This window comes from Dermacentor albipictus, chromosome 1 (assembly GCF_038994185.2).
Source record: "Dermacentor albipictus isolate Rhodes 1998 colony chromosome 1, USDA_Dalb.pri_finalv2, whole genome shotgun sequence".
Classification (NCBI taxonomy): domain Eukaryota; kingdom Metazoa; phylum Arthropoda; class Arachnida; order Ixodida; family Ixodidae; genus Dermacentor; species Dermacentor albipictus.
In genome coordinates, this window is record NC_091821.1 from 133,576,437 (window position 1) to 133,720,615 (window position 144,179).

The following is a 144,179-nucleotide window of genomic DNA, read 5'->3' on the forward strand; positions in this document are numbered from 1 at the left end:
ATGTCAAATGTTCTGTGCTCTGAATGCAATCGTGGTTCGTAGAAACCCTGTTGGGAAGGATCTGCGAGAAATTCTCGCGACGAGCTCTCTTCTCGCATGCTTCGCATTACAAACCCTCATTGCTCGCATGACCGTCTGCAGCAAGCCGGGAGCCGCGACGACGTTTTGTGCATCCTCATTATAATTTTCAGGTAAATCTGATGTTACCATGCGGGGACACTTGATTTGCCTATAACCTACACTCTCGCACACCACTGTAACAACAGGTAGTGCGGATGATTCGCTAAGCTTTCTTTCTCGTCTTCACCGCTTATGCCAACGCAGATTAGCCGTTTGGGCCCGTATTCACAAAAACGTTCTTACGCTAAAAGCGTTCGTACCAGCCAACAGTGATGTGGTACATATTATTAGCGAAGGCGGTCAGCCAATGATAAACAGCAGTTACGAACGAAGGGCTTTGTGTGTTCGGCCCCTGGTATTTACATTGGTCGTTTTTCTTTCCGTTCACTGCTCTTTCCAACTAAGGGTTGCCATCTGGTGTTCGCACTGGTCACTTGGCTTTCCCTTCATCCTTTGCCGCAACACAGGGTAGCCAGCTGGCGGCCACATTGGCTAGCCTACCTGTCCGTTGCTCTCTATGTCGTCCTCTTCCTTTCGCTGAGGGAAAAATTGGGATAAGGAATCAACTTGTTTTGTAACATTCGAGTAAGCAATCCATGGGCGAGATCATTCATTAAATTCCGTAACCCAAGAACATGCCCCCTGGGAGACACGACAAGAGGCGGTCTGCTAGAGCCAAGGCCCTTCAAGAAAGGTAGTGAGCGTCGTGACCGGAGACGGAAGTATCCTCAATGCCGCGACCATAAAAATAGCGTCCACCGTGGAAGCGAAAGAGACTGCCATTTCTTTGGCCATCATGAATCCCTCCATGCAAACTATCATGAGCGACTCCAAAAGGGCAATCGTCAACTTTTTGAGAGGCAGCATAGGCGTCTGTGCAGCGCGAGTCCTACGGGATATTACAAATGAAAATACTGTTGAACTCGTATAGGTCCCTGCCCATTCGGGGAATCAAGGGAATGAGGAGGCGCACTGGGTAGCCCGAGGTCTAATCAACCGGGAGGTGTGCCCCTCAGACTCGGATCCCGTGGATGAGGCACCGACGACATACCACGAGATAACAAACTATTACAAGCAAAAAAGGCGAATCTACCCGCCTCGAAACGCAAGCCTCACGCGAGCGCAAGCCTCAAGCTTGCGCCGAATCCAAACTAAGTCGTTCCCTAGCACACATTGGCTGGCCATAATTACTAACGGGCAATGGAACCCAATATGTCAAAACTGCACAAATCAAACATTGGCTACCCAAAATCACATTCTTTGGGGGTGCGAGGGCTTATCCCCTCCCAGGTCGCTCCTGCCAGCTCCCTCACAACAGACGTGGGAGGAGCTGCTCAGAACGCCCGATCAAAAGCTACAAAAAGCCCTCGTTACCTGGGCCGAAAGGGTCGCTCCTCGTGAGGGGCCATCCTAGGACTCGGGCCTGCCAGATCAAAACTGAGCAGAATCTCACTAAAGTTGTTACCACCACCATGTTGAAGGTTTTTAAGCGCCTCGCAAGGTCAGTGCTCGCAACGAAATATGTGCCGGTGCTTTTTCAATTAATGTCTATACGTCACATTTTAATGAGCAGATTACCTCGCGCAATGGAGCGAAATGTAAATCTGGCGCGGACAACTCCTAATTCACACTGATGCCAGTGAACTTCTTCAGTGCTTAGATGCGACGTTTTGCTGCAATACAGAAGGCTGTAAAAACTTGGAGGACGCCTAAAGCTTCGCAATTAAGAGTGGAACGCGAGAACATTCAAAGATCCCTGACTGCTTCTCACGCTTCCCGGCAACTGCAGCTTGTGTAACCGTTATGTTTACGGGGAAACGCTGGCGCCGAACGCTATGCACGAAGGCGAGCTTTGTGGTGGAAACGCGGCCTCTGGCGGGGGCCGATGCCGGAGGTAGTGCACAGTCGCGCCCAAAAGATTACATCATATTGAGCTTTCTGTTTTTGTTTCCCACTTCTAATATTTCAGTCTGGGGAGACTTAACACAAAAGGCATGCGCTATCCGTGTTTTGTTTCATGACATTTGTTTGTGGGCCGTTATTCTCGAAATTCCGAGGAATAACTTTGTCAACAATGCAAGACAAGGTATGAGCAGTCTTAGTGATACAATCTTGTAGCAATATAACCCGCATATACCGCATGTCATACAGCAAGGCGGCGCATATGCATATACCTAAATATACACGGCATTTTCGCGCACGGACAACTCTGCCGACACCGACACCGGATGTTCTGCGACACGGGGCCCTTAAAGCTTGCGCGTTAAAACGAAAGCATTAATCCTGTGTTGATTTCGTCCACACGCCTGCCGACAGCGAAAAGCGCGGGCCCCCCGCTGCTGGGGGACGTAACCAGGACGTCGCTTCCAGGGATGCGGCTTTTTTAATTTGCGCTCGCTGCGGCCTCCAACTTTCGGGTTCGAGCGCATTTTTCCAGATGCAAAAGTTTATATGACTTGTAGGGATCGAGAGTCTGCTTCAATTTCCCCAATTACAATGAGCCCGCTGGAACTAAGAGGTAATTAATGGATCTTGGAGATTAGTGCCTAATTGCCACTTACCATTCCGTCGTTGCCAAAGCTAGCGGCATGTTTTCGAAGGAACCGCCCATTTATTTCAGAACAGGTATCTTTAAATATTACTTCAAGTCTTTGTGGAAACACCCGGTATAGACTCCATACTTTCTGGGGGCACATTATCTTTCTTTTTTTTGTACCTAATTTTGTAAGTAACGTTGCTTTTCTTCTCCATAGAATAGAAGAACATACGAAAAAAAAAATGAAGTGTGATGTCTTTATTAGGCTGATTTTGTCCGCCTTCTTGCGATGCACTTTCAGTATCGCCTGTATAGTCCCTCAAGAAAAGCAGGAAAAAGTTGTGGAATGCGCGAAAACAGGCTTTGTCTTCTACGCAGACGGGAACAAGGCAAGCATTATAGTTTTGTAGTATTTCCATAGCTCATAGGAAAAAATCACCGAGATGCGTGCATATATATATTCATATCATAAAAATCCAACAAACAAAGACACCAAGGACAGCATAGGAGGCGAAATTACTTGTATTTATTAAATGAAATAAAGAAATCATCAAATAATGGCAATGCAGCAAGATAGCGAGGAGGGCTAGTTGGTGACTCATTTGCGAGTTAGCGCCGTGTTGTCCAGTTTCTTCCTTTTGTCCGTGTCCCTTTGCGCTGTTACCGAAAGTACGGTGAAGGGAAATGAAAGTGCATGAAAAAAAAAAAAACTGCCAACAGGTGGGATACGGCTTCGCATTACGCGTGCGATGCTCTTACCAATTGAGCTACCGCGGCGCCGTTTCCCTGCCCACTTTCTGGGCCGTTTCCGTTTATCTACTAGAATTAACCTTGGGAGGGTTAGTCAGCGCCACCACTCATAGCGCTTTGCCACGGATGTGGAACATCCTTTCTGCCGCAGGCGTGACGAGTACGTGATCTTTTTTGGTTGAAGGCAAACTGGTCAGTAAACCCACACATGTTACCTGAAGGCATAAATGCGGCCGGATTCGAGACCGTCGCTGTGTAATGAACGAAAAGAAAGGAAACCGAGGGACCCAATGTTTTATTAGTCCTATTATAAGAAGCCAACAAGCAATGACACCAATGACAGCATAGGGCAAATTATCTGCAGTTCTTCACGGAAATAAAAAAGTGATATATATATATATATATATATATATATATATATATATATATATATATATATATATATATATATATATATATATATATATATATATATATATATATATATATATAAACATGGTAAAGTGAGCAAGCACTGTAAAATTCTGTAAAACCGCGGGCTCTCTATACTCACTCGCTCTTCGTGAATACATTCTTGCAAAACTTCTGTAACGTCAGTATTCTTACCTCAAATATACTCAATTTTCGCTTTGCAGCGTTTGTTAGCGTTCTCAGAACTCACAAAAATTCACGCAATATACCGCCCCATGTTGAGGCGTTCAGCGAATAATAATAATAATAATAATAATAATAATAATAATAATAATAATAATAATAATAATAATAATAATGTTTATTGCCACACAATATACAAAACAACACAAGCAGGCCGGTCTAAGCCTTAGTTGGCTTGTAGGACCGTGCCAATCAATATGATAGACAAGGCAAAAAAAGGTACATAAGTTGATAAGACATTAAGAAAAAAAGCAAAAAAATAAAACGAAAGGCAAAGAATTGAAAAGAACAAGATAACAATTGGGTATCTACAGATAACAGAAGTTGAAGAGGTATATATTGCGATGCGAAAAAAAATGTACAAGAGGTTAATTTTACTGTAGCTGCTTTAAGAAATGTTTGAGCGTTCTTTTTGATGTCGCGTTAAAAATTTCTTCTGGCAATCTGTTAAATATGTCAGGCACATAAGCACAGCGTCTGGCCGCGCCATACCTTGTGGTTGAACGCGGAACTACATAACGGACATGTTTTCTAAGCTCCCTTGCGGCGGCACTTTTTTTTGTTTGAAAGCAGAATTCCAGAAATGTTTAACAACTGTTTCTATAAGTAATGAATGGAAGTTCGGTAGACCAAGTTCACGGAAGATACTTGCAGATGTTACAATTGGGGAATTGTATGTGAATAATAATAATAATAATAATAATAATAATAATAATAATAATAATAATAATAATAATAATAATAATAATAATAATAATACATTTCTGATCACAACGTTTTCTCACTGTACCTATTTTCACTTGGAAGGGGAAACGTTCGCCCGACATTTGTTGACGAAATTGTATTGCGCGGGTTAGCGTTCCAACATGTGACACACCGCGGTGGCTGTGTGATTACGGCCGCCTAACCGCTGAGCACGAGATCGCGCGTTCAATTCCCAACAGCGGCGTTGGGCCTTCCGCTGGCGGCTGTGCTCAAGAACGCTTGGGTACCGTATTTTTGGCGCACGCGCAAAGACTTGAAAGCGTCAACATTGATTCGGAGCCCTCCACTGCGTCTCTCTCGTAGCTCATGTGGTTCCTTTGGAGGTTAAAGTTCAATCAATAAATCAATCAATGGCTTTGTGCGCCTGGATTATTAAAGGCGCGCGGATTCTTCGTAGGGTTCAGTATCGAACAAAAAGTGCGTGTGTGGAGCTTCGCATTCCCAAGGTCAGTTGGTGACAGGCTATGTCTTGCTGGGAAAAAACAACGGGCAGGCCGTATTACGTAACGATCTTTTTTTTGTCCGATTCTTCTCGTTTACAAAAAAAGAAGAAAAAATTCTGGAGTTTTAGCTGCCAAAACCACGATATGATTATGCGACACACCATAGTGAGGAACTCCAGATTGACGCGTGGCGCACGGGCGTTGTTGCGTTTGGGCCCCGTTTAAGTGCGGCCCGTGCTCTCGGGACGAGCAGCGCAACGCCGAAGCCGCTATACGGCGCCACGGTGGACCTCTGCTCTTTTCGTGTCCTCTGTCCGCTGGGTGGCCGATCTCGGCGATGGCGCGCGGCTTTGTGCAAGCGAATAACGAAAGGGGAAAAAATAAAAGGAATCGTTACATAATACGGTAACTGCGCGATTCCGTAATGCAGCTTTTTTTTTTTTCTCTCCCTCTAGAAAACCTCTCGTTCACATTTCGCAGCTAAGTATAGATGTGTGGCGAAATGGCTACGAGCTGCTAAATATTAGTATCCATACGAGATATAGGTTCATCGAAAGATGACAACTTCGAGTCATCGACTGAGTTTTCTTGGACGAAGATCGTCTTCGTCAGGGCTGTGGCGAAGACAGGTCTACATGTAGAAACGTTGGCTCCAGCCTGAGGCATCCCTTGTTCGACCATGCACCCTTGAGCACAAAAGGGTTAGTACGTTCTGCAGCTTTTTAGCATATTTGCCTTAGCCCATAGATCTTTACCAGCCGTCGCCAGCCAAGCTTGTCCAGTGCTGCATGTTTTTCTACCGAGACGTTGAGTATATTTAGCTCACCCTTCCCATTGCCTGGCGCGCGCATTGCAGCGCAGCTTTGCGTTCCGAACCCGGCACGCCGCCCCGTCGCCGCTGTTTCCGCGTTTGTTATCTCGGGCGCGTCTGCATCGCGCGCGCGCTCCTAACACCGTGTCCTGGCGATTTCGGCGGACTCCCAGCCCCAGCAGCGCCGGCGGCGTGCGCCCTGAACAAAGTCCCGCAGTGGATTGTCGGGCGTCGAAAGCACGTCTGCTCGAAGCCGTATAAACGACTCCCGTTCCAAACGAAGCACAGCGCGCTTGCGAACGCTAAACTAATTTTCCTTACCGGCGAAGCGGGTCTCGGGAATTCCCGCCTCGCGAGGCGAGACGGAGAGAGAGAGAGAACTGCCGAAGGGGTGAGCGCGTGTTGTTTACGCTGCCTATAGCTCTCTTTTGTTCGCGTGTCTGTCTTGTACAGCGCGTGTCTTCGGCACGACTCCCTTGCGACCCCTGCGTAGTCGGCCGGGGAATTTCTCTCGCTTGTTGTACTTGCTGCGTTTTTTTTTTTTCTTATCCACGCCTTCGTGCTTCACGCTGGCTTGTTTTCATCGTTTCAGTGTTTCCTTGTTTCTACGCCATCGGCTTCCTCTCAATTTACTCGGTAATTTTTCTCGTGCCTTTAACGCCGGTGTGCGCTTTATTGCCGTTTACGATTATCCTGGAAGCTTGCGCGAATTAATGGGCTGAAGCACCTCTCGTCGGGGTGCGGCTCCTCGGCGGCCCTCGCGAAGCACGTGCTACAGCGCTGGCACTCCCCGGTGCGTTGTGCACTCGCGGCGCCCGTCTTTTGGAGCCGCGCTCTCGAACGCAAACTCGCTGAATGAATGAATGAAAAACTTTGTTTTCACAAAGGAGGTATACCGGCGAAGGTGCACCGAATCGACGAAGCCTTTGAGCGCGGGTCTGGGCGCCTTGTCCTGGTGGCGGCATGCTCGTCGTCAGGACGCGAACGCCGGGGAGCTCACCTCTCGTCTTTCGGTAACGTTTTCTTCCGGGTCGCCAGAGCTCCGGCAGTTGCGATTGAGGACGCACACAGCACGTCGAACTACGCAGTCCTTGGCCATTGTTATGTCCGCGCATTGTTTTCGGTATCGTGTTAACGTTGGGCACTGAACACGCACGAATGCATCTATCAAGCGAAGGCAGCAATGAGGTTCACGGCCCGTATTCACCAGACGTTCTCACGCTAGAGTTGTTCGTAAGAGCAATTCCTAGCGAATGGTGATGCTGGACGTATTGTTAGCGATGACCGCGTACTAACGGCAGATATCACTTACGAACGGAAAGCTTAAAAAACGGTGCCAAGGATGATACTATTTGATTGGTAGGGTCAATGCATCTTCAACAAAGTACTACGGGAATCAGTTCTTGTGCACTAGTAATAGCTCTATTTATTTATTTATTTATTTATTTATTTATTTATTTATTTATTTATTTATTTATTTATTTATTGTTCCCTCAGAGCATACAATGCATTATAAAGGGACGGGCTAAAAGGAAAAAGGAAAAAGGAAAAAAGAAAGAAAGAAAGAAAGAAAGAAAGAAAGAAAGAAAGAAAGAAAGCAGGAAAACACGATGAACATATAAATAATAATTTTATCCAATAAATCCTTCTAGAAACTGAAATGGTGTTTTTAGACGTAAACAAAGAAAGAGAAACAGAATAATGCGTAAACTGAACGGATGTGAGCGCACAAAAAAAATGAATAAAAAAAAGGCTATTCAGATTATGCTAGCGAGTGCTCTGCGGAAATGCTTAGTGTCTGTAATGCTAACTAGGGAAGCATGAAGGTGGTTTCAGTCGTGGCGTGTTTTAGTAGTGAAGGACTGGGAATAAGTGACAGTGTTATGACGCGGGCTGCTGCAAGCCGGTCTTATCGTCTTCGTCTCAGACGGGAGCTCTCATGTGCACTTTAATGTGCTCGAGAAGTTGCACGATCTTCAGGCAATTTCGCAACTAGATTGTATTGCACATACCTCAAAATTTAATTACATTATGCGGCTTAACGTCCCGAAATATGCACAGCGGCTTGGGAGGGACGCCGTAAAAGTGAGCTCCGGATTAATTTTGACCGCCTGGGGCTGTTTGACCGCGACCAAAGGACGGTACGCCAGTGTTCTTGCATTCAGCCCCACAGGAGTGCGGCCGCCGCGAATGGGAATCGAATCCGCGACCTTGACCCACTATAGCGGAGCGCCGTCGCCATCGAGTCAACCGCGGGGGTTAAAAAGAAAGAAAAAAGGAAAACACGCATCATTTTCTTCAGCTAGCGCACCACTGAAATTTTAAATGCAAGGTGCGCATCTTCTAAAGTCGGAACAGATAAAGCAATAGCAATAACAATGATGGATTATGACGCTTCTACTACAAGGCTAAGTGCAGATCGAGTTGGTATTCGATCTACTATGATGCAAAACCTGCAAAAGAAACAGGAGGATCGCTGGACTAACAACTGAACTTTATTGTTAACTTAAACCCGTAAGGTCTCACCAAACGTATACGTTAGCGCATGAAGCAGGAAACAACAAAAGAAGGGAGCCTCGGGAGAGGATGGTCGATTAGTGCATCATCTCAGTCGTTGCACTATTCAGCTCTGTAACAATTTTTGGCCGGGGCGAAACACGAATTGTTATGAACTTATTGAAAACTTATTGAAGCCTTCCAGATTAAGAAACACAATGACATATGCAATAGTATGCCGTCACTAGCCTTAACTGAATAGGAGTGTTTGTATCTAGAACCATGAATATGCATAGTAAACTTGATTGATAGGGTGTGTAACATGTGGTAGTCTTAATGTTGTTTTGCTGGCGCATGCGCTTGGTGGAACCTCGGGAGTTCAGTTGTCAGTCCAGCATTCGTCCTGTTTACCATTTCTCACTTGCAGAACACAATATACGTGGAAGGAGTGCGGTAAGTGCTCTCTGGTGTTCTAGTCAATTATGGTACCATGTAGCCCATAAGAATCCTTTCTTTCTGTCTCTCTCTCTCTTCTTTTTCTGAGCGTTTTTCATTTTTATTTAGTTTGGCAGCCGGATTAATTTATGGAGTGTTCGTTGTTGCGTCATGCAGACAAAGACCGATGTAAGGCTGGCGCGTTGTTGATCGATATTTCACGTGTAAGCTGTAATAACACTCCCCCCCCCCAAAAAAAAAAAAAAAACCTTGGGACGATTTCCGTGTGGTATCACAAATCGCCGCATTTTGAATACTTCCGTATATTTTCAGCTACTTTTGTCTGAAGCTCGGAGCACTTGCATGAGTGGCACAGAAGTTCCGGCCATGGTGAACATACTGTCATGCTGGTGAATCCAATGATTATTTGGTCGCCAGCATGCACAAAGAATAAGATGTGAATGCGCTCCAAACAGCGAGAACGAAAGACGCTCGACTCTCTACCGCTGGCGTTCGCGCCGTCCCTGCAGGATTCCCGCTGATTGTGGCTTCTTTTGATTTTGCTATTCCCCGCGCGACTTACGCACGACGGCGGGAGCCGATTCGTCATGGTTTCGCAACTGCGACAAGAAATGCCAGTCCGCCGCCGCCACAGGATTGCATGGGTGGCGCGCGGGCGCTGACGTTGTTTCGCGTCGGCGGCCTCACGCGGCCATTGACGAGCTTGGCGACGAAAACCCGCGGAAGGCTTCCCGTTCCGCTTGGAAGAACGGCTCCTGCGCGTGAACTAACACGACCGCTCGTACGCGCTTCTTATTCTCGCGAGACCGCATACGCGAACGACTTAGCTCTCGTGGTCGATGCATGGACGATCGTCCACTTGGTAGCGCTGTCTGATGAGTCGAACATCTTCGCCTCCTTAATGTATTCGCTCCAGGGAACTAATCCCTGGGGCAATGTAACGTAAAGCTTCTCCAGTCGGCCAAATTCACAAAGGAGTTCGGTCGTAATTGCTCTTTTCCATTTCCTGTAATAATATCTCCAGTATCGGTTGTGGCTGGAATTTTCTCTTACACGAGTGTTTCTAGAATAAGAACTTTTTTCTGAATACGGGCCCTGGCTCTATGCCATTACCGTAATTAGCCCTCCGCGATTGGTAAAAAAATTCGGGCAACGCCTACTTTATCTGTTTGACACGCGAAATCACGAAGCCGCGTCAACTTGCAATCGCAAAATGACGCGTACACACTGATTATACATAATTGTGATGGACAAAAAAATATATTCTCGATTATACGACTTTCTCGTCATTAGCCTTCCGTTACTGGTCAAATATTTTCTTGCCGCGCCTACTTCGCCTGTCTGTCATGCGAAGTCAGAATTTCAAAAACCGCGACAACTCACTACGTCAAAGTAACACGTATGCACAATAAACGTGCATTACCATGGGCTGGCTGCTCTGAGCCGCCAGTTTGAAACATTTTCTTTGCTTATAATAAAAATGAACTTCGAAACGGAACATCAAGCGACATATTAGAGTATATTGTGACATTGTAATTAGAGTATACAAGTGAAATACCAGGCACTTATGTAGTCTATGCAAGCGCGTAACAAAGGGCGCTATAACGTAAAACTATTCCAAACTTTTCTATTCCAATTCTGCAATCAACCCACCGCGATTGGTCAAAAACTTTTTTGGACCCTCCCCCCCCCCCCCATTCACCTGTCTGTCACGCGACGTCACGAAAACCGCGATAGTTTACCTTGTGATATGGCGTGTGCACACTGATTATGCATAATTTGACCGAACACAACAAAAATAGTCATTTCTGATTTGGCGCCTTTTTGCCATAAGCCCTCGGTTATTAGTCAAAAGTTTTCGGGCTGCACCCACTTCACCTGCCCCTCACGCGACGTCACAAAACCGCAAGAACTTACCACCTCAAAGTGACACGTACACGTTAAAGATGCATTAATATGCCGAACAAAACTGAATTTTCTTCTGAATAGCCGCAGGCTGCCCCGTTCCGAAAGGAATAAAAGATGGTCATTATAAAATATGAAGACCCCAAATAAACGGACACACACAAGAGAAGAGAACGGGACAGGGCGCCCTGTCCCGTTCTCTTCTCTTGTGTCCGTCCGTTTATTTGGCGTCTTCATATTTTATAATGAACAGCTACCAACTAGCCCAACAAGAAGTGCTTTTAAGAATAAAAGATGGCTGGCGCCGATCGCTCCGGCACTGGCTACTCGCCCCTGCCGGAGGGCATGGGTTTATTTGCGCGTCATAAAGCTTTTGGCGTGGCCGTGTAACGTTTTAGAGAACTTTCGGCACGTTTACGACCTCGTTCTGCCAACTCTTCTTTGCTGAGGATCCGTTTTAGCGTCATTCTTAAGGTTCCGTTGCATGTCGCCGCGATCGTGGACGAGCCACCGCAAGCTAAGAGAAAGCGGACAAATCGCAGACGCCGGCACCACCCTCTTCACCCGGTTATCGATATTCAGTGCAGTAGCTCGGCCCCATCGAATCCCTCTCCACTTGAGCATGCTCCTCGCCTCTTGTGAGCCAATCAGATAAGACAAGCCGCTCAGTGCAGGCAATGTTATTCGGTTTTCAAGCAGACAAAAGTGATCGCCCATGAACGAGGGGAGCATTTGATTGGTTTGTTCAGGCAAACCTGCTGGTAACCCCCCGATGGTTGCGTCATCGGTTACGCAAATTTGACGTCAGGAGATTGGAATAAAAACACATTGGAATAGCTTTACGTTATACGGCCCAAAGTTGCGTGAAATAATGTTTGCTTTTTCTTCTGCTCTTTCATGGTCCCCCCCTCCCCTCCTTCCTGGTTAATTGCAGCAAATACGGTGTTCCTTGATCAAAATCACACCTCGGTAGCCGATAATTCAATTCATCTTGCAGGCAGCGGTAAAAGCAAAAATAAAGGACGCCTGGCTCAAAGCCGATCAGCAGTTTTCACAGCGGCTGTCATCTTGCGCGTTCTGAGCGACATAGATTGGATGTGGAAATGACGCATATGTCGCTACAGCTGTAAAAATAGGAGTACTTGCGTTTATTTTGTATTGTATTCGAGCCACCTTTATAAAGGTTGTAAAGCGCGCAATTGGTTATTTATTGAGTGCTTCTGTCTAAAAAGAAGTTGCCCACCTTGGCTCTTCTTAAAAAAAAAAAAACCCTAATGATGCAGTACCCATCGAAGATGTTTATCTTCATTTGATATATCAAATGAAACCAATAAAAATTGAAACACTGTTTATTAACTGGATTCAAGAATACTTAAGGCAGAGACGTCGAGCGGTTCTGATAAATAATGCCCTGTCCGAGTTACACCACGTTAAGTCTGAGGTCCCGCAGGGCGGAGTCTTGGGACCAGCTTTGTTTTAGTATACAGCGCGAACGAAGCCCGCGAATGCACGCAAAGTGCCTTGAGCGGGCCAGTCGCGCGGCAATTTTGCCTGCACTTCCCGGCTTCTTTCACGCTCGGAAAAACACTTTTATGTAGCACGTATTGAGCAGCAGAAAGGTGTATCGGGAGTTTTCATGTTGCTCTGCAATTTTCTCATTAACACTTGCAATCTAATTACAATATTTGAGAAGTTGATTGATTAGTTCAGGCTAATTATGTAAGTAGGCGGAATTAAATAGACCGCTCGTTAAGTAGGCCCTATACATAAGGCGGGGACGTTAGCCGCTGATACTTACGGCGGGCTACCATACGCTGAGTTGGAAATATTATTTAGTTGCCTCCTCGGCTCGAAGTCGTTACCCGCCCAGTGGCTATGCATGGCGAGCTCGAGGTCGTGCGTTCGATCCTGGCTGCGGCGGCCGCACTACCATGGGCACGATATGCTAAATCGGTCGTGTACCGTGAAATTGGTCCATGTTGAGAGCCCAAGGTGGTCAAAAGTAATCCGGAGTTCCACACTACGGCGTGCCTCAAAATCAGAATTTGTTTTGGTACGTAAAACCCCAGAATTTCATTAATTTTTTGTCGTTCCATGTCTGGCCTAGACGTTGTGTCGCAAATACCCCGTACAAGTAAAGGCTTACGTTTCTTACGTTTAGCCGTTAGAGAGTTATAGCTCAGCGAGCCAGAGAGCCCAGCGGGCCCGCGTAGACGCCAGTGCACATGCGCGGTACATGCGCAGTGGCGCCTACATACTCTGGCCCGCTGGTCCCGCTGGCATGTTGGCCCGCTGAGGTATAACTCTCTTTTACCTTCGAATGAAGTAGTTAACGGCAGAAATTTCGTGTTAAACGAGTAACCGCTTTCGACGTGCTCAAATGTGTAAAACGCTTAACGTTTTGACCGTGCTTGCCCCCTTTTAGGATGCGAACTTCCGCACGTAGATTCATTCTCTCTCGTAATCGCCTGTATAATCGATACACCACTGTAAGTCCGTGACAAAAAGTACAGTTCGGTGCCGCTAGCTGAAGGGAATTATTTGACTGGTGCTTGTGCAGAAAGGCATGCGCAGTAAGAAAAAAAAAACAGTAACTCTATTGCGACAGTATCTATAACGCTATATCTTATTTGCCGATTTACTCGATGGCACTTAGTTGCAGTGGCAGTTATAGCCGACGTTTCTCTTGATGCTTGACCGCAAGCGCATAGTGATGTGCCGCGTGCAAGATCTACCGCATCTTACTGTTTGCGTTTCCCTAAGGCCATTAGTGCGCCTTGAGAATAGCAGAAGAAGAAACGACGACCGCTCGAAATATCCGCGGGGCAGCTTTCCCATCCGGCCTCGTGTCGTCTTATTCGTTTCGCTCCGTTGTATACCTACCTCTCCGGCCTGGCGGCTTAGGAGGTGTTTGCGTTCTTCGCCCATTGTTCTGGCCGTTCATTCTCGCAGTTCATCCGGCTCTGGCCTGTCGCGTGCCCAGGCTTCAGCCCGGTATCATGCGGTGCTGTTTTTAGTTTACCCGTTCAGTATTCTTCGTCCGGCTCATGGCCTGTCCGCGTAGTGTGGCCCTCGAATGTATACTTGTCTTCATTTTGCTTGCCTGCGGCGTCGTCCTCCTGCGACCCGCGACCTCTCCGTCTCTCGCAGTTCCTCCGCGTTCCCTCTGCCGAGTGCGTAACCCGGCTTCCTTGGTCGCTAGCGCCTTTCCTTCCCTGCGGTCTCCGTGCCGCTGTCTCGTTTGCTCCCCCTAAGCTCGTCTCTGTTTACGTGTACGCGCTCGACCGAGCGGTCAGTGCGGGGATCTCGGCGTGTGTGTTAGTTGGCGGGCGCTGTCCGAGAGTATAGCCACTCGTCCGCAGGCCTCCATCAAAGTCACTGTCGCGACAGGCTGGGCCCGCTCTGCGCCCACCAAGAGGAGCGAAATTCCTTCGGGGCTTTTCGTTGGCGCACGTGTCTCCCTTCGCCGAGGAACCTGCGGGTGCCGCTTTTGCAGCTATGGTGCCCGAGCACTGTGGGGGTGTGAAACGGGGCAGCGAGACTGTTTGTGCATGCAGTGCGCGTGATTCGGTGACTGAACGCAGCATGGCGCGGCCTGGCGTCAACTCTGCGCTGCCTGTCACGGCTGCGGAGCGGTAATTCTGGCGCGCACTCGTGCGAAACCACGTCCCACTTGGCCACGTACCACACGACGGCCTTGCCGTGACATTTCATCGCCGCGATCTTGCACCAGTTTTTACGGGGAAGTGTTCGTTCCTTCTCCGCCGCAAGAGGGTTGAAGGAAATTGCGGCGCTAACGGAGGCGTAGCGGGACTCCCCCCGCCCGGCTCGCGCCCTCTCTTTGAGATGTGGTTGACGCTATGGACTCATTCAGCACGTGCTGGTGGGCGAGTTGGTTATGCATGATTACAACGAAGGCGCCAAAGAAAACAACAGACGTAGGAAGGAGACACGATACAACCACGTAGGCGCACTAACAACTGAGCGTTTTATTTCTTGACACAGGAATAAATACGCGCTGTCAAGGATCGAAACAAGAAGAAGAAACAGGGCCGTCATCTGCATCGCACAAGGAAACCACAATACAGAACAACTTCTAAGTGCCGCTCCCAAGATACGCCAGTTGCTATCTCGAAAGGGAAACTGTGGCTTTACTGCACATGATATTGACCGCAAATAAGACGGCGACAGAGGGAGAAAACACATAAACAGCACGGGCGGTAACTTTAAACTGTTTTATTCACAGTAGCCCGTGGGCATATATAGGCAAAAAGAACATGCGCAGATCGCAGCAAACAAGAATACACATCAGCTTAGCGTGGCAACCAATTATCAAAAAAATCTATTTCCGATTGAAACAACCTAATGGAGGTATCGCTGACACAGTCTTGGCCTTTCTTTTTTATGTGATAAGCCTCCATCAGTTCACGTGCAGTCTGGTCATGGCTTCTCCCCAGAATCTTTATCTCCCCAAAAAGAGGTGCACAGCGACAGGCATTGCAGTGCGCAGGTAAGTGCGCCAATTCATCTTTCGTTAACTTTTGTTCATGTTCCCTGGCTCGATCATTTAGGCACCGTCCAGTCTGCCCTATGTAGGACTTGCCACACGCCAGGGGGATTTCGTACACAACTCCTACATTGCATTTTGCATACGGCTTGGTGTGGTTCTTACCACAACCTTGCCTTCCTTTAGGATCACGGGAGGTGCGGGGGCAGAGCCGCGCCAGCTTAAAAGGGGCTGAAAAGACAAGGGGGACTCCAAACCTGCCTGCCACCTTCCTTAGCTTGTGAGTGACCCTGTGAATATACGGCACTACCTCAGGTCTTATGGCCATAGAAGTCGTCCTCACCCTTGCTTTTCCCCTAGATCATTTTACCTTCTGCAGGAGGGTTTCCACCACTGGCGTTACCATCGAGTCAGGGAACCCTGCCGTCTTAAGACGGGAAATCTGATTGTCAAAGGCAAGCTGCATCTTGTGCACACACGATTTGCGGAGAGCCGATTCTAAGCAGAGAATCACTACTCCTCGCTTAACAATCTTTCACTGGGAGGAATCATATGGCACCAAGCCCTTGTGTGCCCGAGGGAAGTACTGCCAGGGAGCCAGGGAACATGAACAAAAGTTAACGAAAGATGAATTGGCGCACTTACCTGCGCACTGCAATGTCTGTCACTGTGCACCTCTTTTTGAGGAGATAAAGATTCTGGGGAGAAGCCATGACCAGACTGCACGTGAACTGATGGAGGCTTATCACATGAAAAAAGAAAGGCCAAGACTGTGTCAGCGATACCTCCATTAGGTTGTTTCAATCGGAAATAGATTTTTTTGATAATTGGTTGCCACGCTAAGCTGATGTGTATTCTTGTTTCACGGCGGCAGCATTTTCGATGGGGGCGAAATGCGAAAACACCCGTGTGCTTAGATTTAGGTGCACGTTAAAGAACCCCAGGTGGTCAAAATTTCCGGAGTCCTCCACTACGGCGTGCCTCATAATCAGAAAGTGGTTTTGGCACGTAAAACCCCAAATATTATTATTATTATTTGTATTCTTGTTTGCTGCGATCTGCGCATGTTCTTTCTGCCTATATATGCCCACGGGCTGCTGTGAATAAAACAGTTGAAAGTTACCGCCCGTGCTGTTTATGTGTTTTCTCCCTCTGTCCCCGTCTTATTTGCGGTCAATATCATGTGCAGTAAGTACCAACTGGGCCAATGTGAAGTTCTTCTGTGGCTTTACTGATGCAATCATCATCACGCTTTTGAACAGAGCTGATGATCAACTGACAAGGGAGATACATGGAAGCGCTTGAGATCAAAAAGTGTGGTGATGATCGCATCAGTCAACCCTCACTTTCCCTTTCGACAAAGGAACTGGCGTACCTTGGGAGCGGCACTTAGAAGTTGTTCTGTATTGTGGTTTACTTGTGCGATGCAGATGGCGGCCCTGTTTCTTTTTGCTGTAATGATTCTTGACAGCAGGCATTTATTCCTGTGTCAAGAAATAAAACGCTCAGTTGTTAGTGCGCCTACGTGGTTGTTTTGTGTCTCCTTCCTGCGTCCGTTGTTTTATTTGGCGCCTTCGTTGTAATAACGACGCTATGGAGCCGGCTTTTGCCTTCTCACCATCCGAGGCACATCAGGGCCAATAACGCCCGCGTCGCTGGTGCTGAAGTATGACTAGGCCGCGAGAAAGTGGACACGCCGTAATTGGAAATCGCTCGATTTCAGCGTTGCTCCCAAACTTCACTAGTTCCAAGTCGAGTGTGAGGTACTACGAGTTCGTGAATTGGCTCGCAGCTTCTGTCGGTCGTCAGCATGGCAGTCCTGTTTCGGGAAGCTTATGAATTCTTGTTTTTTTTAACCTCTGCAGACACAGTCAGGCATAGTATATTTCAGATGCCTTCACATTTGTTTACCGGTGTCGCCACAGTGTCAGGATTGGGGGCTCAATCCCATGGTCCGTGGTCCTTTGCCAAGATTGGAGTACGGCATGAATTCGGAGGTAGCTGGCCCATGCCGTCGTCCAACTTATTTACGCTGAGATCGTTGATGAAGTGAAGAACTATTTCTCATCGAGAACGAGGAAAAGGGTTTATTTACAGAAATTAAATCAGTCTAACATGACTGCTCAAGAGAAGTGTCTCAGTCTAACATGACTGCTCAAGAGAAGTGTTCTCAGCATTCGCACAACCACAGTTTTTATACACTCGATCCGCCGGTCCTACGACGCGGCGACTGTTCGTTTACTCATCACCAACGCGCCGCTGCTCTGCAGACCAGTTTACGTACACAAAGGCAACCGCGCTCTGATGTCCGACGACGACGTTGTCAGGGTGCCATTCCGGGAACTATCGACGCCGATCGAGGGTCGCTCGTTGTTCCGTGCCACGCCAAAACGTGAGACGCACCAAAATCCGTCGTCCCCACGGCAGTTTGTCCGTGCGTGTCAAATCAGCTCCGCGTTGGGGAACTCCGGAATCATTGTTCACGCACCGAACCAGTTCCGTCACAATGTCGAAGGGGCTGGAGGAAGGCGGCGGATTCCAGCGCAAAGGTCGCTTCTTTGAACGCCTCGCAGCTGCAGCGACGGAGAGGGAGAGGTGCGCGTCTTGCACCCCTTTTCGTAATCGGGTGGCAAGGTGGCAATCCTGCTCAGCGGCTCGCCATTCTTGACAGCGCCTCCATGGCCCGAAAAATCTCGACTGTCTAGCGCTGACAACCGCTAGGCAGGAAGAGAACGGCTGCTGGTCAGGGGGGGATTGATGTCTTGGCTCGCAGCGACCACTTGTGCATGGATGTCACCGCCCCAAAACATCCAACAAGGACAGGCAACTGCAAAATGAACCCCACAACACGGCTCTGCGCCGAGATGGCGTGCATTGGCTATCACTTTAGACTCGCTAGGCTTCAAAAAAAACAACAACAACATAAGTGCAGAAACAAAAAAAAAATGCTACATTTCACTATGCCAATTTCTGAAGCAAATTCCTGCTGACAAGTTCAGCAATTAATGGAGGGAATTCTGCTGAATGAGAGGGGATTTTCTTCGCCTAAAGAAAAGCTAACACTAGTAACCCCAAAATTTAGGCGGGACCCTCAAACGCAGAATTCAAATTAGCCTGCTCAAACCATCCGCATTGCTATGCAACTTTCCCTTCTTATATCTAACGGAGAAGTTGTACTCTTGGAGAGTGAGGCTCCATCGGAGCAAGCGGCCGTTTTTGTGTGACATTTGATTGAGCCACGTCAGAGGACAGTGGTCGGTCTCGAAGATGAACTTCGCTCCGTACAAGTAACACGACAACTTCTGGGCGGCCCAAACCAAACAAGCGCATTCCTTCTCTGAAGCGCTGTAGGCTTCCTCTCTTACATTTAGTTTACGGCTGGCGTAGAGGATAGGATGCTCCTCGTTATCGTCGCCGACTTGACTAAGTACCACGCCCATACCTCTGTCGCTTGCGTCGCATTGAACTATGAATTCCTTTGTGTAGTCTGGCGCGCGAAGCACAGGGCGAGAAACCAATAGCGTTTTCAAACTTTGGAAAGCATTCTCTTTGTCCTTATCCCAGTGTACGTTACTCGGTGCTCCCTTTCGGAGGGCGTCTGTTAATGGACTTGCCAATTGCGAGTAATTCGGAATGTACCGTTGATAGTACCCCACAAGTCCCAAAAATGAACGAACGTCCGTTTTCGTGCGCGGCTGAGAAAAATCTCCAATCGTCGCTATTTTCAGCTCAGCCGGCCGTCTCATGCCCTGACCAACAACATGGCCCAGATAAGTAACCTGCGAACAACCAAACCTACACTTTTCCGCTTTCATCGTTAAGCCGGCTTCCCTCAACCGTGAGAACACCTGTTTGAGGTGCGATACGTGTTGTTCCCAGCTGTCTGAAAAAATGGCTACATCATCAAGATAAGGTAAGGCGAACTCCTGCAAGTCTTTTAGGACAATATCCATTAACATAGAGAAGCTAAACGGCGCGTTCTTCAGCCCGAAGCTGAGTGCGAGAGGGCGAAAAGTGCCTACAGGCGAGATGAATGCGGCATAGCGGCTGGCACTTTCTGAAAGGGGAACTTGCCAGTACCCCCGCACGAGATCTATAGTTGAAATGTATTTAGCAGCGCTAACTCTTTCAATTCGTTCCTCAATGTTGGGTATCGGGTACAGCTGATCCCTAGTGATCGCATTTAACTTCCTGTAGTCAACACACGGACGAGGGTCCTTGTTAGGGGTTTCTACGAGTATTAGCGGTGACGTGTAGTCACTCTCAGCGGGCTCAATAACTCCCAACTCTAGCATGCGCTGTATCTCTGCCTCCATAATCTCTCTCTGTCTTGGAGACACCCTGTAAGGTTTTGATCTTACTGGTTCGGTAGAGGTCAGCTCAATTTCATGCGTTATCAGTTCGGTTCTACCCGGCCGATCGCTGAATCTGTCGAGATATTCCCCTAACACCCCTTTTAGCTCATCTAGCTGCTCGGGTCTTAGAGCATGCGAGCTTACCGAGTGTTCTACTACTTCTTCTAGGCCGATTTCAGAGTTGGAGGTTGCCCTATACTCCTTAAACTTGGTACCAATGCCATCCGGCTCTTTGACAGTATAGTTAACGACTCCGCTCCGCTCTACATACGGCTTCATCAAATTACAGTGATATATCCTCACTTCCTTCCTGCGACCGGGCATTCTCAAAGCATAGTTAGTTTCTGAAAGTTTGTGCAACACTTTAACGGGCCCGTCCCAGTGAACTTCAAGCTTGTTCTTTCTTGAAGGTTTGAGGATCATTACCTGGTCTCCGGCGTTAAACGTACGAAGCCTCGCATTCCTGTCGTAATAGAATTTGGCGTTCTTTTGAGCTAGTGCCATGTTCTTTCCGACTAGTTCTTGGGTTGCGCTTAGCCGTTCCAGTAAATTTAGCACGTATTCAACCACGGTTGGACTCTCCCCTCTTTCCTCCCACATCTCTCTTAACATTCTCAGTGGAGACCGGAGTGTCCTCCCATACACTAGTTCTGCTGGTGAGAACCCTGTCGCCTCATGTGGAACCGTTCGCAAAGCAAACAAAGTTGCCGGCAGACAGTTCTCCCAGTCCTCCTTGTGCTCGTAACAGAGCGCACGCAAAACTCGCTTAAGCACCGAATGCCACCTCTCTACACTGTTTGACTGAGGGTGATAGACAGAACTGTGTATTAACTTTACCCCGCACTTTTGCAAGAATGTGGAAGTCAGTGCGCTCGTGAATACTGACCCTTGATCTGCCTGAATTTCGGCTGGAAACCCAACTCGTGCAAACACTGTCAAAAGCGCGTCTACTACTTCGGTGGAGCTGAGCTCTTTCAAAGGGATTGCTTCTGGAAACTTGGTAGCCGGACACAGCATGGTAAACAAGTACCTGTAGCCTGATTTTGTTTTTGGAAGAGGCCCTACCGTGTCTATTACAAGTCGTCTGAAAGGCTCTGTTATTAAGGGCACTACCTTCAGTGGAGCTTTCCATGTCTCCCCTGGTTTACCAGAACGCTGGCAGGCGTCGCATGATCTTACAAAGTTTTCTACATCTTTGAAACAGCCAGGCCAGTAGTATTCCATAAGCAATCTTTCCTTTGATTTGTTTATGCCTAGGTGGCCGGACCACCCATTTCCATGACAAAGACTCAAAAGGTCCTCCCTATACTTAGTAGGTATGACTAACTGATCTAAAATCCTACCCTTTCGATCTCTGTAATGCCGATACAACAATCCTCCTCTCTCATGTATCGTTACGTTGCGCCTAGCAATGCCTTCTTTAGCTGTGTCACGTAATTTAGCTAAGCTCTCATCATTCTTTTGCTCAGCTGCCAGTGACTCTCTATCCACGCGTAAGAGTTGATCAAAGTTCTTTGAGGCCGGTGATAATAACGACCCTGTCTCGCTTGTGAGCGCGTCTGCTTGCTCTTCCTGCAGGCTAGAACTCTGACACTCTAGTGCTACGCTCTCATTGAGCTGGTCAACTGGCAGGCTCTCCTCAACTGTTCTTTTGTCCCTCGGGCCTAGCTCGGATTCGGGTATTGAAGCTATCCCCTTTTCTGCTTCAGCTGGAGGAGCTTGAGCATTCTCAGCCGAAAGCGCCGCGATCTTACGAGCTTGGCGTCTGGTCAATGCCTGTACTATGCCCTCTCCCAGTTTGAGCCCTCTGTCACGCAGTAACTGATTCGAACGATTCGAAAAGATGTAGGGATACTGCAGTGACAAAAATTTGGAAACTGCAGCCTCAGTCTCTAGCTCCCCGAATGGTCCACTGATTTTGACTTTGGCCATGGGCAGACACACGCTGTGTTCTTCTACAACCTGTTTTATCCATGCTACTTCTCCGGTGAAGTCATCTACCATCACGTAAGACGGATGGACAATGTCCAGCGTGGCGGCACTGTCTCTTAGCACTCGGCATGGTTTTCCATTAACTTGCAGGTCGTGGAGATATGGACTTAAAAGTTCCATATTCTCATCTTTTTCCTCTACGTAGGAAAAAACTACGCTAGACTTCTCGCAGTTTACAGCTATATGTCCCAGTTTGTGGCATTTGTAACAGCGAATTGGTCTAACAGATTCGAATTTTCTTTTCTGTTCTTTTTGTGCGGTTTCTCCGTTAAGTTTCTCCTCGCTCTTTTCTGCGGGCTTTTCCGCCATGTCTACAGGCTCGGATCGTCTAGTTTGCGCACCCTTTTTGAACGGAAATGGTTTCCGCGGTCCATTTCGACCATCCCAGTTTCCCTCCTTGGCGTTCAACTTTCTACGGGTTGCATACTCTTTGGCTAATTCAGCCGCCCTTTCCACAGTGTTTACAGTACCTCTGTCTTGCACCCACAGTTTCACAGCTTGGGGGATGGTTTTGTAAAACTGCTCTAGACACATGCATTCAATGATCATGTCTCTGCTGTCGTACGCTTCCGCGCTTTTAAGCCACTCGACTAGGTTGGCCTTTAAGCTATATGCAAACTCCGGATAGCCCTCGCTATCTTTCTTGCCTGTGCTCCTAAACCTTTGCCGAAAAGCTTCGGCTGAAAGGCGGTATTTCTTCAGGAGACTAGCCTTAACTTTTGCATAATCATATGCATCCTGCACACTCAGTCTGGCGATTACTTCCGCTGCCTCACACGGCAACATAGACAGCAACCGCTGTGGCCATGTACTCGGGCCGAAGTTCATCTTTTCGCAAGTCCTTTCAAAATTGCAAAGGAACAAGCCTATATCGGTCCCGACCTCAAATGGCTTTAATAGCCTGTCCATGCGGTATGATTCTGCCTCACTTGATCGTCCCAGAGCGCCTTCACTTCCTTGAGACAACTCCAAACGTTTTCTTTCAAGTTCAAGTTGCATTTTTCTTAACTCGCGATCTTTATCGCGTTCCTCCCTTTCTTTTCTCTCTCGTTCTTCTCTCTTTTTCAGAAGTTCAAACCCCAGTTCAACTTCTTCCTCACTGGCCTGTTCGGAAATGATATGCAATAATTCTGATTTTAGCATTTCCTTACGTACATCTAGGCCCAGTTCCTCACCAACAATCAACAACTCGTCTCTCAGCAGTGTCCTTAACTCCATGACTGCTGATTTACTGCCTTGATTCTGCTCTCTAAATCTAGCTAGGAAAACACAACCTAGCTAACACACAACAATCTAGCTTCCCTACTGTTCTAAACAGAACAACCCCAAAATGAAGCCTAGAGAGTCAAAGCAAAAACCAAGCACTCACCGCAGATACAGCACCATGTCGCAAAGTCCATCTCACCGCTGTCAGCCAGTTGTCAGGATTGGGGGCTCAATCCCATGGTCCGTGGTCCTTTGCCAAGATTGGAGTACGGCATGAATTCGGAGGTAGCTGGCCCATGCCGTCGTCCAACTTATTTACGCTGAGATCGTTGATGAAGTGAAGAACTATTTCTCATCGAGAACGAGGAAAAGGGTTTATTTACAGAAATTAAATCAGTCTAACATGACTGCTCAAGAGAAGTGTCTCAGTCTAACATGACTGCTCAAGAGAAGTGTTCTCAGCATTCGCACAACCACAGTTTTTATACACTCGATCCGCCGGTCCTACGACGCGGCGACTGTTCGTTTACTCATCACCAACGCGCCGCTGCTCTGCAGACCAGTTTACGTACACAAAGGCAACCGCGCTCTGATGTCCGACGACGACGTTGTCAGGGTGCCATTCCGGGAACTATCGACGCCGATCGAGGGTCGCTCGTTGTTCCGTGCCACGCCAAAACGTGAGACGCACCAAAATCCGTCGTCCCCACGGCAGTTTGTCCGTGCGTGTCAAATCAGCTCCGCGTTGGGGAACTCCGGAATCATTGTTCACGCACCGAACCAGTTCCGTCACAATGTCGAAGGGGCTGGAGGAAGGCGGCGGATTCCAGCGCAAAGGTCGCTTCTTTGAACGCCTCGCAGCTGCAGCGACGGAGAGGGAGAGGTGCGCGTCTTGCACCCCTTTTCGTAATCGGGTGGCAAGGTGGCAATCCTGCTCAGCGGCTCGCCATTCTTGACAACAGGTAGTTCATTCTCGCGTCCCTTGTCGCCAAGCGTAGATTACGCGCTGGGCCGCACAGCGTATAGCAACCGCAAAGTAGAAGAACGACGCGAGAAAACAATGGGGAGAAGAGTATTTTCGTATATTTTTACGTTGGTAAAATAACATGTCGTGCGAGTGCGAAAGGATTGAATAAAGGTTACGTTCTGGTATATATAGCTCTGGATGGCACTACACGGGCAACGTGTTTATGAGACTTCCCGAAACTGTCGCTTTTCTGCGCCTGTTAACAAAAGGTCGCACGTTCTTTGACGCACACTGCAGTCAAACATTACCATCTGGTGGCTGGTGTCGTGACGGTAAAATCATGTCTTGATGCTGTTCGCCTCCCACTGCAGGGTGTTGTGTGTACGTGCGTGCGTGCGTGTTTGTGTGTGTGTGTGTGTGTTTGTGTGCGTGCGTGTGCGTGCGCTGCTGGATTTTTGTTTAGTTTATTGCAACAGCATGTTAAGAAGAGCACGAGACTGGCGTTCCTGTGCCCGTCCTTTCCGTTACGCGAACAAAGACGGTCATCGTCAACGTCAATTCGTTGTCAAGGTATCCTCGTCGTCAGACCACCTATATTCGCTCTCATGTTCACCTTCGCTATCATCATCATCATCAGCCTGGTTACGCCCACTGCAGGGCAAAGGCGTCTCCCATACTTCTCCAACTACCCCGGTCATGTACTAATTGTGGCCATGTTGTCCCTGCAAACTTCTTAATCTCATCCGCCCACCTAACTTTCTGCCGCCCCCTGCTGCGCTTCCCTTCCCTTGGAATCCATTCCGTAACTCTTAATGACCATCGGTTATCTTCCCTCCTCATTACGTGTCCTGCCCATGCCCATTTCTTTTTCTTGATTTCAACTAAGATATCATTAACTCGCGTTTGTTCCCTCACCAAATCTGCTCTTTTCTTATCCCTTAACATTACACCTATCATTCTTCTTTCCATAGCTCGTTGCGTCGTCCTCAATTTGAGTAGAACCCTTTTCGTAAGCCTCCAGGTTTCTGGCCCGTACGTGAGTACTGGTAAGACACAGCTGTTATAAACTTTTCTCTTGAGGGATGATGGCAACCTGCTGTTCATGATCTGAGAATGCCTGCCAAACGCACCCCAGCCCATTCTTATTCTTCTGATTATTTCAGTCTCTTACCACCAGACCTTCACTATAAGCCGAGGAAATAACTAGTTTTGCTCACCACCATGGCTTTCGATATCATGGCCTTGCGACAATCTTCACTTGTTAGCTACGCGCGCCGACTTTAATATTATTATTATTATTATTATTATTATTATTATTATTATTATTATTATTATTATTATTATTATTATTATTATTATTATTATTATTATTATTATTATTGGATGTACGTTGCTGCCATTTATGTGGCGCCGGTTGCTCTTCCTCTCGGACGGGATAACTGTACTCATAATGTTCGTAACAAACAAAAAAATGGATAAAGCATAGTGACATTCGCGCACACAAAGTTCGCGAGCAAAATATAAATTTCCTTGCAATCTAAATGTTCACACTGCTCGGTCGTGCAGCGTTGACGCTTGGTTATTTGTGCGTTGTCTTTATTAAAGCCTCACTCAGACTCCGAGGGTGGTGACATATACGTATGTGAACGGTGCATGTATATCGGAGGCCACAGTGGGCAAGACTGTTGCGAACGCGGACGACAGTGCGTGGATCGCAAAGTAAAAGTTGCTTTCGAGAAAGTGAATGTGTGCGCTGCGTGCTGCTGCAAATAGATTTAAATGAGTGCAGGGCCAGATAAATCGCTGAAGTCTATAGTGAGAATCACGAAATATTTCAGCTTTGCATCATAATTTCGGCATGCATGTTGCTGCCATTCACAGATAATTGCTGTTTGCCATGGCATACCGCTCAGTGGGCTAGTTCCTCGTTTGTATAAAACGCGGTAAAGCTACATTCCTGCATCACTGTATATATAAATATGCAAATTCATTTCGAAACCGACATGCAGAGTAAAACAATGTTTCTTTCTGATAAGTAAATAAATAAATAAATAAATAAATAAATAAATAAATAAATAAAGGTGCCAGCTAAGTTACGGATAAATGAAAACACAGTTTTGGAAGCATTGTCTGTATGGCAAATGCATATGTCTGGGAAATTTTTCTGTATATATTCCAATTTAAAAAAATGTGATAGTGTACAGACGTAATTCACACGCCCTTAAATTTCTTTAATGTATTGTATGCATTGCTCGTTGTTTGTAAGTAGATCTGAAATATGCGAAACCCGTATAGGTACCGCAGTGGTCCATTCTGTCTTTCTTCAAGCCCCCCCCCCCCCCCCCCCCCCGTGCTGTCAACAGCAACTGTTGTCCAGTAGTGCTTGACGCTCGGTGTGTTCAGTTTCGCCTGATGTATCAGGTGGAGTGTGATCGGCAATAAACTTTTTTTTCACCACTTTGCTCTAATTTAATAGCAACAGGCAAAATTTAGTCTCTCGTGCATGTTTCAAAACCAAAACTAGCAAAACTCTTATAGGCCGCAAAACAGCGAGAGCAAGGAAAATTCTTCTTGTCTAGAATGCTAAATACCGCGCACGCCTAATAAAAGAATACTCTATAAGCGGAATGGAAGAAGTGCAAAGCGCGGAAGGGGGGAAATGAAAATCACACACGCAGGCACGCAACCCACGCACGGTATGCGAACCCCTGGCTCATAGAAGGCGGCCGGAATTTCCCGCGTACATTCTCCCGCTTTCGCTGCAAGGCGAGGCTCTACCAGTATGCGCGTAAAGAAGCGCGTAATAACGTCCCAAGAATGTCTCGCTGCTGCTCTTTCACGATATGAACAATGCATTATGGCCGTGGAGCGCGTACACGCAGCTTGTGGACGAGATTAATGGGACGCCCCGAGTATAATTTTACGCTGCCCAACGACGTCGCCTCGAGGCTCCGACGTGGCGCTCTGTGCTTGGCTCGGCATCGAATCGCCTCGATATGGCGCGGGTTGTATACATAGTGGGTGGGGGACGAAAAAAAATGGGCCACTGGCGGTACTCCGCCGTCGCTCGTTTATTTGCTCGCGTGTTGGCCGACCCGGCGATACGGACAAACGCGCGTCGTATAGCTGATATTGCCGAGAAAGTCGTTCAATAACGTTATACTGGTGGGCGCTCGGCTGCCCACATTCTGCGTCGATGATGCCAGTGCCGCGCGCGTGCATGCATGACCTTCTCGGATTACCGGCCCGAGGCACTCAGTCCAGCCCTGGGATAATTGCTTTTCGAGCGCGCCGCGCGGTGGCTTGGCGGCCATATGGCGTTGCGCACGAGGTCGCCGAATTCGACTCCCAGCCGCCGCCGCGGCCGCGTACAGCGCCACGAATACGCAACCGCTCGTACACCGTGCTGTGGGTGCGAGTTAAAGAAGACTGACAAAATCAATTCCGACTCCCCCTGTCAGGATTGGGGGCTCAATCCCATCGCTCGTGGTCCTTTGCCAAGATCGGAATACGGCATGATTTCGAAGGTAGCTGGCCCATGCCGTCGTCCAACTTATTTACGCTGAGATCGTTGATGAAGTGAAGAACTGTTTCTCATCGAGAACGAGGAAAAGGGTTTATTTACAGAAATTAACTCAGTCTAACATGACTGCTTGAGAAAAAGAGTATCAGTCCAACATGACTGCATGAGAGAAGTGACTCAGTCTAACATGACTGCTCAAGAGAAGTGACTCAGTCTAACATGACTGCTCAAGAGAAGTGTCCTCAGCATTCGCACAACCACAGTTTTTATACACTCGATCCGCCGGTCATACGACGCGGCGACTGTTCGTTTACTCATCACAACTCGCCGCTGCTCTGCAGATCAGTTTACGTACACAAAGGCAACCGCGCTCTGATGCCTGACGACGGCGTTGGCGGGGTGCCGTTCCGGGAACTATCGGTGCCGATCGAGGGTCGCTCGTTGTTCCGTGCCACGCCGAAGCGTGAGAAGCACAAAAATACGTCGTTCCCGCGGCAGCTTGTCCATGCGTGTCAAATCAGCTCCGCGTTGGGGAACTCCGGAATCATTGTTCACGCACCGAACTAGTTCCGTCACAATGTCGAAGGGGCTGGAGGGAGGCGGCGGATTCCAGCGCAAAGGCCGCTTCTTCGAACGCCTCCCAGCTGCAGCGACGGAGAGGGAGAGGTGCGCGTCGTGTCGCCCTGTCGTAACTGTGTGGCAATCTTGTTTCGCAGCTCGCCATTCTTAACACCCCACAACGGCGTGCCTCGGGTCGTCTCATCTTAAAATCCTTTTCGCGGTTGGTCCAAGTGGCGGTACGCCAAAGTTATCAATCTGGCGAAACGAATCCTCGAATAATACCGGCCCAGCAGTATGCATTGCCTCCGTGGAAAGTTGCGTATAGAATTCGGTGTCGGAGAACTTTCGCGAGAACATTTAGATACCTTTTGGTGTTCTATATAGTAGCTTAATTTTGAAAGATTCGAGGAAACCGCAATATTTCAATATTATAACGAGCAGATCCTTTTTGTTTGTTTTGTTGTTCTTTAGTCTTCTTTTCGCAGATGTTAAATTAAATTAAATTCAGGAGTTTTACGTGACAAACCACGATCTGATAATGAGACATGCCGTGAGGAGGAGTAGATTTTATTGAAGTGAAAGGAGAAGAGGTCAGCCTGGAGAGCGTGTCTCTAGCCTGCTACTCCTCACTGGGGAAAGGGGAAGTGGTAAATACAGGGAATGGTAGGTGACAGGTCGTTATGTTATGGTGCAATGAGCTACTGTATACACGTTGTCCGATACGCGGATGCGCACTGTAGGCACAATACACGCAAGAGTAATCTTGTCCACACAAAAAGTTATCGTGTAAAGACATTTCGCACTGTCTGCACGTCGCACAGGTTCTAGAGGCGATCGCCTAAACCAGTCTCGCGTAGAAAGTACAAGAGTGAGTTTATGGCACGTTGGGCATAGTCAACTCTTCTCCACGTGCCTAAAATATTTTCTTCCGAAAAGGGGCGGGAGTCCAAGCAGTCAACACTAGACTGAAGTGTTCTTCGTTCGGCCGCATATTGAGGCCACACGCAAAGTACGTGAGCTATTGTCTAGGGAGTGTTACAGACGCTACAGTCAAGGTCCCGTGCTCGTCCAATCTTGTGAAGGTATCGGTTAGTGTACGCCACACCCAGCCGCAATCGATGGATGAGTGTTTCCTGGCTTCTCCGCAACCGAAGCGGAAGCCGGCATTGTAAACCAGCGTCAAGTCTACGGAGGCGCTTTTGCTAATGTTCGGGGTTGTCCCATTGTCGCGCCATACAGGTTTTGATGCAGTTATGGAGCAAGGCGTTGATGTCATACCGAGAAAAATTAATGTTTTTAATGTTTCCGTCAGTGTTGGCCTTTCTTGCTTCCGCGTCAGCTTGTTGTAGTCTCCAGATTAGTTTCGACCTCCTGGGGTTCTTTAACGTGCACCTAAACCTAAGCGCACGAGCATTTCTGGCGTTTCTCTCCTATTGAAATGAGGCTGACGTGACCGAGATCGAACCCGCCATTCGAGTTCAGCAACGCAGCGCCATAAACACTAAGCTAGCGCGGTGGGTCCACGGGCATTCGTTCTATTGCTGAGCATTTTTCATCGATAGTTTAGAGACATTTGTCTTTTTCGTTTGATGTTGACAGCACTCTCGTACTCTATGTGGCTGTTCTGCAAACCGCAGACATTTTTTGACGTTGTGCGAGTGAGTTGCTTCAGCGCCACTGCGCGGATCGAGGAAATGTTTTTCGCTTTAGCAATCTGGAACCCGTGATCACACATAAGCCAGATTCTATTGTTGCGATCCGGTTCTGGGCTCGTGGTTCGTACTGAGGCATCATACAGGGGTCGCTTGCCTTCGCCGCCGGAGCGTCTGAAGTATGCCAGCTGGCCTGCGCTGTACCGGCGCGCTGCACTAAGCTGGCTCAGCGGACCCACGCCGTCGTCCGCATCAATCTCCGAGAGTTGCTTGTCGGCGAGAAGCTGAGGTCGGGAGGTTGAAGAAAACCAGAAACGGGTTATTTTACATCTTTAGACAATTGGATCCACACTGCATGTAGGAAGACATTACATGTCTGATCACTATTTGTCTGAGCATAGACATGTCAGGACGTACACTATACACTGCACCAAAAGTGTCCGCGCTTAACACAGTTGTTTTCCCTAGGTAACTGTACGAGGGAATCTGATGTCTGTGTCTCGGCCAAACTTAATGGCCGAACTGTTCGCAAAATCCTACCGATGGTCGCACCCCCTTGATGAACTCCACCTCTGGTGTCCAACCTTCGAACCCGCCTACGAGGCAATCTGGAAACGGGTCCTCGCCGTTTCCGCGGAAGTCGTTGACACTGGCTGATTACTCTCCGTAATGGTCAGCTCGTCAGGGTCATGAGACTGGCCTTCACGGTCGTTACCGCTAGGGTGGCTAGAAATGCATTGGCATTCCAGTTACTTTCTTAACAAAACGTCGTCTTATCCATTGAATCACAAAAGTAACTGAAACTCCAATGCGTTTGTCCACAAAGTTCGCGAAATAATGTCTCGAAACTGGTGTCATCCTGAAAATTTCTTTAAAGTGGATCCGTTTTGCGAAACCCACGTAGAATTTGTAAATTGCGATATGCGCCATATGGTAATTAGTTAAAAACCTAATTAGTGAATGTTTGCTAGTTAGTAGATTATGCATTTTAATTTCTTGTGCAATTATTGTCCTCCTCTTCGAGTAGACCAGCTCAATATGAACTAGAATTGTGCTATCTGCCGCAGGCAACTATGAAAATTTTTTCAAGTTTTCGCTGAAACGCTCGGTATATATACGAGGGTTGATCCAGCAATAAGGTTCCCAAAGAGCTCCAGCCACACGAGAAGGTGCGAGGCGAAATCCGGCAGCACTGCTGCGCGCGGCTCTTCCCCAACTCTCGATTCCCCCCGGCAGCGCTTCGCTGCGCCGCTCATTCTCGGCTCAGCAGCCGTCCGATATGGAGGTTCCCATTGCTGATCCCGCCAAGTGCGAGATTCGTTCCGTGATTCGCTTTTTTGCACGCCAAGGGGACTGCACCCGTGGATATTCATCGTCAGTCGACAGAGGTGTATGGCGACAAGTATATGTCCGTTCAACACGCCCGAAAGTGGTGGAGGGAGTTTAACGCCGGTCGGAAGGAAGTCCACGATGAAGAACGGAGTGGAAGACCGTCAGTTTTGGAAGCGGTTATCGATATGGTCCAAGGCGAAGTGCTTCAAAACAGGAGGATCACCGTCCGTGAACTTGTTGCTCACGTTCCTGGGAGTTCTTACGGTACACTGGAAAGAGCTTTGACTGAAAAACTGGGGTATCACAAGTGTTGTGCTCGATGGGTACCACGGCTATTGATATCAAACCACAAGGAGAAACGCCTTGACTGTGCTCGCCAGTTTCTTCACAAGTGTCTAGAAGATGAGGAAAGATTGTTGGACTCCATTATTCCGAGAGACGGAACGGGGGTGTTTCATTTCACTCCCGAAACGAAACAAAACATCCAAACAGGGCGTCACCGAAAGTCACCAGTCGCAAAGAAGTTCAAACAAACTCCTTCTGCTGGCAAAGTCATGGCCAGTGTTTTTTGGGGATCGTAAGGGGATACTGCTTATCGATTTCATGGAACGTGCGTGGGACAACAATTAACTTAGACAGTTATTCTGCAACACTAAGATAACTCAGGTGAGCTATCCAGAACCGCTGGCGAGGACGACTGGCAGCCGGTGTAACGCTGCTTCACGACAACGCCCCACCTTACGTCTCCAGTCAAACCCAGCAAGTTTTGACAAACTTCAAGTCCAGACCTCGCGCCTATAGTCCAGACCTCGCTCCTAGTGATTATCACTTGTTCCCCAAGTTAAAGGAACATTTGAATGACCAGTGCTTCCGGACTGACGATGAAGTTAAAGGAGAGGTGAAACGCTTCTTCAAGATGTCGGCGGCGGAGAGAACTCCGCAGCAGAAGGAGTAGTCATTGGGACGCAGAAATTGCAGCACCATCTACAAAAATGCGTAGAAAAAGATGGGGTGGTTATGTAGAAAAATAGAGCAAAATTTCATCTTTCCAATGATGGAAATTTCTATGAGAGTAAACAATGATTTCCATTTCTAAAATTCATGGGAACCTTACTTCTGGATCAACCTTCGTGTCTATATATATATATATATATATATATATATATATATATATATATATATATATATATATATATATATATATATATATATATATATATATATATATATATATATATATATATATATATATTCACCGGGGCTTCTTGAAGGCTGTGGCGCCGGCGGGCGCAGTCTTTCCGATCGTATCCGAAGTAAAGGAAAGAGTGACCTATACTGTTTGTAATAACAAATAGACGAGAAGGGATTGCATGCTGGGATTCCTTGTTGCTATTGAACTACGTGTTTCCATCTGTATCTATGCATACCTACGTAACAAGTGTTTGTGCTGCCTTTTTATTTAACAAAGCACTGATTTTTGCACAGATGACATGCATATATGTTTTATTTCTTCTAGCATGACTTGCCGATGCCAGAATGAAACCCTTAGAGCTTCTTGCATCACAACTATGTGCCAGCGTTTTAATCTTATTTTGGATACCAAATTAATCAAAATGCTACTTGAACCAACGTTACTAGAAGCTAGTCTAGTAACGTTGACTTGAACAGCATAACACTTATCGACCGGTTTCACGAGAGCGCCCATGCATGTGTTCGCGGATTTCTTACCCATGAAAAAGAAAACGCGTGTATTTACCGTCCTTTAAACGTGCTGTGATTTTTTTTCTTGACATGAATAAATAAGGAGGTGGACGCTGATACTGGCTGCTCATTTTTACGTCAGAAACATACAAATTTACCAGAAGTCGCACTACATCATGCACTTAGATCAAATAAACATATTATGAAATAACATTACCATGAAAACCCAACGCACAAAATGCCACCGTAGCGAAATACAGCTTAACACGTCTATAATAACACTATAAAACATGTCAGCATCACTCCTGTAGTACTTAGAAATATTCGCCGAGAACCGCCGACCTCATTCAGTCTCGCTAATGTTACCAATCAGCGACCCATCTGTCACTGATGTATACAGCAAAGCAATGACTTACTACTCCTTGTCATCCCAGTAATCAAACCCTCGAAGTAGCACCAGTGTGTATCCGGAGACTGGTGCTTCGTCGGTAAATCCTTTGTTCATTCGAAGGTTTCAGCAGTTAACGCCTTACCGCCACCAGTCAGCGTAGCCGCCGTAGCTTATTGGACGTGTGGCGTGTTCAGCACGTGGTACCGGCGTCTGCACTCTGATGGTGGCGTAATGCAGCAGCTCCCGTGTGCTGCGACATTGGTTTACGTTAAAGGACCCCGGTCGGTCTCATTTGGTACCGAACCCTGGGCGTGCTTTACAGAAGGAGTTCGCGGTGCACGTGCAACCACCGCTATAGCGCAAGGCACGAACTTGAGCCGGCCGATCGTTGTCCATCGAAGACGCTGCTAATCTCGCCTCGCTAGCTCTTGATCGCGCAAGCTCGGAGTCCCCCAGCGGACATCATTGCGACCGTACGCTACGCGGAAGAAGCGCGGGCGAACCCGGCGGGCAGGGCTGATGCTGTGCAGGCTTCGGAACCAAGGTCGATCGTCTGAGGCCTGGCCGGTGGCACGCGTGTTCTGCGACCCAAATCTCGGGGCGTCGTCGGTGTCTGCTGGAAAGGGGAGTGTGCAACGTGCCTCCCATACGCGGCTGCTCTGGTCGGCCGGCGCACGCCGCTCGTGCGGGTTCGGCGGGACGTGCGGTCCTGCGACGCGCGACGTGCCCCGCACTGTGGAGAGCGTCGCCGCGGCGTCGCCCTCCTTCGTCTGCTTCTTTGCTCTCCCGGCGGAATTGCTGCGGACGTGCCGTGTTGAGGTGCGTGGAAAGCCTTCGGGGAGAAAAATGAACCAGCTTTGCTTGTTGAAGCAACTTTGCCTTTGCTGACTCCTTTAACGAAGCGGGGGGTAAAAAAAGGGGGAGGGGGCGCTTACTTCCGTGTCCTGAGAAATGTGCCGGAGTAAAGGAGTAAAAATTTACTTAGCGACCCTTAGGCGGCGGTTGTTTAGTTTACGATGTGTGCCTGTCTGAATAGCGACTAGGGGATACCATGACATTTTACCTTCCTTTCCTGCAGGATGTGCGTCGCGAAAAAAAGAAAATACACATTCTAATGCACGCTATTTTATTGGCATGGGTCAAACATCAGACATATGCTACTAGATTCCCTGGACCCTTACTTCAGTCTCCATGCAGGTTGGACTGCCCCGAACAGACACGACTCTTTTATGAGGATTGTGATTGGGCATGGCGTTCAACGATGCTTACGCCTTCCGTAATATAGTTTGTAGACACGGCAGCCTGTGACAACTGCGGTGAAGAAGAAACTATCGCAGCCGCATTATGTGTGCAGTGTCCGCAGCATTGCGCGCATAGACGCCCACTTACGGCTGTGCTCAACAAGTTCTACGACCCACTTCTGTCGGAAGAGATAATCCTGCATCATATTCCGGACTTGATATTCCATCAGAAGAACGTTAAGTATTATTGTGGTTTTTACGATCCACCGCACTCAGTGAGCGCCTGTAGCAGTTACATTTTTTTCTCTCCTCCGCCATCCTTTCTAACCCTATCTTCCCGAACTCCTGTGCAGCTGGGGTAAGAAACCGGAGACTGGTTAACCTCCTTGCCTTTCCTCTCTCTCCGTCACTGTGGGCTAAGGCTATGTGAGTGAGGAAGACTTTTTTTTGTTCGATGATGATGCACATCAGAAAAGAAAAGGACAACAACAAATACTAGCGGATGTAATGTCACACTTAAGCACGAGGTTACAAAAAGGGTTTAGATGCATGCACGCGCCCACGCACAGAAGTTAAAACGCAGAACTCGAGGTTAGGTTGCACGAAACAAACTAATTCTGCATAGCACGTGCGTAATGCCGTCCTGGCAATGCCACAAGATGGGCGGCCCGAGTAGGGTTTCAGTCTGATTGAATTTCCTGCAAACATGCATCGTAGGGAATACGCCGAACATGAAAGGGATAAAGACCGGTAATGGTCGTCATTTTTTCTTTGATATCTTGCGCTGAGGGGGAAAAGAAGTCACGGGCTTGCGTGGCACACCCAGCACAATCACAGCGTAAGCTGGAGGAGCGGCTCCATAGGAACTCCATTTTCAGCAGCACGCCCTAGAGGATATTTGCGGTGAAGTCTCTTTGCGTCGTTTTAGCGAGAACGATCTGAACTGTCCGCCCGGCGCCGAAGGCGAGCTACGCTTTGTGCTGCTCTCTGCACTGCGGTCTGCTGAGCCCGACGTTGCCTGGTTGTAGCTGCGCGCGTTCTACGATTCCCTTCTTCAGCAGCGGTTCGTAGCTTGCAAGACGTGCCGTAAGGTGTACCGAAGTGTAAACACAGGTATCAAGGTTACGCAGTGCGTATATCGCATCCCACGATACGATTATGTTGGTGGTAGTGTGGTGGTGGTGGTGGTGGTGATGATGATGCTGATGATTTATTGGCATTCCCTTTGATACGGGGGTGGTGACAAATAGTCGTCTAGGCTGCTAGAGTTAACCCGGTCCAGCTAGATGCAACATGGAACTGCCACATTTCGGGACACCTGGTGTTGTACAACGGAACTCCAATGCAAAGTGTACATGTATCGATGCTACGTGGCGCGCATATCACATCGCGTGACGAATGGCACGTTAGAGGCTGCTGTTGATGATAACGATTATCTATTGGCATCCCCTTTGTAACGGGGCGTTGGCAGTCACCTAGCCTGCTTGATTTAATCAGGCATTACATGTTTTTCATTCTGACATTTATATTCATCTCCTTGGTCTTCTTTCTTTTTCCTCAAGACAATCTCTTCATTTCTTGGCCAATCCCCCAAAGTGGGTAGGAGCCACATACATGATAGGAAACCCAAACAACCTTCTACCGCTACGTATGCAACTGCTACGTGGCGTGCGACCTGGTGTAATAATATGCAAAAGCCCTGCAAAGTGCCCACGAACCGAAGCTACGCGGTGCGCATCTCACATCGCGTGACAAGTGGCACGATAGGATTATTATTATTATTATTATTATTATTATTATTATTATTATTATTATTATTATTATTATTATTATTATTATTATTATTATTTATTTATTTATTCATTTATTTATTTATTGGCATCCCCTTTGGAATGGGGCGGTGGTGTTGACAAACAGTCGCCTGGCCTGCTTGATTTAATCAGGTAGGACATACATGTATTTCATGTATGTATGCATGAAGCCGGCCTGGGACCTTTTTCTTCCTCAAGGCAATCCAACCACTTTTTGGCCAATCTCCCACAGGGGGTAGGAGCCTAGCGATAGCTGGGACGGACACCGGACACCGGTGGCGGCGGCGGCGGACATCGCCCACCGAAAGAGCTATTGGAGTGAGCCTATAACACTTCACACTGTAAAATCTGTGAGGATAGCATATCACGCCGGATAGCCATAATACAATACATGGTACGAACCATTCTGTCATTGGGGAAATTTTAACTCGTTCATTTCTTCAGAGTTATCAGAGGTGTGATTTTTTTTTCGGGGATTTACCGTAAGGGACATTGTATGTAGTAAAAAATAATTAACAAAAGGGGCCCAAGATATACGCATGCAACCCTGTGTAATGGAGATACATCAATAATGAGGGCGCATTGGTTTTCCGTTTTACAACTGTTATTCTCTTCAGAAATATTGGGCTTTAGCCACGGCCTCTGTGAGCTTCTTGCGCATCATATCCTGTGATTCTCTGTGTACGTACATGTGTGTAGGTGCATTGCGGCGGCTCGGTGTGGTTCTTCAGAGCGCATTTAAATGTACTTACTTGCGCTGCTTTGCCCCCTCGTGGCCCGTTACCCGATCGTTGCGCTCGACGCGAGACAGCGCCGCATGGCCCGATCGAAGGGAATAGCGGGCTGATATAGGCTGACGAAGGCGGCTAATTTACTCGTTGTTGTCGGAGACAGCTCAAGATCAAGTGATACGTGTGGCGAAATCGCTCTGCGGTGCAAGTGCGCATTAATTACAGCGGCCGCGACTTAATCAGGGATGGCTGGAATCTGACACGCCGCTGAGGGAGAATACAGGTTTGACCGACAGCTGCGCGGCGTTTCCGTGCTTGCGCCATGCTTAGGCGTGCATGGACCAACTGGATGCCTGTTGCGGTTGTTTTCTCGGGCATGTTCACGTGCATCGCTGCATGGCGGGGGGCACGAGCCAAAGAGAAGTTTTGGGGAAACACTGCGCAGTTCCTCGCGAACTTGTGTGGAACGTATACGTCCTTTCTAGTCCGTGATGTTCCAGCATGGAATAAAGGAAAAGAACTGGGATATCCGGCGCGGAATTCAGTGTATACGTGGTTGTGCATTATTACCCTTGTTTCATCTTTCGCAGACTTACGGTTAGGATGTATAGCTTTCTTATATTCGTGGTAACGCTCTCGAAGTATTAAGCACTGCTGGTTGCATTGTCTCCTGAGCGCTCAGGGTACCACCAGACCAGTTATCTGCTTTCTTCAATCAGCAGTTATGTATATAATGATAGAGAGCTATATATATATATATATATATATATATGCGGATTTTTTTGTTAATTTGATGTGATATTATGGGGCTGTGGCCTAGTCGAGCTGTTCTGAAAAACAGCTTTCTTTTTGTCGCACTCCTTCTTTCTGTATCATTGATAGAATGAAAATAAAGATTGATTGATTGATTGATTGATTGATTGATTGATTGATTGATTGATTGATTGATTGTCACATGCTGTTACAAAAACGGCATCGTCAAAGTGTTCTAGCATAGCCTGGAGGCACTATGGTTTAAACGTAATTGCAAAGAGGTATACTATATATTGACACATCAGCACTCTAGAGACATATTGCAATGTCGTATTCAACCAGATCGCACATAATTCGTATTTCATGAGCGACATTGAAACACATGTCCCGTTGCGTAAACCCGTACGCCTTGATATTATACTCAAGATTGCATTTTTTTCTTCCCTCAGGGAAGCAACTTACAAGAACGTTTCTAACGGGCTATGGTTGGGCATGGCATCACCACGAATCGCCACTAGCACTGCTTTCCTAGCTAGGGCATTCGTTTGTCCAGTATACTTACGTTAGGATGTCTACCTGATGTACAGCGCGCAACTGCGGCCTTGTTCTAGTTCAACTGCATAGTGGACAACAGCTTTTCTATTTGATCCAGCATCTCGTCGGTGTACCGTCAGCAGACATGGGGCATCTGCCCTCGCATGAGTAAGGTGAGGGTCAGGTGAGGAGCGTTGTCGGAGAGGTGAGCGAGGGCGGACGTTCGATGGCGTGAGGCTATATATGAAGTCACGATTCAAGCTGCTAATGTCACAATGCCGTCACGTCGGCACAATCACAATCTGCGCATTGTACGCTGGCAGCCGTGTCCACAGATTCTGACTATAGGCCCGGAACAGTCAGATTTCGCTGAAACGCAGCAACGACCCTATCTCCGCGCCAACGCGGCTGCTGTGGAGATCGTTGCTGCCGATTTATACGCGTGCAAGTCGCTTTCTCATCTCTCTAACCCCTCTTCAAAAATGCATTTTATTATCCGTCACAGCCAAAGTAAGCCATGATGTCAGCAATTGCATAAATTGTAGTTATTGGGTTAATGCATTTTACTGTCATTTACCGAGCTCCTATAAAAACAATATCGGTTCTGCCTTTGTGTAACTTTTTCTACGCGTATCACGCTATGCAGAAAGGCCGAATTAAGCGAAACTTGCAAGTATTGTAGATGTTGACCTGCAACATTTACAACAGCGCTTCAGTGTTTTTTCAAATAAATTGTGCAGAATAGAAGATAGCGCTCCACGTTGTTCTACGTGTCACGTTGCATTTATTTTTTCGTCGCATATCAACCGCATCACACGCGGTTGAAGAATAATGACTTACGGCTTACCAATGTAGCTGCCAGCCGAACAAATGTGTGTTTGTTTTCATCTCGATATATCGGCCAGAAGAGCAGAGAGTGTATACGCAACGTCTGCCTGCGTCTTATGTTGTTCGAGCATCACAAAAACGAGGCAGATGGGGAAGACGGGCCAGGCAAGGCAGCTTCTCCATCATGTCCGTCCCTTATGTCCCTGCCCCGCTGTGCGCCACACTCTTCTTTGCTGCATTGTTTGGCCAATAGGAAAGGTTCCTTCTGTGCGCTCATCGAGGAATAACTTCCAAAGCGCCCTATAAAAGGCTTTTGGCTAAGGACGTCAATGCCTTTCAAGTTGATGTTCCAATAGTTTGAGTGACCCAAAACAACAACATTCTATCTTATGTCCCTGCCCTGCTGTGCGCCACACTCTTCTTTGCTGCATTGTTTGGCCAATAGGAAAGGTTCCTTCTGTGCGCTCATCGAGGAATAACTTCCAAAGCGCCCTATAAAAGGCTTTTGGCTAAGGACGTCAATGCCTTTCAAGTTGACGTTCCAATAGTTTGAGTTACCCAAAACAACAACATTCTATCGTTCTAATTTTCTGCTCTTGAGGCTTTGACAGATGGAGTAAACGAAGGTGACGTCATCTATTCGCCCATGCATATTTTAATTCTCTCTAGGAGGTACTTTGCGCACTTTGCGCAGCAACAGTGATGTACTGTTAAAATGCAAATAATTAATACTAATATGTAGTGCCGCGTTAATTAAAACCGATAATACGTGGGCGTGAGCTTCAGTCGATGCATGTGCCTTGCAGTAATGAATGATGTTGAGGCACATGCGCAGAGGCCTATATGATTGGCACTATGACCATCAACAAGCCAAGAGTGAGACTGTTTCGAAGCGAGCACGGTATAAACTATCATGAAAGTCAGATGGGTCTTGGTTCGTTTGTTATTGTATGCTTGTTCAGCGCCAAACTGACCGCGAGCGACTACGTATAAATGATAACGTTACTGTAGTTCTCTAAACGTGCAAGTATGCAGATTTCTGTCAATTTTGATGTGTGCTGAACGGAAAATATTACGCTATAGTAAAAACTCTGTCATTCTTAGCTGCTGCACGCTTCCTTGCCTCGTTTATACAAATATCCACAAAACACAGTAGATGTTTATCGCGAAAGTACACCAGTAAACAACCCGTATTAACACGGAAACATGGTGAACATGATAATCAGATGTCCTACCTCTAAAGGAGTCTCGGACAAGAGGCGAATGCAGCTGGTTCATAGCCAGTTCACTGGAAAAAAAATTAATTGCGCTTATTTTAGCAGTGCCCAACGTATATGGTCAATGTATATGGTCAGATTGGGAAGTATACTGATTATTTAAACGCGGGAAATCGAGTGCGAGGGCGTGCGATCGACACCATTTTTCCTTGCTCAGGGTGAGGGAGGGTGGGAGTATAATTATGCACTAAGCCTGAGGGTGACTGAGAAAGGGCGAACATTTTCAATGTGAGGTGATGAGGTGGCTTGTGTGCTGAGGATGCGGGAGTAAAACAAAATACGAAGGCATTTGCCCAGCTCTGGCCGTCAGGAGAACTTGTGTGTTATGCAAAATCATTGCGCTGCCATTGAATTCTTAGCTACATGAAGCCATTCTATAGCGAAACCCTATACTTGCATGAGTTATAGTTTCCTTCCTCCACAGAATTCGTAGAGGCGGCTTTCCGTCAATCTGCTTGAGCCGTTGTTACATATTAAAGTCTTGTGACTATACATATCAAACTCTTGCGACTACTGAAAAGCCTGAAAAAAGCCTCCAGTTTCCTTCGAGGCTTCACCTAAATTTTTAAAGGTCCGTGCAATCTCTGCTTTAACCTCACTAACCTTATAAAACAGAAGATCCCCCATTTTGGCGTCAATGTGATCCACAATTTCGCTGACGTGGCCGCACGCAGCGCCCTTCTATTTTGCTCTTGATTTACTCGCCAAAAGTGGCTAGTGTGGTGCCCTTCGCAATGTGATCGCGTACGCACACGCATTTGCTCTTTCTGGCTTGACGTGTTTGGAATCGACGTCACCGGTAGCGCTAGCTTGCATACTCGAGAGTCTTTCCGGCGCAACGGCTGTTCCCAAGTGGGTGTACGTGATCGGTGAAGTGCCAAGTCCGCCGGTGCACCCGACCGCCAGACGTGGCACGCGACGACGTACGCGCTACACACTCGATCGCTCACCGCCCCCCGCCCTACTTCAGTGTATAAACCACAGATAACCTTCTTTTATAGCTTTGGTCGTTGTCGTGTTTTAGTTCTGGTTCCCGCACGGGTCGCGGGTTCCTGTTGACACCGGCTTCAAAGCTGCTGCAGCACGGGATATACGAGCCTGTTTGGCAACTAGACATGCGTCACTTTATCTGGCCCGTGAAACGCGATCGCGATCCGCCGCGATTGCTCGCGTGCATCGCCCACGTAGGTATACACGCTGTTGCTTGAGCGCTAGCGCTTTATTTTGATGCGCGCCGAGAGCCTGTTATTGCTGTTCCCCGCTGTCTGTATGGCAGGAGAGGCAGGAACTGCGCGAGGGAGCTTCTCACTCATCTTCACGGAGCTCCTCCGGCAAAGCTAGGAGCCCTGAGGGGCACACTCGATGGGCATCCAATCGCTTTAAGTGGCGCCATCGTTTGACTTGTTTTTTTCGCGTTGTGTATACTCCACCAGCTGTACTGCTCTTCTCTCTCAATAAGCTTTTTTTTTGTTATTGGTTCTTTTCGTTTGCTTGGCGCGGTGTTCCAACTCCGTCACTCTGAGTCTTTCGAAAGATTCCTGTGTTGTAACCCCATCCCCGCCGATAAACGAGGTTTTCTAGTGATTTCCCTCGTCCGATTACTCATCGATTTTACCGTCACGCTCAAGGCGCAGCGGCTTTCCGGTTCTGCAAGTTGCGTGCTCCAGATTTACTTGCGCGCCTTCATCGAGCAAGAATGAGCACTCAGCCGGGCGCTGAAAAAATGCACACACGTGTAGCGCATCAGCCGATGGCCTCGGCATATACTCCATGATAGGGTGGCGACAATGCTAGCTCAGACGAAAAGAAAAATGTTGAAGACTGCCCCTTAGAGGAACAGTCCATTCTTGGACAGTGCACATAAAAACGAAGCACGAGAAATAATACAGGACAAGCGTTCGTCCAACAACTGAAAGCTTTATGAAAGACAGTGATTATACCAGTGATTTATGAAAGACAGTGATTATGAAAGTCATGTGGATGACGTGTAAAAAATCACATATTCACGAGCAATCAATGACTGCGATCTCTTCATCTGATAGGGAAACTGACGACTGGCCTGTGCACATGTCCTTGTTTTTGACCATATGAGATGCCTCAGCAATTTCACGTGTGCGCTGATCATGGTGTTTCATGATGACTGAGATATCCTCAAAAGAATGCGCGCAGCCGCAATCACGAGAATGGCTGGCAAGATGCGACGACTGGATACCGTTTAAGGAATTGGCATTTTCATCTAGCCTGTTATTTAAACACACCGGCCGGTCTGTGCGGTGTAGACGCTACCACACGTGCAAGGAATCGTATACACTACTCCAGAGGAACAATCAGTGTGCTCGTTAAAATGCTTAACAGAGCAAGCATTATCACTCGCTCTTGCGTCAATCCTTGCAAGCCGATCAATCGATCGTGTGAACCACCAACTTTTTTGGCACCAGAATAAAACAACGTCAAGGCTGTAATGCCTCGCAGATTTCTTTAACCTGTGCAAAATCGAGCGCATATAAGGAATTACAGCAACTCTTCTGCGCTCACTCTGACGCAACAGGCTGCCGGGCATTGCTCCGTGAATATGTGACGATTTTTTACACGTCATCCACATAAGTTTCATAATCACTGTCATGTAGTCTTTTTCTTCAAAAAAAGAAAAGCGTTCACTTGCTAGACCAGCGCGTGTCCTGTATTCTCTCTAGTGTTTCGTTTTTATGTGCGCTGCCCAAGAAACGGTATGTTCCAACTCGCCTGCTTTTCAATCCTTCAAGAGCAACATGTTTATCGGCTTTGTGAACGAACGTTGCAAGGGCTATTTTCCTGTACATTTTATCCCACGTACCGTTATCAAGCGAATACCGGTCCTGCATGCTCAGTGATAGTATAAATGTGCGCGAGCTTGTGCGACCTTAGAAAATTCTATGTAATATGAGGGTAGTGCTTTTGTGGAATTGGAAGTGAGCTTTGCGCTCTGTCCTGTGCTCTTTACTCGCTCGTCCTGCGTGGCGCTGTTCCTGTTTTTATTATGGAGCTTTGCCACTTTGGCCTTGCCGTAACGTTTCCCGAAGCCTTGTGGCCGCCCGTGATAGACATCCCGGTCCCGTCAGCGCGCTGCCGAGACTGCATGCCGCAGCACAATAGACAAATTTCTAGCTGCCGCGGCATGCTCAAGCGGCTGTGTTTTCTTTATCGCAGCCTAGCAAGCCGAGCTTCGCTTTTGGGGGGCATTTAGAGCGCAGCGTAACCGGCGAACGAGCACAACGAAAGATGAAAGAGCGAACGCGGAGCTGGATATGAAAGAAGGCGAGCCGCGAATCGCGGAGACCAATGAGAGCGGGCCCTTCAGTGACATGCGCGGGGGAAACTGGTTCAAGCATGGAGGAAGGAAAGCATGGGAGTGGCCCCACGGAGGAAGGAAACTAAGGAGAGGCCCTACCCCCTCCGCGCGCTAGGAGAAAAGTGTGGCGGACATGAAGTACTAGGTTCTCATTTTTTTGCTGCTGTTTTATTTTTTTGTTGTATGGCCACGCCTTTTGGGCCACAATGGCGGCGTTGTTATGGTTTTGAGCGCGCACACGTGTTGCTCTGGTAGGGTTTCGTGCCGTGGCAAAGGCGCTGTGTGGGCGGGTTTGCGTTAGTCACCGTGTCTTGTTGCGCTGTGTTACCTGCACCGTGCTCTGCCGGATGTTGCGCGAGCGCGAGCGCTCCGCGCGCGAGACCACGCGCAGCGCGGCGTGGTTTCGCGAAAGATGTAAACAAGAGAGGAGGGTGGCACAAAAGGCGGAGCATTGCCATGAGCAACGCCAACTTCCGGCTTCACTTTTGCTTCACAAAGAGTGACGTCAGGGCCTCTCCTTAGTTTCCTTCCTCCGTGGAGTGGCCCCTTCCAGAAAGTGTGGCGGAAGTCGCGTGCTGGTTTTCGCAAAGGACCACTGGGATTGGTACCCCAAACGTCAACGTTGCCACAGCAACCACGCTTTTGATGTTCTCACTGCTGTTCTAGGCCTCTGAAAAGTGAGGTTTTTTTCGGCCCGTGTCTTTGTGGCAGCAGATCCTGTTCGCGAGACAACCCGACTTTGGAGTGTGGTGTGTAAGCGTGAAAGCTGTGTTTGGGGTCTGTGAGTGTGAGTTGTCAGTCAGCAACAGACACACGCAATTAATCATGACTAGGTCTTCGTCGTCGCCTTCACTGTGCCGCGGAAAAGCACAGGAGCGCGTCTGCTTCACTAAAATTTTTGCAAAAGTTTCGTAGGCTCTGTTCTGACGCGCGTTGGCAGCACACATTACCGGCGGCTCGTAGCAATGCAAGTTCAAAGCTCGCGCCCATCTGCTCCGTGGAGCTTATTGGAGGTGCAACGGGAGGTGGCACACCAACATGGCTGTATTTCTGGCTTCAAAAACGTAACGTCAAGGCCTCTCCTGTTTTGTTTCTTTCCTCCATGGGTTCATGCGTACTCGCCCAACCGCTCGATGCGTACTCGAACCGCTCGTTTCGTACTATCGTCTGCTCGCGTCAGCTCTCGCTCGCGCTTGTTTGGTTTGCTTGCTTTGGTGCGGTTTGCGATTTTTGTCGATTGTCATGGTTTGCGATTGTTTTGTAATCTAGTTGTACGCGCGACGCGAATTGTGTAGTACTTTCTGGAAGCCACGCGGCACCAGCGATTACACTGGAACTTTTGACGAGTCATGTATAAAAGCCGACGCCGTTGACCCGCAAATCAGATTTTCGACCGATCGCCGGCTCTGCTAGATATCTCTCTAAAATTCTTTGCCTCAATATATCGCGAAATGAAAACACGTATAGAGATACGCTCAAATTTCGCATTAAGTAGTATCGTAATCGTCGGTGATTTTTTTTTTTTGCATTGCTCTCTTGATTTGATCGGCTCGTTGGTCTGAGAGGCAACCTTGCCAACTTTGAGTGGCCGTGGCAAGGGCGTGGTCTAACTCGTCTTTTGCTGCTTGTCTTGGATACGTGCCTCGCCTGTCTAAACACGAGATATCGCGCAAGGTGGTCCGTCATGATGTTCCTATAGAAAACATAAATCATAAATCATAGGTAATAGCGGCTATACGGAGGTCGACCCACTTGTATATGCGGCCCACGATGTCAAACCTGAGCAGCTGACGGTGCGGTATAATCACAGAGCCATTGTCGACAGCGGCAGGTGGTCGATTCAGCGATTACGCCCTTGGCGCTCTTAGGACACACTGCATTTTTTTCTTCGCATCAACCGCAGGGGACCTTGATATCCTTGTCATCAACGCTAACCCTAATGGACTGCGCTGAACGGCTTCGACGTGAATATCGACAGGGATGCTTTCGGTCTGCATTCAGCGATGATGATTGGATGGGGTGGACTGCAGTGGCGCTATAACGTAAAGCTATTCCAAACTTTTCTGTTCCAATTCTGCAATCATCAATTTACAATTGGTCAAAAAATTTTCGCCCCCCCCCCCCCCCGCTTCTCCTGTCTCAAGCGATGTCATGAAAATCGCGATAGCTCGCTATGTGATATGAAGTGTGCACAATGATTAGGCATGATCAGGCCGAGCGAAAGAAAAATTATTATTTCTGATTCGGCGCTTTTTTGTTATTATCCCTCTGTTATTGGTCAAAAGATTTAGGGCTGCGCCTACTTCGCCTCCATGTCACGTCACGACACAAAACCGCCAGAACTTCCCGCGTCAAAGTGACGTAAACGCGTTAAACATGCCTTAATATGCTGAAAAAAAACTGATTTTGTTTTCTAAATAGCCAAAGACTGCCCCATTTCTAAAGGAATAGAAGATGCTGACCGCTCAGGCACGGGCTACTCTCACCTGCTGGAGAGCATGGATTTATGTGCGTACAATAAACCAGATTTATACACGACGGAAAAGTGCAGACATTGCAACTCTAGAGCCACCCTGGAGCATATACTACGGGAATGTTGGGCTGTAATACAGGATAATGGTGATGCAGCCTCAAACAGCGACAGCATCCGCGCGCGCTGGGAGCCTGCGTTGCTAGCTCGGACCTGCAGCACCAACTCAGGGCCGTGGAGCGAGCCGAGGAAGCCGCCAAGGGCCAACAACCCTTGGCCGAAACCTACGCGGGGACCAGGCCCACCCCACCGAATCGCAGGGCACTGAATAAAGTTATTTGAATTAATAAACTTTTTTGCATAGCAGTAAATATTATCGAGCCCTTTCCGCACGCATACGACATCACTCTTCGAGGTCTTCTTTGCTGAAAATTCGTTTTAGTGGCATTTTTAACATTCTGTTCCACGCCGCCGCGATTTTCGACCAGCCACCGCAAATAAGGGGAAGCGAACCAATCGCAGACGCCGACACCAGCCTCCTCATCCGGTTATCTATTTTCACTGCGCTGGCTCGGCCCCATCGAAACCCTTTCCACTTGAGCGTGCACCTCGCCTCTTGTCAGCCAATTGCATTAGAAAAACCGCTTAATGTTGTAGCCGCAACAGCGGCTACAACCGCTGTTGTAGGCAGTGTTATTTGTTTTGAAGCAAACAAAAGTAACCTCCTACAAAGCAGGAGAGCGTTTGATTGGGCTGCTCAGGCATCGCTTCGGGTCACCGCCCGAAGCTTGCGTCGGCGGTTACGTATATTTGACGTCAGGAAATTGGAATAAAAACATATTGGAATAGTTTTACCTTATAGGGCCCCAGAACTCACAATCTGTTACAATCTGCTCCGGTCTGTTGTTCCCAACTTGCGTGCACAGAGCACTGTTTCGAGAGTTATTCCCACATTACGGGATAAGTGGGTCGACATTTTCGCCATCATTCTGACTCCTTTTTTTGGTCTTTCTTTGCTGAATTGTGTCTCCGGTCGACTGGAGAAAGTACTCGTTGCTGTTGCGCGCATGTTCACGTTCTTGATGACGGTACACGTTTACATGGGGGCGTCGCATGTCTCAGATACCCGCTGAAAGTCCATATATTCGCGATTCATGCTTAGACCATAGCGTGAACCATCAATCGAAGGCAAAAAAGTCAGGTCAACTAGCTTGCTTCAAACTACAGTCATGCTAACAGAAGCCGCAACCGTCGTGCTAATTGCGAACGTCTTGTTACATTCATCATTACCGCTCATGTCTCTAAGTGGTGTGCACGCGGAACAAGATAGCCCTTAATGAGCCAATACGGAGCCCGTGGCCTAGCGCAGTGTTAAATTATTCTCTCGAATCAATGGTAATGCACATGAGGTGAGAGTACAAGTTGATGTGGATATGCTACTGCGCGTCACCAGACCGCCGGCGAAGCTTGAAAACTCACTTCATCTGCAGCCTCGTAACGTTGCAGCGTCTATACCCTGTTGTGCCACACTGCGTGCTTGTCATCGAGGCACGGGCGCTCCCCCCTACACCCTCGTATTTCTGAAGTGGTTGCCCTTGTGCTGAACTTCAAACATCCATTGACAACCTTGACATCGTCTTGTCAACTCGCCCAACTATGTGTACGAACCTTCAAAGTTCCACGAAACTGCCCACACTTTCCCGTGGGTCGAACTGAGGAATCGGGTGGCGCGCCGAACCAAGACTGCTCCCGCGACGAGAGGGGAATGCGACACGGTTGACGTCAGCATCCGCCCCGAGTCGTTCTTGCCGAAGGGAGAGTCGTCACCAGTCGCCCAGTCAGTCTGGTGCGCTCTTACCGCTACCTCTACGCCATCTTCTATTTTACATATTGTATAAAGGTTTTCATTTGTATAAAGGTGTCAAGCAACCCTGAGTTTTCATGTGCCCTGGCTAACCTTCAAGAGAACGCTATTAAAGTTAGTGATTGGTTTGCCTCAAACTTAATACAAATAAATAACACCAAATCCAGACTTGTCTGTTTTCGTAACCCGCACAAAGATGTACCAAGCGTCGCTTCCATATATTTACACCCTTCATATTGCTCTTTGTGCTCTTGTCAACCAATAGCTAGCGTCCAGTCGGTTAAGTATCTTGGTGTGCACATAGACAGTGATCTGACGTGGAATACTCATTTGAGCCACATTTGTAAGAAACTTAGAAGTGTTGCATGTTTGTTGTTTAATTTAAAAACCGTGATGCCTTTTTCTATCAGAAAACTAATCACCCAGGCTCTGGGGTATAGTGGTTTAAGATACGGTATGTGTTGTTTTTTTAACTGCTCTTTCACATGGAAATGTCGAGTTAATAGGATTTTGAAAAACATCGCTACAAGCGTCCTCTACATGCCACAGAAGAATTTGCCCAGCAGTGTCTTTAGAACAGCCGGTTTGCCTTCTTTCGAGAATCTTTTTAAACAAATCGTAATACTTAAATATTTTTGGAGCAGTGCATACAGGCACATAAATACGAAACCGGTACCGTTGAGACATGTTCCTCGTTATCTTAAACCGAGAGTGCGCACTCACTACGGTAAAGCAACAAGACGCTATTATGTTCCTGCTATCTTCAATGAACTGCCGGACGATGTACTTTCTTTGTCCACCCGTAAAACACTGAGAGTTGCTGTACAAGCGTTAGAGAACCTTTAATATGTACTGATGTTATCAGTGCATCTTTGATAATGTGTGATGGTTGTGCCAAATGCACAACCAGCTTCTGATGGAGTTCTGGTGTGTCGCGTAGATTGCCGCGGCTGCCGGTTGTCGCCGCACAAGCCCTCTTGTGGCTTCGGCGCTTCCGTTTTTGTATACTGTTTTGACTCCACTGAATAAAGATTATTATTATTATTATTATTATTATTATTATTATCATTATTATTATTATTTCCTCTTCGTCTACTCCAAGAGTCGTTCTCGTCCTCCACCCGAAGTCACAACAACCCGCAGTGGCATGAAACAGCGTGAGCCTGTTTAAGGTCGCTTTAAGTTTCGACAGGTATAGCCGCCGGAGCCCTGAAAGCGTTGGGCTGTTATGCAAGTATTGTTCTTCCATTTCTGCGCATTGTGGGGCTCAACTAATGCACGCGTACACAAGGGCGGCGAAATTTTTGTGACTATTTTGCCGCGTGAATACTAAGCATATACTTCGTGCGTAAGGCAATGCAGCTCGGATTTCGCATCAATGACAGAGTGTGGCGAAACACGCGATCTCCTAATTTAGCGTGAACGATTCTAGAAAAACCCACCATACGCCGACGCCGTATGTCTGTCTGTGACGACGAACTCTTGGGCATCCATTCCGCGAGATTGCAGTCGTGGGCAGCCCTTCTGGAGCTCAAGCTTACTTCCGAGATTCCCCGTTGTTGCTATCATACCGACACGATTCTCGTCCTCTGATATATGTATTTCTTCTTGGTTATGAGAAAGCCTGGGTGTTTGCTAGAGAATTGCATTGTTCTATTTCTTTTGTTGTATGTGAGTGCCTATGTTTGCGTTGGATCCGCCGCTAGGCTTTGGCTAAGGGACCAGGCAGGTTTTTAGAGCGCAGCTCTCAGACGCCCGTTCCTGCGGTGAGCGTCGGCATAACCGAGCGAACGAGCACTGGGAAGGACGAAAGAGCGAACGCGGAGCGCAGGGGGGGATGAAAACGCGAGGACAGCGGAGGAGGAGGGTGCAGTGCAATTATGAGACGGAAATCGGAGGAGGAGAGTGTGGCGAAAGCATGAGAAGAAAAGCATAGTGCGGCGACGATGGCTACGAGATGGCGCCAGAGTAGCGCGCGTCGTTTGAGAGGTCTGTCTGCGACGGCTGCTGTGAACCGCGCCCACGGTCACCCACGCGCTCAAGGTCCCCTACGGCGTTTCGCGACAAAAGCTAATTTTCAGCCGCCTAGAGTGCAGAGGCCGCCTCCCACTACTATAAAGACTTTGGCTGATTTGGAATCGGCGAATAGATTAGGCTCCTACTTTTGATGGGAAAGCATCAAGTGGTTCATTGAGCGAAAAAGCAGGCCTCTGTACCAGCGAAACGGCACCTCACGTACGCACCTCGACGGAGCAGAGCGGGAGAATGCGGACGCCTGCTGCAATGCTGGCGCGTCAGGTGTTGCGTCAGAGGAGAGGGCATCGCCGCGACGCTAAGTAATCCTCTCTCTCGGAAGCCTGTGTTATCCGCTCGTTCCTCGTCCGAGCAAGCTCTCGCCAGCGTTCTAACTTCGACTCTGTTATCGCTATAACGAGATAATGTATAAAAAAAAACAGTATAAGTTCCAAAGTAAAAACGTTGGCCGTAGTGAGTTATGAACCTACGGCCAGAAGCTGAGTGTCTTACCCACTAGGCTAAACCAGCGCCTCCTAAATAACAGGCCTCTGAACTCTGCTGTATGACACGCTACTTTGACCGAAATTTTCACTGCCAAGCCCGGCGTGATGAAAGCGGTGACGTCAAAGTCACCGCGGCTTACTCGGGACCGTCCCCATTAGATCATTGGCAGTCGGGCAAGGTGGCATGAGCTCACAGGTCGAAATGCACTGGCCAAAAGCCAAGCGTCTTAAGCCGCTCGCTTGCCCGCGAGTAGTTCGCTTAGCTGCGTTGAATAGGACATTAATACTTTTGCATTTACAACTCATAAGAAGTGCTTACGTGTCAGATTTAAACGCGACAGCGTTAAGGGTCCCGTGTCGCAGGAAATCCGGTGTCGGTGTCAGCAGAGTTGTCCGTCAGCGAAAATGCGTTATATATTTTGGTATATGTATATGCCGCGCCTTGCTGTATGACATGCGGTATATGCGGGTTATATTGACACACGATTCTATCACTAAGACTGCTCATACCTTGTCTTGCATTCTTGACAAGGTGATTCCTCGGAATTTTGAGAATAACAGCCCACAAACAAATGTCGTGATACAAAACACCGACAGCGCATACCTTCTGTGTTAAATATTCTCAGACTGAAATATTAAAAGTGCTAAACAATAGCAGAAACCTCAAAATGATGTAAACTTTTGAGCGCAACTGTGCATGACCTTTGGCATCGGCCTACGCAAGAGGGCGCGTTTCTGCCACAAAGCTCGCCTTCGTGCATAGCGTTCGCCGCCAGCGTTTCCCCGTAAACATAACGGTCAGTGGCGTACCAACTATTTCTCGAGTGCGGTCAAACAGTCTGACTCTCTCTCTTTCTCTCTCTCTCTCTCTCTCTCTCTCTCTCTCTCTCTCTCTATATATATATATATATATATATATATATATATATATATATATATATATATATATATATATATATATATATATACATATATATATATATATATATATATATATATATGTGTGTGTGTGTGTGTGTGTGTGTGTCTGTCATAGCATAAGACTTGAGAGCCAAGTCACAATAAAAAGTAATAAAATAAGTAATAATAAAAAAATCGGGCCCCTCAGTTAATCCTTGGCTCTCAACAAGATCTGTGCCCAATCTCAAAACACCCTACGACTTCTTAAACGTATATCTAACCGACGAGGAGGACTCAAAGAAGAAAGCCTTCTCCGACTCGTCCAATCCTTTGTCATATGCCACATTACCTACGTTGCTGCGTACCTCAACTGGTACCGGGCTGAGCAAAACAAGCTTGACACCCTCATACGAGGGGTCTACAAGCAAGCACTTGGTCTCCCGCATTGCACCAGCACTGAACTCTTCAACCAATTAGGAGTTCACAACAACCTTTCCGAACTCATTGAAGCCCAACAACGCTCTCAGCTTGAACGGCTCACCCTTACTGAAACGGGGCGCTTTATTCTGTCCACGCTTGGCTTCACCTACTATCAGCAACAGGGCCCCAAACAACCGATCCCGACCGACATCCGTAGCTGGATCTACATAGACCCTATGCCTAGAAATATGCATCCTGAATATAACAGGGCCCGGCGCCAAGCTCGGGCCGGAGCTATCATAAAAGCTCTTGCCCACGTACCTGGCGTCACATTTGTTGATGCAGCCCAATACTCCCATGGCACACGATTTGTGGTCGTCGCCACACGCGATGGAGTCCTACACCACGCCTGCAGCGTCACCACCCGCACTTCTGAGGCTGAAGAAGTGGCCATCGCGCTGGCCACTCTCCCACTTGTCACACCATCATGCGTGACTCTTGCTCAGCCGTCACTAACTTCAGTAAAGGCCGTATTTCTCCCCAAGCTCTTCGCATCCTCTGCCAGGCACCACACTCTAAAGACAGCATAATCTCCCTAACATGGATCCCGGCCCATGCGTGCGGGCCCTGTCCACCCACACCTCCCCAATCTCAACGAGGTCACCCATTCCATTGCGCGAGGCCCAGTCAACCGCGCCGGAGTCACTGGAGATGAGTTGGACACCAGGGACAGTCTGACAACTTATAACGATCTCGTTAAGGCCTTTTACATCAGTCGCCGAATCTTCCCCCCGCCTCACCCAAAGTTCAGCCGGGCGCAGGCTACCACCGTGCGTCTACTACAAACAAACACGTACCCTTCACCCGCCCGCCTCCACCTTATATTTCCGGACGTCTACACTACCCCCAACTGCCGGTGCTGTGGAATTCACCCAGCTACGCTTCCGCATATGCTATGGGAGTGCCCAGCACAGTAAACCCGGACTAACACCACGACTCTCTCGTCGAGGTTGCATGAGGCTGTGCGGAGCTCCGCCCTCGACGACCAAACCTGGGCGACCCAGCACGCCCGCGAGGCGGCGGCGAGGCAAGCCCTCGACGTCCCTTCGTGGGAGGCTTAGGCCCCGCCATCATAAAGTGCTGGATCTACAATAAATGTGTATTCCTCCTCCTCCTCCTTAGTTAATCTCCATCCTTGTCGTTTATATATATATATATATATATATATATATATATATATATATATATATATATATATATATATATATATATATATATATATATATATATATAGTTACCAACAGTTACAACAGCCGTTTCTACGAACACTAATTTATTCTGGGCGAACCTGCGCCCGTCAACAAAAACCGACTGAGCACTCAACAACAACAACAAAAACGTCCCTCGAGCTTCGCTCCTTCGAACGTCGTTCTCCTCTTTGTCGCCTCCTGTCGCGTGCCAATCGTCCGATTCTCGCGCACGAGCCGCCGGCCTGTCAGCACCGGCCGAGCGTTGCCTTGCGGTGCTTTGCTTGACGCTCGCGGTGTGGCGGCTATGCAGTTGGGATATGTCAGTCGTCTTTTTCTTCTCGCAATGCTGGCGGCAATATATATATTGTTACGTTTCGCCTACGACGTGCGGTGTAGCCGGCGCGGATGCAACGGACGCCGGGGCTTCGTTCAAAGCGGCAAACATTTTGGCCCGTTCGGAGCGGCCGCAACGCATCCCCGCCAAGCGCGTCCCGGCATGTTCAGTGCCACGTGTCTTTGTGTGTGCGTGTGTGTGTGTGTGCCCACGCTTGTCAAAGCGCGGCAGCCGGGGAGAGGAGTTCCCCAAGTGTGAAGCGAGGAGGTCTGACCGGCGCCGGCCCGGCTGATGCGTCACTACACTCGTTTCAACATGTCTCTCAGCTCGTCCGTGGCCCGCCGTCACGTGGTCTCATCCCGTGACCTTCCTTCCTTCTTGCCTGCGACGCCAAGAGTATAAAAGCAGCTGCCCCCGGACGCCAAGAGAGAGGCTCCGATTTCTTCTGTTGAGTAACGCGCTCTCCCGTCTCTCCACTTCGGCCGACCTGACCGGCCGCTCTTTTGCGATGCTAGAATAAACAAGTTGTTCTGTTAGCAGTCGACTCATGCTTTGCCAGGACCTTCGGATGCTTCCAGTTGTGCCCCAGGCCGCCAGGCCAACGCTACCCTTGGGGCTTGCGACCCATTTGCAACAACTCGTGCCAGCGGTGCGACTGCAATAACGGGTGTCAGCACTGAGGTTCCAACAACATACATATATATATATATATATATATATATATATATATATATATATATATATATATATATATATATATATATATATATATATATATATATATATATATATATATATAACTCGTGCCAGCGGTGCGACTGCAATAACGGGTGTCAGCACTGAGGTTCCAACAACATATATATATATATATATATATATATATATATATATATATATATATATATATATATATATATATATCGCGTGTACAGAGTTATACTTTTCGGGGTTTTTTTTTTAATGCGAAGAGGGGTGCACAGGCGCCATTTGTGTACCTAGGTTCTGCTGCCTGGCGGTAACGAACTCTGAGGATAATTGTCGTCGCAATGTTAGTATTTATTTAAATTCGATAATTAACTTTTAATTTACTGCAGTTAGCAAGTATGTTTATATTGAAAACCCAGAGGTGTCTATTATTTAGTGACTATTCCATTTTCTACAATTTTAGTAACGTGCCTGTGTCTTGAGATATGCACGTCTGAAAGTTCAGCCCATCATCATCATCGTCGTCGTCGTCGTCGTCGTCAGTCTGTTTTATGTGCACTGCAGGACGAAGGCCTGTCCCTGCGATCTCCAATTGCCCCTGTCCAGCGCCGACCGATTCCAACTAGCGCCCGTGAATTTCCTAATTTCATCGCACCACATAAACTTCTGCCGTCCTCGACTGCGTTTTCCTTCTCCTGGTACCCATTCTGTAACCCTAATGGTCCAACGGTTATCTAAACGACGCATTACATGACCTGCCCAGCTCCATTTTTTTTCTCTTGATGTCAATTAGGATATCGTATATACCTCTTTCTGTCTCTTAACGTTATGCCTAGCAATCTTCGTTCCATCGCCCTTTGCGCGGTCCTTAACTTGTTCTCAAGCTTCCTTTTCAGTCTCCAAGTCTCTGCCCCATATGCCAGCACTGGTAAAATGCACTGATTGTACACCTTCCTTTTTAATGATAATGGTGAGCTTCCAGACAGGAGCTGACAATGTCTGCGGTATGCGATCTAAGCTATTTTTATTCTTCTATGAATTTCCTTCTCGCGATCAGTTCCTTCTGTGATTAAATGACCTAGGTAAACGTACTCCTTCACAGACTCTAGAGGCTGACTGGCAATCTTGAACTCTTGTTGCGTTGCCGGGCTATTCGTCATTATCTTTGTCTCCTGCATATTAATCTTCAACCCCACTCTTACACTTTCTCGGTTAAGGTCCATAATCATTTGTTGTAACCCGTCTGCATTGTTGCTGAATAGCACAATATCATCGGCAAACCGAAGGTTGCTGAGATATTCGCCGTCGATCCTATTCCTAAGCTTTCCCAGTTTAATAGCTTGAATACTTCTTCCAAGCACGCAGTGAATAAATAGCATTGGAGAGATTGTGTCTCCCTGTCTGATCCGTTTCTTTATAGGTATCTTCCTGCTTTTCTTGTGTAGAATTAAGATAGCTGTAGAACCTCTGTAGATATTTTCCAAGGTATTTACGTGAGCATTCTGTATACCTTCATTACGCGATGCCTCTATGACTGCTGGTATCTCTACTGAGTCAAATGCCGTTTCGTAATCTATGAAAGCCATATAGAGAGGAATAGAAACCGAATTTACGACCCTGCATTGTGAGCGCTTAGGAAACGCGGGTTAATGGCCCGTATTCTATATGTCACCTTTTAAAAATTAGAACGCATCTACCACTCCTCATGACAGAGCATGAGATTGTGTCAACGTAGTCAAATTCGCAATTTATTTAGTTAAGCACAGTTCCGATTCCGGCATTACTTCGGAAGAAGTGGGAATAAAACAACAAGAACAATAACAACAAAAACAAGTACAGTGTAAATCCATGGCCTACATGTAAACAAAACATACAAACATTTTAGAAATTTGCTTCAAATGTGCCATTGCTTACACAATATTAGTTTCGAGTGATATGAAATCTTACTCAACTTAGAATTATGACAATCGCCAAGAAACGAACGGTTTAAAAATGTTCGAAATGCTTGCCTTCCGCCGCCACACATCACATTAACCGCTCTCTCTTCGAGTCGACAACTCTGCGCAGCATTTCCGGGTCGATGCTTCTACAGGCGGTAACTATTATCATCTTCATGTCGTTTACATCGGTGGGCTCAACTGCGTAAACGCGATCTTTCACGTAGTCCCACAAAAAGAAGTCCAGTGGAGAGAGATCAGGGGATCTCGGTGACCTGAACATCTCTCCTTCGCGTCCGATCCACTGCCGTGGAAAGTTACAGTTTAACCAGATCTTTGCAGGGAAGTAGAAATGGGGTGGGGCCCCGTCATGCTGAAACCAAACTTGCCGCAGTTCGTCGAGAGTGAGACTCGAGGCAAATTTATCGACAACACCAGCAAGAATTTCGTGCGCATAATTATTTCCATCGAGGTTCCCTTCGAAGAAGTGAGGGCCAATGATTCGGTCCCCTAGTATGCCACACCATATATTTAGACCTCAGCGAATTTGGTGCTTGTGTTGCCGCAGCCAGTGAGGATTTCCTTGCGACCAGTAGTGAGCTTTGTGAATGTTCACTGTGTCGTTCCTGCAAAATCAAGCCTCATCAGCCCAAACCACTCTTTGTACGAAATCCTTATCTTGGTCAATCTTTATTAGGGCCCAGTTACAAAAGTCTGCCCGTTTTTGAAAGTCTGCCTCACTTAGGTCCTGATGAAGACTCGCACGGTATGAATGAAATTCGTGCTTTTTCAGAACGTTGTGCACTGTTCCCACGCTTTTCCCGCGTTGTTTAGAAATCTGTCTGATGCTTACATTTGGCATTGTATGCACGCAGGCAAGGACGTCAATTTCAATGTCCTCATCAATGATGCTCTTCTTGGGCTGTCTCTTTTGGGGATCTAAGCCTGTTGTGCGAAAACATCCGAAAATGCAAAAAAAAAAAGTCAAATGTTGCTTTGTTTGGAAATCGCCGATTCGGATGGCGAGACGCGTACAGACTCTTTGCTAATGAGGCACTGCCGGTCATATTCGCGCACTATATCAATTTATTATGCCGTAGAACAGTACCTCGACCCAGACCAAGCAGCCATTTTTCAACGCAGACGGTCCCAACGCAGGGCTTGCTTCTTCCAATGGCCCAGCTTAGTAGAGGCAATCAGTGGCAAAGGCAAAGGTGCATAATTAAAGTTCAGGGGTTCACTCGATGCGCTTGCAAGGCGATGCCTGATTTGTTCGGCGCTTTCGCAAAACCGCGAAGAATAAAAAAAAAATGAAGTGCACTATTCACGCCAGTTCACAGTCGTCCTTCTATTTCACAGCAGTTTTTCAGGCGTAGGCAATGCAGGGCCCTCATATCACACACTTCGGACAGGTACAGCGTCCCTGGAACATCACTGGCAACTAAAGTGCTGCCCGGCAGCTGTCACCTTTGTTGCATGCTTGGCGCTTGCATGACTTTGAGCCTCCGAAACGCAAAAAATTAATAATAATAATAAAACCAGAGCCAGTATCGTAATCCTGCACTTGCCTGCTTCGACAGTACGTGTAGCTTTGTCGCCAACTCTGCAAGTCATTGCTTCAAAAAAAAAAAAGAGCTCGACCAAACCGCCATGCAAAGTCATCCTTCAGGACGAACACGGTGGCCAAGAACGAAAAGTTATCACCGTCGCCGGCCACCCCACATTCTTGTCAGACGGAGCGTCATACGCAACAGCAGCGTCACACTAGGAAGGGGCCTCATAACGGGTGGCGCCGTCTCGCATGCGTAATTAGATGGCTTGGGCTGAAATTTCAGACGTGCATATCTCGGGCACAGGCGCGTTACTAAAATTGTACAAAATGGAATAGTCATCAAATGGCAACGCCTCTGAGCTTTCAATATAAACATACATGCTAACTGCAATAAATAAAAAGGTGCTTATCGAATTTAATTAAATACTGACATTACGACGACAATTATCCTCACAGTTTGCGACCGCCTGGCCACATAACCTAGGTAAACAAATGGCTTCTGTATACTCGTCTTCGCATTTTTTAAAACTTGGAATGTCTAACTTTGAACACCTTCTATATGGGGCGAATTTCTTTTACAGAAAGTCGCAGTTTCGCTCAAAAGGCGAAGCATCGAGTTCGATAGCAAATTAGTAGACAGCAATTATAATCAAGGATAGCAGTTATATCGGTCGTATAGACTTTTAAACACTTGCTTACTGACTAAATCAACAAGCATGGTGTCCGCCCACAGAAGCAAACATGCACAGATCACACTCGATGACCGTGGGTACTGGCTGTCAAAACGCTGACGTGAGGAAGCGCAGCAGCGAGCGAAGTGACCATCGTGCTGTCTATCGCTTCAACGCAAATTGCGTGGTGAGAACACAGCTCTCTCAAAGCTACGAGCCGTCGGTCGACCTATACTGCTCCCCCAAACTAGATCACTTTCAAGATAAAGCCCGCGCGACCGCGCATACACAGTATCTGCCGAAGTACAACGCTCTACTCTCCGCCGCTTCGTTGCGTGCGACGGAAGACGGCGCGCTTCCTCCGCGCTTTCCGCCCTTGCGCATGCGAGATTGAGCCGCGATCGTCGCATCACCCTCGCACGCTTTCACTCTCAAATACAGCGTGCGGCGACGGTGTTATCTTCCTTGGACTTTATACGGAACATTACGGCGACGGCGACAGTAAAATACGCCTGGCGTGACCGTATAATTCCTATCGCAATAATACTTGAAAGGGCCTGGAAACACTTCTGTCAGTTATATATATATATATATATATATATATATATATATATATATATATATATATATATATATATATATATATATATATATATATATATATACGTAAGTGGCATATACATATTTATCAATCAGACATGGTGAACCGTGGGAGCCCGAAAAATTATTTTACTTTTCATTTATTTCTTATAACTATATAAAATCTCAAGATGATACAGGAACAAAGGGCAGTGAGTGCCTCACAAGAGGTCCCGGATCCCGCCCAGTAGCAGTACAGCACAGCACACAGAAAAAATTCACATGTTGCGGCAAACAATTGTAATAATTAAAGAAAATTGTACTTTTTGTTTGAAATTACAGCATAAATGTATCGGTGGTTTCGGTAATATTATTGTGGAGGTTAAACGCAACGAAGTACTATCAACAAAAATGAGTCGCAATATTCACAAGAAAAGAATGACAGCAGATGTGTTCGATCTTGGGGAATTACAAACCGATTTCCAGCAAAGCTTCCTTCGAACAGTTGAAATGGTTTCACTTTCTTCGAATTACATCGCATGCATTAAAAAGTAGCCGGTGTATATGACTGGTCCGTTTGGAAACTTGCCCGCATGTAATGCTTTGGAGTGATTGTTATTGGGAATCTTCAAAAAGCCAGCAACTCTTCAACACACATGTTACCTCGCCATAACATTTACCATTGTTAAGAGAGTTATATGGGCTAGTTGGTTGCTGATTTGATGGTTTACCATGGTGTCCTCCCTCCCTCCTTGCCCTCCCCCCCTCTCTCTCCGCCCCAACTCAATTTCCGCTACACTTGATATCGGTTGAGTTAACAGTTCTCCCAGGGCATCTGGATAAATTCCTTGTTTGCAAAACAGATTCATAAAGTTCCCGATTTCTTGCATGGGTAAATTACTGCAAATGTGATAATTAGTCCCCTATCTCTGAAGTTTATCTACATATTGTCCATAACGCATCCTTTATTTTCGCCGAATATAAACAAAACACCTTGTTTAGTTCAACAAGGACATCGCTGAAACCAAGTCGGAACGTGTTATGACGCCTGAAAGTTGGAAAAAAAAAACAATGGCTCAGCGACTATTTTCAACGCTTGTAACTGGACCGGGAAGGTAAAAATAGTGTCGCACATTGCAGTTACCATATCCTCCTCTCGCCTTTTCACAAAATATAAACGTGTTGTAACCTACAGCTATGTCGGGGCATTGGGAAGCATAACGATAGCGGCCATAGCACACGCTCTAACACTTGAATAAGAATATTTTTTGCAAAGGCTGCGTTTGATTCAACCGCATTTAACATCGCACATAGAGTTTTCATAGCATAACCCGCCGTGGTTGCTCAGTGGCTATGGTGCTGGGCTGCTGAGCACGAGGTCGCGGGATCGTATCCCGTTCACGGCGGCCGCATTTCGATGGGGGGCGAAATGCGAAAACACCCGTGTACATATAGAATTAGGTGCACGTTAAAGAACCCCAGGTGGTCAAAATTTCCGGAGTCCTCCACTACGGCGTGCTTCATAATGAGAAAGTGTTTTTGGCCTGTAAAACCCCATAATTTAATTTCTAATTTTTTTGCATAGCATACCACCAATTTTTGCTAAATTTTGCCTAGGTGGTTTTTATAGTTCTGCCAGGTCAGCGGGCTCAATTTTTTACCGGCTCGTTAGACAGGCTCATAACACTCTAGAGTGCTTGCATACGTAATTTATTGCGAAATCCCTAATTACCCATCTATTTTGAACTTCACCCACACACCATCCATTAACTCGTCCTTACAGTAACCCAAGACAACGAAGCTGACTCATTTAGTTCAGCGAGGACACCATGCGAAACTGAAGTATCACGCATAAAAAAAAGCAAAAAGATGAGTTTTCAATAGTTATTTGTAACGCTTCCAAATAAGTCAGAAACGTTAAAGCTACGCGACATATTGCACTTTAGACGCTGGCCCATTCCTTTAAAGTATAAAATACATGAAACGCAGAGTTCTGTGCTGACAAAGCCAAACCTAGCTAATAGCAGCAGCGTGATACTTTTGAGCACTTGCTTACATTTTTTAGCGCTGTATTTAAACAACACTTATTTACAATTGCACATAAACTTGGCGTATTGTTCCCGTTATGTTCGCAAAATTTGACCTCAGTTGTAGTTGTAATTATGCCAGCGCAGCCGTCTAAGTTTTACACCGCTCTTAAAATACACTAATAACGCTGTGGACCATTTGCATGCATATTCTACTGGAAAATGAGCATTTAGCCCACCCATTTGGAACATTGCCTACAGATTGGCCATACCCTGCCCCTAACATTCCCCAGATCCAAACGAGATGCCTTGCTTAGCTCACCGAGCACACCGGAGGAACATACTACAATGCTTGTATGATGCACGAAAACACATTGAAAAACAGGGGTTTAGTAATTATTTGCAACAATTTCATTTAAAGCGGCAAAGTGACTGTTTCGCATCGCAGTGCATTTAACTTTCTCTCGATTTTCCCGGGTTTTGATGGCTCTTGCAAATCAACCGCCTGACGCACCTGCGCGTCCCGGACCCTCGCGGGTGACGGACACGCGCCGCCAGGACCTTGACAGCATGGATTTTCAAGACTCCGCTGCTCACAACCTCACGACACCAAAAGGACCCAGCGACCAGAACGCCGGGACAGAGAGCCAATGTCAAACAGATGGGGATTGGCAGACGGTCCTCACGCTTCGGCAGAAAAAGAAGGATGCGAAAGAGAAGAAGATCAGAGCACTGGAATATTCGGGGACCTTGAAGAATCAGCAAGTTTCCACTGGTCAAGCAACTGGTAAATCTAAACACAAACCAGCATACAGGCGCTTACCCCCCCTGCCAAAGGATGATTTTAAGATAGTGGTGCGACCGCATCAAGGGCTACCGGTCAAGAACCTGACTAGTCCACTACTGGCGGATGCCGTGATTGCTGCATGCAACGGGAAAATATCAGGTGAGCAATTTCTGCTCAGAATCAAGCCGGGCTCCAACATCTTTATCGTGTCCACGCCACACCAGACAGTGGCGGACTACGTTAGACGTATTGAAATGCTCAACATCAACGGCCGGCCTCACTCGGTCAACGCCTACGTAGCGACAAGTGACGGGACAACCAAGGGTGTCATTCACGGCTTGGACCCGCACACGACACCTGAAGTGCTAAAAGCGAATCTACACATACGCACGCAAGGGGTTGAAATTCTCCAAGCGCGCATGTTCCGTAACACTAAAACGGCCGTTATCACCTTTTTTGGAGGTATTACGCCGCGGTACGTCTACTACAACGGCGGAGAACTTGCTTGCTATCCCTACAAGATTACCACTCAGGTGTGCAAAGTGTGTCACCAAATTGGTCACCGATCGGACGTCTGTCCCCAGCCGGACATTCCAGTGTGCCGTATATGTGGACAACGGGACCCTGTAGCCGGACATGAGTGTGCTCCCAATGGTGCAGCCTGTGGGGAGGGTCACATGACAGGAGACCGAAGTTGTAAAAAGCGTCTCAAACCCCAAAGCAAAAGAACGCCGAGGACTGGCGTTCAACGGACTACCCGGAAGGACAGCTCAACGAAGCCACCTCAACGCCTACGTTGGTTCAGTTCCGATGATGGAGAATCCGCATCCGATTCCTCGCCGGAGGTATCGGAGACTCGCCGTCGATCCAGGTCAAGATCGCGGACCCGAAAGAACTCCAATCCCAAAAACCCACCTCATTACCAATCACCAAAACCACCTAAATCGGGGGCTTTCGGCACTGTGACCAAGCAAGTGCCACAAGATAACACGGTAAGCTGGGCACGAGTCGTTTCTCCTACTGCTCCTATAACAGAAAATCCCGAATATCGGAAGATCGTTAACGAGAACAAGCTCCTCCGCGAGAGCTTGGCAGAAATTAAGCGAGAGTTGGCCTCCCTCAAAGCTAGTCGCTGTACCGAAACGAACAAAACAACACATACTAAAGCAGCAGGCATGCCTCTCGAGGTTATAACGACGCCGAATTCTGTGGAAGTTACACTCCAACAAGTTGTGCATCAATTACAAACTATGCAAAATTTTCAGCAGCAGATGTACGCAGAATTTCAAAGCCTAAAAACTTACGTCGATGAATCTGTGGCCAGTGCAAAGAGCGCGGCTCGTAAGCGAGCCAGCATTAGCCCCAGCGCTCAATCTAACCGCCGTCCGCGACCCATATCGACCTCGGACAGCGAAAGCACTATTCATGGCGAGTAGAACGCGAGTACATCACGAATATCTCGAAATTTGGCAATGGAACTGCCGCACCTTCCACAAACGTGCGGCAGCTCTACAACAATACATTAACACGGTGCCAGTCAAACCTGATGTTATTTGTTTGCAAGAGATCGGTAACAAGCCAGTCAGATTGACTGGCTACTACACGATAACCCACCCAGACTACCCTAAGGTCGCGACGATGGTGCTCAAGGACATAGCAATCAGTATAGATTATCTGGCGACTAGCAGCATCAATCATCAAATTGTAACAATACTACCGCAGAAGCGTAGCAAGGCAAAAACAATAATCACGAACGTGTATAGCCCCCCTAAAGAAAGGAGGGCCGATTTCGAGGCCATCATTCGGTACGTCATGTGTCACTCCGGCACCCAGGATAGACTACTGCTTCTTGGGGACTTCAATGCTCCTCACACCAGCTGGGGTTACCGAACAGACACCCCCAAAGGCCGAGAGCTCGAGCGAGCGACCGAAGCATATGATCTCCAACTCATAATTCTCCCTCAAAACCCGACAAGATTAGGTAACAGCGTCAGTGCAGACACCTTTCCAGATCTCACATTCACAAATAATGTCAACGAGGTATTCTGGACCAATCTAGGAGAGAATCTAGGCAGTGACCATTTCATTATCAGTGTGTCGGTAGGCTCCCCGAAAATTCGGCGACCCTGTGGCCAGGTGGTAATCACGAACTGGGTAAACTATCGCAAAATCCCCATGCCGGAGATATCACCTGAAAACGCTGAAGAGTGGGCAAAACACATTCGAGACGCTCATAAAGCAACATCTAAGCGGCTAGCGCTCACAGCGGAAACGCCGGTAGTTGACAACCATCTGCTACATATGTGGGAAGCCAGAAGGGGGCTAACTAAACGATGGAAAAAACAGCGACTTAATCGCAAACTGCGCCACAGAATTGCTGAAATATCAGAGCGGGCAAACGCTTACGCACAGCAGTTAGAGACAGCGAGTTGGGCGAGCTTTTGCGACTCACTTCGCGAAACGTTACACACCTCCAAGACATGGGCGATACTTCGCAGCATAATGGAACCAGGAAAAACAAAAACGGCCAATAACCGCACTCTTCAAAAACTTGCCGGAGAATTTTCAGGAACAGATCAGGCCCTCCTCACTAAGCTTAAAGAGAAGTACGTAGGAGCAGTAATCACTCCCCCATGCACCTTGCCATACCAAGGGCAAGAAAACGCGGTGCTAGACGCTCCGATAACTAAGGCAGAACTCTTCGCGGCAGCGCAAGCTGCGAAGAGAAATACTGCTCCAGGACCAGATCAGCTCACAAATGCTATGATCCGGAACCTGAGCGACGAACACCTAGAACAGCTTACCAGGTATTTTAATGAACAAATATGGGAGAGGGGCGTAGTTCCACAACAGTGGAAGGAGGCCAAAATCGTGCTTATTCCGAAAGCAGGAAAACCTCATGATCTACAAAATCTCAGGCCGATATCACTAACCTCCTGTCTTGGCAAATTATTTGAGAAGGTGATCCACACACGTCTCACTTCTTACATTGAAGACCGCAACCTATTTCCCACTAACATATTCGGCTTTCGCCAGCATCTGTCGACACAAGATGTTTTCCTGCTACTTCGCGAAGAAGTTCTATGCAACACCACGGTTGGTGCGGAACATCTCGTCCTGGCTCTTGATTTAAAAAGCGCATTTGACACTATTTCACATGAACTTATCTTATCTGAGCTAAGTGACATCGGTTGTGGACAAAGAATCTATGATTACGCCCGCTCTTTCCTGACCTCTCGCATCGCGACAATAGGCATTGGCACTACGCGCTCAGACCCTTTTCCCATGCCCAATAGAGGTACACCGCAAGGGGCGATACTCTCCCCCCTTCTTTTCAATATCGGTATGAGACGCTTAGCCAAATCACTCGACGTCATACCTGGGCTAGGGTACGCAATATATGCAGACGATATTACCCTATGGGCAACCAGCGGCTCGTTAAGACACAAAGAAGAAATCCTGCAAGAAGCAGCGACCGTTGTTGAAACCTTCGCTCGCAGCAGTGGAATGAGCTGCGCTCCCGATAAATCAGAATTTATCAGGATACGAGGGCGAGGCCGTCAAACTCACGAGCCGGTGAACCTCTTTCTAGGAGACAGCCAGATAAAGGAAGTCCAAAAAATGCGAATCCTCGGACTGTGGCTGCAAAGCAACAAACGAGTAGACCACACCATTAAAACCCTTAGGACTACGGTGAAACAGATCTCTCGTATGATCCGTAGAGTAACTTATCACCGAAAAGGTTTCAAGGAAACAGAGACGATCCGGCTCGTTCAGGCTTTTGTGCTAAGTCGTCTCACATATAGCCTCCCTTTCCAGGACCCCACGAAAACAGAACTAAAGGCCCTAGATGCGTTGATTAGAACGTCGTACAAAGCGGCTCTTGGCCTACCACAGGGAACCTCTACTGAACGCCTGCTGGCCCTCGGGATTCACAATAACTACGAGGAGCTACGGGCAGCGACGCTCATATCTCAACGGGAGCGGCTTAGCTTAACCACCTCTGGCAGAAAATTACTTTGCCGCGTGGGTTACCCTACTCATCCACAGTATGCGGGAGAAGAACTCGAATCTCTGACCAGAGTCCTTCGTGAAAGGATCATGGTAGCCCCAATCCCTAAGAACATGAGTCCAAAATACCACCAGGGACGTAGAAATGCTCGAGCTCGAAAGTTAATGCAGCAATTCGATGGAAACCCGGATACAGTCTACACAGATGTCGCTCGATGTGGTGTTGACAAATACGCCCTCGCAGTGGTAGGAGCGGCCGCAAATCAAGGGCTTGTGACTTGTGCCACGGCTAGAGCTGCATCTGCGAATACCGCAGAAGCTTCAGCCATCGCGCTAGCTATTAAAACTAAGGACGCTCTGGGACAATCGTCGATAACTCTTACAGATTCCCAAGTCGCATGTAGACTATTCCTCACCGGGAGGCTACCACACAGCACCACTCACCTATTAGGATCCAACCTAACGCAGAAACACATGATCATCTGGTGCCCGGGTCACGCAGGACTCGAGGGCAATGAGAGAGCGGACGGCGCAGCTCGTGCTTTTGTCAACCCAGCGGCCGACCACTCTGACGAAAACCCCTTTTTACCACGAGACATCCTTGAGCACCAGCGGCGCGAGCGAAGAAAGTACAGTCCACCACACCCTGACCTATCCAGGCAGGACTCTTATGACTGGCGCCGAATACAGACGCACACATTTCCAAACCTTTATTTGAAAAATGCCATTCACCCAACGCTGTACAGCGCTCGCTGTCCTTGGTGCGGAGGCCGGCCAACTCTCGCCCACATTACGTGGGACTGCCAGAACAGGCCACCCAAAATTAATACTCCAAAAATAGCCGGCAAACTTTCCGGAAGGGAGCAGTGGGAGACTTGGCTCGCCAGCGAGGATCGGGAGATGCAACTAGCGCTTCTCGACCAAGCACGGCGGACCGCTCAAGCCAGTGGGGCCCTGGACTAGGGGCTCCACCCACTCGCTTTCTGCATTTTTTTTTTCTCTTTTAAATAAACGTTTTGATATATTCCCGGGTTTTCAACCGTCTCTCGTGCTGCTGCTTTAGGACTCTGGGAAATATTTCGATAAAAGGCAGTAAGACACCCTATAGAGCGCTTCAGTGAGTAACTTTCTACAAAGGCTGTAATGAACCTACACAGAATAAACATATATATCGCTTGTCACTCAGAACATTGCTTCGTACTTCTAATAAATATAAATGCCGTGCCCCGCATACTTTACCGAGGATACCGAGGGAAAACAACTAAATACCGTGTATAACGCATAAATATTGGGTGAAAGCGACTATTCAGTAACTGTTTCGAGGGCACATAAGCAAGCAACACATTGCGAATTTTCACTACGTCACCAAAAGCGGCCCTCCTTTTTTCAAAATACGAAATATCTGCTATATTTTCTCCTGCTGTGAAGCAAGTAATAGTGTATTTCCAATTTAGAAACAGCCTGCAAATGAAATCGCCAACGTCAGAAATCACACATGCCTTTAGAAAAAATTCAAGTGAGCGTTCTATAGGTATTGAAATGGCTCTACACGTTCGACCAAGCTCATTTTCATGATCATATCTACAAGTCTTGATTGCACAGTGAAATTCGACAGTTATACCTGTAAGAGATTTGATTAGATTTCTGATGGCGATAAGATACTGAGACTGCAACGCTATGCAGGCTATCTCCGGACAGAGACAAATAGTTCCAGCATTTGATAATCCAACGATTTCATGCCGTAAGGCGCGCCAGTCGTTGAGCGCGCCTGATCATAATAATTTATGTGGTCTTCCCCCTTGCCCTCAAGTTAAATGTAGCATGCTGATTCGAATGCGGATATCGGTCCCAAAAAACTGGGCGTCATGCAAGTTGCGCAAAGTTGACATTTGTTAGAGTGGGCACTGCCCAGCGCCAGGCGTGCATGGCGAATCCTGCGCGTAGTCCGCTACAGGGCGTCCCGAGAAAGCACAGGAAACAATCCTCACTGTCCATGCAGGGGATGCGTAGTAAAGAAGAGCATTATTCTTGTGGTCACTATAAGAAAAACAAAACTTTAGCTTCAGCTCTACTTTTGTGACCGCTTTCAAAAGGGGGTGGGTGGGTCAAATGACATACTTTGCCCTTCCGCCCCCCCCTTTCTCCCAATTTTTAAAGTGGGGGGGAAAGTGCGTGCCTTGCTCCCCTGGTAGATACGTCTATGATTACGATTACGTAAGCTGCAGTTGCCGGGAAGCGTGAGACGCAGTCAGGGATGTTTGAATGCTATCGCGTTCCGCTCTTAAAGGCGAAGCGCCCTCCAATTTATTTTATCGTCTTCCTTTTAGGGACCTTGTTTTTCTATCTGTTGTTCTTTTTTTCTTCTCCGCATTTACGACACTTGGAAAGAGAAATAAAAGAAACTTCGTAACCAAGTATTTCCTTCCGGGGCATCACAGGAAGCTAACCGTAGAGAAATATTCTGAACGAAGGTTGATTACGTGCTCCACCATCTCCTTTCTTTTCTTCTCTCTCATTTAAATTCGGCAGCCTTAAAATGTTACTCTTTTTTCTGTTCGTCAGCCTTCTCATCTTTCGTCTCGTAAGTGGAGCGTAGAAAATACTTTTAAGTACCTATAATCGTCTATAATCACTCTGAACAGTAAATTTTATGATGTATTATTTATTTATTTATTTTACCCTCAGGGTTTTAACATTACAAAGGGGGGGGGGCATATTACAGGCCAAAGTTGGAAAAAGAAACAGTCGATACAATAACAATAAGGAGCAGGAACAATCGACAAATTAATACAAAATATGTACAGTTGCAATTAAGAAGACCCAGAGTAATTTCAAGATCTAAAAATAAAAAACAAACAGGCTAAATAGACGAACAAAACTGACTACACATAATCAGACAGCGTTAAGCATGTTATTAAAAAAAGCTCTCAACGCGTGATGTATCCGTAATAGCAGCAGCTGCTCCTGGCAGCTGAGTCCATTCGAAGGTCGTCCGAGGTAAAAGTGCATGTGAATAGGCCACTGTTCTGCAACGAGGAACATCAACTTTTTGTAGGTGATCGATTCTAGCTGATATAAAAGGAGGGGTTTTAATGAGATGTTCACGAAGATGATTGTTGTGATAAAAAATTTTATGAAAGAGGGTGAGGCCGGGCTATATTACGCCGAATAGTAAGTTCCGCAAGGTTAAGCCGTGACTTCGTCATGATAACACTGGCTGTGTGGTCATAATTGAGTGAGATGAAGCGAATGAAACGATTCTGCACTGTTTCAAGTTCGTTTATCAGTGTAGTACCACCGCGATCCCAGATTGGTGATGCATATTGAAGTGGCGGACGGATGTAGGTGGTGTACAGAAGCTTTTTAAGTGATGGTGGTGCCATATAGAAATTTCTTCGAAAGTTTCTTCGAAAGTTTCTTCGAAAACGGTTAGCTTTGACGATGATGTACCTCACATGATGTTTCCATGATAGGTTACTACAGATATGAACACCAAGACATTTGTAAGATGAAACAAAGTCAAGAGATGCATTAGCAAGATGATAGTGTGGACATGCGAATGAGGTGCAAGATACGTGCATTTATTTGCATGTTGACATGTTTAATTCCATGTTCCACGTTTGACACTAAGCAAGTGTGTTATTTAAATTGGTCTGGAGTAAGCCAACATCATCTTAGTTATCTATTTTCTGGTAAATTACACAGTCATCTGCGAATAAGCAAGCCTTTGGGGAAATGTTGCTGGGTAGGTCATTCATGAAAATTAAGAAAAGTAAGGGTCCCACTACAGACCCGTGGGACATACCCGATAGCACTGTTCGGACTGGGGAATCAAAAATATTAATAGAAACAAACTGAGTACGGTTAGAAAGTTTGAATCCAGTTAAGCACACTAGGATCTATATTTAATTGGCCAAGCTTAAAAAATATTAACTGATGACTAACCTTGTAAAATGCTTTAGAGTAATCTAATAAAATACAATCAGTTGAAAATCCAGAATTGAGCAAATGATGCAAGTCATTAATAAAGACCAGAATCTGCGTTTCGCAAGAAAAATTCCTGCAGAAACCATGTTGTGAGGGTGTAAAAATCTGGTTCGACTCAAGAAAATTAACAAGGTGAGTGAATATAATGTGTTCAAAAACTTTACATGCAACAAATGTGAGTGAAATCGGACGGAAATTTGATGCATTGTGTGTTACCCCACACTTGTGAACTGGAACAATCTTCCCTACCAGCCAGTCTTCCGAAAGGTTAGAATGCTGCAGGGACTGTACAAAAATGCATGCCAGAATGATAGAACAGTATTCAATAGTGTTTTTCAAGAATTTTGTACTGATGCTCTCAACGCCACATGATGATAAATTTTTAAGTGTCTTAATTACGGCGCGAATACCTTCAGACGTAATAAAAATGGTGTGCATGGGCAAGTAATGAGGTAATGTCAAGGTATGTTTTTCATAGGTACCTACTGGGCGAGAAAAAGCTTTTATAAATGTCTCATTTAGTACAGACGTGCATTCTACGTACATCAGGTACTGGTTGTCGTTCCGTCGTTTGCAAATTCATTGCGCTGTGTTCCTGCATGACACTCCAAAATTTTCTAGAATTATTTGTTAGCAAAGCTGAAAGGGTGTGTTTAAAGAAAAAAAAATTCCTCGTTTCATTTAAGATAAGCAAGTTGTGGTTGCAGATTTATAGGATGAGCAACGCTCATCAGACCGAGATTTGAGAGCAGCGCGATAGAGCGTTTTTCTTACGGTTTGAAAAACGGTTTATGTATCTGTTGTACCACGGGGCACTCGTATTCTAAGAAACTTTCTTGATAGGAATGTATTTAAAAGTTAGTTCGGAAATTTTCGTTTTGAATAAGTTTCAGTAGCTTTGCACAGATCGTTCAAGGTAGTCGATCAAAAATACATCTAAAAAGGAGCGCCATTCATTGTTAATCGCGTCGAAATCAGCTTTTTTATAATCGCGTGTTGTTCTAAGATGCTTACGTGCGCCTGAGAATGGCAGTGAAATCTTTGCTTGAATAATTTCATGATCAGTGACACCGGGCGTATTAGACACAAAAGATATCATTTCCGGCGATGATGTCAAAAGAAGGTCAAGAATTGATGTATTATTTGTAACGCGTGTAGGAAACTGAACCAGCTGTGTCAAACCAAAATCAGAACAGATGTGAAGTAATTGGTCCTCTTCGGCCGAGTTAGGCGACGAATATGAGTACGAATCAGACTAGTGTTAGGAAAGTTGAAATCATCTAACAGAATGACCGGCCCTCTGGGAAGCGTGATGTTCACGTGATTAAGGCAATCATGAAGGTCTTCAAGAGAATTGGAACACAGAGAAGGCAAGGCGATAGCACACACCAGTGATTTTTTTTTTTCTTAAAGCCAAGTCCAGGCAACACCATGTTGCCTCCAAACTAAACTTTATAACAACAGCGTAGCTTTCAATTTCCATGTTTATAGCAAGAACACCACCACCTCATCGATTAGGCCTATCACACGAAATATTTTTTTTTTCACAGCAAAACAGCTCTTCTTTAGTATTTTATCAGAAAGCCAGGTTTCGGTTAACGTGACGATATCAGCATTATAATCGTTAATCACTGCACACACTTCATCTGTCTTAGACAAAAGGCTGCGAACGTTAGCAGAGAGCACGATCTAGTTGCTATTGTTAGCGGCCACCCCTGGCTTTCTCCTAGCTTCCCGAGGAAGCAAATGCGCGACCGGAACAAAGTTGCCACGGAGAGGAGTTAGCGGCATTAGTTGCGCGTCTGGATGGTCCTACTTCATATGCTTCGTCAGCACTGCAGTCATAGCAGTAGCACTTTTCATTAGCGATTAATTTGTTATACCGCAGTTTGAAAGGGCAGGTAAGTGCCTTGTAATAATTGGTTAGTTTTTCTGTAACACGACCAGTGTTGGCTTAAAAATCCTCCCGCATGACCACCTTGTTTTCTTTGAGCGTGTGACGCTTCGAAAAAACCGTTTCTTTTGTTTTGTATAGGCGGAAAGTTTTGCTATAATCGGTCGAGCTTAGTTAGCGGAAGATTTCCCAATTCTGTGCGCGTGCGTAGTGTTATCGCCAGATAAGGTTAGTTCGAGAGACTGGTGGATTAAACGTAAAACATTTTCTTCTGTCTGCTGTGCCGTTTCAGAAGCGTTGTCAAGGATTCAAAAATCTAGATTGTCCCTCCGAGAGCGATCTTCTGCTTGATTGAGACGAGCGCATAGACTGAGCGCCTCGCTTTGCACTTGCTCAGTTAGTTGACGCGTTGTTGTTAGTTCACACTGTACATTATCCAAATTAGATGTCCGCTTTTCGACAGTTTCTAGGCGCGTAACTATGGTAGAAATATTTTTAGTAAGCGATTGTTGCTGACTCAAGCTCTAGGATATCACTCGACATCGTCATCTGTGTGGCTTCAATGAGAATGGAGCGTTCATGCATGTCTTTAATCAATTTGCGCACCTCCGTAAGCTGCGGACCCGGATTCCGCTCAACATCACCGCATATTAACAGCAACAATTCACACTAAGGCACTAAGTAATGGCTTACTGTTTGTGGCATATTACTTCTGATATGTGCTCCACAATGAGGTTCTTTTTAAAGATGTTTGTGGCATGAAGAATAGCATGCGTATCGTTTTTTTTTTTTCTTTTAGTCTTCTGGTGCAACTCAGGGGCTACGTCAATTTAAAAAAAAAAGAAAGATCAATTTATGCTGTTTTCCTGTAATAGTTCACAGGTTATACAAACGAACATAAACGGGTTCAAACCGGTTTGGGGGGCAATTTTTTCTCTCCATAGTTTATTCGAAAGTGAACCTTTTTCGCTCGACCATAACGAAATACGGAACGAAAAAAGTTTCAGTTTATCAATCTGGGCAACGTTAGTAATGCAAATTTGATTTCAGAATAGTTGACTGTTGAGGAATTCGTGCAGCAACGCAGTAACATATGGACGGTGCTGGGATTCAAGCTGAGAACTGATGCTGTAGCTAGTTAAGAAGCAAAGAAGCGAGCGCTAACGACGTCATTTGGCGCCACCTGCTTCGCCATTAGCGTTGCACAGCGTGCGTCTCTCTCTCTCTCTCCCTTCATTTCCTCTCGCATATCTCTTACCTTCCTTGGCGATCGCGAATGTGCTTCCCGGTGTCTCTTACTTTCGACTGCGCCGTGCTTGGTGAAGCGAACCTTTCTTTCACTTGGCCTGTGACAAACGAGCTTGAGCGCTAGTTCGGACAGCGTAATGCACAATTGCCCTAATTTGCCAAAATTCGCGCGGAACATTGTATGGTATGGAGCGGGCGCTAGTCATAGTGGAATATCGCCTCTATCGAAAATCTGGGTGGTGCTTCGTCGAGCATTAAATTGGCCATTTCATCGATTGCCTACATCCCAAAGCACTTAACGAAACGCGCACCGACGCCAAGGCACGATTCGCTCCGTATGCCGCAACGCAGTTAATTGGGAGAACCTTCAGCAGCTCAACAGCCGCTATGCTCGAATAATTGAACGTACTATTGTAGAAGCTCGCGCCTGTTTCTACGGCCTGGGAGACGCGTCGCGTGCAGTCGGTTTCAAGGAAAGGTCATCGCTTCGCTTTCCACGACTGCAGAAGTGGGCAGAACGCTTCGTATGACGTGACTATCAAACTTTACGGAGAAGAGGAAGAAGAAAAATAAAATTCTGCTATTTCATTTTTTGAACCGAAGTAGGTTGCCGCAGTAGCGGCCGCCGCTGAGTGCCATAGGAACAAGATCAGTAGATGCAAATAGGTTAGCAATTATATGACATTGGAATGTTTGTTATATCCATGTAATATGAGTACAGTTCGTCACATCTCGACAAGAGACGCGCAGCGAATTTCAGCGACAAACGTGCCCTGAAACCGTCTGCCTATGCGACGGAACTGATAATTTAAATGCTGACCGCAGTATCGAGACCTTCATGGGGCCATATAAGCGTCTCGCGTGGCAAAACACGTGCGTCGCAAAGAGTTAAAAATGGGCGTTCGGCGACGAACGCGCCCCGCAACTCGGTTGTGTGAGAGCCCTTAGCGGAGCAAGTCCGAGTGCGAAAACAGGGGAAATTGCCAAAGAAGGCCGCATAGAGGGCATTTTGGTTTAAAGGAATGATGCGCTTGGCGAGCGCCGGCAGTGGCGTTAATTATACAGGAGTCGCATCTCGATGATGCACTATAGATGACGGCGAGAGAAGACCATCGGCGTTTGCGGAATAATTTTTTTTTTTACTGAATTCACTAAGTTCAATCAACAACCTAGAGCGCTCCGTCGAATTCTTTTGCCGTCGATGCAGTCATATCGTTCCTGATTAAGACATGAGCGCTTTTCACACACACTACTGAAGCATAACGTTTAGCCATGAGAACGCTCACGTATGTAGGGTGCGTTAAGGATTCATGAAATATTTACAAAACTGATTTGATGCACGAGCGAGGGGAGCATATATATGCTGGCGTATGCTGTCTGAAAGAACTCCAATCCAAGGAAATGGCACGAGTGCGTCGGCACTTGTGCCATCTGTCATTCCGCGACGTGTATCGTCGTTTTCTTTTTCGTTTTCTTGTTTTTTTTTTCGTGGAGGTAACAGATGCCGCCATCATTCCGTTGCCGTTCCTGTGCGTGACCGTAAGTTTGGCCTTCATTTCTCGATATCGAGAACTAGGGCGCTACAACGCCAAGCTGTTCCAACCTCTTCTATTTCAATTCTGCGACCAGCCCTCGAGGATTCGTCAAAAATTGTTCGGCCCATCCCCACTTCGTCTCTCCGTGACCAGACGTCACGAAAACAGCAAAGATCTGATGCGATATGTGCTCACTGATTGTGCATGATAAGACCGAACGAAAGAAAAATTTACTGGTGATCATGATACTCCCTAATGCGAAATTTGAGCGCAGCTGTATACGTGTATACGCAGCTGTATGCGCGTGGGTGACGCGTGGGCGCGATTCACAGCAGCCGCCGCGGACAGCCCTACCCTCACGCAGCGCTTTGTTTCCATACAGACGGCGCCTGCTACTCGGATCTCGTAGCCATCGTCACCACAAAGCACGTCTTGCGCGGCACTACGCTTTTCTTCTCTAGCTTCCGCCATAACCTCCTCCTCTGCTTTGGGCCTCATGGTACTGCTACACTCTCCTCCTCCGCTTTCCTCCTCGCGATCTCTTCGCTATCGCAGTCTTTCATCACCCGCTGCGCTGCGCGTTCGCTTTCATTCTTCGCTGTGTTCGTTTGCTCGGTTATGAGGGACAACGCCGCAGGAACGGCCGCCTAAGAGCTGCGCTTTAGAAATAATTATTTATGATTTGACGCCTTTTTCGTCATTAGCCTTCTGCTAGTGGCCAAAGAGAGAAAGGGAGAGAGAGAGAGAAGTCATAATGGAGAGGCAGGGAGCTTAACAAGGCCGACCCCGGTAGTCTACCCTGCGCTGGGGAAGGGGGAAAGGGGACTGAAAGAGGTGAAGAAAGAAGTTAACAGTTTTCACTGTTACACACACAAGCGTTCATCGCTGAGTCAGTCAGGGGCGGTCGTACAGGCTGGTGCATTGTCATTTGGCCTCTTGCACGAGACACCTCGGAAATGGCTTATGTTTTGCAACTCTAAGGCAGCACTTCGGAGTCTACATTTTCCCCTATATCAGAGGGACCATGAGCAGCTGGTATATAAGAGAGGACCACCATCAAACTATCGTTGAAAGGCATGAAATTGTATTTCAGTGGCTGCCTGGATATAGCAGCATTGCTGGGGATGACCTCGCCGACGAAGCGGCCCGGTCTGCCCATGTAGAAACACGACCAGTTCCGATCCCCTTATCCAGAACCGGCGCTGCAAAAAAGCTTCATTCCGTGGCTAAAGCTATGACCAACAAATATTGGTCTTCTCCCAACCTCCCTGTCTCAGCTTCATACACTTGATCTATACCTAAAGCTACAAGTGCCATCAAAAGTTTCTCGCTGTGAGGCTACAGTGTTGTGCCGCCTCTGGCCCGCGGGAAGCATTGATAAGGGTCCGCTTGTTCCCGGCAGGAATGGGGGAACCGCCCATGTTGCGACTCTTGTGGAACGACAGAAACGATTTGAACCTATCTTATGTCTCTGTCCCCAATACGACGTCGAGCGTAAACTTCTCCGGGTGGAATTGAACCAGCTGGACTGTAGACCATTTTCGAAAATGTAGATCCTTGGACCGCGGCCGTACGCATCCATTGCACAGAGAACCACAACAGCATTATTGCAGTACCTCAAGCCTACAGGTCATGGCGACCAGTTTTAAACTCTGTGCGTACCTTGAATTCTCCGCCAAACTGTGTTCTCTGCCTCTCTTTTCATCCATATATTTCTTTGCCCCAGGGCAGGGAAGCAAACCAGACTTGCGTTTGGGTATAGCTATTTGTTGGGCGTGTTGGTAAATTGAAAGCATATGTAGCGCCAGCAAACAAGGACGTAAGGGAGACGACAACACAATGCGCTACTCTCTTCTCTGCCTTTTCTCTCCTCTATTTCTCTCTGTATATATATATATATATATATATATATATATATATATATATATATATATATATATATATATATATATATATATATATATATATATATATATATATATATATATATATATAAAACAAGTTCGCCAGCTCGCTGTGCCCTTCCCTGTTCCCAGAAGCAACGGAAAGGCTTATATCCTAAATTATAGCTCCGCTTATCCACCTTCACCAGATTCATCTCGCCTCGCTGCTCGGTTCGTCGAGTCGGAATTGCATGAACATCGCCAACAGCGGCGACGCCGCGGCGCTGTGTGGCGACCGCGCGACGGGAAACGATCTCGACGACTGCTCCGATGAGAGAGGGCTCGGAGCGCCTGAGTGCGCTCGACGCGCGAGGAGAGCGATTGAAAAGAAACCGCCCAATAAATGGCGCTTCGAAACGACCAGCCTCACCCGCGCTCGTGCACGACGAGCTATTCCGGGAGGAAAGTAAAAATGAAAAAGAATCAGTACCGCACCACAAGCAGAGGTAACAAAGAAGTGTAAAGGCAAGAAATAGGGGGTAAATATAAGTAGTGGCAATGAGGCTTGCGATTGCATAGACCACCTGGCTATGCTGCGTTGGTGTAAAGGGATAAAGAGAGTTGAAGAGAGTGTGGTTAGCCAGTGCATAGACAACCTGGTTGTCTATGCACTGGCTAACCACCATAGCCACTGGCTACCACCATAGCAGCTGACCAGCGAAGCTGCTATGGTGGTATAAATTGTCTTAGTATAGAGTTTTGTTGGTATGTGACTATACATATAATTATGTATACGTAATTTATGCAAAATACAAAGTAATATCAGGCGCGCACTACGTCACGCATTACGTCATGCATACACAGAGCTACCGCCTAAGGGCTTTTACGAGGCCGCTGTAATGATACAGGTGTTGTCGACGCTGCTGCGACGGAGCGCCGTTTAGACGTCAAACCGAGACTCGACGCGAGCAACGATATGCGTTGACCGGGGTGCAGTCCAAAGGAGTGCACGAAACAAAATTTGTTTGTTTGTCATTTGCCATTGAGCATACTTGCTAGGTAATCAGCTGAATGAAACTTAAATGAACTAGAGTTTTATTCTAGTGGGAAAACATGGGGTTGCATACGTCCCTTTCCCTTCTGCGGAAGCCGATGTATTGACAGAAGACTGGAATTCCACAATATTTACAGCTTCACTGTGAACTACGCAATTATGAAAAGTAAATGATACGCAGCGTAATGTTAGAGTCGTCTTAGCGGCTAACGGCCATATAATTTGTTTCGGAATAGTTTCGATAAAACTAGAGTTACCGCCGCTTTCTGTAACCATACTCCCTCCGTAGATGCCAATGTATTGACAGCAGACGCGAATTGTGTATGATTGTGTATTGAGCAGCGGTCAATTTCAGTGGGTATGATTTTTTTCAATATACCTACATTAGATTGAGAGCTACGGAGCATTGGCGAAAAAGTTGGCTTTGCCGCGAAGCGTTATCTGTTCGCCGCCAGGATTTCTCCGGAGGGGAGCCATAGACAGCTTCGCTGTAAAAGCAGGGATGTTAGTCAATTAATGGGCCACCTGGCTATGTTGTGCTGGTGTAGAAGCGTTAAAGGAATTAAATAGGGTAATAAATGAGATGGGAAGGCAGGGAGGTGAACCAGAAGATAAGCTGCGGGTTTGCTAGCGTACGCCTGGGAGGGTTAAGGGGGGAACAGACGAGCCACTTCATTCCGACATTCAGCACCATAAGTACAACGACGTTGAATAGGGTAGGCGAGAAGCCGCAGAATGCTCGACGGAGGCCAAGATGATGGGAATTCAAGGTGATGCAAGGAGAGACGAGACGGAATAAAGGAGAGAGAGATGGAACAAAAAGAAATGTGCTCACGAGCAAGATCAAACGAGCAACCGCAGTTAAACTGAATCAGAAAGTGCGCGCGTCCTAAAGAAGTGATTCAGATGACGTCTTGGTCCAGCAAAGACAGCTAGGCGATAATATGCCTGGCCGCAGCAATTTTAGCCAGATAACGGTGGTCAGTTTGATGAAAATTGTGTAAAAAACGTTTTGTGCGAGGCGCTTTCGCTCGTCTTTTTTTTTTTTTTGAGATGAATATTAGGAGAGGTTGGCGCCTTTATGGTGGCACCGGCTACTCCTTGTCACTTGGCAAAGGAAACTAATTTGCGTAAAAAGGGAGAATAGCGACACGAAATATGGCACTCAGTAGAACACTGAATGAATAAAAAATATACAGTCCAACAGTACATGAGTCCCAAAGTTCTGTGCATTAGTTCAGTCCACGTACTGTCAGGATTGGGGGCTCAATCCCATCGCTCGTGGTCCTTTGCAAAGATTGGAGTACGGCATGAATTCGAAGGTAGCTGGCCCATTCCGTCGTCCAACTTATTTACGCTGAGGTCGTTGGTGAAGTGAAGAACTGCTTCTCATCGAGAACGAGGAAAATTGGTTTATTTACAGAAATTAAATCAGTCTAACATGACTGCTTGAGAAAAAGAGTATCAGTCCAACATGACTGCATGAGAGAAGTGAATCAGTCTAACATGACTGCTCAAGAGAAGTGTATCAGTCTAACATGACTGCTCAAGAGAAGTGTCACCAGCATTCGCACAACAACAGTTTTTATACACTCGGTCCGCCGGCCATACGAGGCGGTGACTGTTCGTTTACTCATCACCAACTCGCCGCTGCTCCGCAGATCAGTTTACGTACACAAAGGCAACCGCGTTCTGATGCCCGACGCCGGCGTTGTAGGGATGCCGTTCCGGGAAGTATCGGCGCCCATCGTGAGTAGCTCGTTGTCTTGCGTCTGGACGAGCATGAGAAGCACCAAAATACGGCTTCCCCACGGCAGCTTGTCCATGCGTGTCATATCAGGTCCACGTTGGGGAACTCCGGAACCATTGTTCACACACCGAACTCGTTCCGTCACAATGTCGATGGGGCTGGAGGAAGGAGGCGGTTTTCAGCACAAAGGCCGCTTCTTCGAACGCCTCCTAGCTGCAGCGACGGTGAGAGGGAGATGCGCGTCGTGTCGCCCTGTCGTAACTGTGTGGCAATCTTGTTTTGCAGCTCGCCATTCTTAACAGCGCAAAGGCCGCTTCTTCGAACGCCTCCTAGCTGTAGCGACGGAGAGTGCGGAATGCGCGTCTTGCCCCCTTGTCGTAATTGGGTGGCAATTTTGCCTTGTAGCTCGCCATTCTTAACAGTACGCATATATAAAGTCAGATATTTAGAACAGCCATAACACACAACACATGTAATGCACTGCAAGTACAGAACAGAATTATACATATTGCATAAAAGTTGCGATCGCCACATAAAGCAATTATGAATCACGAACAAAGTTTATGTTACACATTTAGCGCATTCGGATCATCTGATACCTAATATTTTCCCAAAATGTTGGTCTCCTCTAAAAACTTTTTCAGAGCAAGAAGCGCTCCTTGTTGAAGGTCGGCAGTTGGTCATGGGCCAAGTATTTTTTTTTTGCAGTGAATGTTCTTCTGTCTAATATGTAATTATGTTTATATGTAGACACCACCCATACGTCGTAAGTAAAGCTATAAATATAGAAAACGTGGAAAGAGGCACACGTAAGTCATGAAAAACACGCTGAGCTCCACTTATTACGTGCGCTGGACATGCATAAGAGGCTATATAGGCCCTGCGCTTCTGCCCCCACTTTCCTCGTGTTACTGATACTCTTCCATCGTGGCCAGCAGGAGGTGCGTTAAATAAGTATTGCTGCGCGCAATCCTTCCTTATGTCTGGCGATTTCCTCATCGAGCGACTGCCTGGCGCTGCAGCGCTCTACGATATATCGCCTTATGGCTCTCTTGGGACCACTCGGCCAGCTAGCAGTGCACCTTCCCCGAGTAATTTCCAAGTCGCGGCTCCTAGCCGCCTCTTTTTTTGTCTGGCGCCGCGAATCTCCTGGCAATCCGCGGCGCGATGGGAGGAAACGCGAGCGACTGCGAATTCCGCCCAACGGCGAGGCTCGATGGCGGGCGACCGCGCTGCCCACTTGTGGCAAGTGGCGGGCATCCATTCGCCCAGTTCGCTCGTCTCGTTGTTTTGTGCAGCACCTGGTGGCCGCACGATGACCGCCTGTACAGCACGCACGGTCTCGCTGCGCTCTGGGTAGTGCGGCGGGGCGCCCTTTTGCAGTATAGGCACACTAATTTGACACTGCGCCGCGTTGGGTGGCAGCGTGATTGGATATTGTCGGCTACCTATTGTGCTCGTTTAATTCCTCGCTCCAGATTTGACTGCAGCCCGTGCACTCGGGAGCGACGCGACGGATGCTGCGACGTCGCGGCGCGCGTGACGCGAATACCGCTCGAATCGGAGCCGTGGCGGAGCGAGGCGGCTGTCCAAATACGCAGCTGGGCCTCCAGTGCCGAGCGCACGTCCATTCACACAGCCTTCGCCTTGCACTGAGCGCTGTATAGTGCTCCCCGGATTAACAATTCAAATTAAGTTTAGGATTGAAATTCCAGGAAGGAGTCCATTCGTACTGCGTGTGGAAATAGGGGCGCGGGCTTATTTCACTCACGCAGATTCTATGAGACGGTGATTCTCCGCGCCCTGTCTCGTTATTCGCCGTTTTAATTTCGCTTTATTATTTGTTTTTTCTTTGTGCCGCACAAGGTATACCCTGTTCGCGCTGTCGTAACTCTCCGGATTTTTAAAAATTTCTAATCTCTCTTTCTTTTTTTCTTCTTTGCAGTGTTCTTCAATTTTATTACTATAGTGTACTCTTTCTCGTTTGGCTTTCTTGTAGTCGTTGTTATGGCGTTAATATACCAATTTAGAAATGAGCGTGCGCTTTTCACCATGAATGCACCTTCTTCCGTCCTCGCTGTCTCTGTGGCCTAGCACTCTTCCCTTCGCCGGCGAAGCCTGCTGGGCGAGTAACTGTTACGTGCACTCGGAGTCACGTGGATGACGTCGCTGCAGGCGCGGCGACGTGAAGAATATATACGCATGGCTGAGTGGCAGAATGATGTATCTATAATGTACTACTCTGGGGCTCTTGGGAAGAAATAAATTTTGTGCCATTTCTTTTTTTTTCTTTGAATGGACATCTGCCAACTCGCCCATAAGCTTACTTCGCCTATAATCTATAATTATAATTTGTCGGGTCTCTGCATGCTTTGCTGCCAATGATGTCTAAACGCGTAAGCGTGGTGGTGTTGCGTCATCACACTGCATAGACGTGAGTGGAGGCCTCAGAGCAATTTCGTTGTAGCCTAGTTTTGGTATCATACTCCAGACGGGCACAATTGCATCAACAGCACGGCTTCAGTGAATGTTCGGGAACGCATGCATGGGCTCTATAATGTAAAAGTATTCCAATGTGTTTTTATTCCAATCTCCTTACGTCAAATTTACATAACCACCGACACAAGGATCGCGTGGCAACCCGCAGCGTTGTTTGAAAAGCCCATTCAAACGCGCTTCTCGTTTAAATGATGTCACTTTCCTTTGCTTTCAAAGCAAATAGCATTGCCTATACACTGAGCAGTTTTTCTTATGTAATTGGCTATGAAGAGGCGAGGAGCACGCTCAAGTGGAGATATTTTCGATGGGGCCGAGCCATCGCAGTGAAAATAAATAACCGGATGAGGACGCTGGTGCCGGCGTCTGCGATTTTTCGGCTTTCCCTAGCTTAGCTTGCGGCGGCTAGTCGAAAATCGCGGCGGCGTGCAACGGAAGGTTAAAAATGCCGCTAAAACGGATCCTCAGCCAAGAAGAGTTGGCAGAGCGATGTCGTATACGTGTCGCAAGGTCCCGGTAGCGTTATACTGCCGCGCAAAATCTTTTATTATACGCAAATAAATCCATGCTCCCCGGCAGCTCCGAGCAGCCAGTGCTAGAGCGATCCGTGGGCAGCCATCTTCTATTCCTTTCTGAACAGGGCAGTCAGGGGCGCTATAACGTAAAACTATTCCAAACTTTTCTATTCCAATTCTGCAAGCAGCCCTCCGCGATTGGTCACAAACTTGGTTGGACCACCCCATTTCACCTGCCTGTCACGCGACGTCACGAAAACCGCGATAGCTCCCCATCTGATATAACGTGTACACGCGGATTATGCATGATTTGACCGAACAAAAGAAAAATAGTTATTTCTGATTCGACGCCTCTTTGCCATTATCCCTCGACTATTAGTCAAAAGTTTTCCGGCTACGCCCACTTCACCTGACTCTCACGCGACGTCACAAAACCGCAAAAACTCACCGTGTCAAAGTGATGTGTACGCGATAAAGATGCATTAATATGCCAAAAAAACTGAATTTTCTTCTGTATAGCTGCAGGCTGCCCCGTTCCGAATGGAATAAAAGATGGCTGCCGCCGATCGCTCAGGCACTGTCTACTCGCACATGTCGGAGAGCATGGGTTTATTTGCGTGTAATAAAACTTTTTGTTTAGCCGTGTAACGTTTTCGAGCGATTTCGGCACGTTTAGGACCTCGTTCTGCCAACTCTTCTTTGCTGAGGATCCGTTTTAGCGTCATTTTTAAGCTTCCGTTGCATGCCGCCGCGATTGTCGATGAGCCACCGCAAGCTAAGTAAGGGAAGCGGACCAATTGCAGACGCCGCACCACCCTCTTCATCCGGTTATCGATTTTCGGTTCAGTGGCCCGGCCCTATTGAAACCCCCCACTTGAGCGTGCTCCTCGCCTCTTGTCAGCCAATTAGATAACACAAGCCGCTCAGTGTAGGCAATGTTATTCGATTTTCAAGCAAACAAAAGTGACCTCCTATGAAAGAGGAGAGCGTTTCATTAGTCTGTTCAGACAACCCTGCGTGTGACCGCCCGATGCTTGCGTCGGCGGTTACGCAAATTTGACGTCAGGAGATTGGAATAAAAACATATTGGAATAGTTTTGTGTTATAGGGCCCCAGCTACTCAGAATAAAATTCTATTTTCTTCAGCATATTAATAGGTCTTTAATACGTACACGTCACTCTGACGTGGTGCGTTTTCGCGGTTTTATGACGTCGCGTTACAGATAGGCAAAGTGGGCCCGAAAAAGTTTGACCAATAGCAACTGGTCTAACGACGCCTTTTTCGCTAATGGCGAAAAAGGCCTCGAACGAGAAATTAGTATTTTTTTTCGTGCAGTTTAATGATTCAAAATCAGTTCGCACATATCATATCAGATGGCGCGTTTTCGCGGTTTTCGTGACGTCGCGTTACAGACAGGCGCAGTGGGTGGCGGCTCGAAAATTTTTTGATCAATCGTGGAGGGCTGTTTGCAGAATTGTAATAGAAATGTTTGAAATAGCTTTACGTTGTAGGGACCCATTACTCGAATTTTTAAACAAGATGAATAAAATGCGCGTCTTGTAAACTTGGCCAGCCCTTGCACCTTCTTTCATTCGTTAGGCATACGTCGAGAACAATAAAACATTTCTGACACGGTAAACACAGCGTCTGCAGGCGTCTGTTGTGCAGCTTCAAGCTACCTGTGCATAGCCAGCTAGCTATACACTGTAAAATAATTTACGCCCTTATTCACTTTTCAGATGGCAAATTATTTTACTATGTACGTGTAGTCGTGAGCACATAATGTCTGCACAGCGTCTGCACAGCGTCTGCACAGCGTCTGCACATAGCGTCGAACGTAACCCTCCGTGGTAGTCCAGTGGCGTTGCTCTGCTGAGCCCGTGGTCGCGGGTGCGATGCCTGTCGCGGCGGCCGCATTCCGAATATAAAACCACTCGTATGCCGCGTATTTGGTGCACGTTAAAGAACACCAGGTGGACAAAATTAATCCGGAGTTCCCCACTACGGAGTGCATCGTAATCAGGTAGGGGTTCTGGCGCGTAAAATTCCAGAATTTATTGGATTAACTTTAGCGTCGAATGTGATCCGTGGCTAGTGAGCGGTGTCTTTCTTCTGCAGCTGCACTAGAACGTCACACGTTTGCCGCATGCCTTTGGTAATTGCAGCCCGCGTCTTGCCTGGCCTCGCTTATTTCTCGCGCACGACGATCGCGTTGAGCTATGGCTCGTCTTCTTTTAAAGCGAAGCCTTCCTTGCCTACCCTCCGGGGTTTCTATTCATTATTAAACGAATTGCATTAATTCACTTTTTTTTGTTGTTGCGAACTTTACGGCACATGGTTATGTTGAAAAGCTGGAGGAAATCGTCATTAATGTCAGGTTTCGTGATTCTAGCTTCAAGATGGCTATGTAGGCTGAAATAGCTGGCCTCAAATCACTCGTTCAGTTTGCCTGATACGGACGCAGCACAGCGAAGCGGGGATAGCCGTCCAACCCCTCGGTAACGTAGATTGGATGGCGGAAAATGAAGCTGCCCTTGTGCTTCCCTCTTCGGACGAGCTGATGCCTATCGGCCCTTTGCGCAGGTCCCGATCCAACGCAAGAGTCACTTGAACAGCTGGGTCGAGACGGATCGCTGGCATAGCTTCATTTTACGCCACCCCTACATATACCCTCGGGAAGGGCGTGGTTTGAACTGCTAGCACCGCTTGCGTAATGGGGCGAAACTAAGAAATAATTTCACGTCAGTTATTTCGATCTACGTGTTCGTTTTGAAAGCGTAGTATGTCGTGTCACTGTAGCCGTACGAATGTTTACAGATCGCAGAATCTCGAAAAAAAAAAGCTGAGTATTTTCTGAGCCTGGGTATGCAGCTTGGAATTTCGATTTCTTACCTATTCTATAGTAGCCTACGCGACCAACACAGTGCTGTAGTGTTTTATTGGCTGCAAGGTGAAACTGGGGATCATACGCGGCTTTTTCGCGTCACCTGCATTGCCCAAGCTTTTGGCGTCGACTGTACATTTTACAAGTTGAAAGAACCTGCGACTGCGATTTCCTAATCTGCTTAAAAAAAGATGAACGTGCACATTACTTAAGCGTTACTCTATTTATATCCCATATATAAACGAAGCTATTGCTTCTTTCTCGTGGTGTTACGTAACAACACGACCAGTCTTGCATTGCTCGTATACGCTCCCCGGATGCGTACTTTTTAACGCACCGTGTGCGTCTGAGAATGTGAATATTATTTTTTTTTACAAAGTGGTCGTTGTTGTTAGTTGCTGCCGCATTTTTGTTCTTTTAATTTTGGCATACGACGAGCCGCGGCAGTTCTGCAAGTAGATGTCTCTCTGCGGTCGTGTAAGTTGAAATACACGCACGCACAGATTCGCGCACTCGCTCACGCACGCGCGCTTAAACGGCAGTCAAGTGTAAAACGCGTCTCGCCATAATTTCAACAGCGCCGCAGAATGGAAGCGCCTGGCCCCCCGCGGCGGTTTGCGGTCGGGGTCCCCGCGTGCGCTGCAACGCATAATGTGCCGTGCTGCGCGCCTAATGCCGCCCGCTCGGGCCATCCAATTTACTGCCGGGACGTCGTGTATAGCGCGCAGCTTGCCGGGCGGGAGGAATATGGTGGCTGATGAGCTTTCCGGCTCGGATCACGCGTATATCACGGCAGCATGCAGCGCGCACGCGCTGTTTCCGCCAGCTTGCTGCCCCCCCGACCGCCGCGCAGCGATCCCCCCTTCTCTCGTTTTTCTACTCAACTGTCCGGAAGCGAGGAGCTCGCGTTTGGCGTACCGCGCAGTATCCGCTCTCGCCGCGTGGGCGTCGCTTGCTGGGCGGACGATATGCTCCGTCGAAAAGGCACTCTTCCGTTGCATTCTCTCCAGCTATATGGACCAGTATTCGCAAGAAACGTTCTTACGCTTAGTTTGTAAGAACGAAAACCGGGCGATAGTGACAGCGAACATGTTATTATAGCGAAGGCATCTGACCAATCGGGAAAAGTTCTCGCGAACGAAAAGCTTGGGGAATGCAGCCGCTAAAGCCTAATTCACGAAGCTATTCGTTCGTAGGAGCACTTTGCCATTGGCCACGGGCCTTCGCTAACTTTGGGTCCAGCATCACGATTGGCTAGCGTTTGCTCTTACGAACAAATTAAGAGTAATAGGTATTTTCCAATACGGGCCCCGTTCCTTTCATGTAGACAGGTTCGGGGGCTGAATTCTCGAAGCTTTTTTAGCATAAGAGATATTTTTCACTGCCGGTAGCCTTTTCTAATGTGTTCGCTGTCCCTCTTGGCTGTTATTTGTTATTACGAACTAGTCTATCATAAAAAAACTCATCAGCCCTTACACTCTGTGAAGAAGGACGAGCAGCGAAGCTGTGATGTGTTTTACCTCAATCGACGCATCTGTGCATATATTATTATTATTATTATTATTATTATTATTATTATTATTATTATTATTATTATTATTGGAGGACACATACAACGAATGATAGGTAAATAGTAATTATGACAAGTAAATGAAACTCGGCGCAATGATAGAGTCGTCTTAGCGGCCAATATCAGTGTATTTTGTTTTTCAAGATACCTAAGAGGAGGAGGAGAAGACAAAGGGGAGGAAAGACAGGGAAGTTAGCCAGTGTAAGTACCGGCTGGCTACGCTGTGCTGGGGAAAGGGGTAAAGGGAATAAAAGGAGAAAGAAGAAGAAGAGGAAAAAAAGTGAAACCAGAAAATTCACACAGTAACGCGAAACTACGCGCTACAACATTCAAAGGCGGTCGCACAATTCGCATGTCCTTAAAAACTTCAGCAAAGCCATTAAGGCCTTGAGTGCCGAAGCCCGTCTGGACCAGTGTCCTAGAGCTTTTTCCTCTGTAAAGGGGCGATTGTCCAGTTTTTCGAGCGCGGTCACGAGCATTTTTCTGGGCACTTTGTAACGGGGACAGTCACAAAGGAGGTGCTCAATCGTCTCCTCGCAGCCGCAGTTGTCACAAGTAGGGCTGTCGGCCATTCCAATGCGGAATGAACAGGAGTTCGTGAATGCCACGCCGAGCCACAGGCGGCACAGAAGTGTTGCTTCCGCTCGGGGTAACCCTGGTGGTAGGCGGAGTCGCAGACGTGGATCCAATCTGTGGAGACGTGCGTTCGTGAATTTACTGGTGTTCCACAGATTCTGCGTAAGGTCGCGGGCGAGGGAGCGGAGACTTATGGCTGCATCTGTTCTTGACAGCGGTATGGGTATAATCTGGGCACCATCATGAGCCGACCGGGCAGCGTCATCCGCTCTGTCATTTCCCGAAATTCCGCAGTGACCCGGTATCCACTAGTAGATGATGTTGTGTCCCTTGTTGATTGCTTGATGGTCGAGTAGTCGGATGTCTGCGACTAGTTGCACATTTGGTCCATGGTTTAAAGGGGCCATTAGTCACTGGAGAGCTGCCTTTGAGTCACATAAGATACCTACTTTACGTTGAGAGCTATATAGAACACTCGCGAGAAACTGGAGACGAAAATTTTTTCGTGTCGACGCGACGCGTAGATGGACGGACATCGACCACCGCCGGAGGGTAGCTATATGCAGCTTCGCTGTAAAACAGCTTTCTGAATGCTGGTCCAGGTGCCACGCCGCTGTTCATAAGTTGAATCAATAGAGAGTAAAAGCTAGTCATGTAACACCGAGTGCTTGCGCTCCTGTTGGTCCAGTAGAAGTTAGTGGGAGAGATAAAGATAAGGCAGGGATGTTAAGAGTTCGGTTGGCTACACTGGAAAGGAGCAGAAAGAAGGCAGAGAGAGAAAACAATGGCGGTTAATGGGAGCACGGACAGCACTGCGCAGTGAAAGGCGCTCGCGAAAACGACAATAAATAAATAAACAAATAAATAAATAAATAAATAAATAGGTTGGTGGCACAACCCTACCGCCCCGTTCCAAAGGGGGCGCTCATAGCATCCACCCACTCATCCACCCAAGACGAAACGAAGCAGTCGCCTGCGGCAGCTTAGTGGTTTGTAAGGCACGGAGCGTTCTTACACATATGATTCGCTCCCGACGTGTGGGCCTTTCTGAAAAGCTCCTTCCTCGCTACACGGGCCCATACCGCGTCCTTTGACAAGTGACTGACGTCACGCACATGACTTTGTGTGCCAGTCACACTACGTCTTCGGTTCCGTTGTCCAGCGGCGTCGTCCACGTTTTACCACCCGTCATCTGCTGTGGGCTCTTAGTGGCGCCGGGCCGGCGCTTCTGCCACCTGAGGTCATCTTACGTGCTACTCGAAGATGCCGATGTCGACCTTTGGATTTAATGAGACGCACCCACAAGCGGCCTCTGGCTCATCTGAGGACGACGACGTGCCTTGCTTGATGTTGGCTGGCTTCCATGTTGGCCAGTGGTTGCTACCTCGTGGAAATACTCCTTGTAAATAATTTCTCTACTGTGATTCCACGTAACGATATGTTACCAACAAAGACTTAATTTTCAAAGCTTTTCATTCCGAAATGTCCTTTTCGTGTTGTTGTTTTTGTTTAGCATCGGCCATCATCGCGGGAACTGGTAAGTGTGACGGGTGCCGACAAGTGAATAGCACCACAGGAAGCGAATCTTTGTAAAATCACTCCTTCATCGCGAATTATGGTACACCGTTAGTAAAAGTGCTAGCGTTACATAGTCTTATTCCAAAGTGCTGCAGACTCTCGTGAAAGAAAATCAATATGGTAGGAAGACCCTTTCTACATCTTCTAACGAGGCCTCGTATAAAATTACACAATAATCAAATTACGACTTGGTATGCAGTGGGTAACGTCAAATTTCTTCAAAAAATATTTTAATCACCGCGCCAAACCACTCGTGTATAAGTTAATTATTGGCTGCAGGCATAACGAGCGATGAAGAACTGCTACTTCGCCATTGCCGACGGAACGCGGAACGACGAAGGGTCCGTCATACACGATGGAGCCTTTAGCAAAATGTTCGTTTGTATCTGAAGGGAATTAAAGTAACACTTAGTAAGCGGACGGCTCATTCGACCCGCAGTTCAACGTTCGCGTTTTGAATACATTATTTTTTTCTTGCCACTTATCTCCTTATCTTTTCAATAGCTAGTCTGATTAATTTCTCTGCCTTTTCATCTCATATATTCTCTCTGATCAGTGGTATGTACGTACCAGCCAGTATAGTCACGTTATGCGAATGGTAACAAATGAATCCAACGGACGGAATCACTAGAAAATATGGCCCCTGACTTCGCAATCTCGTTCGCAGGCAGTTGTGAAACTTTCGGTCGAACAAGCATAGACCAATATTCTTGCCGAATGAGACTAATCGGCATGATGTCGCTTTCACCGGCAGAGACATGCAGTGTTTGAAATCACCCTATGAATGATGCTGCTAACGCGGAGCTTTTAAAATTGGCGCTTTTTTTCTCTCAAGGGTGACCCCTGTCTAACCACTGCATTTGAACACCACGCAAATGATCTTTTCGTGGTTAGGTTCCTTCATAAAGATGAAAGTACCCACAGCGGTTTTTTGAAACTAGGGGATGGGAGCCGGAATATTCTTTATGGAGTTTACTTCGCTAATACTGACAGGCAAATGAAGAAGCGTATGATTTGGGGCACTGGCAAGTGGAGTAAGTTCGCTAAGTTTTTCAGTGCATGCGAGCGCAGAAATTTAATCGTGCTTGCCGCAAAGATTACCTTCCGCCTCGGTAATACTTCGGAAAAGCCATCGGGTGCATGGACCATTTAGTTGAAGCTGACGAAGGAACAGTGCTGTATGTATAGTTCAATGGCATATTTTGATGATTTCCCAGGGCCTCTGGCGGCCGTCATTCTTTTTGTTATGATGATGATGATGATGATGATGATGATGATGATGATGATAAGGAGGAGGAGGAGGAGGAGGAGGAGGAGGAGGAGGAGGAGGAGGAGGAGGAGGAGAGTGCAGGAAGTGCGTGGCCGGCAGCGCGCCACAGCGCGTTTGCGAAAGCGCTGGAGCCTTCTTGTCGTCTCTGTATGCCGGTTGGCTTCTTATGATATTACTAAGAAAAATCGGCCCCCTCGGTTAACCCCCTTTCTTCTCGTGTATGCCGGCAAGTGTGTCTTCTTTAACGCTATCACATGCCAGATAACAGAAATATACCACGGACTTACTTTAGCCACAGCACCCGGCACCATCTGCTTCAACGTAGCTGCAGCGTCTGCTTCACTGCAGTTGCGACATCGTGCACTTGGCCAAGCTTTTTTCTGCGATATGTGCATAGCTATATGCGTTTTAACAGGGCCTGGAGCACTTTATGAAAGATACTAGACGACATCTAGTACGCTATACTTTGTTTCTTTAAAGACTCACACTATCGTGTAGCTTACGACGACCCAGCCGAGCAAGCTTGCTGGGCACGAAGTATTTTTTTTTTTCAATATTAAAGCCATTATCCTATGGTGAAGTTTCTAGCGCTGCACCAAACTTGTGCAGCGAGTTCACTTCGCACAAACGCAATCTTCTTGTGTCTCCGTGAACGTCGATCGCAGGGCTCCCGTATGAGCAGCTTTCTCTATCGCTGGTTGTTCATGCAGCCAACGACGGCCCAGTGACGCCCGAACGAATACATCTTGCTCAGCAGATGTGGTAAGAACACGTTTAAAGCAAACAGCTTAGCATATGCCGGCAAGAACACTTCTAAAAACACAACAGCCCGCAGCCCTCACGAGAAGGCAGCACCTGGTGTCGAGGGTTTGATTTATCCTGCATGCGTAATGGTCAAATGGTGCAACACAAGGTCCCCGGACTGATGTATGCAGACGACGCAGTGCCACTACCGGACAATGCAACAGATTTACAGGGACTTAGAAATAAGTGCGGCAACGCGGCGACGAATTGAAGCCTTAAGTTTAACACAGAGAAATCAGGAATTACGATATTTAATGAAGTAACTGCGTGGTGTCAATTCAACGGCAAGTCACACCCATATACCTCGGCGTCTGCTTAAATGAAGGAAATGCTTAGTCAACCACCCACCAAGGTAACCTTAAAATAAAGGGGAAGCAGGATGCATGAATAATGAACCATAGAGCACTTTGGGGCCGCACCAAATATGAGGTGTAGCGTGGAGTCCGGAAAGGGGTAAAGGCACAACTACTGGCACGAGTCGTCAAGATTCGGCACGCGCCGATGCGTCAAAAGCGTAAAAACCGCCGGTCGGGAAAAGGGTGAAGCTGGTGACGCTTCGCCGGCGTGCACCAATCAGAGGCTGCGATGCGTCGCCGGCGTCAACCAATCGGAGGCTGTGAGGCCTCCAGCTGCTATGCCTATGATGACCGCCGATGCAAAGACGCCGACACCAATTATCGTCCGAGCTGTACTTATCTCTTCCTTTTTGTCTTTTAAAACCACTCATCATCATCCTTTGGACGCACGATGGTGTTCCCGAAAAACAGCGTTGTGATAGTAGGTCGATAAAGACACGACCGACGACCGTGGGTTGTAGCAGTGCGACGTGGATCGATCGAAACGACTTCAAACGACGCCGGCAAATCCAACCTGCCCACTGGGTTCCACTGGTCTCAGTGCGATCATCCGCTAAAACATCTGACCGAATCACGATTGCCGCAACGTCTGTGCTTGGTGTTTTTGTATTTTTGTTGTGCTCCAAACGAATGGAAACATGCTTCTGAACCCCGAACTCTGGATAATCAGCACTCGCCTAATGTCAATGTTGTTTACGTTACGCGTAGGCCTAGCTACCATCGAGTTCGTAACTGGCGAGTAAACGAGCCCAGCTGAGATACTCTGTCGAAGGAAATGAATTTTCAGTTCCGTTTGGCGCTGCAGCGGTTTGAATATGGCACTCCTTACTACGTGTGGTGTGTGATGTGGTGAATGAACCGTGTGGAACTTCGGGTGGTGAACCGCGGCGTGTTTCGTCTGGTCTCAAGTGACTCAAGTTTAACGAGCAAACTCCGCGCTGTTTCCAGTGGCAAACATAACTTTCGAAAGCGAAAAACACTAAGGAAGGAAGCAAGGAAAAAGTGGAGAAGGAAAGGTAGGGAGGTTAACCAGTTTAGCATAACCGGTTTGCTACCCTACACATGGGAGAGGGATGGGGGAGATTAAAGATGGGGAAGGGGGAGAGGGAGAGAGAGCACATAGTACAGCACAAACACATCGTCCGTTGGAGTCCATCAATCTGGCATGGTACGCGACATCACTCTCACAGCCGCTTGTCCAATCCTGTCTCTTTCAAAAACCGAAGTAGTCCCTTTGTCGCCTTCACTTGCGATATCTTCTGTCGGCGGCATGTGAAAATCGTGTCGAGGGACAATGGTCTACTGTCAAGGCGCGCTAGAACAGATGCCAGGGACTGTCGCTGAACATTATATTCAGGACAGTCGCACAGAACATGTTCCAGCGTCTCCTCGCAAAGACAGTCATTACAGAGAGCGTTCTCGGCCATTCCAATGCGGAAGGAGTAAGATTTAGTGAAAGCCACCCCTAGCCATAAACGATAAAGCAGAGTCGCCTCTCTTCGACGGAGTCCAGTTGGCATATAGAGATGCATCAAAGAGGGCAGGTGGTATTGACGGTTGCTCTGGGTGGTCTGGCTGTTTTGTGTGCACCATAGAGATAGCGTGATCTCCTGTGCAAGCACTCGAAGTCTGCTAGCTGCGTCCAGCCGGGCAGCCGTAATCGTATAGTGGTTAGTACCTTGCGTTGTGGCCGCAATAACCCAGGTTCGAAAAACACTAGTGGCCGAACAATGGGAAGTATGTACGTTATCAGCCATGCCGTCCGTTTCAGTTGACAGTGCGCTCTTCTATTCGGCATGGGAATCCAGTTCGGTATGAGTTCACAGTACTCCTTCACTAACTTTTTTCAAGTGCATGCGTCTTATGGGCTATTTGGGGGTAAATCGCTCGCGCATTACTAAAGAACGCTGACGCACTGAAGGAAACATGACTCAGCGCAGTCATGTTTGAGTCAGTGTGTCCTCATACTTGAGCACTGCAAAAAGAAATGGTCCGTTTGCAATATGTGCACCGTCTGCAATGCATAGGAGGACCTGCATCAAGCAAGACCTATGCATGCACCCGCGTAATACCAGGATTGCTTTGACGCCTCCTTGAGATGGAGCACGTACCGAGCCAATGAAACTGTCATTTGCGTTTGATCTCTTTTTTTTTATCGAAAGAGCGTAAGAGCAAAGGAACCACCATGAATTAATTGCGCCACACATTTCGTATTCCCGGTGAAATGAGTTATATTTCTCCCAGCACCCGCGCAGCTCCTCGTGTAAAATGAGCTCCACAGAAGTGCGTGCCGCCACCACCGACGGCGAATACTGCGCGGCACATGCAATTGCATCTCGTTGTTCGCATGCGCTGTCGCCATTCTCACGACGTCGCCGTTTCTTTTCTCTCTGCGCGGCCTCCCGCATATAACCGGCATGCAGTGATGCAGAAGGTCGTTTGTGCCGTCGGACGTGTCTCTATCTTTCAGCAAATGTAGAAAAGTTAGTCTTTTGTCATTTCCCGTCGTGACTATGACCCCTATCCTCGCGTACTCTTTACGGCTGTAAACCTTATTAAAAGATCTACATAAAATCTACATATTTATTTATTTATTTATTTATTTATTATACCCTCGGTGCCAAAAAGACATTAAATAGTGGGGTGGCTGTTAGTAAGGAATATTTGTAATGCTCGCTATGGTAACCGCGTGCGCGGGAACTTGTATCCACTGTTCGGATACTCGTGGTAGGATCACCTGAAATTGAAAGCGTTACTTGATGGTTGGTCCGTAAAGTAATGAGACTGGGTCTGGTAAAAATAATTTATGGATCCGATTCGTGCGTATTATTAAAATTCTTCAATCTAGTCTCCTTGGACGTCGATACGCCGCTGCCAGCGCGATTCCCATGCTGCAAAGGCTCGCTGGAATTCAGGTGCCGTAACCTCTTTCAGGGCTCTGTGACAGCCCGTTTAATGGCTGGAACATTATCGAAACGGTGACTTTTAAGGCTTCTCTTGAGCTTTGGGAACAAGAAAAAATATGCTGGGCTCACATTGGGGCTTTATGCGGTGTCTGCGGCAAGGCTGCAACCCATGTCAGGGCCAGGTAAGCGCTCACAACGAAGGCTATGTGGGCTGGCGCGTTGTCGTCGTAGAGCTTCCAGAGATCGGCTATCTTCGGTCGTTTCCGTTTGACGGCTCTGTGAAGGCGCTCAAGGACACCTTCGTAGAACACGACGTTGACGTTTTTGTGGACCTTGTTCAGAACAAAGTTGAAAGCGGAAATGCTCGGGTTATGTAGGCCTTACGATGGAATGCCTTGAACAACGCGCACTGAATTCGTTCAGCCCTGCGCCCTAAACCTTTCTACGATACGCATACGATTGCTTCAGCATCGTCAAGAAGTACGCACTGACTGCGTTCACAGCACACTTGAACGGCATGAATGAGGCAATCGTGTTTACCGTAGAGGAGGAGCAGCATGGCCAGCTTCCTTTCCTCGACGTCTTCGTCAAGCGCGAAGAAAATAGCTTGTCGTTCAGCGTGTACAGAAAGAGTATACCCACACAGATCGATTTTGCATTTTAATACTGTGAAGCCTGCCTCCCACAAGAAGTCTGTAGTGGCATCGCTTGTGAACCGCGCGAACAGGACCTGCCAAAAACCGGGAGACGTCAGCGCTGACATACAGTATGTGCATCGGGATCTCTCTGAAAGCGGCTACCCTGACTCGTTTGTGCGTTCTGTGGAACGTCAGCGAGCACTTCCTGCACGCACCGCCAGCGCGCGTCCCAATAGTCGTGCTCCTGTGCCGTATGTTCCTGGGATCAGCGAACACTTGGCACGTGTTCTACGCCCTTACAATGTACAAGTAGCGCATGTGCCTGCAAAAAAGTTAAGACAGTCCCCAGTAAACATTAAAGACAAGCTGTCTAAACGAAAATTCCCAGGCGTTATCTACCGCATCCCATGCGCAGACTGCGATCGAAGTTACATCGGCGAGGCGGGTAATTTTCAGCAAAGAATAAAGCAGCACATGTACGAAGTAAAAAATAAGAACGTATCTTCGAGTGCTCTCGCCGAACACGCAAAAATGACTCCTCATGAAATATATACTGGGACAACGCAAAGACAATGGAAAAACAAAACAACTGGACTTCTCGGCTTTTCCTTGAATCCCTGACAATCCAGACCACGGAGCACACACTTAATCGCAATGATGGCAACTTTCCCCACGTGTACGCACGTAGCCTATGTAACATCTTAAAGCCCACGTAACCGGACCATTTCCGCCTTCAACTTCATTGTGAATGAGGCTCCCGTGCGGGAGCCGAAACGTCTTTCATTTTATAAACTTTCGTGGTCGGCGTCCGCTTTAAATGTTGTCCTGTATATTCCCGCCCAGACGGATTTCCGTCCGATCCTTGATTTGAACCGTTGTTTTGCACATGTTGGGGTCTTCGGTGATTAATCTTATACTCAAACGACGGTTAGAATCCAGGATATATTTTTTTTTACTTTTTCGTCCAAAGCACTCGTTGAAGGCGTCCGCATCGCTACGTGTCTTCAGTGGTCTCCCGTCCGTTCTTGGACTCACTGAACCACCAGAAAAACTGGGTCCTTGACAGGACGTCGTCTTTGTATAAGCCTCCTTAACCAAGGCAAGCGTCTCGGAAGCAATTTTGCCCAGGAAGCAAAATTTAATCGCGTGCCGCTGTTCCAGCGAACGCTTATTTTTGTGACGTCTTCTGCCATGACAAACACTCGAAAGCAGCTTTTGCGCCACTTCAGAATCTGACTGCGTCAGAGCTCGGATGTGACTGCCGCCCGGTGCGTTACTTGGCTTAGAACCCCCACCACAAATCCTGCCTCCGGGGAGTGACTGCAGCGCCGCGCGGTAGCCAGTCTCATTACTTAACGCACAAACCCTGTAGTTCTTTATGATGGGATTTCAACGCTGCGAAAGCTATCTAGACTAGATGACACGGTAATGGGGAGGTAAAATCACTTCGTCGTGGCGCTGAGAAGGACAACGAAATATGTGCCGAAAAAGGCGCAGACTGTCGGTTTTACGACAGTAGGCCAATGACCTTAAAGACCGATGCTTGATTTCATGTCACCTGTGATGGCAGTTCTGTTATAGTTAGTATGAAGCGAGCGCACTTATTCTGAATCATTTAGAATGAAAACATTTCGTGAAGGGTTCCCAAACTGATGCTGCATATTAAAGTTCCCATGCAAGTATGTAATACTACAAGTAAACGTTTAGTGTTCCTTTGAAAAGTTCCGTTGAAAGTATCCCTGAAATCGGTTTGCACTGTCAGTTACATAGAAGGCTTGGGCGGTCCAGGGGCAGAATTCACAAAGCTTTTCGTTCGTAACTGCCCTTTGCAATTTGCTGGCTGCCTTCGCTAATATATATATATATATATATATATATATATATATATATATATATATATATATATAAAATGTCCGACATCAAGATTTTTTTTTTATTGAAGTGAATGTTAGGAGAGGTTGGCGCCTTTATGTGGTGGCACCGGCTACTCCTTGTCACTTGGCTGACGAAACAAATTTACGCAAAAAGGGAGAATAGCAACACTAAATGTAACACTCAGTAGAACACCGGATCAATAAAAAATATACAGTCCAACAGCACATGAGTCGCAAAGTTCTGTGCATGAGTTCAGTCCACGTACGCATATATGAAGTCCGATGTTTTGAAGAGCCAAAACACACAACAACACTTGTAATACACTCCAAGTACAGGACAGAATTATACGTATTGCGTAAAAGTTGCGATCACCACATATACCAACTATGAACCACGAACAACGTTTATGTAACTCATTTAGCGTATTCGGATCATCCAATACTTAATATTTTCCCAAAATGTTCGTGTCCTCTAAAAACTTTTTCAGAGCAAGAAGCGCTCTTTTTTGAAGGCCCGCAGTTGGCCATGGGCCAAGTATCTAATTTAGAGTGAATGGTCTTCTGTCTAATATAAACAAATTAGCTTGCAGTACCGTTCTTTGTGTATCGTATTTCGAGCACTCGAGGAGAAGATGATGCACATCTTCGTGTGGATGGCCACAAGAACACTGCGGACTAGAGACACGTTTTATTCTGTACAAGAAGTGTCTCGTAAATGCAGTACCAAGACGCAGCCGGTGTACCAAAGTTTCAAATTTTCTGTTGTCTCTTAGAGTTTCCGGCATTGATAAGTTTATACATTGGTCTATTGAGTATAACTCCGAGTTTTTAGTTTGCTGGTCAAACCAGGTAGTTTTGCTGAGACGACAAGAAATCTGTCTCAGGATCAGACGGACTTCACTACGCAATAGGGGAAGATTGGTGGTCTCCGCGTTATTGTGCGCTCGATTCGCAGCTGCGTCCGCCGCAATATTGCCAGGAATATTGCAGTGCCCAGGTATCCATTGAAATGCAATTACGTGGTCCATTGCGTTTGCTTTAGTAAGTTCTTTGAGCGTCTCATACAATAGCGAAGTGTTCAAAGAATTTTTCTTATTGCTCTGTAGTAATGTGAGAGCGGCTTGCGAATCGCTAAAGGTAACCCATTTTTTCGAATGTTTTTCTGATGTTTTTCTGAAGATTTACTGAAATTTGCTCTTTGTATAAGGACCTTTTATGAATGCGGGCCCAGGTCATTTTGGCTGTGATGGGAACCTGTAGGCATTTGGAAGAACACAGCGTTTACAAAGAGGTCTTATTAAGGGCCATGTTTGTAGCTCGCCAACGGATGGAGTTACGCACATAAGCCTGCATTAGATAAGGTTTAATTCCCGCTACTATATCTTGTGTCAATTAGAAACGCGGCATTAATGTGCGATTGATGATTCATTCTGTTGCAATGTTATGTTGTCTCTATTAAACAGGGCCTGTATGAAAAAAAAACCTACTACGAAAAAATTGTTACCAAGAGTGAATTCTAGCCAAGTTTGAGGGTCGACTTATTAATAGCGAAGGCAGGCTGCCAACCAATGACAAAGAGCGCTTACGAACGAAGAGCTGTGTGAATTCGGTACCAGGGCACATAGGGTGGAGTACAAGCACGTAAATTGTTAATCTAGATAAGAAAAGGTAGTCGCCCGAGCACAGAACCTTCTAGTACACATAAGAGTCGACGGTACTTGGTGGGGAGTTTACTATGCTCGCACAACTAGCACAGCTTGTGCACTAATAACTGTGGCAATAGCCGCACAAACTAAATACTTTGCCTTCACAAAATGTGGTCTCCTTACGGACTCCAAAACCGCGTTGCAACAACTCTACCCTGGCCTACCGTCCATCAAGTTCCCGCGCAAATCACTAGCCCTCGTGACAGAACTCGGCAACAAAGGCATCACGGTAAGGTTTCAGTGGATTCCCTCCCACATTGGCATTGCTGGCAACGAAAAAGCTGATACTCTTGCATACGCAGCGCTCCATCATCCTCCCAGAGTCAAGGGCTCAAAGAGTAATCAAGTGAAAAAATCTGACATTCGAAATCGCTTTGGGTGCCACCACATATCCCCTGCGTAACCAAGAGATTTCGAAACCCTCACTTCTATATCGAATAAAGACAGGATGTGCTCGTATACACCAGCGTGGTTATTTAAGACGGGGCGTGTCAATTCTCGTAACTGTACGGCATGCGACAAGACAGGATACATTGAACACTTTCTGCAGTCGTGCCCGAAATGCCAGGATGAAAGGGCAATCCTGGATTGACCAAGTGCATATACATTAAATAAACAGAAAGCACCACTGAAATAAATATGACACAGGCGATGAAGACATCGTTAAATCTAGCTAGCAACAAGAAAAAGTGAGCAGGGTGGAAGCTTTCATTAGTTGGTTCGACGGTGTAGGAATGGTAAAGGAGCGGGGAAGAGATGTACGGAACCGAAGACGGAAGACGCACAAACGCAAGCGCTGTGTCTCTCTCACGTTTTTCTTTTTCTCGCGTCTTTAATGTTGTTTGACCATTACACAGGCAAATATTTTTATTGCTATAACAATTATATGGGCACTCCAGGTGCATTTCCGCCGACGGAAGCGCCGTCGCGGTGCTTATAAAATTCACACCGTGGCCGCGCGCCGTATGCTGTAGGTGCGGGAGAAAGCGTGCAAGGGTGAGCCGAGGATGGTGGCTTGATCTCGCGCGCGCAAGGGAGGAATACGAGGAGGAAGCACGCCATCTTCCAGCCTGCGCAAGGGACAAAGGAGGCAGGGGAGGGGGGCGTTCTACTCCGGCGGCGGCTGTGTATGGCGCGGCTGCGCGGGCCTTATCTTGAAAGCAATCTGCGATGAGTACAGAGGTGCATCGAGGGATGATAGCTTCGTGTGCGCTGTGTTCTCGCCCCTTAGTTCATCTTGAAGCGAGAGGCAGCTCGAAGGTCAGTTCGCCCGCTACTGCTGCCGCGCTTTCTCACTCCAGCGTTTTGACAACGATTGTGGGCGGTTGTCGAGTGAGATGTGTTCATGTTTCCTTCTGCGCGCGTGATACCATGCTTGTCAATGTATTTAGTAAGCGAAAGTTTACGAGTTTATACAGCTGATAAATGTGCTACCCGTAGTTCGTATGGTTGTCTAATAATTTGCTATCGCAATCGATGCTTCGCCTTTCGAGAATCGATTGGAGCTCACATTATTACTACTGAATGTATGTAAGGAGATGTTGACGCTTCGTAGAAGCGCTAACTACCTACTTCAACGTGCAATAAAAAGGTTAACACTCAAAAACATTCAAGAAAGAGTTCCTGCGAGTAGTTCGCAAGTCTAGAACCTTATTTAGTGCACGTGTGTAAGGGTTGGCACTATTAACCCTGGGGCCTGTTCACCACCTTATCTGTAGATATGTCCGCTTTCCGTTTAGTTGCACCAACTTCCCGTACTGAAAAATTCTTTACGCACTCAGTAGTCGGTATTATGGTACTGCTATGGGAAATACAATTTAGCAGCGCTACCCTGTTAAAAAAAAAAAACTCTATATCCGATACGGCACGTGGCATATCTTTTGTACAGGGTGTTTCAGCGAACTTTAGCCATAATTTAAAAAATATGTCGATGCACTCTAAGACGATTGACCAAATGCATGTTGCTCACTTTTGTATGTAGCGTGTCACGCTATTTTTTGTATTTTGCCTGATTAGATAACTAGTCAAGATTAATTAACCAACTTCTTAAGCAACGAAGCTAGGAAATAAATTTCAATTAGGAAGTTGCAGAGCGGTTTGCAAAACGTCCAAATAAACAGTTTGTTTTAAAAAAAAAAGACAGCGTGTTTCTATCTATTACGTATTAGTGCTTTGCAGCTTACTGCGGATGCCCGCGAAATACAAGAAAGACCACGAGGGAAGCGCATCGCTGGCGTGTATCGCACAGCTAACGCCTTCGTCACTGCCCTGTCACCTTTTAAGCTACAGCACGCCCTGCTAGTTGCTATGTTCGTTTGTACGCGGACAGTTTGGGAGCGCTGCAATCACGGCGCGCAAGCGGGTATGTCATGTGGTATGCTTATTGTATTTCGCGGGCATCCGCAGTAAGCTGAAAAACACTAATAGCTAATAGATAGGAAGTTCAAAACTGTCTAATCGGATGTTTTGCAAAGCGCTCTACAACGTTCTAATTGGAATTTCAGGCCCAACTTCGTTGCTTCAGAAGTTGGTTAATTAATCTGGACTAATTTTCTAAATAAGCAAAATACAAAATTGTGCGTAGCTCTGCCATCGCAAACACCAGGGACGAGCGGAGCTGGGGGAAGGCCAGTGAAGTAATGCCAAGCCGCACACAAGACACACGAGCGCCGGCAACGCGTCCCTACGGCGTTCGCGATTCGCGTGGCCAACGTCGTAGTAGATGCCGCGGTTGTCTCCACTCTGCACGGAGTGGAGACAACTTATACTCTGTTTTCACTCTCTCTCAGCTCTCTCTCCCCCAGCTTGGCGAAGCTGCGGACGCAATGAGTAACCCAGCGAGGTTCTAACAGCACCGCTGTAAAAAATAGCGTGACGCACTACATACAAAAGTGAGCAACATGCATTTGGTCGCGACGTCCTAGAGTGCATCGGCATATCTTGAACATTGGCTAAAGTTAGTTGAAACACCCTGTATAAGCACATATGATGCTTGTAATTGCATGATATTATTGTGTATGGAGCATATTGTTTTTATGGGATAGTGCGAAAGACAAAAGGAGTACGTTTTATATACATGAGGTGTCAGCCTATACTTCACGTGATCTAATGTATAGTCGCTAAGTCAATCCCGGCTCTTCACTGTCCCATCGACCAAACCACACTGCAGGATCACGTCTCTTCCTCCTGCATATCTTCCTTAGTTTGCGTTAGTTTCCTTGACAATAACGTGCACCTTGTTCCTTCAATGTTCCCGGTCATCAGCGTGTTCTCAAGGGCATTCCTACCTTCCGATTATAAGTCCGAAATGATGTAGCGTTTTTTTGAGAATTGCGGCCTCCGGGGAGTAGCATTATCGCCTTTATGTTTAAGCGAGTGAATGCATTGGCACGAGGGTGAGGAGTGCCGTGCGTGCCGGAATTAGCCTTCCGAGAGCGAACGTTCAGGGTGCCGGTCGCTCCGAGAACGCCCAGAAGTGGCAGTCACGCTACACGGAGACAGAACGAGAATCAAATTGAACCGTCGCGGCTGATGGAGCGAGCTCGACGCCGAGGAAAATAAGAGGCAGGAAAAAGAGGCGCCCACTGCTTTGCATGCAAATGATCTTAGATTCCGTTCAAGCGGCGCACGTGCGCGCCCTCTGCTGTCCGTCGTGCGTGCCTGGTAGCTGTTGGTTTTTGTCGTGACCAAACCAAGAATGAAGAAACCCTTGCGCCCGCGTACCACCCCTCGAATTCCCGTCGCGACTGATCGCCTGGAAATTAGGGTCCCATTTTGTTTGCTTGCTTCTTCTGCCACGGGAGATGAGTGGCTCGCGTTTGTAGGGTCGACACTATTTCTTCTGTTTACCGTTCTGTAGTTGCGTGACCTTCAGTGACCGGCCCTACTGTTTGTGATCTTTACTGTGTGTTTTACTTTATCCTTTTACATTTGTCCTGTTGCTCTTTCTTTGCTCTTTCCTCCCTTTCTTCCTATCTTCCATTTCTGTGTTGCTGTCACCTCCCTTCTGAAGAGCAGGCAGGCGTTGTGCCCTTCCGGTGGCAGTTGTCAGCCTGGTCCTCGCTTTCCCTTTAATGTATATATCTGTTCAAAACAAATAATAATAAAATAATAATGAGTGGTGCGTCCTTGAGTGCGTATGCACGTTTGGCTTTTGTGGCCACCTTATTTTTCTTTACATACTCGTTTTCTACTTTTTTCTTCTTTTTCGTACCAACTGTCTCCTTAGGCTGTTGAGATTATGTCGAATCTACTTTCGTGGTCATCATCATAATCCTGTTCATGTCCACTACAGGACGAAGGCATCTCCGAGCGATCTCTAATTACCCCTGTTTTGTCCCAGGTGACCCCATCATATGCCTGCAAATTTCCTAATTTCATCTAATTTAATCGCGCCACCAAATTTTCTGCTGTCTTCGACTGCGTTCCCCTTCCCTTGGCACTGGTTTTGTAACTCAAGTGGTCCGCCGGTTATCTGCCCTATGCATTACATGGCCTGCCCAGCTCCATGCCTTCCTTTTAATGTCAACTAGAATATCGGCTACCCCTGTTTGTTCTCTGGTATACAGCGCTCTCTTCCTGTCTCTTAACGCTACGCCTAATATTTTTCGTTCCATTGCTCGTTGCATGGTCCTTGACTCCTCTAGCTTTTATTCGTTGGGGTCTCCACCGCATCAAACTTGGGCGCTATAGCGTAAAGCTCTTCCAAACTTTTCTATTCCAATTCTGCAATCAGCCTTCCGCGATTGGTCAAAAACTTTTTTGAACCATCCCCACTTCGCCTTTCTGTCACGCGATGTCACGACAACCGCGATAGCTCCCAATCTGATACGACGCGTACACACCGATTATGCATGCTTTGACCGAAAAAAAGAAGAAATAGCAATTTCTGATTCGACGCCTTCAAGCCATTAACCCTCAGCTATTGGCTAAATGTTTTCGGGCTGCACCCACATCGCCTCTCTGTCACTCGACGTCACAAAAACGCGAAAACTCACCCCGTCAAAGTGACGTGTAAGCGTTAAAGATACATCAATATGCCGAACAAAACTTTCTCTTTCTGAATAGCCGCAGGTTCTCCCATTCCTGAAGGAATAAAAAATGGCTGCGCCGATCGTTCAGGCACTGGCTACTCGCACCTGCCGGAGAGCATGTGTTTACTTGCGTGCAATAAACCTTTTTTGCGTGGTCGTGTAACGTTTTCATGCACTTTCGGCATGTTTACGACCTCGCTCTGTTAGCTCTTCTTTGCTGAGGATCCGTTTTAGCAGCGTTCTTAACCTTCCGTTGCATGCCGCCGCGATTTTCGGCCAGCCACCTCAAGCCAAGTAAGGGAAAGCGGACCAACCGCAGACGCCGGCACCACCCTCTTCATCTGGTTATCGATTTTCAGTGCACTGGCTCGGTCCCATGCAATCCTTCTCCACATGAGCGTGCTCCTCGCCTCTTGTCAGCCAATAAGATAAGACCAGCCGCTCACTGTAGGCAATGTTATTCGTTTTTAAAGCAAATAAAACTGACCTACTATAAACAAGGAGAGCGTTTGATTGGTCTGTTCAGACAACCCTGCGGGTCACCGCCCGTTGCCTCCTTCGGCAGTTACGCAATTTTGACGTCAGGAGATTGGAATAAAAACATATTGGAATGGTTTTACGTTATAGGGCCCCTCGTGTGATTAAGGGACTGCAGAGAACTGACACCGCGCTTCTATATCGCATCCGTACAGGGTAAGCGCATACTCCAACTTGGTGGTGCAAGACAGCACTTATCCCATCGTGTGTGTATTGTCAAGCTCTTGGTGACATTGAACATTGCATACTAAAGTGTCCCGAATTTGAAGGAAAACGTAGCATATTCATAGATGAGCTAGGGTTGGAAATTGAAAGGTGGATAGCTGTATACTGATAGATGATGCAGGGTTTGAAAGTGAGTGGAGATCCGTGTGGGTCATCATGGTTTGGAAAACGCGTAACGTATTGGGTTCCGTGTCAACTTGTTTTTGATAGCTGGTGCTGTCAGCTGGACCGCCAAATTTCTCAGACCGTTTCGCGTTTGATGTAGCTGGCGTTCAGGTGATACAGTGGAGCGGCAATTTTTGAAAATCCAGATGCACCTGCGGCAAGCAAAACCACTCCTCTTCTTTCTCTTGGAAGGATTAGGAATGATGTCACAGGCGAATATCTGAGCAACCTGCGCTGTTGCAGATGACATTGCCTAATTTAGCAAGTAAGCTAGTTTACTGCGCTTCTATACACGATGGCTCGCTCACGGAGCAGTGAATTTCACATGAGGAAGATAATCTTTTCCTGTTATTTCCTTATTTCTTGAAATACATTGTCATGTTAAAATGGAGGATCTGACCGAATCACGGCATGGTCGGCGAAGGTATATTAATACACACAGTGCCTATCAAGGTAAAATATTTTAAGGTAATTTTTTTTAGATCACCTGTTTCACATAGTACAGCTCAAGTCCTTGAACTGGATCACTTAAAGAGGTGGACATTACTTGCACGAGAAATTGAAATGCTTAATTGACTAATCATTAAAATTCACTAATGACGTTTTGAATAATTACCTAAGGGCACATATTGCAGTTTACAAATCGAGCCAAGACCTCGTCAGGCTTTTTCGCCTTTAATCTTTGCCTCCCGCAAGGAAATTTTGTATTCTTCCTGCAAAATAAACATGCTTGTATGTATGTTTGCTTGTAGCCGACGAGACTTCTACGCATATTCGCTTGGAAAAATATTCTGTGGAGTTCGGGAAAAAAAGTATCTCGAAACTGGTGTCGTCCTGCGAGTTCGTTCCAAGTGGATCTGCCTTACGAACTTCCCATCTACAATTTTTAAATTGCAGTATGTGCCGTAATTATGTAAAAGTGTAGTTAGTGAATTTTCATAATTTGTGACAAGCGGTTATTCAACCACGCTCATCTTGTGTTTGACGCAGTTTAGCCTTAGCCGATTTTATGCCACTTAACCACATTTAACCAACCAATCATGATTTGTCACTTATGCGTATCGATTTCTTGTGCAAAGAATGTCCGCCTATATTTGAGTAATTCAGCTCAAGGACTAAAATCGTGCTGCCTCCTATAGGCGATGTTAAAATAAAAATAGGCAGTCTCCGCAGAATCACTCAGTATATTACACTTATCGCATGTTTCCGTGCGTCCCCAATGCGAGGCTAATGTGGAGATCGTTGTTTTGGCGACTTCGCCTCGCGTAAGGCGCATTGAAACCATGGCCAATTAGAGTGTAACAACATATCGCGGAGATCGGAAGGAGCGAATAGTGTAATGTTTTTCGATCGTTTTCAAAGATGCACTGGTGTTGCTAGAAACAACCACATTTTTATTCAGGAATAATTTAAGACGCAAGGCTGAAATTGAGAACTTGCGGGCAAATAATCGGTTGTCGGTGATCTGTTTACTTACGTTGAGAACGTCCTTCACTGTTCATTATTCCCGCTGATGAAAATTTGATGAAAGAAATAAATAAAATATAAAAGACGGCACGTGTTGCGCATTTGGTAACTTAGAGGATTTGGTTAATTGGCTGTCCAAAGAAAGCGTGGCTGGATGAAGTAACCAGTGTTAGAGTGTTAAGACAGGTTTTGAAGATCGACAAATAACTACATTCAACTCAAAGGGTGAGGATAGCCCCAAATCCAGCGATACCTGCACTTAGAATGGTATTTAATTTCTGAGCATTCCCGTCCGCTCATATCTCAAGTGCTCCTACTCTAATCATTTTCTTTAGATTGGGCACTGCTCAGATAGTACAACGACAGATTATAATAACGGCAACAACATTTATTAGATGCATATCGCCTTTCATTAACAAAATGCGTTGTTATACGCCGTTCAAGCCTCCCTGTATGTGCGCGAATGGTGAGTCACGAATTATCCTCACATCTGATGTCATTAAAGATTTTGTTGACCCCGCTGTTTTAATTACCGATGTAGTACAAGGTTGCAGCCTCTGCTGCTGCAACTGCGCAAGTTTTAACGCGCTACGTCAGTTCATCTGCAGCCGCTGTGAAATAAACGATGTCCCACTTGTGATTTTCCTAGAGATTAAAGCAGCGTGTATCAATGAGTTTCTTTTTTTTTTTCTGACAAGCTTCTCATGGTACTGGTGTTTATCTGGGACATTGGGAATTTTCTCACCCGCCGCGGTTGCTTAGTGGCTTGGTTGTTGGGCTGCTAGACACGGCCACTGTATTTCGATGGGCTCGAACACGCCCGTGTATATGGGTGCTCGTTAAAGAAAGAATCCTAGGTGGTCCGTAGTCCCCCCCTATGGCGTGCCTCATAATCAGGTCGTGGTTTTGGCACGTAAAACCCCACATTTTTTGGGAAGCTTCTCCCTTTCTCTCTCTCTTTCACCAGGGTGGCGTGTTTGAGCTTGCGCGGAACTTCCATCAGGGAAGCACGCGCGTCGGTCACGAAGAAGCAACGCGGCAGACACCCATGACGTATGACAGCATTGAGCACGCACGTGACCCAATTCCGCCAGAGTCTTTCCTGCATATTAGCAAATGAAAAAAAAAATACGTTGAAATATCTAGGCCGTCCCGTGACGTAGAGGAATGCTATTAGTCTTCCAGGAAATCTAGTTGCACACGAAGACAGCGTATAACATTTCAATCACCTTATTTGGCAGTGTTGTCCTGCACCGTTGCGAGGCGCTGCGACGCGACCTCACCTTCGCCAGCGCTGCTACGTACCCGCAGACGCATCGAGGCCAAGAAATTGGCCTCGCCGCCGTTCTCCGAATCCACATCGTTCGCCGAGCGTTTTTCGGTAGGAAAAGCCATCCGCGACGTGTCCGACATGTGTTTGACACCGCGTGGGCAGGTGTTCGACACGGAGCAGCCATTAGGCGTTGCTTGTGTCACGCTCGATGCAGCCATGCCAGAGAGCAGTCGACGCCGCTTCTGGCCGCAGCGTCCTCTTTTCGCGTGCGTTTGTGCGTGCGCTCTTGTATACACGTAATGCGTGTGATCGTCTTTTTGGAATAGCTGTTACTGCATGACAGCATGCCGCGTATTTCAGCTGGCGTGAAGGCAACAAATCCTAAAGACATCGTATGTGGGTAACGAAGGTATTTTTTGTTGGGGGGGGGGGGGGCGACACATTATTCGTCGGTGGCCAATGTATCCCCAACGGTACGCATTAATTTCGCAATAATTAAATCATATTGGCATTACTGAACCTGCTGAAAACGCGGGATTGACGCCGTTGAATGCAGAAGCCCCAAGCGCATGACAAAAATGTAGAGGCAAGCATCAGTCTTTGATTAACCGTCGCCAGTATTTGCACTGAAACAGATTGGCAGGTCATATATGTATGTATATATATATATATATATATATATATATATATATATATATATATATATATATATATATGATGTAATTAGCTAAGTTAATGACGCGCAGCGAATGCTGATCATGAAACGGAAACTTACAGAATAATAAAAATTGGCTGTGGTGCATACGGCATGCATTACGATATCCTGACAGGAGCGCGCATATATATATATATATAATCAGAAACGTTTTCCATACACACTGCGGACTAAAAGTGAGTAGTATACCAATAGCATTTCGTAGCGCATTTGGTGGAAAATTATCTTGAAGCTCGTGCTTGTGTCCATATTTCCACTGAATGGAAACGCTTCGAGCTCTGAATGGCGGCTTGAATGGCGTCATTGCTAAATGTTCACCAAACCTGATACATTTTGCCCAAGTGCGCTTAAGTAAAAGTGAAATCCGTAAAGTTTGGGTAATTTGGCTGTTAATAATGCGTGTGCGCCCCTGCTAGTAATGCATTGTTGAAGAATACGGAATAAAGGTCCCTCTTCTATAATATGTAACGCCTGTGGTTTCAAAATGAAAGATAGAAAACGAACGAAAATTCTCACTGCCGCAAGAACAACTTGTGCGTGGTTTTTATTCGCTTACCGTTTTGCGTTTTCTTTTTCGTTTCAGGTGAGTGCTTCCAAAGGGAGCGTGGAACTTGAAACCTGGCTGCGCTGGTTTAAGAAAAAAAAACGGGAAATTGTCGGCGCCTCACGTTCAGGAGAAGTACGGTGTCAGATGCGTGCGGACGTCCACGAAAAGGTAGGAATGTAACAACACGCTAAAATGTAAAAAAAAAAAGAAATGTCGCAGTTTCGCCCGCAAGGCGAAGCACCGAGTGCGATGGCAAATTAATAGATAGCTATACGAAGTAAGGACAGTAGATTTATCGGCCGTATGAACTTGTATACATTCGCTTACTAACTCAATTAACAGTGATATAATGTGTAAGCGCGACTGAACGAGGCCGTAGAAAGAAACAGACAGACAGCGACAGCGCTTCGCGCTTACACATATCGTGGGTTCAAACCAAGTAGCCCGCCAGTGTGTTTTAACTAAATTAACAAGCACGATATCGCACGCCCGCAGATAAACATGAACACATCTCGCTTGATGAGCGCGGCAACTCGCTGTCGAAATGCTGGAGTGAGGAATTGCGGCAGCGGCAGCGATCGAATTCACCTTCGTGTGTTTCTGGCTTCAACGCAAACGAAACGTCGAAAGCACAGCGCATACGAAGGTACCGGCACTACGCTCGCTCTGCAAACTTCGCAGATCACTTTTAAAATATGGCGCCTGCACGGCCGCCGTAAGAAGCAGCCGCCGGAGAAGAACGCCCCCCTCTCCTCACGTTCGTGCCTTGACCGCGACCGGAGAGGGCGTGCCCGCCTTCCTCGCTCGCACACGTGAGATTGGGCCGCGTTCGATGTATCACGCTTGCATGCTTCCGCTCCCTCATACACCATACGGCGCGCGGCGACGGATTTTGCCACCCTTGTACTTTATACGAAACCTCACGGTGACGGCGACGGCAGAAACGTGCCTGGAGTGTCCACATAATTCCTATCGCAATAAAATAAACCTGCCTGACTAATAAGTGGTTTAATTTTGCGAAATCAGCACCAAGAATCTAGCAAAGCAGAGTTTAAGATAGAGCAGCCGCGGTGTGAGTGACTGGTTTATTGTGCTGTCATTGGAAATTAATGTTGGCGACTGTTGAGTCGCCGGCTTGGCTGCAAACAATGTATCATCCGAGAAGGAAGTGATGATAACATGAGGTGATATGAAAAACCAACCAAACGAACGTTCCGTCATAAAACACATAACGTAAAGATACTTAAGCAACAACATTCATTAAAGAAAAGAAAAAAAAACGCAAATGAATCTATAGCCCACACAGAATCTTGCGACATATCAATAACAGACAAGGACATATACAGTGTCAACACATAGACATATATATATCAATTTCAGTACAGAAGGTTGTTAAAGCTTTCAGAGCTGAACGCTCTGATTATGCGTTATCCCATGGCGCGATCACCTTTTCTTTGCTGAAAGGACGATTATCGATTGTTATCAATGTTGCCTTCAAAACACATCGCCAGATGGAGTGGCTTCCCGAAATAGGGACGTAATTGCGGTCATAGGGACATAGGGACTTTTTCGCATAGCTTGTGCATCCTTCTTCCTCACTGGTACCACGTGCTGGCCGAGCCAGAACTGCTGCTTCGAGGGCATTGAACTGCCGCTTATAATTAATGCTCTTAGAGTACCACCCTTGAGCTAAGGTAGGTGGTACCTTCTACCTTTATTAAGAACTTCGGGTGTCTCCCATATACGTATTCGAAGCTGCAAGGGCAAACGTTGCTTGTAGCAAGAATGTTAAACATTATTCAGTGTTTGAAGGATCTTTTTCGAAGCTACCACGCGAGTTTCTAAATATCGTGCAGCATATCCTAGCTATATGCTTTCAACCTTTAAATTTCTCTAGAGCTTCTTGCACTGGCGCTCTCTGAAAGCTACCTATTTAAAGAGCAAAATCCCCAATATAGATCATTCAGCCCATATTTAATGGCATGTAAAAAATAGAGAAGTAGCTAATAATCGGCGAATTCAATTTTTACCACGAGGCCTTTGTTCAATTTCCTGAGAAACGCAAGCCTTGTACTCATGATAAGGTAATCGTGTTTCTTTTTTTTTTGTTACTTTCTTTTTTTTGCGTTTTTTATGGCCTCTTGTTTTTTACCTTACGACGAAGTTCAGGTCGCGGTTGCCATGGTGAAAAATGTTTTTCTGAAAAAATACTTCATGAAATGACTTTTTGTATTTCACTGAAGGCCCGCATTTATCCTTAAATAATTCGCAGGTGGTCGAGTGCCAAGGAGAGACAGGTAGCATAGACTGACCGTCCTATGATGTCCTATTTCGTTAAGCCTAGTAATTCGCAAATGAATATCGATACACGTTAGTACCCCATAAGCAGACGCTCGTCTGGTTGATCTCCCTGTCTTTCCTCTCTTTGCTATCTCTCCGTGTTAGTACCCCATAACAAGCATGTAGAAACGCATGTAGAACAAATAGGATAATTTACTATGGTGCCCAGACAGCACCTACAACGTCGAAATTCGAGCATCTTATTCTAATGACACACTTTATTCCTAGCAAGTTCCTTCTTGATTCGCGCGCTAGGAACGATGCATTGTTGGGTGCCCCAGTAGCACCCGAAAGTGCTACCAACTAAACTAAGGGAACTTTCCACAGTGCGCCTAGTTACGCAACGCTTCTTTAACTTGGCCCTCTGGTCAGCCCCTTGACATGCCCAATATTATTTCTCTAACTGCAGTAATTATTCTATGAATTTTCGTGGGCATCCAGGGCGGACGTTTTTAGGTGGGTATTCTCCACTGCATGTATAGTCTTACACTGTAAAAAAATATATATATATATGGAGGATCTCCTTCGCTCATCATCATCATCATCATCATCATCATCATCGTCATCATCATCAGCCTGGTTACGCCCACTGCAGGGCAAAGGCCTCTCCCATACTTCTCCAACTACCCCGGTCATGTACTAATTGTGGCCATGTTGTCCCTGCAAACTTCTTAATCTCATCCGCCTACCTAACTTTCTGCCGCCCCCTGCTACGCTTCCCTTCCCTTGGAATCCAGTCCGTGACCCTTAATGACTATCGGTTATCTTCCCTCCTCATTATGTGTCCTGCCCATGCCCATTTCCTTTTCTTGATTTCAACTAAGACATCATTAATTCGCGTCTGTTCCCCCACCCAATCTGCTCTTTTCTTGTCCCTTAACGTTACACCCATCATTCTTCTTTCCATAGCTCGTTGCGTCGTCCTCAATTTAAGTAGAACCCTTTTCGTCAGCCTCCAGGTTTCTGCCCCGTACGTGAGTACTGGTAAGACACAGCTGTTATAAACTTTTCTCTTGAGGGATAATGGCAACCTGCTGTTCATGATCTGAGAATGCCTGCCAAATGCACCTTCCTTCGCTATTGTGTAGGAAAAGCGCGCGTCAGCCAGGCCAGGCTTCTGTATGCTGTCCTCTCGATGAATGCCTGCGCAGCTGCTCGTCCGCACTCAGCTTGCGGCGGTCACTTCGCGCAAAGCCTGACCTCAATATTTCGAGGATCGGCGGGCTCTTCGCGCACATGCCCATCAGGGAACGAAATCCACTCAATATTTTTGCAGTGGCACTGGCGACAGCTTCTTTTCAACGTCCGCCCCAGCGGCGTCAAACGGACTCAATGGTGCTCGCTTCGCCATCGTCGCAACTTGGTCACAATTTCGCTCACTCCTGCCGCTTTACTCTCGCCTTCATTGACCGCGCGCGGCGTTTCTTGATTTCCGTCTCACCAGCGCCGCGTGGCTTCGACCCGACGTGCCTTCTCTCTGTAGGTTAGTCGAGGTGGATGTGAACGGCCAGAGCGGCCGCGTTTCGCTGTTTGCCTTTGGAGCGATTCTTCTGTGCATTTCTGCTTGCGAAGTGTTTTGTCCCTGCTTTAAACCCCAGCTGTCGTTGTTGGGTTTATTTCTGTTTTGTTTTTTCGAGATGAATTTCAAAAATTACCTTCGGTACGTTCAGTTCACTTCAGCTTTATTGCTCCAGACGAATACAACATTGTCAAAGGCGTAACGGGTCGAAGTATACGTACGGGTCGAGCGGACGGAGAATGAGACAGAACGAAGGGGCGCTGAGTAAAAACTGATACTGTAAATAATTCGACGCATTCGTGGCTAAAAAGAAAAAGTGAAACCAAAATGGCGGACAGAAGGCAAGCGATACAATGAACAAGAAGCACGCGCATACAAAATAAAGAAGGGGGGGGGGGGGGGGTAGTCTCCAATCCACGCTGTGAATGTGGTTGCCCAGCGAAGCTGTGGCATCACCGGATGCGACAGACCAATGTGATGTAGCCTTAAAATTGGGTACTGCTGAGCCTGAGCACGAAGCCGTTTTGCATAGTGACGTTGCTGTTCCCTTCGTCGCTCGTCGTATTCGCTCTGCTCTTCAGGCGTCCTAAATGTGCGTACCCTGCTTTGAGCAGGAACCGCTGCTTCCTGCCTAGCTTGAGCACGATGCCGTTGTGGATATTGACGTTGCCGTTCCTGTAACCGCTCAATGTGTTCACGCTGCTCTTCGGAAGTCCTAACTATACGTGGCCTTTCCACAGCGCTGTCACAACACATTTAAAATCGATTGCTAGGCTTCTTCTTTTACATACGAAAGTGTACTGACGTCAGTCCCTGATTCGTATGCTACAGTTGACATCATCGTCATCATCAGCCTGCTTACGCCCACTGCAGGGCAAAGGCGTTTCCCATACTTCTCCAACTACCCCGGTCATGTAATAATTGTGGCCATGTCGTACCTGCAAACTCCTTAATCTCATCCGCCCACCTAACTTTCTGCCGCCCCCTGCTACGCTTCCCTTCCCTTGGAATCCCGTCCGTAACCATTAATGACCATCGGTTACCTTCCCTCCTCATTACATGTCCTGCCCATGCCCATTTCTTTTTCTTGATTTCAACTAAGATGTCATTAACTCGCGTTTGTTCCCTCATCCAATCTGCTCTTTTCTTATCCCTTAACGTTACACCCATCATTCTTCTTTCCATAACTCGTTCCGTCCTCCTGAATTTCAGTAGAACCCTTTTCGCAAGCCTCCAGGTTTCTGCCCCGTACGCGAGTACTGGTAAGACACATCTGTTATACGCTACAGTTGACGCTTCCCTGCAACTGCAGCTCATGCAACCGTAATCTTTACCGGGAAACGCTTGCGGCGAACGCTATGCGCGAAGGCGAGCTTTCTCATTTTTTTTTCTTACCCACGCATTGCTGGCGCCGCGGAGGCGAGCGCCATGTGGTGGGGCTGCAAGGAAGGCGCACGCGGCGCGAGCCATCCGCTCTGATTGTGGCTACGGAGATGAAGAAATCCCGTGATCATAGTCATATACATCTTCGCTTTAAAACAGAGCTGACGTATGCAAGAAGGAGCTGGGGAACATTTACTTCTTTGTTTTTTACACCTGAGGTGTGCACTGGCTGTGAAAGAAAACACACCTTATCGGAGAGAGACGCTGAGAGAGAGAGAGAGAGAGAGAGAGAGAATGAAGAGGAAAGGCAGGGAGGGTAACCAGATATGAGTCTCCGGTTTGCTACCCTACACTGGGGATGGGGGATAGGGGTTAGAAAGATGACAGAGAGAAAAAAAAAAACGAACGCGCACACATGGAGACATACACACAAAAGGCGTTCCAGTTAAAGTCGTTCACAAAGGCCGGTAGATCGCAAGAAGCGCAAAAGCGCTTGCACGGCCTTCTTCTGTGACGGTAGGTCCTTTCGATGTTGCAGAATTCTTTTTTCAGATAGCGGTTGGTCGTCCAATTGGTCTAGTTCCTGGCTGAGGCATGCCCTCTGTGGACTGTACTCCGGGCAGGTGCACAAAATATGGCCAATTGATTCTTCATGGCCGCAGTGGTCACAGGTTGGGGTGTCGGTCATCCCTATGCGGAAGGCATAGGCTTTAGTAAAGGCAACGCCCAACCAAAGTCGATATAAAAGCGTGGCGTCTCTACGGCGAAGCTGTGATGGCGCTCGAAGACTTAATGTTGGATCAAGTGAGTGCAGTCGCGGATTTCTTAAATGTGGCTCATTCCATTGCAACGCGGTGCACTGCCGAGCAAGTAGGTGGAGCTTCCGTGCAGCGTCAGTTCTAGAAAGAGGAATGGGGACGTGGCGCTCCTCAGTATGGGCTGAGCGGGCAGCGTGATCCGCCCGTTCATTGCCGACAATCCCGCAGTGACTTGGAAGCCACTGAAAGGTTATGTCGTGGCCTGCATCACTGATATGGTGTAATGTCTCTGTAATATGGAATATTAGTTGTTCATGTGGTCCGCGTCGTAGAGGTGACAGTAGAGACTGCAGTGCCGCCTTCGAGTCACAGAATATAGTCCATTTGTGTGGCGGTTCATCACCAATGTGATGAAGAGCAGTAAATAGCGCTGCGAGCTCTGCTGAGACGCTGAGAGTTTAGTAATACAGGCATCACTTCCCTTTTGAATTTCGCTTGCCTCAGAAGATTTCTCTCGTCAGCAGCTCTCGATGCTTCGTTAAAACGCCCGTATTGGCCGATTCCTTGGCAGAATGGCATTGCTTCCAGTGAAACGCTAAATAGCCAGATGCTAGCTTGTTGACAATATAGTTGTGCTCTTTTAGTCTGTCGTTAAGGCAACGACCGATCTCACCGACGTAAGTTCGGCCGCACCAAAGTGGAATCGATTAGAGAGATATAAAATTTAATTATAAGCTGGATATGTTAGTGTAGCTGATCGCCTGGCGCTCTGCTCTTGTTGATGGGTGATAAATATGGTGTCACCGTGATCACATAAACACACAAGTAGCACACATACGGTCGCAGATACGCACATACACAGCAAAGTTATTCACGGAGGTTGCCTAACGTCCGTGGACCTTAGAAACATCAGGCGAGCTTTCGTAGCGCGCAATGCTCAGATGGTGCTTGTCCAGGGACCGACAATATGGTGCAGCTCCAGGAATAGAGCATACAAGGTGGCTCTTGCATTGAATAAAATGGCCACTGTTATTTATTGATTATTTCGGGACCTGACTCTCTTAATTTAATGCGCGGCACAGTCACGACTGATGTTCCATTGCCGAAAAAACATCAACACCGGCTCCCATGGCTACCTTCTTACGTCTAAGGAAAATTTCATGGATATCGGGAATATAAGCTTGCGTCTTCGATTTTTCCAGTCGCTTTTCTTTCGCTTAAGTTTATGTCGAACTTAGCAGGACTTCTGCCACTGATGTCACTGAAGAGCGGATGGATGACATGCATCGACAGCTTTTGCCGATTGCCGCAGGAAACGGTTCCCGGCCCTGTGTATTGGCCAGTCTGAAGAGGAAGGTTGAGCTCCGGGCTTAACTCCGATGCCGCGTATTCAAATAAGGGTAAAACGCCGAGATGCTTTACGAGACAACCCCTGGACTGATTTGACTGAAATTCGTTTCATTTGAGAGAATTAAATTCTAGTGACTGTAGGAAACAGAATTTGGTTTAGGGCCTTGAAAGGCAAAAATTGGTAAGCTTAAAAAGTAGAAGCATGAAGTTTCCAAATACCTTATTCTGCCTATATAAAGCATATATCTCAGTTCTGTCCACTGCATCATCTAAAAGGAACAAATTTAGTGCATGAATTTAGAGCGTACATGAACGTGGTACAATACTTGCAAGGATTTTTCCAAAGTCTAACTATAAACTAATTGTAAACTTTATAGCTGTGTATAATACATCAAATTTGTCCGCTTTTAATGTAGTATAAAGTGCGACTTACATAATTATGATATCTTTTTTCAGTGCTGAGCTACGTAATTGAAAACCTTGTAATTTCGTTTCTTTTTAAGCTTTGCAACTTTTGAGGATTTATTTGTAAAGCTGATGGCTGAAATAAAGAAAGCTACCTACTATAATCATTAGATTTGAACTTTTTTTAATGCAACTAACCGAATCAGGTTCGGTGCAGTGGTTGCCGATAAAAACGTCTTCTCCGTTTCCTTGTATTCAGATAAGTGTCACTGCGACAAGGAGCTACATATGCGACGTGCTGCGCCAAGGTGCGTAAAGACCGTTAAAATGCCTCGAATTGCACCAGAGCTGCTCCAAAAACACTGGGCGCGGCGATCGCCATGGCTTCGCTTTCAGACAGGTTTCAGCGCAAAGTAGCAGCTAAGTAAACAGCAAATGTTTTGTTAACGTCCGCAGGATATCGAGAGTCGCCGGATATCGGCTAGTCTTGCGTCCTTATTCCCTGTATTCCGTTGCATACACGTGGGATAATGAGTGATGAAATTATAACGCGTGCCGATAATATAATGCGTGCCGATCAATCATGTTAGCGCGCCGGACGATGTACCAAACGACGATCGGTCACCTGGCGTAGGGACAAACCTTGTCGTTTTTTTAATGACTTTTCACATGGTAATTATTTATACCCATTTTAATTATTCAATCTGCTTACATTATTTATGCTTGGTTGTCTCGCTTATCGCGGCGCGAATACGAATTGTAACATGTAAATTTGAAAGCTTTGAATGGACTCTTGCAAGCAACGCTGCATGTGCTCAAGTCCTGTTTGAGCCGAATGACCTTGAGAGGGAGGGCTGGAAAATGTTATCGCTTTTGTCAAATCACAACACCACAACGACGGGCATTGCTAATTGTACTTATTGTCGAGAACACGTTGGTGCACAGGCTATCTTTAGAGAAATTATGGTTTGAATTATTGAAAGAACGCCTGCAGCGTGCAAACCCTATTGCGATAACCAGCGTCATCCAGTGCCTTCCAGTGTGAAACCAGCGCGTTTTCTGACACTGGATCGCACTGGGAACGCTGGCGCTCGCTGGGAGTCACTGGGACGCCAGTGAGAACGCCGCATAGGAGCTGGGTCACACTGGACGAGAAGCTGGTTTCACTGCCATGACGCTGGGGCGCACTGGTTTGCGCTGGTTCTCGCTGCAGTTCGCTGGCTCGCACTGGAAACTGCACTGGTTGCGTTTGTGCCGCGTTCGTTTCAGTACGCAAGGAAGATAGGCGCTGCCGAATGTTAAAGGCTTTGTACAGTTTCATCGCTTGATACTAGTACTGGTCCTAAATAAGGCTATATCTTGGGGTCATAAAAGCCTGTTTCCTGTCGCAGCTCGGAATAAAGGCGCGTGAGCTGCCCTATTTGTGAATGCCTATTTGATACTGAAGATCACTTTCGTTTTTTTTTTGCATTTTCGCTTTTGACTGGGCGGATAGCTACATTCTGGAACGAAGCCACGCAAACGCAGCGGATGCCTCGTTTTTTTTTTTTAGTAATTTGTACGTAACCGATCACTGCGAGTTGTCGCCGTTGTCGCAGTGCTATTTTGGAGTCGACACAAAACCCTGAAGTCGTTCAGACGCATTCGAACGGACCCCGAGTTCGAGGCCTACCGCTGATTTATATTACCGCACCGATAAAAAAGCTGAGGCGATTCGTGCGCTTCTACTTTCCCTCGTATACTAAAAAATAATACGTAAGAGGTTCTGGGGCTCAAATACACACATTTTAGCATTCGCCAGGTACCTGCGCCCATGTCGGTTCTTTCCACCGAAGCTTAGGCCTAGCGTATGGATCCGCCGAGTCCGTCTACACGCTATCGGCCCATCTAAGCTCAGAAATGAGAAATGAACAAGTCTAACAAGGATAAATCACTCCATACTTCAGCTTTCGCCTCGGTGTTCTTAAGTAAGCTATTTTTTTTTTTTTTGTGTATACAGTGTCACCACAAGAAGCGATCAGCGCTGATGTGACGAATCGTAAACACAGGTATATGTGCTGTCGCCGAAGGCTATCAGCACTAGTCTACGCTTCTCTGACGAAGATATATGACGACAGACGTGTCGATTGAAAGGCATCACTGAACTAAGAAAACGTTGCATGTCCCTTGCGCGAAGAACAAGAAAATGCTATCAAAATCGGCAGTACAACAGCCCATACAGCGTCCCGGGTCGGCGGTTCATTTAGGACTTTTTTCGAAGTAAAAATACCAATTGCAAGCGAAAATTGATCCTGTGGCAGTTCCAAACATACTACTGAATACGGACAACACCCGCCGTGCTTTCTCAGTGGCTGTGGTGTTGGGCTACTGAGCACGAGGTCGCGGGATCGAATCCCGTCCACGGCGGCCGCATTTAGATTGGGGCGAAAACTCCCGTGTACTTAAGTTCAGGTGCACGTTAAAGAACCCCACGTGGTCGAAATTTCTGGAGTCCTCCACTACGGCGTGCCTCATAATCAGAAAATGGTTTTGGCACGTAAGACCCCATAATTTTAATACGGACAACTTTTTTTTTTCCTGATACAGGCGTAAGCTTTAGTTGCTAGGCGATAGCGCATCTACCATGCATGTGCGAGACGTCTCTCTGTGAAACTAAAGCTGTGAAACTAAAACTAAAGCGTATGTCGCCTTGAAGAAGACAAGTCGACTTGTCGAAACGTTGGCTCCTGCTTTCACCTTGTACTCGTTTTGCTCATCGTCTCAAAACTGCGCCTGGATCTGACGCGGCGGGGCCAGTGATGACAATGGCCGCGCGACTGGCCGCTCGAGGCACTTTGCGTGTATTCGCGGGCTTCTTGCAGGCTCGGAAAAGCACTTTTATGTAGCACGCATTGAGCAACACAAAGCTACATCGGGAGTTTTTCATGTCGCTCTACAATTATAACATACAACACAGTATATATATATATATATATATATATATATATATATATATATATATATATATGTGTGTGTGTGTGTGTGTGTGTGTGTGTGTGTGTGTGTGTGTGTGTGTGTGTGAGAGAGAGAGAGAGAGAGAGAGAGAGGGGCATAGGACACACACGTCGCAAACGCAATAACCGTTCGCTCCAGAACACTTGTTCATAAAAAAGCATGCTTCGCATTAGGTAGATGTCAAACGGTCTAACGTGTTGAAACATTTTTAAACTTTATTTGCACAAGGGGAGCTTCTTGAAGTCTTCTTTTATAAAGATTTTTATAGCCACGTAGCGCGAGTGTCAGCCGCGCCACTACCGATGATGATGACAATATTGATGATTTATTGGCATTTACATTGAAACGGGGCGGGGACAAATAGTCGTCTAGCTGGCTCGAGTCATTCCGAAATGCTATACACGCTTTTTATTCTAGCATTTTTGTATACATCTCCTTAATCTTGTTTGTCTTGCTCCTTTCGTACATGCTCTTAAGCACCTGCTAAACTGCGCACAATGCGCAGTAGTTTTCTTGCAACTGTTATCTTTCTGAATTTGAAACGCGCAGCTCCGAAAATTGTCTTTTTTACTCCCGTTAACCTGCTCAGAATGTTAAATAATCTGCTCCAAAACCAAAATTTTTGTTAATCCAAAAATTACTCCATAAGTTGCTTTAGCTGTCCCACCCTTGTGTGTCCTATAGCGATTAATTAATGGCTTAAAACTCGATAATAGCTTTCAGAAAGACAAGTCCGCTTGTCGAAACGTTAACTCCTGCTCTCACCTTCTTGTCGTTTTGCTCATCGCCTTCTCAATAATGTATCTTTCTAATACTTGCTCGTAATTGGCAGGTGCACATTTTGCGCATAACGGGCGGTCACTTATCTCCCCACGCGTCTTAGTCGTTGGTCTTTCGTGTGCTGAATTGCTTCGAGATCAATGAAGAGTAACTTTTGTATGATTTTGCAAGGCTTCCACTGTTTCCGTTGTCGGACAAATAATTTCGTTTGCCAGAGAATAAAAGCGCGTAATTCCTATATAGGCTCAACTATGCACTTTTCAGTGACTGTTTCCAGCTTTCGGGGTCACCTGAATATCGGAGACGTCTTTCGTTTTTTTTTTTTTTTTGAGCGGCGAAGAGCCGCAGACGCTTTATCAAGACTTATTCCGATCGCAACCGCCCCACATTGTTTAAAGACGCGATTCGAGTGTTTAATGGCTCGATAATTTCCATACGAGCTTCACGATACCTATTCTGAGACACTTGGCTGCACTATAGAGTAACGTTGATAAAAAAAAATTAAGAATAAAAGTCGGAAAGCTATTAGCAAGCCTCAAAAAGAAAACGAGAAAATGTCGGAACACTCGTGCTGCTCGGCACTAGGTCGTGGGAGTTGATTTCCTGCTTATGCGGCCACGTTCGTTCTGATGCGGGTAGAACGCAAAAAGGCTCGTGTACCGTGCTTTGGTCTTGCTTTGGTCTTGCTTTTCTTTTCACTTCAACACTGTACTTTGTACATGTTGTAAATAAACTTGACTTGACTTGCTTCGGATGCATGTTGAAGAGCCCTAGCTGGCCAAAATACCACAGACACTCTCTCATAAGCCGTTTTAATTGGAGCTTCTCTCATAACCCAAAATGGGACTAGCGTAGATAAACCCCACTTTTTTTTAGTGAACATTTATATGCATCTGATTTTTTTTTTGTAACTTTTCTCCAGCTATCGCATCGTCTGCTCAGTCAAGTAGACTATTATAATTTTTTCACCAGCTCATAGTTCACGGGAAGAATATCATGAAGTAGAATCGCGAAAATCAAAGGAGGAGATGGACAGGTTGGTCGCGTAGCAACAACCAAGTGAGCGGGAACATGAAGAAGAGGCAGAAAAAAAATCACAGTAAGATAATAATTCTAGCTCCTTTAATTAGCTCGTCTAACACTAAGCAAATGTACATTCCGTGATGTGCTACACACCACATTTGTTCATATAACAGGTAGTTGGTTCATATGTATGTATAAGGTAGCGCATTTTCAGAAAAAGTCTGATAAAATCCGGAAATATTTGCGGCTTAAGTTTTGCAGTTTCGTACCTAGTAGGGAAATTCTGAATTTAGGCGCCCTGTTAATAAATTTTGGCTAGCCTTTTTTTCAGTAGTGACCTTTTTGGCTATATTTGCTCGTACGGACACCCAAAATATATCCCGGCCGTCGAGGGTATCATTCCAAAACTAGGAATTGAAATTACCTACTCAACAATAAAATGTTGTCGCCGTAATTATTTCGTATCTTTGTGCCGGCATTTATGAAAGATTTTGGTTTAAAACTAGTAACACCGGCAAGAGAGGTATAGGAAGCTGCAAAACTCCCAATTTTGGGGCAAGCCTCTGCTTCTTATTGTGTGCCCTTCTCCACCTCATGTTTACTGTCTCCATTCGATCCTGCACGTTTCTTACGCGCGCCTTGCGTTTCCCTCCTGTTCTATTTATGGAACCCGGGCGTTCCTGGTCACCTGACGTGCGCCGGGCAGCACGGCTGGGTCCCTTTATTTTCCGCGTGAAATATATATCTCTCTGTCAGAGACACGGCCGCTGCTTGGCTGGCTCCGAGCGCAGGTCCAGATGCGTGCCGCTGAGCCCACGTAAGATTCCTTCCGGGCAGCGTTCCCGACTCTAAAGCAAAATAAAATAAAGTGAAATCTCTGTTCCTGAAAGTTTTCCTTGCCGCCGTCCGGCCGTCTTGCTTCCGCTTTATTTGTTGAGTTCGCAGCAGTCGGCATCCGTGGCACCACGTTTCTTCTCTTCTTTTCAGGGAGGGGGGGGGGGGTAGGGGGGTGAGGCAGGTAGGTTGGAGGGAGCCCTTCCCACTTGGCGTGCTCCACACAGATATCGGCCTCGGCACGCACGTGTCCCAACAGGGCTAGCCTGCAAGCGTGGTGGCCCGGAGGAAACCGGTTTACTCGAGTTTTCTGGAGTGGAAAGGGTTTGGTGAGCGGGTGGACGTGGAGAAGTTGCAGCGGCCACGAGAAGAAAGCGCACAGGTAGCGCGGAGAGAACGCGTTTCGGGAAGAGATGCTGTGCGAGGGGAGAGTGAAGGAAATGGGGAAAGGTTCTGAGAGGGTGACTGCGTAGGGGCGGCGTTGAACCCTTCGCACTGGCCTCACGAGCGTCTCCTTCCGAGACATGACGCATGCGCTTTGGCACTCCTTGCAGTCCATCAGATGCCTTCGTTCACGTCAACCTCTTATAATGATCCTTTTCCACGGGGGTATTTCCTTTTCGCAAGTCGGTGTGCTCTCGGTGGAGGGAAGGGGAGAAGGGGGCGGCACGGACTGGTTGTCCACCTCTGCTAACTTCGCGCCATTAGCGTTCCATGATTGCTGGTGTACGGGATGAAACGCCGAATGAAATGGCAGGACGACGCGCCAAAAGTGAAAAAAAAAAGAGAATGGTAGCCTTACCTCGCTTAATATATGAATTTTTTTTTGTGGTTGTTGTTCTTGCTTTTCTTTTCATTCTCTCCCTCTTCTATGTTGTAAACACACCAGTGCTTGTGTCGTCGGACTTTCTATACTTATGTCTGCCGGTTCCTGGTGCAAGCAGCTCGGGTCTCTCTATCTTCCTATTTCTTGCCTTGCCTATCCTTTTCTTCCTTGTTATTGGCGTCGTTCCTTTTCGGTCGAAAGGGTGCGGAACGCCCTTTCGACCTTCAGCTGTATTTGCGGAGGATTAAGATTTGTTTTGCTCTTCGCCTCTCGGTTCCTCTCTTCGCTTCGCGGATGCCTCGCGACTGCTCCCTGTTGTCCCGATTCGCGCATTCGCCGCTTTTGATTCCTTCGCAGCTCAACACACTGGCTATACTTGCTCGTTGTATCGGCGTTGGGGAATTTTAACTCTCAAAGCGTTTACAGGAAACACGCTGCGCTTCCTATTCTTCCGCTTGTTAGCGCTTCAAAACAGCCCCCGGAATTGAAGTTCCTATCAGATATTCGTGATTGCGCATCTCCGCGGCCGTTACTGGCTTCCGATGACCTTTGTTTTTGTTGCTCACTCTCTCCATTCCGCCCCTCGAGCGCTCTTATTTTTTGTTGTTTTAAGGCGAAGATTCCATTGCTCATCTTGTTAAGAACGGCGAGCTGCACTGCCAGATTGCCGCCCAGTTACGACCGGGGAACAAGACACGCATCCCCCACTCTCCGTCGCTGCACCTAGGATGCGTTCGATGAAGCGGGCTTTGTGCTGAAAACCGCCGCCATTCCTCCAGCCCCATCGCCGTTGTGACGAAACGAGTTCGGCGGGCGAACTATTGTGCCGGAGCTCTCCAGCGCGTACCTGATCTGCTACGCGTGAGCGAGCTGCCGCGGGAAAGTCGTTTTTTGTTGCTTCCCGCACGCCTTCCGGGACGCAGGACAACGAGCTACCCACCATGGCTCCGAGCTTCCCGGAACGGCACCCCTCCGATGTCGGCGCCGGACATTGGAATGCGTGTGCCTATGTGTACGTAAACTGTTCTGCGGAACGGCGCCCCTCTGACGTCGGCGCCGGACATCGGAATGTGTGCGCCTATGTGTGCGTAAACTGTTCTGCGGGGCAGCGGCAAGTTGACAATGAGTAATCGAACGTTCGCGTCACCTTGTATCGCGGGAGGACCGAGTGTATAAAAACTGCTGTGGTGCGAATGCTCGACACACTTCTCTTGAGCAGTCATGTTGAACTGATACACTTCTCTTGAGCAGTCATGTTGAACTGATACACTTCTCTCGTGCAGTCATGTTGGACTGACACTCTTTTTCTCAAGCAGTCATGTTAGACTGATTTAATTACTGTAAATAAACCCATATTCCTCGCTCTCGATGAGAAGCAGTTCTTCCCTTCATCAACGTCCTCAGCGTGGATAAGTTGGACGACGGCATGGGCCAGCTACCTTCGAATTCATGCCGGACTCCAATCTTGGCAACGGATCTCGAGCGATGGGATTGAGCCCCCAATCCTGACAATCTGTAGCATGGCTCCTCGTTCATCTGTAGGTGTCAGTCGCGCACACACGCAAGCGCACAAGCACACACGTCTCTCTCTCTTTCTCCCTCTCTTCATATATATATATATATATATATATATATATATATATAGGGGGATTAGGGGGATATATAGGGGGAAGTTCAGCACGCAGGACCCGTCGTAACATATGCAGGAAAGAGACTTCGAACCTTTTGGAAGACGTATTTACTTAACTTTTTCGGCTGGTCTTGGTCTTGGCCCAAGTTAGCTGGGACACCCTGTATATAGGGCATCCCAGCTAACTTGGACCAAGAAAGAGAGAAAGCAAGGACAGGAAAGGCAGGGAGGAACTACCCAAGAGCTCTAGAGAAATCGTACCGACTGCATAGTAGCCGTAGTCGTATGTACTTACGGCCAGTATTTTTTTCATCACGAAGTATGACCAAAGCGAACTGACCAAAGCAACTGACCAAGGGGGCGGTCAGACTTGCAACGCAGCAGCGGGTGCTAAGAATGTTTGGGTCTGGACAGGCTCGCAATCGAAATTGACCCTTGCAACGTTCAACACCCCAACCCTCTCGAGTGAGGCAAGCTTAGCAGGACTCTTTGAAGAACTATCAGACATTGTTCGGAATATTATCGGCCTTAGTGAGATTAGAAGACCTGGTGTAGCTTACACATTGCCGAATAACGGCCATGTCCTCTGCCATAGAGGTCTCCCGGATAAGAAGCAATACGGGTTAGGGTTCCTAATCCATAAAGACATAGCGTGCAACATTGACGAATTCTACAGCATGAACAAGAGGGTAGCAGTAGTCGTAATCAAACTCAATAAAAGGTATAGATTAAAGGTAGCACAAACCTACGCTCCAACGTCCAGTCACGACGATGAGGAAGCAGATTAGTTTTATGAAGATGTTGAATTAGCGATGAGAAAAGTGCAAACGCGGTATACAGTAGTAGTGGGGGACTTAAATGCAAAAGTGGGGAAAAAGCAGGCGAGTGAACAGGCAATTGGCAACTACGGTGTCGATTCTAGAAACGCTAGAGGGGAGATGCTGGTAGAATTCGCAGAAAGGAATAAGCTGAGAATAATGAACACTTTTTTCAAGAAACGTAGCAACAGAAAATGGACCTGGGAAGGCCCTAATGGTGAAACAAGGAATGAAATTGATTTCATACTTTCTGCCGATCTCAGCATAGTGCAGGATGTTCAAGTAATAGGTAGGGTAAAGTGTAGTGATCATAGGTTAGTGAGGGCCAGGATCCACCACAATTTAAACAGAGAAAGAGTAAAATTGGTCAAGAAAAAACCGTTCAACTTAGAGGCAGTTAGGGTAAAAGCAGACAAATTTAGGCTGGTACTTGCAAACAAATATGCAGCCTTAGAACAGAGAGATGATGATGATGACTCAGAGGTAATGAATGAAACCGTAACGAGGCTGGATTCAGAGGCCGCAATTTAAGTGGGAGGCAAGGCACCAAGACAACCAGTAGGCAAGCTCTCCCAAGTAACAAAGGACCTAATAAAGAAACGACAAAGAATGAAGGTGTCCAACTCAAGAGATAATGTAAAATTCGCAGAACTGCCAAAACTGATCAACAAGGCGAAAATAAGTGATATTCGAAACTATAACGTGAGAAAGACTGAAGAAGCCGTAAAAAATGGATGCAGCCTGAAATCAGTGAGAAGGAAACATGGCATATGACAAAGCAAGATGTATGCACTAAAAGATAAGCAGGGTAATATCATCAGCAATCTCGAAGATATAGTAAAAGCAGCGGAAGAATTCTATACTGACCTTTACAGTACCCAGACGACTCAGGAGCGCTCTGTTCAAAACAATAATGAACAGTATACAGAAACTCCTCCTATATCTGGAAATGAGGTCAGAAAGGCCTTGCAAGGCATGAAACGGGGAAAAGCGGCAGGAGAGAATGGAATAACAGTCGATTTATACAAAGATGGAGCAGACATAATGCTCGGAAAACTGGCCGCTCTCTATACGAAGTGTCTATCGACTGCAAGAGTCCCTGAAAACTGGAAGAATGCAAGCATTATACTAATCCACAAAAAGGGCGACGCTAAAGAACTAAAAACTTATAGGCCCGTTAACTTACTCCCAGTATTATATAAAATATTTACCACAATAATCTCCAATAGAACAAGGGCAACACTGGAATTTAGTCAACCAAGGGAGCAGGCTGGCTTCAGGAAAGGTTACTCTACAATGTATCACATCCATGTCATTAATCAGGTTATCGAGAGATCCGCAAAGTACAATAAACCTCTCTATATGGCTTTCATAGATTACGAAAAAGCATTTGATTCAATAGAGATACCATCAGTCATAGAGGCATTGCATAATCAAGGGGTACAGACCGCTTACGTAAATACACTAGAAAATATCTACAGAGATTCCACAGCCACCTTAATTCTGTACAAGTAGGAATATACCTATAAAGAAAGGGGTCAAACAAGGAGACACAATCTCTCCACTGGTATTCGCTGCGTGCTTAGAAGAAGTATTCAAGCTATTATACTGGGAAGGCTTAGGAGTAAAGATCGACGGCGAATACCTCAACAACCTTCGGTTTGTCGATGACATTGTTCTATTCAGCAACAATGCAGACGAGTTACAACAAATGATTGAGGACCTTAACAGGGCGAGCGTAAGAGTGCCACTGAAGGTTAATACGCAGAAGACAAAGATAATGATAAATAACCTGGCAAGGGTGTAAAAGTTCAAGATCGCAAGTCAGCCTCTAGAGTCTGTGGAGGAGTACGTTTACCTAGGTCAACTAATCACAGGGAACCCTGACCATGAGAAGGAAATTTACAGAAGAATAAAAATGGGTTGGATCGCATACGGCAGACATCGTGAGCTCCTAAATGGGAGCTTACCGTTATCGTTGAAAAGGAAAGCTTACAATCAGTGCATTTTATAGGTGCTGACATACGGCGCAGAGACTTGGAGTTTTACAAAGAAGCTTCAGAACAAACTAAGGACCGCGCAAAGAGCGATGGAACGAAGAATTCTAGGCATAACTTTAAGAGACAGAAAGAGAGCAGTTTGGATCAGAGAGCAAACGGGCATAGACGATATTCTAATAGACATTAGGAGAAAGAAATGGCGCTGTCAGGTCATGTAATTCGCAGACTAGATAATCGTTGGACCATTAGGGTAACAGAATGGGTACCAAGAGAAGGGAAGTGCAGTAGAGGACGGCAGAAGACTAGATGGAGTGACGAAATTAGGAAATTTGCGGGTGCTATTTTGAATCGGTTGGCGCAGGACAGGGGTAATTGGAGATAGCAGGGAGAGGCCTTCGTCCTGCAGTGGACATGGATAGGCTGCTGCTGCTGCTGCTGCTGCTGCTGCTGCTGCTGCTGCTGCTGCTGCTGCTGATGATGATGATGATGATGAATTAGCGAACTTTTTAATTATTGCTTGAATCGCAAAGATATCAATTACAAAGTTGTAGGGGACCTTAAATAACCTCCGCATCAAGCATTTATTTCATGCTGAAGTTATCCTGTTTTTTCCAAGAAAAAAAAGAAGCCTGCGAAATACGCGAAATACGAAATAGATGCGCACTCGCACGCCACTACTCAAGCCCCTACAAGCAACCATTGAAAGATTTACGGCTGCATTCTCTTATCGCCGCATCGTACAAGGCTCCGTTACGCTTATCAATGCGTCACCGGTGTGTTCTCTTGATGCCGCGACCATCACATAGCGTGAAGCCCTGTATCGAGCTGCCGCCGCTAGTAAAGCCGTGTATCCGTGGCTATTCGCTTTGCAGTGCTCGAGTAGCGGCGTGCGAGCGCCTATCTATTTCGTATTTTGAATGTTTGCGCGCTTTTGGTTTTTCTCGGAAAAACCAAGGAGACAAAGCTGAGCACTAAACAAATGCTTGATTCGGAGGTTATTTGAGGTGCCCTACAACTTTCTAATTGGCATGTTTGAGATTCAAGCAATAATTAAAGGTTCAGTAATTAAAAGTAATTAATTAGGTAATACTTGATGATGAACAAAAATACTGGCCGTAAGTACATACGACTACGGCTACTATGCAGTCGGTACGATTTCTCTAGAGCTTTTGAATATTCTTAAAATCTTCGTCCAAGTTAGGTGGGACACCCTGTATAGATAAATATTGACGAAAGTTGGTTGGTCGAGACAATGGCGAAGTTGCGTTTCTCATCCTTCTAAATATGTTTGGTCCATCGAAAAAGTCCCGTCACACACACATATACAGAGTGTTTCAGCGAACACTTTTAGAAACTTTGTTTCTAATTGCCTGTGGCAGATACAACAATTATAGTCCAGAAGCTGGTCTACTCAATGATGCGGAAATTAGTTGCGCCGCAAAAAAAAAGAATGAAATTCATGATCGACTAACAAAAAAAAAATCACTGATTGACTTTTTAACTAGCTACCTTGTGGCACATATTCAGGAATTCTCGCGGGGGAGTGTGCAAGACGTATCCACTTGAAAAGAATTGTGTGGATTACACCCAGTTACGAGATATGCGCCATCAAACTTGAGGTTAAAATGCGCTGTAGTTCTAATTGTTTTCTTTAAAAAAAGAACGTCATTTTACGCAGTGAAGCACGAAAGTAAGTTGAACGCGATTGCATTTTTCCGCAAAGTTCGGGAATTAATATCTTGAAACTGGTGTCATCCTGAGAATTCGTTCCAAGTGAATCCGCCTTGCGGTCTTCAGGCCCTCGTTCAAATAAGAAATCTGGAGAGCAAACGGTTGACGACGGAGGAGAGGTTGTTGGCGATGGGGCTGCTTTGTGCGCTTCACTATCCTTCGACAAAGCGGCGATAGCGCCGCGCGTAAGAATTCGCAGGAACGAATTGTATTGTTCGGTGATTTATAGCTGCGCCCTTACGCTTCGCTTAAAAAAAAAAGAAAAAAAACCATCCTTCTGATATGTTGCTTTCATTTCTTCGTCTTGCTAGTAGGTTTCGTTGCAGCGTGATGCTTCGGCTGTTTCTGCTCATTTAAAAGTGCGGTGATAATTGTGCTTCCAAAAATGGTCCTTTTTCTCATAGATTTTCGGGCTCCTCTCGCAACTTGTTTAACGCTTTAAGCGGAGAGAGGCTTTATTAATGGAAAAAATCGTGTGGTCTGCTTGAACCAGTGTGCTTTAGAGTGCTATAAATCAACGTCGAGGTAACGGAAAGAGATAAAAAAAAAACATTGTGAGCGAATGACAATTATGACAGAGATGCTTGTACCGCGTGAATTGAAAGAATTAAGCAAACCGGAAGCCCTCCTTGGAGTCCCTCATCAAGTTGGTAGTGAAAAACTGCGATTGCCTTTGATGTCAAGATTATTTTGGCCTCAGACACAAAATAACTCTTTCAGAGAAATGCTCGCTGTCGACACGTGCCACAGATACCGTATAGAGAGGTTTCATAAAAAAGAAAAGAAAAGAAAGAAAGAAAACGCGTCAGACTTTAGCAATTTCTCAGACTCTGAACTCATTGGCTGCAGTAGAAAATGCCCTCACAGTGAAAAACTGCCTTACTCTTTTCTCCAATAATGGGCCTACCTTCTATGAAGCTTCTCGTTTACGATGCACACGTCTCTTCGTCCGCTGTGTCGTATTGCTTGCTCTGCCCACCAAAACACATGCCCAGGCGCCGCCACACTTGAAGTCTGCGTGGCGCTGGCCATTATTTGCCCACGAACCCACATTAATGAGCCTTCGTGACCCTGCTTGACACACTGCCTATGTTGGCGGCACTGATGTTGTTCTTGTGCGACGTCGCAGTGACTTGCCTGTATTCGCTCACTAGGAGTTGCCTGAACAAAAGGGTGAAATGATAGGTATTTAGAAAGCTTCCATACTAGCTTTTGCGGAGCAAAAGCAATTACAGCGATTTCTGCTGTTCTGAGTCAGTTCCATGAGCTTGCATGTCTACATCCAAGTGAATATATGGACAAGAGAGAGAGACAAAAGGGGAGGAAAGACAGGGAGGTTAGCCAGTGTAAGTACCGGCTGGCTACCCTGTGCTGGGGTAAGGGGTAAAGAGACTAAAAGGAGAAAGGAGAATAACATTGAGAAAAACTCGCACAATAATGCGATGCTACGCGCTACAACATTCAAAGACGGTCGCACAATACACCGTTTAAGAGATAGTCATACTTAATTAAATACTAGCTTGTGCACGATGAAAAATAATTGTCGTGGCCAGCACGAAGAATGTATGACGGCATCCCGTGAGCGCATTCGCGTAAAGCTCTCCGTTACTTTTTAAATTTATTCTTGGCGATATTTAGTTGAGACACCCGGTACTGTCCTTAATACCAAAAGGAATTTCGACGCTAAATTTCAACATATCGATGGATATCAGCCTATTACTTCATGCAAAGGGGACCGTAAATATCAGCTAGCCATTTGCAAGTTGTGATCTGTCAAATGTTATTCGTGCTCTCGCGTACGCTTACGAGGTGACCTTCTTCTGTGATGATAAAAAGAGTGCATGGACTATTACAATTACACAGTGATATTGTGCAGTGTCCTGTGCTTGCACTAACCTAGAAGAAAGTGAAGGGTTTTTTTTTCTTGTTTATTTCGGCAATGGGCCACGATACCTTCAAGAGAGAGAAACAAAATAAAGGCAGGGAGGTTAACCAGAGGAGGGATAGGAAAGGGAATTCAAGGTTAGTAGTGAAACAGTAATTGGCACACAAGATCCTGAGGCGGCACAGATGACTATTACAGCCTACCTCGAAGACCTACGGACCGCAGGAACGAGCGCTCTGGCTGCCTTTGGCGCACACGTCCGTTGTCGCCTCTGTCCAAGCATCGTTTGCTCTGACTATGAGCAGCTGTCTAGTATCTCTCTCTAACACGGCACACAGCACCTGCCTATCTCTGCCCTCTCCACTACCGAAGGTAATGTAGGCAGTTAAATGAGTCTGTCTTTAAAATTTTATTTCGCGATATTTAAGGAGCTCAGGAAAAGGAATTGGTGACACGAAAACATTTTGCAACCAAAAAACCGTGTCCACAAATGTGAACACAAGTGAAAACGTATCGTGAGCTGCTCGCGCTCATTAAATTTTTTTTTTTCACTGCTGCTTCAGCCTAGACATGGCACCATCCTATGGAAGCAGAATATACCATGACGCAGGTGACAAACTCGCGTGATTTTGATGCCTGAGAACTCTTTACTGAGGCGTACCTAGCTTTAGAGGAAGAGTCGACAAATGTGGACACTTGTAACGAACAGGAAGTTTTGTGAAAACTCTCGCAGCCATCTTCTTCCTTCTTTCTTTTTTAACGGCCGCAGGAGCCAAGATATAACTTCCTCCTTTGAAAGTTGAGTAAACGAATGACGAAACTGAGAAGCTGTGCAATTTTAATGTCTCGCAATGTCTCGCAATGTCTCGCAATGTCTCGCTCAGGAGTACTTGGCTTTAGAAAAAGTGCCCACAAACGTCCACACTAGTAGCGATGTGGCTACTGTAGCGTGGACAGATGCATATCTGAACAAACTGCGCAGGCATTGCTAGAGAAAAAAAAAACGCTGATTCAACGTACATTTTGGAATTGATGCGAAGCGAAGGTTTTACGAAGTGGTTAGTTAAATGCCATAAAACTGTATAAAACTGTTCATTTTCCACTGCGTTTTGCAGCATAACAATACGTGCCTACCCGGCAAATCAGCAAGACGCGCAACTCAGCATCACGCAACCCACGCGAACCACGCGACCATGGATTACGCTGTCTCTGGGATGGGCCCGCCTTTTATCACGCCATCTGCGGGATCAGTCCAGTTTACTATTGCAGTTTCTCCAAATGCGGCCCATTTTACACGGCGAGAACCCGATCGAGCAGGCGCGCCTAACACCAGGAAAGAAGGCACTGAAAACTTTGCTTTACGAAAAGAATTACGCGCTCGAAGGCGTGTATCTGTGGCACTGAGGATATTTAGAAACTGCCTCGTGTTTCACTCGGTTAATGCCGCAGCAAGGCTGGCCACCGGCACCTCTGTAGGAGTAGGACAGATGGGGCCACGAAGAAGCCGATGCGTGATGTGAGCTCTGTTCTGCAGTGTGTGGGCTGTTCCGCAGGATAAGCGCCAGCCACGGTCAGGAAAATCCGGGAGGTTTTGCTAAGAAAGCTCCTCGCTTGAAAAAAAATTATGCGGATTCCACGCACTGTGGGAATCGACGTAAGTGAAGCTTTGCGTGCTGTTTGCTTTGATTGACGATAATTAGCGGATATGTTGACGGCGATTGTTTCGTTTCTTCAGCATTTAGTGCAATACGTGAGTGGCAAGTTGATGGTAAATGTTACCTTGCGTGCACCACTGCTGTTTGTATTCGTAGTAAACATAACACCCAGCGAGACGTGTTTGCTTGAGGCGTTGTTGGGCGCGATTGTTTATAACCTCCGGGAAGGTTAGTATTGTCACTGCCTCACAAGCCACGTCGCATCGTTGCAGAAGTAACTTTAGTTGAATTATGGGACTGTACGTGCCAAAACCACAATTGCATTACGTGGCATGCCGTAGTGCCAGACTATGGATTAATCTTGAACCCCTGGGGTTCTTTAGCGAGCACCTAAAAGTAAGTATATGAGCGTTTTTGCATTTCGCCCCCGTAGAAATGTGGTTGCCGCGGTCGGGATCGAACCCGCGACGTCGAGCAACGCCATAGCCGCAAAGCTAGCGCGGCGGGCACGGAAGTGTTGAATTGAAGTGCGACACCTAGGCTCGACGGTGCTATGATGTCGCCTAGACGCTGTGGGGCTTTAATGCGGCTTTAAGTCTGATCGACGTGCGTCAGTTGTCCGGTTGACAAGTTTGCATGGTGTTCATTTTTCAGAACTAGCAGAAACGTACCCTACTGTTCCTTGAGGAGGAGGAGGAGGAAAAACGTTTATTGAGCTCTAGAAAGTTTTATGGATTTCCCGGAGTCAGGTGGTGTCTTCCATCTTCTTGCCAATGGCCGTCTGCCCCTAGTCCAGGGCTCCGCTGGATGCCGCTGCCAGCTGGGCCCGTCGGATCAGCCCTAGTTGGACGTCCTGACGGTCGCTGGAGAGCATTCCTTCCCATTGATCCGCACTCGGGTTTGGTATTATCGGCGCCGCATTTGTTTTCTGGCAGGCCCACGTTATATGGTAGAACGTGGGTGTTTCCTGGCACCATGGGCATTTGTCAGTGTACTGTGTGGGTTGTATTTTGCTGAGGGTGTTTAAGTTCGGATATGCACCCGACTGTAGCAGCCTCCAAGCTACGGAGTCCTCTCTAGTGAGAGAGCTATGCGGCGAGGGGTACCGCTTCCTGCTGCCCTTATAGTGGTTTAGGATAGCCGAGTATTCTCTGGGGACTGGCTCGGTTTCCTCGAGGTCATTGGCGGAGGGTGCTCGGTATGCAGTGTATCCTCGAGCTACCCTGTCGACCTCACGGTTGCCTTCCACGTCCGTGTGACCCGGCATCCACATTATCGTGTGTCTAATTGGTTGTTCTTTTTCTGGGTTTTGTGTGTGGGGATCTTCAGAGCGGAGTATGCGGAGCGCTACTTAAATTTGTATGCGGTTTGTCCGCAACTGCTGTTGTGTCTTATCAAAAACTTAAGAAAGCAGGAGAGTTCTTCCCGGATGACTGAAGCGTGGAAGCCGATTGCCTCCACGACTAAAGAAATAGTCCCGCTGACGCGACTCGGCCCCGTTCGAAGAGCGGGCTGCCGTGTTTCCGTCGGCTCCGTGGTTCTCGGTGGTTGTTTGCTTGATATCAGGGATACAATCGGGATTCGATTGCAACCAAAGGTTAGTGGGACGCCTCGCATTAGGCGCTAACGGGAAGACTACAAATGAAGCTGTGCATGGTGATATGGGCTGGACAAGTTTGGAGTGAGGGAAGCTCAGGGTAAATTTATTATGAAGAAGGACTGACGAATATAGAAGAAACTAATGGGCTGGTAGAGGGTTCAGATATTTGTACACGAAGAACATTAATTCACAGTGGAGTAAAAGAATTAGGAAGCTTACCAGCAAGTATGAGACCGGTATGGCGAGCAACAATGCAACAAAGAAACTCAAGCGGAAAGTCAAGAGAGGTTGAGACAATTTCATGGGTGGCGGCAGGGGAAAAAAAACCTCCTATGAGTAACTACTTAATAGGAAAAAGCGAAATCAGGAAAGAAACAATTTATGATAACTCAAAGGAAAGCTCATTACTTTCTGAAGCGAGATATCGGGATGGCTTAGAACACGCACCTATAAAGCGAGATATAAGAATGAAGAAGAAGCATATGCTTGCTGCGGTCGGATCGGATCGGAAAACATTTATTGGGCTCTAGAAAAGAGATCTTCGCGGCTTCAGACGGCGTCTTCCATCTTCTGATGGATTCTTCTGTCTGCAATCACAGGGTTGGTGCCCTAGTCCAAGGCTCCACTGAGTATGGCCAACCCGCGAGCTCGCTCTACTAGGCGCTTTTGGCCGTTCAAGCTTACGCTGGAAAGCATACTCTGCCACTGTTCCGCACTCGGGTTTTTAATTTTATAGATAGTTGGGGACTCAATATTTTGACAGGCCCATGATATGTGGTACAGATCTGGCTTCTCTCCGCACCATGGGCACTTAGCCTCATATTGTGTAGGGAAAATTTTATTCAGAAGGTTTAGATTCGGGAAAGTACCCGTCTGCAGTTGTCGCCATGCAACAGCATCCTCTCTGCTTAGATCCTTTTCCGGGGGTGGGTACTTCAGTCTGACCCCTTTATAATAATTTAGTATATCTGAGTAGCCCATGGGTACTGACTCGGGTTCCTCAAGGTTGGATGTGTCGGACGCCCGGTTGGTATGCCCTCGAGCTATCCTATCCGCCTCTTGGTTCCCTGTTATGCCAGTGTGCCCTGGTACCCAGATTATGGTATGGTGAACTTTGTTTCCCGGGTCGCATGAGCAGAGTATATGGCGTGCTTTGCGCCCAATTCTGCCGTTTGTATAATTACGGCATGCTGCTTGAGAGTCTGTTATTATTGTTAGGGACCTGCCAGATCGATAGCCCTCCAGTGCTGCCAGAGCCACAGCTGCCTCTTCGGCCTCGACTACCGTGCAGTCCTGTAGTGATGCGCTGGTGATCTCCTTGAGGTCCGAATTAACCACCGACGCCACTGCTCTGCTGTTGTGTCTTCCGTCTTTGACGAACGTTGCCGCGTCCGTATACCTTGTGTTGTCCTTGTTCGCCAAGGTTCTCTGCACGTACTCCGCTCTTGCCTCTCTACGCGCCTTGTGCAGGTTCCGGTAAAGCTAGGGAAACGATGGAGGATGTTTTACTGGAATGTGAAGATATCTGCCCAGCGGTCGATCTAGGCACCACTGGCCTCCTTGAAGCCCTTGGGTTCAGCGAGAGTATGGGGACGGTAAACATGTGCGCAGTAGAGATTAGTAAGCAGCGATTAGAAGATTCTCAGAATAAAAGTAGGCAAAGAACAAAAAACGGTGGCGTAAAAAAACAATTTTCACAATAGGGGTTCAGAAAGTTAGGGGATGGGAATTTTTCGTGTTTTTCCGCTACTTTTCTTTTTTTTTCTTTTAACATAGGTAGGATATTAGGCAATAATAACAAGAGCTTGGTGGCGAAACCCACCGCCCTGTTGCAAAGGGGACTCTCATAGCATCCATCCATCCATCCGGCGCGTGCTCATACGCCTTTGAGGGGTAAATGCCGCCGCCTTCTAAAGTTGTACCCGGCTTATGTTGAATTCCAATGGTAGATCCAGATCAAGTTTTTCTTCTCTGTATGGAGCAATCCTATTCCAATGGCAGAAAGGGAGCGTGAGTTGCGTGTTCCAGTGGCAAATTGGGACGAGCTGCCGATTCCGGATTGCTCTGTGGAGCAATAATATTTGCTCCGCCGAAATCGGTAAATTTGACCAGAAGTCCGCGTGACGTATTTCTTTTACCCGCCTCTGCTTCCCGTCTCGGTCGTCTGTTTCTGGTCACGGGCTGCTATGGACGACAGGGGAAAAACGGATGCGGCGTCGCGCTTTCCGCTTTTGTTCCTACTCCTAGATAGTGACATCTGACATTTATTCCTGCTCCTAGTGACACATGGAATGCTTGGATGATCGGGATGAACGGATGAATGCTATAAGCGTCCCCTTTCGAACGGGGTGGTGGGCTGCGCCACCAAGTTCTTGTTCTCCTCTCTGTTCCGCCTCTAGCCTAGCGTCCTCTCACTTGATTTACATGTACTAAGGGCCCCCGCGTGAGCGCACGCATTCCATTCGCAGATTTGATGAGAGCGAACTCAGTCGGAGCGACGCGCTCCGTTCGTAGTCCGGCCGAGCGCTCGCGATCTGCCATCGGAATTCAACATTAGTGGTACCTAGGTTACCTCGGGGCGCGCGCATCGAGGCACCCAAGTAGTAGCGTTTGCGCGCCTGCTCACGTTGCCTTTTCCCTCTCCCGCCCTCCCTCCATGTATGCTAGTTGCGAGCGAAGACTGCCAAGAGTTTCTTGACTGCGTCGGTTCTCCCAATCCTCTGCCTCGGTAAGCGTCACAGTTTCTGCAGTGCTTTTGCGGGGTGTCGCGGATAATTACACTGTCAAAAGGGTATTGAAGCTCCTGAGGACATTGTGCATATTGGACGCGGTGCAGAGGTGCAAACGTTGCCGGTCGCCTATCCTCTCTGCCATGCTCCTGCCATGTATATACACGCTACGAGCCACCCGCCAACACGGCGTCCAAAGAAGTAGCAGCAGCAGCAGCGCAGAAGTCGAAGCAAAAGGCAAAAAAAAGCTCCGATTTAAAAAACAGTATCTCTATTTTTGAGTGCCTGTCTCAGTGCATACCAATAGCAATCATTTTTGTTCAGAATAGGGTAATACAAAGCGAACGCATTCCGACGTTGATCGGGTGGGTGACTCGCTCGTTCGGCCGGGAGTCGCCCAGTCTTTTCCTTTCCCATTCTTCTCGCACTTCTTCATTGGCTTGGACGCTGCTACCGCGCCGCCGTCATCGCTCCCATCGGCCACTCGGTGCGTCGCGGGATAAGAAGTGAAGAATTCAAAATGAAACGGAGCATTGCATATATATCTCCATGGTCTTTTTCGTTACCATTATTTGCATCCGATTCGCTGTCTCCGTTTCTCTCACTTTCTTTCTGATTACTCCTGGTTGTCTATCTACACGTCAGCGACATCTGGTGGTACTTCAAAGTGGCTTCCGCCGCTGTTCTTCTCATGCTTCCGCTGTACCCTCCTCCTCCACTTTCCCCCTCGCGCTCTTTTGGCTGTCGCCGTCTTTCATCCGCCGCTGCGCTCCGCGTTCGCTCTTTCATCTTTCGCTGTGCTCGTTTGCTCGGTTAGACCGAGGGAGGACGAGGCACGCCGACGATCAACGCAGGGACGAGTGCCTAAGAGCTGCGCTCTGAAACGAGGACACAAGAAGGAAGACCAGACAGGATGAGCGCCACTTCAAATTAACGTTTATTCTAGGAAAAACACGTCCATTTATCAGTCGACACAGATAAAAAGCAAAGTACATGATTGCGCGAGCGTGTTCCGAAGCTCCCAAACAGATTAAGAAAGGTGTAACATTTTTGTTCGTGACACGGCTGTGCTCACACACACACATATATATATATATATATATATATATATATATATATATATATATATATATATATATATATATATATATATATATATATATATATATATATATATATATATATATATCCGACAGCCTAAAACATAGAAACAAGATCCGACTCAGGCCTCTATCATGTGGGCACTGATAGTATCAGATTTCCAGCGAAAAAGAATTGGTCGAGATATGGAACCCTATAACGTAAAACTATTCCAATATGTTTTTATTCTAATCCCCTGACGTCAAATTTCCGTAACCGCCAACGCAAAGGTCGGTGACCCGCAGCGTTGCCTGAACGGCCCAATGAAACGCTCTCCTCGTTTATACGAGGACACCTTTGTTTGCTTTCAAAACGAATACCGTTGCCTACATTGAGCGGCTTGTCCTATCTAATTGGCTGATCACAGGCGAGGAGCACGTTTAAATGGAGAGAGATTCAATGGGGCCGAGCCAGCGCACTGAAAAGAGATAACCGAATGAAGAGGGAGTTGCCGTCTTCTGCGATTGGTCCGCTTTCCTTTACTTGGCTTGATGTGGCTGGCCGAAAATTACGGCAGCGTGCAACGAACAGATAAAGATGCCGCTAAACCGGATCCTCAGCAAGGAAGAATTGGCAGAGCGATGTCGTATGCGTGCCGAAAGGGCTCGATAACGTTATATGGCCGCGCAATAAAATTTGTTATGCGCAAATAAACCCATGCTCTCCGGCAGGTGCGAATAGCCAGTGCCTGAGTGATCGACGGCAGCCATCTTCTATACCTTTTGGAACGGGGCAGTCTCCGGCTATTCATAAAAAATCCAGTTTTGCTCGGCATACTAATGCATCTTTAACACGTGCATGTCACTTTGACGCAATGAGTTTTCGCGGTTTTCTGACGTCGAGTGACAAACAGCTGAAGTCGGGGCAGCCTTAAACCTTTTGACCAATAGCAGAAGGTTAATGGCGAAAAGGTGTCCAATCAGAAATAATTATTTTTTTTTGTTTGGTCAAATGCATAATCAATGTATACATGTCATGTCAGATTAGGAGCTATCGCGGTTTTCGTGACGTCGCATGGCAGGCAGGTGAAGTTGGGGTGGCCCAAAAAGGTTTTTGACCACTCGTGGACGGCCGATTGCAGAATTGGAATAGAAAAGTTTGCAATAGCTTTACGTTATAGCACCCATGGTGCTTCACTTGTGTGAATGTTTATCGAGGGCTGGCTGACACACGTGGAACCATTTTTTTTCCTTAGTGTAGAAAGTCTCTACAACATCCCTAGTTGTGCTATCTCGGTGCAAGGACTGATGTGCCTGACAGAACGGGTTCACATCCGCATTGTCGGCCACATGACCTGCTCTTCAAAAGCACATGTGCAGGACGGGGATGCCAGAACAAGCTCAGTGTACCTCAAGAGACGGCGTAACTTAAGTTCCTTGTGCCTATAGTGTTGTGTGCCTCATTCCATTTTCGTGTGGACGGAAATACTTCGGGTAGAAAGGCCGCTGCCTAAGCATTAGAAGTAGCGCTCGTCCTTGTGGTCTTCCTTCTTTTCTCCTGGTTTTTGCTGTTGTTTTTCTTTCTTTTTGAGCTTTAAGTCATTTATGAATTCTTACAAACTCGCCCAAATTCCAGTTTCTGTAGATATTCATATTGTTTAGATACATGCGCCTTCCGCAAGCGTAGGTGTTTGGTCCGGTGGGCAAGACATTGGGCTTCTGAGCGTCACGCGTCAGCGACGGTTTTCCTCAGTTAGTCGACATAGAAATACGTACGCATTTAAAGGAAGTGGCTGTTTCGCCCGAAAGGCAAAGCATCGATTGCGATAGCAAATTAGTGCACAGCTATACGAAGTAAGGATAGTGGTTTTACCGGCCGTATAAACTGGTAAACATAGGCATACTAATTAAATTAACAAGCATGGTGTTACACGCGCACAAGCAAACATGAACGCATCTCACTCGGTGACCGCGGAAACTCGCGGTCAAAACGCTGTAGTGAGGAAGCGTGGCAGCAGCAGCGAGCGAACTGACCGTCGTGCTGCGTCTCGCATCAGCCGCGAAAACACAGCGCGCGGCGGACTGTGTCCCCGTCGCAGATGGCTTTCATGATACAACGGCCGCCGCCCGCAGTAGGGCCAACCCCCCCCCCCCTCCCTATCCACGGCGAACCTTGCCGTCATCGCAGATGCCTTTCAAGATACAGCAGCCCGGCCGGGCGCGCGTGGCCACCCGGAGTAGAACCCGCCTCTCATCCCTCCCCTCCCCCCGGAGCCTTGCGCGCGACCGAAGATGGCGCGCTTGCTCCCCGCTTTCCTCCCTTTCGTGTGCGAGATTGAGTCGCGATCGCCGGCTCACCCTCGCACACTCTTGCTCGTATATAAAGCATACGGCGCGCGGCGACGATTTTATCGCACTTGGACTTTATACTGAACCTCGCAGCGACGCCGATGGCGATGGCAGAAATGCGCTTGGAGTTTCCATATAATGGCTATCGCAATAAAAAAAATGGCTGTGGCTTAGGTAAGGTTAAGCCCAGGATGCGAAGCATACTAGCCTTTGTTTTAGTTGTTGAACCACTGTTTAGCCTGGTGAACTGCTGTTGCTTGGCTATATTTGGTTCGGCTAGACGAAGAAACAGCTCATGCGTTACTCTGCTTCGCCTTCAAGAGTGGAACGCGACAGCGTTCCCGTCGACCCGCCAAGGGGTGTAAGACCATGGGCTACGGCGCAGCGACTACGCGCCCCGCATTGGACGCGGTGAGCGTCGAGCAACGCAGCGTTCGGCGCGGCAACGAAATGTGCGCCTGAGCAAGTGACGCACGCCTGAGCCTTAGAAACAGCGCGTTTCGAAGGCAACACCGCATTCACTAGAGGCGCTTTTGTACCGCTTTGAGGCATCGTACTCGTGGCTCAGTGGTAGCGTCTCCGTCTCACACTCCGGAGACCCTGGTTCGATTCCCACCCAGCCCATATTGCAAGAGTTGAGCCAAAGCCACTTCTCCTCTGTCGTGACGTCACGGTGTCACGTGGTATTGAAGGCGACACCGCCGCGCCTGAGGAGCTGGGTTGAGCTCTCGTAATACGCTTCGCATAAAAAATATTTTAAGGATTTATTTACCTCCTGGTCGCAGCCGTACAAAGGTATGAAGGAGCAGAACAAGGTTCCTTTGGCAGTTCAAGGAAGACAAGCGCCTTCCTTGTAATATGCGTCAAGCACACGCGCTCCATCTTTTACACTACGGCGACAGCGCTAGATTTTCTGTTTCTCTCACTACCGCAGCGTCACGCGTCTCGCCGTCTCCCCGTGGACGTTGTTTCGCTTGTGTCTCAGCACATCGAGTAAAGCGCCCGAAGTCGCTCTTTCTCTGCGACGCTTGCTTCCCTGTCAGCCGAGTCTTCATGCGGAAAAACCCGCTGTAGTGTCATTGCTTCGGTGCGTTGCTGCCGAGTTGCTTCGACTAAAGGCCAAGTATGGGAACGGGTAATAAAGAAAATGCAAAAAAAAAATGTGGCTGGGCATTACCGTTGGAAAGTATTGAAAGCACCGGGTGTCATAGCAGAGGTGAAGAAATGAGAAAGGCGAAACAGAAAACACCGTGCTGCCTGCCGCCTTGTTTGTTGAGGCCTCGTTACCTTGTGCAAGGCGCCGCCCAGCATCTCATACGTGCGCGTAAATCATTCGAACAGCGTTTGTGTTCACCCCAGCAAATGAGGTTTTGGAGTGACTGCATGTATTGCGGTGTTTGTTTATTTAGCGCGCTGGGGGGAAATGCCTCCCGCTGCTTGGGCGCGGCGTTCTGTCACTAGCTGGGCCCACGCTTTGTCACCAACCGCGGAGGCCACTTTTGTGCCGACGGGCATTGCTCCGTGGTTACGAACCGTTTAGGGATATTGGAACTGTCGGAACTTGGAAAACATTTCAGAACCAGCGCATGGCGCAGCATGGCGTATGGCGCAGTGTCGAGCTTGATTGAGCATAAACTCGCGCTTTCTGCTCTTTATTGAGTGTGAGTTTCATAAAATTTGTCAGATATCACCTTGATATTTCCGTATCAATGTTTATGCAAAACGGCTTACAAAAGGTCATCGTTCCCACCAAAGTAGTGGGCTAACAAGATGCTCAGATCGATTTAAAGTAAGGTATTTTTCGGATTCACTAAAATCAGTAATTCAGTGCTTTCGCTACGGCTTCCCTGGTCACTACGATCCATCAAATATTGATTATCTAGTAAGACGATAATTCTAATAGGATACAACGTCGGAATCTTGCCTTCGCTCGCGTATCTAGTTCTACCACTGACCAGTCAAATACAAGGTCCACTCTTACTGAGCTGTTGCATTCGCCTTAAAGATTACACTGGCCGTTCACATGCATGAAATTACTGTGCCCAAGTTGCTTGTTATTTTTTTTTCTTTAGATGTGCTAACTCAATGATTCATTGCCAGCTACCGCACCTGAAGCGTAGGCGGTTTGTTCGCAGGCCTTTCTGGTCTATCTGCATTGCAAAACATCGAATTCATGATCGGTCGGCCCGAAGTCACCTCCTGGAACGTTGCGAGGCCTAACAATCGCTTGGTGAATAGTCCCTACGCTTCTGTAAGGCACTGCCTTCACTTCAGGCACGTACCCAGGATTTTTTTTCGGGGGGGGGGGGGGGGGGCCCACCACCTCCATCATCATCATCATCATCATCATCATCATCATCATCAAGATCAGCCTGTTTTATGTCCACTGCAGGACGAAGGCCTCTTCCTGCGATTTCCAATAACCGATTCCAACTAGCGCCCACGAATTTCCTCATTTCATCGCTCCACCTAATGTTTTGTCGTCCTCGATTGCGTTTCCCTTCTCTTGGTACCCATTCTGTAACCCTAATGGTCCAACGGTTATCTAACCAGCGCATTAAATGACCTGCCCAACTACATTTTTTCCTCTTGATGTCAATTAGAATATCGTCTATACCCGTTCGCTCTCTGATCCAAACCGCTCTATTTATTTCTCTCTCTTAACGTTATGCCTAGGAATCTTCGTTCGATCGCTCTTTGCGCGGTCCTTAACTTGCTCTCAAGTCTCTGCCCCATATGTCAGCACTGGAAAAATGCACTGATTGCGCACCTTACTTTTCAATAATAGTGGTAAGCTTCCAGTCAGGAGCTGGCAATGTCTGCCGTATGCGATCCAACCTATTTTTATTCTTCTGTGAATTTCCTTCTCATGATCAGGGTTCCCTGTGATTAATTGACCTAGGTAAACGTATTCCTTCACAGTCTCTAGTCCTAATCTCTTGTTTCTTTGCCCGGCTATTTATCATTATCTTCAACTTCTGCATATTAATATTCAACCCCACTCTTACACTCTCTCTGCTAGGTCTCCAATCATTTGTTGTAACTCGTCTGCATTGTTGTTGAATAGAACAATGTCATCGGCAAACCGAAGGTTGCTGAGATATCTGCCGTCGATCTTTACTCCTAAGCCTTTCCAGTTTATTAGCTTGAATTCTTCTAAGCACGCAGTGAATAGCTTTGGAGAAATTGTGTCTCCCTGTCTGACCCCTTTCTCTACAGGTATCTCCCTGCTTTTCTTTTGCAGAATTAAGGTAGCTGTAGAACCTCTGTGGATATTCTTACGCGAAGGACGAGTCAGTAAGACGAGAAACTATTTACAGAATATATTTACAACAACGGTTGCAGCGCTGACCGGTTAGATTCACAGCGCGAGCCCAGTTCGTTCTTCCTCCTCTTTTCTGGAGTGATGGCGCCTACGCGCCTCGTTCAAACAAACAAATACCACACGCATGTAGCAATATTTTCCAAGCTTTTTACGTAAGCGTTCTGTACTCCTTGATTACGTAGTGCCTCTATGATTCCTGGTATCTCTACTGAATCAAATGCCTTTTCGTAATCTATATAAGCCACATAGAGAGGCTTATTATACTCTGCAGATTTCGCGATAACCTGATTGATGACATGGATGTGATCCATTGTAATGTATCTCTTCCTGAAGCCAGCCTGTTCCCTTGGTTGTCAAAATCGAGTGTTGCCCTTATTCTATTGGATATTGTTTTGGTAAATATTTTATAAAATACTGGGAGCAAGCTAATGGTCCCATAATTTTTCAGTTCTTTAACGTCTCCTCTTTTGTGGGTTAGTATAATATCTGCATTCTTCTAGTTTTCTGGAACCTTTGCAGTCGATAGACACTTCGTCACTTCATCTGCCAGTTTTCAAAGCATTATGTCTTCTCCATCTTTGATTAAATCAACTGTTATTCCACCTTCTCCTCCCGCTCTTCATCGTTTCATGTCTTGCAGGGCCCTTCTGACCTCATCGCTAGTTATAGGAGAGTTTCTGTATCCTGTTCATTACTGTTTCTAAGTGAACTATCGTGACTCCTCTGGGTACTGTATACAGGCAAGCTTAGAATTTTTCCCCTGCTTTTACTATATCTTCGAGATTGCTGATGATATTATCCTTCTTATCTTTTAGTTCATACATCATGTTTTGTCCTGTGCCAGGTTTCTTTTCTACTGATTTCAGGCTGCGTTCATTTCTTACGGCTTCTTCAGTCTTTCTCATGTTATAGTTTCGAATATCAGTTATTTTCGCCTTGTTGATCAGTTTTGACAGTTCCGCGAATAGCGTAACGCTGTCCCATACAACCGCATAGAGCGCAGGACTCTGCGATTCTAGACGTACTG